General features: G+C 45.7%; 1 protein-coding gene across 1 annotated transcript; it reads left to right on the top strand.

The window, feature by feature from the left end:
* The first annotated feature begins 33032 nt into the window (after positions 1 to 33032).
* Positions 33033 to 113477, top strand: LOC143975208 (ficolin-1-B-like). Its single transcript, XM_077477337.1, has 8 exons — positions 33033 to 33176; positions 56292 to 56396; positions 63661 to 63714; positions 71632 to 71667; positions 84614 to 84741; positions 98718 to 98847; positions 99301 to 99435; positions 112655 to 113477. The coding sequence occupies exons 1-8, from the start codon at positions 33095 to 33097 to the stop codon at positions 112903 to 112905; spliced, it is 921 nt and encodes a 306-aa protein (XP_077333463.1). The 5' UTR covers positions 33033 to 33094; the 3' UTR covers positions 112906 to 113477.
* The last annotated feature ends 30702 nt before the right edge of the window (positions 113478 to 144179 follow it).

Raw genomic sequence — 144179 nt, 5'->3', positions numbered from 1 at the left:
TTTCTAAGGGCATCATTTTTTTATTTTACTCCTCACTACCTATCACTACCTATCACAGTTTTGACGGCCATAAAATGCCAAGATGGCACAAAACCCCCCCAAATGACCCCATTTTGGAAAGTAGACACCCCAAGGAAACTGCTGATGGGTATGTTGAGCCCATTGAATATTTATTTTTTTTGTCCTAAGGGATTGAATAATGACTAAAAAAAAAAAAAATGTACAAAAAGTTGTCACTAAATGATATATTGCTCACACATGCCATGGTTATATGTGGAATTGCACCCCAAAATATATTCAGCTACTTCTCCCGAGTATGGGGATACCACATGTGTGGGACTTTTTGGGAGTCTAGTCGCGTACGGCACACCGAAAACCAATCACCACCTTCAGGATTTCTAAGGGTGCAAAGGCCATAAAATGCCAAAATAGCACAAAACCCCCCCAAATTACCCCATTTTGGAAAGTAGACACCCCAAGCTATTTACTGAGAGTCATGTTGTCTGAACGAAAAAAAAGAGATTGATCGGTGGGTATGCCCACCATTAGATACCTCCCTTCATCCACCCACTTCTAATGATGGACATACATGCACCATTTATATATGCCGAAGCATGGGGGCATCCTCCCGCAAAAAAGTTATGCCGCGTACATACGTTCAAACTTTTCCATGGGCAAGCCCCCTGTCGGAATTTTGACCGTATGTACGCGGCATTAGGAGCAAAATCACTCCTCCACCCCTTATGCCCCCATGCTTCGGCATATATGCTCTTTTTTAACTGTGGTGGTGAAATCACCGCCTACAGCACTGGAGTCACGGCTTTATGTATCGTGGGAGCAAACGCTGTTGCTGTCAAGATAAATAAATCCGCACTGCAGCTGAATGGCGTACCTGCTAAGCAAATTATGGTTAACGTTAAAACAAAGTAACATCACAGTAAAACCTTACCATACCATACCTGCAAAGCAATTGCCAAAAAAAACTGTAGAAAATAAAACATTTTTTAACACAACCTGTGCCTAAAATATATATATGCCGAAGCATGGGGGCATCCTCCCGCAAAAAAGTTATGCTGCGTACACACGTTCAAACTTTTCCACGGGCAAGCTCTCCGTCGGAATTTTGACCGTATGTACGCGGCATTAGGAGCAAAATCGCTCCTCCACCCCTTATGCCCCCATGCTTCGGCATATATGCTCTTTTTTAACTGTGGTGGTGAAATCACCGCCTACAGCACTGGAGTCACGGCTTTATGTATCGTGGGAGCAAACGCTGTTGCTGTCAAGATAAATAAATCCGCGCTGCAGCTGAATGGCGTATCTGCTAAGCAAATTATGGTTAACGTTAAAACAAAGTAACATCCCAGTAAAACCTTACCATACCATACCTGCAAAGCAATTGCCAAAAAAAACAGTAAAAAATAAAACATTTTTTAACACAACCTGTGCCTAAAATATATATATGCCGAAGCATGGGGGCATCCTCCCGCAAAAAAGTTATGCTGCGTACATACGTTCAAACTTTTCCACGGGCAAGCCCTCCGTCGGAATTTTGACCGTATGTACGCGGCATTAGGAGCAAAATCGCTCCTCCACCCCTTATGCCCCCATGCTTCGGCATATATGCTCTTTTTTAACTGTGGTGGTGAAATCACCTCCTACAGCACTGGAGTCGCGGCTTTATGTATCGTGGGAGCAAACGCTGTTGCTGTCAAGATAAATAAATCCACGCTGCAGCTGAATGGCGTACCTGAAAACATGAAAAATGGTTAACAATAACACAGTAAACAGTAAAGTATAAAAAATTTGAGAGAAGAGAGAGAGAGAGAGAGAGAGAGAGAGAGAGAGAGAGAACAATAAAACGACAACTATTTTTGGTTTTTATATTTTATATTTTTTTTGGTATTTTTATTTTACTTTTTTTTTTTTTTTTTTTTATACACTTTTTTTTGAACTGTAAACTGTAACTGTAACGGTTCGGGTCTCTCAAAATGCGATGGCATCTTGGGAGACCCTGTGTAAGTGTGCCTAGCCTGTGAAATGCTGTACCCTACGCTAATACTTCACTAGTTCATGGTAGCGTTCAAAACACTCACCCTGACAAAGACCAGGATTGCCAGGACAGCGTGGACAATAAGAACGGGTGTCACGCCTATATCCGCGCTTGCTACAGACACGACATCTTTTTTGGGGGGCTCGTTGGGTAGGGGTACTCGGGAGGACATAAGAATAATGCCTCTCATGCAGCCGGCTTACTGCATTTGGTTGGGAATGGTGAGGTACAGAACCGTCTGGAAACAGAAGCTCTGTGACAACCTCTCTTTGGAAGAAAAGAAAGGTTAATGTTCCGCCTGAAGTTTTGTATAGCACAAAAGCATTCAGCAAAGCCAATTGAAATAAGTAAGCAGACACTTTTTTGTACCAGCGTCTGGTCTTACGGGAAGTTAGATACGGCGCTAACATCTGGTCATTGAGGTCCACCCCTCCCATATTTTTGTTATATTCGTGGACACAGAGGGGTTTCTCCACAATACCAGTCGCCGTAGAAATTTGGACCGTCGTGTCTGCATGAAGGGAGGTAAGAACGAAAACATTCTTATTATGCCTCCACTTCATAGCGAGCAAATTATTACACCGATAGCAGGCTCTCTCCCCCAGCCTAAGACGGGAATCTACAAGCCGCTGGGGAAAGCCCCGGCGATTAGGTCGCACGGTGCCACATGCTCCAATCTGATTATCAAATAAATGACTAAACAGTGGCACGCTGGTGTAATAGTTGTCCACGTACAAGTGGTACCCCTTTCGGAATAAGGGTGACACCAATTTCCACACTATCTTGCCAGCGCTTCCTATGTAATCAGGGCAGTTCTCCGGCTCTACGTAACTATCTTTACCCTCATAAACCATAAAGCTCCATGCATAGCCTGTGGCCCTGTCACAGCACTTATAGAGCTTGACCCCGTATCTGGTACGCTTGTTGGGAATGTACTGTTTGAATGACAAGCGACCAGTAAACTTAACCAGGGACTCATCAACGCAGACAACTTTTTGGGGAGTAAACAAGTCTGCAAAACGTTGGTTGAAGTGGTTTATGAGGGGCCGAATTTTGTAGAGCCGATCGTATTCAGGGTCTCCACGTGGACGACAAAGTTCATTGTCACTGAAGTGCAAGAACCGCAAGATCTGCTCGTATCGTTTCCTGGACATGGAGTTAGAGAACACGGGCATGTGGTCAGCCGGATGCGTGGACCAATAAGCCCGCATCCGCATAAATTTATGTGTGCCCATGTTGAGGGAAAGGCCCAAAAACGTCTTAAATTCGGAAACCGTAACTGGTTTCCAATCTCTGGCAAGAGACGGCAACTGGGGATTAGCGGCGATGCGTTGACCAGCATATAAATTGGTTTGGTCCACAATAGATCTATAGAGATCTTCCGTGAGATACAGAGAATAAAAATCGAGTGGCGTAAAATCATCTGTATCCACCTGAATACCGGGTTGGGCAGTGAATGGGGGAAGTACGGGTTCTGCAGAAGTGGTGGGCACCCAATTGGGATAGGCGAATTCTGCAGGAAGGGCACTATGGGTACGACGGGCCTGTCTTTGTCTTCTTCTTGGTGGCAGCGGGACACTACTTGTGCTTACCACCTCGCCAGCTTGAACTGCACTTATGGGACTCGCCACGTCACCACGTGATACTGCAGTGCTGGATGTACGTCCAGGGTGTACTAGGCCGCTGGTGCTTGCCAGTTCACCAAAAGGATGAGCGGCGCTAGTACTGGCTCTATACTCCATACGAGGGACTTGCGGTTCCTGCACCTCAACAACATCAGAAAATCGGGGTCGGGTACGCCTGACAATAGCAGGGACCTCTTCTTCGTCGTCAGAGCTATCTGACATGGAGGCGCTGTTCTCTACAGGTTCGTATTCTGAGCCTGAATCTGACAGATCAGTGTCTTCCTCTTCACTATCTGTCATGCTCAGAAACGTGTAGGCCTCTTCACTAGTGTACCTTCGCTTTGCCATTTTGGGCTCTAAATTTAGGGGTACAGTAGTGAGACTCACAGGTAAAAAAGCACCTAGCCTGTCAGCGACTGTATAAAACGCTACCAAAAAAAACTGTTAGCGATCGCAGGGATCAGGCCTGACTCTGCGAACGCTGCAGTTATGTGTGTTGTGTTTTGTAAGTGACAGTGATCGATCGATACTGCACTTGGGTGGGCTGGGCTGGGCTGGGCAGAGGGGCAAAACGCAGGTGCTAGCAGGTATCTGGGCTGATCCCGCTAACAATGCGTTTTTTTAGAACCCTAAATTGCTGGGCACGCTAGTATAGATCTGATCAGATCAGATATTGATCTGTTCGGATACTATACCACTAAGGGAGGTGTATGCTTTGCGCGTGGGTGTTAGCGGTGCTGGCACTAACCTAGCACTGCCTGGGGCGACGCAGACCCTTTCTGACCCTAAAACCAAATTTATATCACCCGCCGGGTGATCAGGGGGTTAAACCTTTATTAGGTAATAAATGGCGGGTGCCCTGATGCTATAAAAAGCGAACTACCTAACCAGCGTCACCCGTAACACTTATACGGTGATCACTGGTGAAAGGGTTAACTAAGGGCAATCAGGGGTTAAAACCTTTATTGGGTATTTATATGGGGGTACCTGAAGCTTTATAAAAAGCTGACGGGGAACCTAAATAACTAAATAACTAACTGGCTAACCAGCGTCACCAGTGACACTTATGCAGCGATCGCTGGTGAAAGGGTTAACTCTAGGGGCAATCAAAGGGTTAAAACCTTTATTAGGTTATATATCGGGGTACCTAACGGTATAAAAACCTGGCGTTGAACCTAAAAAAAAACTAGCTTCCTAGCGGGACCAGTGACACTATTGCAGCGATCAGAAAAACGATCGCTTAGTGACACTGGTAAAAGAGGGTGAAAGGGTTAACTGGGAGGGCAATCAAGGGGTTAAACCTTTATTGGGGGGGGTAGGGGGCTACCCTGGACCTAAAGGGGCCTAACACTAGCTGCCCTGACACTTTTTACAGTCACAACTGACACTAAATGTAGTGATCAATAAATAAATGAACACTGCATTAGTGACACTGTGACTGGGGGGGGGCGGGGGGCCGATCGGGGGGGTGATCGGGGGGTGACTGGGGTGAAATGTGTGCCTGTGTGTACCTATGTGTCAGTGGACTGTTGGTGCACTTACTTGGACGTCTTCACTCCTCGCTGTCCGGTTCAAAAAGACCGCCACGAGGAGTGTGACATCACTTCCTCCTCCTGTGTTTACATTTTCACAGGGGAGGAAGTTCGTCACTGGCCAGGAGCGATCGAGAGGGGATGGGCGGAAACCAACGGCCATCCCCTCATCGCCGATCGCTCCGGCACCGAAAGGGACCGCCGTATCTAGCGGGAGGGGGTCCGATCGGACCCCCCACCCGCTAGAAGGCATTCACGTACATTTACGTGATTGTGCCTGCCTGTGCCATTGTGTTGACGTACATTGGCAATACGGCGGTCCTGAAGTGGTTAAGGCTGCAATATTGTATGGACCTGATCTTTGTCATAGATTTCTAAACTAGGAAGATATGTTTCCCCCATGAACACAATCAGTGTTGATGGGGAATGCCACTCACAGTGCTATTGTGTTCTACAGGCAGGAGAGGGGTGTATAGGGAGCCTTTTTGCCTGACAAAACACAGAGATTACTGCTATAGCTACTGGCAGTAATTCCGTTCCATAAATCCTACAATCTGGTTATACCCAAGTCAATCGCTGGGTCTAATTGGGTAGAATTAGCCTGCTCATACATGGTTCGAAATTTCAATACATGCATGACTGGTTTGTTGCGGGGCAACCTTGCCTCTCTCCCTCCATGTCATGTTTCACATGCTTGTGATATGCCTTTAAATGTTATTTGTATTCTGTCCCTGGTTCCTCCCCTTCCTGTAGCTCAGCTTTATCCTGTATAGTTAGCTTCACCCTTTGTTAATTTTCCCAGTAATGCATATCAGCCTCATGTCTCATGGAGTGGATCACATCATTATCTTTTGACCTACCTGATGTTCATTGTTGTAAGATCCTCACAGTTTTTTGGATTAAACTTCACAATATTTTAAAGGTGTTGTCTGAATTGAGTCACTGTCTGCTAATACAGTTAAGATTGGGTTATCGCTGTCTCATCAACTGTAAATTACAGAGATCACACATTCATAGTTTAGATTGGAGAGGCCGAACAGTCAAATGATATTTAGAAAGATCAGTAAAATGCCTTTCATAGGATCCTTACTAGCTCTGGATACACAGTGAGATGTTATATAGACACTGGAAATCACAGTTAGCAGACAGTGCAGCCATTACTACACAAGCCTGTATGCATAGCTCCCAACTGACCCTGATTTTGAGGGACTGACCCTGCTTTGTAGAAATGTCCCTCTGTCCCTCTTTCACGCTCATTTGTTCCTCATTTTGGTCTGATCCATATAGTTGTGTATAAAATTCACTTTTTATCTAAATTGCTGCATTTGTACATTTTAAAATATAAAGGAATAGTAGTGGTAAAAAAGCCCTGGTGGATTTAATTAACCTTCCTGACGCATCATGGCAGCACACACATTGGGTTGTGACTCCGCCTCCACAACCTGATAGGACCGGTTAGCTATAAGATTTGAAGAGGAGCCCACCGTTGCATTCTCCTTTTTTTCCTCACCTGGTAGGACGATCGTTTGATCTGGATCGGTTAGAAGCAAGGAACCCCCCTTACCACTGCACCCCAGCTAGGTTAGCCTCTCCTACCTGGAAGCCCAGTCTGTACAATCTCTAAATGAGCTACAAGACGGGAAGCCCCACTCTGATGGCCTCAGGGACAAGGACTCTGAACCAATATTTTACAAAACCTTAAAAAGGTTTTTTGAAAGTTTGCAGCGGTCATCCCATTCTACTCTTTACCTTAAGCCTCATACTTTAGTATTCAGTTTGCATTCTGTTCCCCTCGTGTACCTGTTTATTTTTTTCTTTTCCTTTTTTTTTTCCTCTGCCTTTCTGTCTTTTTCCCCGCTGGGCTCTGTGGTTCCTCAGCCGCTCTGCCTCCTCCATCATGGCAGCCGCAATAGCACTCCTCAGGCGCTCAGGAAGTGACATAGAGCTATTCCTAGCCTTGCCAGCTTCCAAAATGGCGCCGAGTACCGCTGAGCGCTACGGCGCATGCGCAACAGCGGCGTCATCACCCCCGCGACGGCGGGATATTTAAAAAGCGGTCTGCACCTAAAACAAACTGCAGACTGACAGAAACATCTCTTTACAGCCTGGGAATTTTGCCATTATGCTGCTGCCTTGCTAATCACTGTCTGCCTGGTCCCTGGTAAGCAATGCATTGTTATTTCCTTATCCCAGCACCTGCTGCTCATACTCTGCTGTTGTCTTTTTTCTAAGAGAACCTTTCCCTTACAGGTACACTCCTTACTTTCCTTATGGAGGCCGTTGCTGTAGTAGACCATCCACGAACCACGAGGTAAGGGGGCATCTAAACTGGTAGGTAAGAAGAGGAGAAAAAAGAGTGCATTGCCACTAATGCCATCCTTATTTTCTGGCAGCTCTGGCGGATCTTCACGATCTTCACGCTCTAAAAGAAAAGAGCGTTCACCCTCAAGACACTCTCGGTCCCAGAGAAGCCATTCAAGAGCCTCGCACCATCACAGAAGGTCATCCTCTTCCCAACAACATAGGGATGGAAGGCATACACATCCTGCACCCAATGCTTGCTGGGTTTGCGGGGCACAAGCTATCCCAAACAAATTGCTGTGTCAGGGCTGCTTAGAGGAAGCAACTCGTGATAAAGAGTCCGACGCAATAGAGGCATCGAACATAATAAAAGAATCAGTGAAAGAATCAATTATGCAAGTAACAGCCTATGAACCGACTGGAACTCCTAATTCAGCCTCTACGTCCTACACCTATCAGGATGACTATCTAGAGGATGATGAAGCGTTACCACCAGCTGCATTTGATTTTGCGCTAATCGATCCTTTTGCAAAGTCAGTAAAGGAGGCGATAGGATGGGAGGAGGAAAAAGTCCCAGCTAAATTAAGAAAATATTTTCCTAACCTAAAAAAAGACTTTGAAACAGTTCCTTTCATTGAGGAGATTGAAGAATTAATTAGGGACGAGTGGCAAAAACCAGACAAGAAAACAGGCCTAAAGAATAGGCTGAGCAAACTCTATTCACTTAAGGAACCAATGGTGAATCCCCTTATTCTGGCTCCACTGGTGGATTCTTCGGTAATGCTATTGCCACGCCATGTTACCTTGCCATTAGAAGATGGCGTGACTTTCAGAGACGTGATGGATCGCAAAATCGATCTTGACCTTAAAAAAGCATATTCTGCAGCAGGAGGGGCCTGCAGGCCAGCGGTCACTCTAGCAGCGGTCGGCAGAGCCATATCATGCTGGACTTCCAACATGGAGAAGTTGCTAATAGAAGCAGAAGACCAAGAGAGAGTTATATCTGCCCTGCAGGAATTCAACCTAGCGGGAGATTTTGTGGCAGAAGCTGCAGTAGACATAATTAGAGCCTCAGCTAGAGCAATGTTGGCTTCTGTGACCTCTCGGCGGGCACTGTGGCTCAAACCCTGGGTCGCTGATACGGCCTTCAAGTCGAATTGGTGTAAGATCCCCTACGACGGTACCAACCTGTTCGGTCCCAAACTGGATTCGGCAATATCGAAAGTCACGGGTGGGAAATCGGGTCTTATCCCGTCAGATAAAAGGCCCAAGCAGCCATGGAATCCATCCTTCAGACGCCACCTGCCCGAACGGTATCGGGATGCAAGAGTTTATAAACCAGGAAAGGAGTTTAAGCGGAATTGGCGGAATACGCAGCTATCCTTTTTGAGGGTTCAAAAGTCTAAGGGGACTACCCCAGGAGACCAACCAAAGTCCTTTTGATGTCATGCTTGCTCAGCCCGCAATAGTAGGAGTGAGGCTGAGGCCTGTTTGCTCATGTATGAATGGAACATATACAAAACAACTGGACAATATCCACCATCCAAAGCGGCCACAAATGGAGGTTCAAACACAAACCACCCCAAAACCACTGCAGACTCACCAGGTTACCATCTTCACAACCAAAGCGCAGACTTCTGATCGAATATGTCATGGAGCTTCTACAGAAACAGGCGATTATAGAAGTTCCACAGGAACAGAGAGGTGTGGGCTTCTATTATCCCCTCTTTCAAAAAAAAAAAAAAAAGACAGGAGACTTGAGGCCAGTCTTGGATTTAAAGGATCTCAATCAAACAATTTTAATCGAATCTTTCAAGATTGAGAGTCTGCAAAAAATCCTACTAGCAATAGCAGTAGGAGACTGGATGCTCTCGGTCGATTTGTCCGACGCTTATTTACACATACCCGTACATCAAAAATTCCAGAAGTACCTACGCTTCGCCATCGACTAGCTACACTTTCAGTTCCAAAGCCTCCCGTTTGGGATTTCAACAGCACCCAGAACCTTTACAAAAGTTTTACTTCCCATTATAGCATACTTAAGGGAGAAAGGGCTAAGAGCCCTACATTATCTAGACGATATTATCCTCCTACCCGACAGTCGAGAAACACTCTTACGACATCGAGCAATTCTAATTTCCACACTCCGGCAGTTCGGGTGCATGATAAACTGGAAAAAGAGCAGCCTAGTTCCAACACAAAAGATCATCTTCCTTGGAGCCGAACTAGACACCTGTGGCAACACAGGGTCTCCCTCAGGAGAAAATCCTTCCACTCATCCGCAAAGTAAGAAAGCTCTTGTTCACAAACCATCTAGCTGCAAGGTCATGTCTGAGTATCCTGGGGTCGATGCCCTCCACCTTCCTAATGATCCAGTGGTCCCAGTGGAATTCAAGAACTTTCCAGAACTCGTTCCTGAAACAATGGAACGGATATTCTATGAATCAGCAAATAGTGATTACTCAGGAAGTGAAGATCTCTGCTCGGTGGTGGACTCAGGTCAACAATCTAACACGGTCCGTCCCCTCGTACCCCCACCACCCGAGATAATAACAACAGATGCCAGTTTGCAAGGTTGGGGAGCACATTACCAGCATCACGGGGTTCAAGGCCATTGGGCCTTTCGACCGCAGGGCATAGTTTCAAATGTGCTAGAACTCAAAGCAGTGTGGCAAGCACTTACAGCCTTCAGCCCACTCCTTATGGGGAAAAGTATCCTTCTACGAATGGACAATATAGTAGCAGTAAACTACGTCCACAGACAAGGGGACACCCGAAGCAGTACACTCATGTGGGAGGTCTGGCCCATACTCAAATGGGCGCAAGTCCACCTGGCAGACTTGAAAGAGATATATGTGCCAGCAACACTGTCAGGTCACCTAGAGCCCAGGTGACAGATGCACACCGTAGGGTTTAGGGGTGCACCGCAAGGTTGTGGACCCTACGGCTGACTGCTGCAGACGGGGGATAGATCCCACTGGGGTTAGAGCGTAAGATTCCCTGGGGCGCGGAGTCTAAGAGCCAGTAGGTGTTCACCAGAGCCTCGAGTGGTGAGGATGGACTTGGCTGCAACTGGTTCCAGGTCGCGACCCCCAGGGTCCCCCAGCTCACACCCACAGTAGGCAACAGGAGGATAGGGATGGTGAGGGACAAAGCCAAGGTCGGTGCCACAAGCAGACAAGAATAGTTGGGTACACGCCAAAAGGTCAGGATCACAGGCAAACAGGGATAGTCAAGACACGCCAAAGTCTGTAACGGAAAACAGTAGCAGAGCACACGGCAGGAAACAGGAAGCTAACACACAAAGGTTGATTAGCAGGATAGGCTAGCAGTGCACAGGTTAATATAGAGTTGTCTGATAGGAGCTAGGGTGGAGCCATGCCAGAGGATGGATATAAAAGCAGTCAGGTGAAGCTCGGTTGGTCTCTAGAAATGAACACATACAGACAGGTAAGCAGACGAACTCTATTGCATAACCATGACAAACACACAACCAGTTGGCAGACGATCTGAGTCAAACTTTCGTGTCAAACAACGAATGGTCTCTCAGCCATCAAGCTTTTGCTCTGATCGTGCGCAGATGGGGATTTCTAGACATGGATTTAGCAGCGACTCCGGAGAACAGCAAATGCATCCGCTTTCTAGCAAGAACAGCTTACCCAACAGCAGCAGGGATCGACTGCCTCCACCATCCATGGGAGTTCCACCTAGGGTACATATTTCCTCCGGTACCACTGATAGCCAGATTCTTGACCAGATTGAGGAGATCGGCATCCACGGTAGTGGCAGTACTGCCATTTTGGCCGAGGAGGCCATGGTTCGCGACTATGCTGCAACTAAACACAGAGGAGCCACTTCCTCTTCCTCTATTCCCGGACTTGCTATCACAGGGACAGTTCCTACATCCATCTCCAGAACGGTTATGCCTAACGGCTTGGAAGTTGAAAGGGAGAGGCTGCTAGACCAAGGGTGTTCACTCTGGGTAGTATCCACCCTATAGCAAGCCAGGAAGAAAGCAACTAATAGTATATATAATAACATTTTGGAAAGATTTGCCACGTTCGCTGAACAGCAGTCCTGGAACCCCCTATATCCATCAGTTTCGCAGATCTTAGAGTTTCTGCAGCTAGGTCTGGAAAAGGGGCTAAGTTCTAGCACCTTAAAAGTCCAAATATCTGCTCTTTCTGCAATGTCAGGGGTAAAATGGGCCTCAGATCCTCTCAGTACTCAATTCCAGAAAGCATGCCTGAAAATTAGGCCTCCCAGGAAGCCAGTCTTCCCGACCTGGGACCTGTCAATTGTGTTGGAAGCTCTATCAAAGGAACCATTCTTTCCCCTACATTCAATTTCCCTATGGGACTTGACACTCAAGTTAGCCTTTTTGCTGGCAATAACGTCGGCTCTGCTAATTAAAGAACCACATCTGGGGCTCTATCCAGACAGAATTGTCCTTAGACCAGCGGATAAGTTCATACATAAGGTAGCCTCTACCTTTCTTTTCAACGCAGAAATCAACCTTCCGGTTTTTCTCAATATTGAGGGAAATCCTCATCCCTTGGATGTAAAATCAGTCATTTCCTCCTACTTAGAAGTCACTAGTACATTTAGGAAATCGGAGCATCTCCTGATCATACCGTATGGTGCAAGAAGGGGCCAGACAGCGTCTTCAAGGACGATAGCATCTTGGTTGAATAGAACAATAAGAAAAGCATAGTAGGACAACGTCTCCAGATACCATAAGGATTAAAAGCCCACTCGACAAGAGCAGTAGCGACCTCCTGGGCAGCATATTGTAGAGTGTCTCCAGAAACCATTTGCAAGGCAGCAACCTGGTCATCAAAAACCACTTTCATGACGCATTACAGAATAGACCCGGCAGTTAACTACAGCTGAGTTCGGCAGATCAATCATACAAACAAATTCATCCATACCTTGTACTAGAGCAAATGAATGTTTTGAAATGCAACCACCCATGTAGTAAGTTAATTCCCAATGTGTGTGCTGCCATGATGCGTCAGGAAAATTGAAAATTGTATACTCACCTTTCCGTAATTTTCCTTTCCTGACGCATCCCATGGCAGCACACAAGATCCCACCCATCTAAGGTGATAGTTACTGAGAATGCAAATGTGGGCTCCTCTTCAAATCTTATAGCTAACCGGTCCTATCAGGTTGTGGAGGCAGAGTCACAACCCAATGTGTGTGCTGCCATGGGATGCGTCAGGAAAGGAAAATTACGGAAAGGTGAGTATACAATTTTCCATTTTTTTGTTGTTAATACACCTTTAAGGGTGTGTGGCAGGGGGCGTGTCCTATGCCTGCATACATTTGTTAATAGGTGTCCCTCATTCCCATCTCAAAATGTTGGGAGATATGTGTATGTGTCTGTAATCAAATCTCAGCATAGCACTCATCAGCCACAGGACATTATTACTTCTGTGAACGTCCATACAACTGTGACATGCAAACAGTTTTACACTACCTCTGTATGCATTAGCACATGACATTTGTCTGTGAAATCTTATAAGAAAGTCAAAGAAAGCCTGATGTACACGGGACGCTCAGGCAAGCTCTTCTGAATGTTTTTCTTGACAGCTTGAAACTGGTGTTTGAAAACGCCCATTTAGCCGCGTTTGCATGCCACTCTTAGTCGCGTTTAGCAGCGTTTTGCCACGTTCGCATCTAGGAGCATTTATTTAAGATAACATCAGTAGACCCTCTCAAAGCACAGAAACTGTATTTATTAACCATTTCAACCATTCTGTGAGACTATAGTGAGTAGCAGAAGCTGAGAGAGCAGTGTACTTGTGTATACCTCTCTTAACTTTGGTGTTTTGACTATGGATCCCATAATGAGCATATGTGAGGAAATGCTCCTGACCTTGCTGTTGCTGAGTAGGGATGAGCTTCGTGTTCGAGTCGAACATACGTTCGACTCGAACATCGGCTGTTCGCCCGTTCGGCGAATTCCAAACGTTATGGGCCGTTTGCGCCAATTTCGTGTGGCGCTCACGGCCCACAATGCACTGCGATGGCGCTGTGCATTGCTGGCTCATGATTGGCCAAGCATGCACTGTGACCCCGCATGCTTGGCCAATCACAGCGCCGGCAGCGAGGAGAGCCATGATTGGCCACAGGCGGGATGCCTGTGGCCAATCATAGCGCAGGTTGTGTAGTACACGCCCCACACTATATAAGGCCGCCAGCGCAGTATACACCGATCGTTATCGGCCGATTTTTCGATCTTGCTCTTCTGTAGTGGTTGTTGTCTGCGTGCCCTGTCTGCGTGCCCTGACCGCAGTATACACCGCTATATTCACCTCACCTATATAGCTAGCGATATATCTATCTTTTATAATAGAGCTTGCAGTCAGTGTTAGGAGCTTGTGCGTGCTGTCTGCGTGCTCTGTACCCAGTACACACCGCTATATCCACCTACATAGCTCTTCTCTATTTGAGCCATCTGCCATCTGCAGGAGTTATTGGAAGTTGTGTGTGCCTCCAGCACAGCACAGTATACATCTGTATTTACCCTTTATTGCTGGTGTTCTATAATAAAGGCATCTGCAGGAGTTAGTGGGTGTTGTGTGCCTCCAGCACAATATACACCTGTATCTACCCTTTATTGCTGTTCTCTAATAGAGCCATCTGCAGGGCTTAGTGGGTGTTGTGTGCCTCCAGTACAGTATACCCCTTTATCTACCCTTTATTGCTGGTGTTCTATAATAAAGGCATCTGCAGGAGTTAGTGGGTGTTGTGTGCCTCCAGCACAATATACACCTGTATCTACCCTTTATCACTGTTCTCTAATAGAGCCACCTGCAGGGCTTAGTGGGTGTTGTGTGCCTCCAGTACAGTATACCCCTTTATCTACCCTTTATTGTTGGTGCTCTATAATAAAGGCACATGCAGGAGTTAGTGGGTGTTGTGTGCCTCCAGCACAATATACACTACCCAATTGCTGTTTTACCCAACTCCCTTCAGGCCATTACCATGTCTGGAAGGCCAGCAAGGAAAGGCAGACAGGCGCGAGCCGATAAAAGTGGGCAAGCAGGCTCTGTGTCTAGAGACAACAGTGCTGGTCGTGGACGCGGTGCATCGTCATCATCAGCACGTGGCCATGGGACACGCCTGTCCTTCTTTTCGGCAGCTGGACATGTTGAGCTGCAACATGCCAACGACTTGGTAGAGTGGATGACCAAGCCCTCTTCATCCTCCTCATCCTCTCTCACCCAGTCTCAGGGTACTAGCAAAGCAGCTGCCAACGCATCGTCTTCCCTCGTCTCAATGTCATCATCAGTGACTCCTTCCCTAGACCCACCTAGTCCTCCTGAGGAGTCTCCTGAACTTTTTGAGCACAGTGTTGGGTACATGCTCCAGGAGGATGCCCAGTGTTTTGTAGGCTCTGATGATTATACTCAGCTAGAGGAAGGCAGTAGCGTGAATGCAGAGAGAGGGGATGCTCAAGAAGGACAGCAATCTGGCAGTCATGTTCCACAAGCTGCAGCATACTGCCAGGTTTGCTACAGCGATGAAGAGGGAGGGGATGATGAGGGCACTGACTCCACGTGGGTGCCTGGTAGGAAAGAGGAGGAGGAGAAGGAGGAGGAGGAGGCACATGTCCAATGAGGCAGGATGCCCTCCGGGGGCCAGCTTAGGGGCAGCACACGACTGAATCACACCGCAGAGCTCCGCCTGTGCAGGGCGCTGCCTCTGCGCGTTATTCTAAAAGTTCTTTGGTGTGGGCCTTTTTTGAGACGAGTGCATCAGATCCCACCGCTGCTATTTGCAACATATGTCTCAAGCGTATCTCACGTGGCCAAAACATCAGCCGCTTGGGCACCACATGCTTGACCAGACATATGTTGACCTGCCATGCAGCTCGTTGGCAAGCGTACCTCAAAGACCCACACCAAAGAACAAAGCGGACCTCTCCTTGCTCCTCATCAGCTGGCATCTCCAACCCCACTAGACCTTCAGTCCTCTTTGAAACCTGCTCTGAGAGGAATGAAGGTGTAGAATTAGGTGTGTCACAACCAAGTGCTTCCGAGCACTGTGCTAGCAGTACACCCACGTCCGATTATAGCAGGCAAATGTCCCTGCCCCAGCTGCTGGACCGGCGAAAGAAGTTCACTCCCAGCCATCCACATGCCCAGCGGTTGAATGCTAGCTTGGCTAAATTGCTAGCACTTCAACTGCTGCCTTTTCAGTTGGTAGACTCGGCCCCCTTCCATGAGTTTGTACATTGTGCGGTTCCTCAGTGGCAGGTCCCCAAACGCCACTTTTTCTCACGGAAGGCGATTCCGGCTCTCTACCGGCATGTGGAAGGCAATGTCCTTGCCTCGCTGGACAGGGCGGTCAGCGGTGACTCATGGTCCAGCAGGCATGGACAGGGACGTTACCTGTCTTTCACGACCCATTGGGTCACTCTTCTGGCAGCTGGGAAGGATGCAGGACAAGGTGCAGTAGTGTTGGAGGTTGTTCCGCCACCACGCCTCCAAAATGCTACTATTGGTTGTGACACACCTCTCTCCTCCACCCCCTCCTCTTCTTCTTCCTCCATGGCCTCTTCCAGTGCTCTGTCCTCAGAACCAGCGGTGCTCCGTAGGCGTTCCAGGGGCTACGCAAGTACGCAGGCAAAACGATGCCATGCCGTGCTTGCACTGGTTTGTTTGGGGGACAGGAGCCACACTGGGGCGGATGTTTTGTCAGCTCTGCAGGGGCAGGCCGAGAGGTGGTTGACACCATGCCAGCTTAAGCCAGGAATGGTGGTTTGCGACAATGGCACCAACCTCCTCTCCGCCCTCCGACAGGGACAACTGACCCATGTGCCCTGTGTAGCTCACATCCTTAACCTGGTGGTGCAGCGGTTCTTGGGCAGGTACCCGGGCTTACAGGATGTCCTGAAGCAGGCCAGGAAAGTCTGTGTGCATTTCCGCCGATCATTTAATGCCTGTGCTCGGCTGGCTGAGCTCCAAAAGGAGTTGAACCTGCCCAAGAACCGCCTTATATGTGACATGCCCACCAGGTGGAACTCAACGTTGGCCATGCTGCAGCGGCTGCACACGCAGCAGAGGGCCATCAATGAGTACCTGTGTGACTACGGCACCAGGACAGGGTCAGGGGAGCTCGGTTTTTTCTCACCACGCCAGTGGGGCATGATCAGGGATGCATGCACTGTCCTGTCACCGTTTGAGGAGGCCACAAGGATGGTGAGCAGTGACAGTGCATGTATCAGTGACACTGTACCTCTTGTCCACCTCTTGGAGCATACGCTGCATGGAATAATGGACAGGGCACTTGAGGCAGAACAGAGGCAGGAAGAGGAGGACTTCCTTGCCTCTCAAGGCCCCCTTTATCCAGACAGTGTTCCTGCTGTGCCACCCATCACACAGGAAGAGGATGAGGAGGAGGATGATTGTGTCAGCATGGAGGTGGAGGCTGGCACTCAGCATTAGCAGCAGCAGCAGTCTTGTAGGGATGATTTACAGTCCCAAGAAACCCGTGGACTTGTACGTGGCTGGGAGGAGGTAGCTGCGGATCATGTTGTCCTTAGTGACCCAGAGGACTCCGGACCGAATGCCTCAGCTAACCTACCCTGATCCTGCAAAGCCTGCGGAAGGATCCTCGTATTCTTCGGATCAAGGAGAGGGACCATTACTGGCTGGCCACTCTCCTTGATCCACGGTACAAGGGTAAGGTTGCCGACCTTATCTTGCCATCGCAGAGGGAGCAGAGGATGAGACATCTCCGGGAGGCCTTGCAGAAAGGTCTGTGCAACGCGTTCCCAGAGACTGGGAGGTTACAAACTCCTGGTCCTGGACAACGTGTTGCTATGGCATCGGTCAGAAGGAGCGGTGGAGAAGGTGGCCGTCTGACTAATGCTTTCAGACAATTTTTTAGTCCGCAGCCCCAATGTATGATCCGTTCCAGCAACCATCACCAGCGTCTGATTTACATGGTGCAGGAATACCTAGGGGCAAGGTCAGACTTGGACACCTTTCCCACCGAAAATCCTCTGGCTTACTGGGTCTTGAGGATGGATCACTGGCCAGAGCTTGCACAGTATGCAATTGAGCTACTGGCCTGTCCTGCATCCAGCGTTCTTTCGAAACGCACCTTCAGTGCTGCTGGTGGCTTTGTTACCAATCACAGGGTGCGCCTGTCCACCGAATCAGTTGATCGACTGACCTTCATCAAGATGAATCAGTCTTGGATAACCCACAGCTACCAAGCACCTGAAGCTGATGTAACCGAATAATTTTTTTTTAAATATCACATCCCTTCAAGACTGCCTATGCTGATGCTGAGTGACTGTCCTGTTATGTTGATTGTCTATCCTCTTTCTCCTCCGCTGATATGTTGGAAGAACATTTCTGGTTCTGGGTGATGCCATCAGCCCAATTTTTCTGCCCCTGTTTAACAGGGGCGTTTAATTACAATTTTTGATGCAATGCTTTGCAGCAGGGCTAATTTCTGCAATAAAACTAGAGTATATGGGAGAGGTTGCAGTGTCGTGGCACCAGCACCAGTGCCTAAGGCCCAATTTTTCTGCCCATATTTAACAGGGGCGTTTAATTACAATTTTTGATGCAATGCTTTGCAGAAGGGCTAATTCCTGCAATAAAAAAAGAGTATATGGGAGAGGTTGCAGTGTCGTGGCACCAGCACCAGTGCCTAAGGGCCAATTTTTCTGCCCCTGTTTAACAGGGGCGTTTAATTACAATTTTTGATGCAATGCTTTGCAGCAGGGCTTATTCCTGCAATAAAACTATTGTATATGGGAGAGGTTGCAGTGTCGTGGCACCAGCACCAGTGCCTAAGGCCCAATTTTTCTGCCCCTGTTTAACAGGGGCGTTTAATTACAATTTTTGATGCAATGCTTTGCAGCAGGGCTAATTCCTGCACTACAACTAGAGTATATGGGAGAGGTTGCAGTGTCGTGGCACCAGCACCAGTGCCTAAGGCCCAATTTTTCTGCCCCTGTTTAACAGAGACATGTAATTACAATTCTTGATATAATATTTCACAGGAGGGCCCGTTCCTGTGCCCACCCAGAGTAACTGTGAGGACTTATAGTGTTGTGGCACCAGCACCACAACCACCAAAGGTCAATTTTTCTACCACTGTTCAACAATGGCATGTAATTACAATTCTTGATATAATCGTTCACAGCAGGGCGCTCCAGTCACTTTGAGGGCTTACAATGTTGTGGCAAAACCAACACCTTGTTCTGCCATTTCTGCAGAGCATATAGGGCAGGCCCCTACTTTCAAACATCCAACTTACAAACATCTCCTACTTGCAAACGGAAGGAGACAACAGCAAGTGAGATGAAAAAAGATGGACGACAAAACAAATTATACAGGGGTGATAACCCTTCCCTATGTTTTCCAAAAAGCTTAAAAATAGTTTTTTTGACTGGAGCTACACTTTAAAAATGTACCAGTTGAAAATTACAAACAGATTCAACTTAACACAACAAACCTACACAGTCCCTGTCTTGTTTGCACCGCCTGTATACTGCTGTTCTGAGTATATAGGGCCTGGGGGCCACACGCATTTCCTTTTTTTAATATGGGTACAGGGTTCCCCTTAATAAGCGTACAAGACCCAAAGGGGCTGGTAATGGGCAGGGAGGGCTACCCATGCCATTTTTCTCAATGATTTTCAACCATATTGCAGGAACCAGATATAACATTAAAACCGCAAGCAGTTTTAAATGATGTTATTTCCGTTTAATGTCATTTTGTGCAGGGACTGTTCTAAACACGGGAAACACGTGGCACTTCACAGGCATACTACAGACACCCCCCAGGCACGATATTTAAAGGAATATTTCACTTTTTTTTTTCACTTTAATCGTCATTAAAATCAGTGCTCCCGCCAAAACGGCCATTTTTAAAAACATTTTAGGCATTGACCCATGTCCCCTGGGGCAGGAGCCAGGTCCCCAAACCCTTTTTAGTACAGTATCTTGCAGATTAGCCGTTAAAATTAGCACTTTTAATTTCAAACTTCGAGTCCCATAGACTTCAATGGGGTTCTAAAGTTCGTACGAATTTGGGGTCCGTTCGAAAGTTCTGGTGCGAACCGAACCGGGGGGTGTTTGGCTCATCCCTATTGCTGAGGCTGGAAAACTTAACATGAGGGCAAAATGAAATTAAAACAGCCAGATATTACATTTCATGCAAGTATGTTTGATCAAGTAGGAAGGGGGTCAAGCTCAATGGTGGGGTCATCTGATTGAAATCTCAAAATTTGAACACATGGGTCAAATTTCCATTCTACTTAAGCTTACAGCAATGCTAGTGGTGTATTGAACTGGATCAAAGGCTCATTAGGGGTATATTAAATGGTCTATCAAGCATTGCAAGCAATTACAAGTTTTTAAAATACCTTTTTAGTGTTTTTTCATCATTTTTATGTTTTGTAATGTAAAAAAGGTACCTTAAAAACACTTCTAAGCTAAAACGTTTCTGGCGTCTGAAACAGCGGGAAAAATCGGCATCTGAACGAATTTTTTTGCCTTCAAAGAAAAGCCTCTAAACGCAACTGCCTAAAAATGGCAGTAAAGGAGTCTGTATACATATACACATAAGCTAACATTGGATGAGTTCAGGGGCAGCTGTAAAAATTGTCCAACTGCCTCTGAACGTCCGTTTACCAGCAGCAGTGTACATGAGGCCTAAACCTTTCTGCAACTGTAGCCTAGGACACCCGAGCTCAGGCACAGCAAATTGATACATTTCTCTGCAGCCAGAAGAACTTTACTATTAACCCCTCTCCTTGTCAACACAATGATTCAGCAAAGTAATATACAATCTAGAGAAACTAACACACAACCAGAATCAGAACTCCTTCCAGATCAGGAATTAAACCCTGAACCAAACAAAAGAGAAAAATGCTTAAAAAAACAGCCTGGAAAGTTCAAGAGAATTTTAAAGCTCACAAGGAAGAACTGCTGTCTAATATCAATGACTTATGGTCTAATACTGTTAAATGCATGTCTGCTCTCTCCCAACAATCTCATAAGCCATTAAAACTAGGAGGGCACAATTGAATCTTATTGATCTCCTAACCACATACCAACCGGGACGTCCATGGACGTCCTTCCAGAATCACGCCCCCTTGGGGCACGCGTCCAGGAATGTCCGTGACCAATCTGGTCCTCCGGACCTGACGTGCCACAGAACGGGGTAAAGGGCCAATGACAGCAGCCCTTTACCACATGATCGCGATGTCCAATGACGAAGTGATCACTTGTCAACAAACCGGAGCTTGCCAGTGCAGCTCCTCCCCTCTCCTCGCAGCGATCGGTACAGTGTGCGAGGAGAGGGGGGGCCGGGTGCAGCAGCCACTGTGGGTTGTCTCTGGAGTGCCCACAATGCTGATCTGTGCCTATCCATGTAACATTCATCCATCCCTGGCTCATTCATGTTCCATATGTGCACATCCATGTTCCATCCATCCCTGGCTCAACCATGCTCCATCCGTGCTTATCCATGCTCCATCCATCCCTGGCTCATCCATGCACCATCCATCCCTGGCTCAAACATGCTCCATCCATCCCTGGCTCATCTGTGCTCCATCCGTGCTCAACCCGTGCACCATCCGTGCTCATCCATGCCCAATCCGTGCTCATCCATGCTCAATCCATGCTCAAACATGCTCCATCTGTGCTCCATCCATCCCTGGCTCATCCATTTTTCATCCATGCTCAATCCTTGCTCATCCATGCTCCATCCATGCTCCATCTGTACTCCATCCGCGCTCATTCCTGCCCATCCATGCTCATTCATGCTCATCCACGTTTCACCCATGCCACAGCAGTGCTCATTCTTGCCACAGCAGTGCTCATCCATGCCACAGCAGTACTCATCAGTGCTTATCCATGCCACATCAGTGCTCATACCTGCCACATACATGTCACATCAGTGCTCATCCACGCCACATCAGTTCTCATCCATGCCACATCAGTGCTCATCCGTGCCACATCAGTGCTCATCTATACCACATAAGTACTCATCCTTGCCACATCCATACCACATCAGTTCTCATCCATGCCACATCCTTGCCACTACAGTGCCCATCAGTGTCTCACAAAAGGGTAATAGTCAAATTAGATTTCAAATGTATGTCCCTGATGGTGCTCCATACATGTTGAGCCTCTCTATGTGGCCAGGCTCTGGAAAAGTCTCACACGTTGTATCACAATACTCAGGAGGAGGAGCAGAATGTATTTTGGGGTGTCATTTTTGCTATGTACATGCTATGTGTTTGAAATATCTTATAAATGGACAACTTTGTGTTAAAAAAATGCATTTTCATTTTCTTTCCACGTTTTCCAAAAACTTGATGGAAAAAATGACATGTTGAAAAGACTCATTATGCCTCATAGAATATACCTTGGGGTGTTTTTCTTTCCAAAATGGGGTCGTATTGTGGACTTTTCCATTGTCCTGGTACTCCAGGGCCTTCAAAAGGTAGTCAAAAAATGAAATTTGTAATTTATGTCCCTTGAATGCCTGATGGTGCTCCCTGCATGTTGGGCCTGTATGTGGCCAAACTGTATAAAAGTCTCCCACATGTGGTATCGCTATACTTGGGAGGAGTAGTAAAATGTGTTTTGGGGGTGTTATTTGTGGTATGCATACTCTGTGTGAGAGAAATAACCTGTTAATATGGCAATTCTGTTAAAAAAAAGAAAAGAAAAGAAATCTTCATTTTGAAAAGAATTATGGGAAAAAATTACATCTTAAAAAAACTCACAATGCCTCTTACTAAATACATTGGATTGTCTACTTTCCAAAAAGGGGTCATTTGGGGAGTATTTGTTCTGTCCTGGCTTGTTAGGGTCTCAAGAAATGAGACCGTCAGTACATCAGGTGAGATACATTTTCAGTGATTGGCACCATAGCTTGTACATAACTTTCACAAAGACCAAATAAAAAACACTGATTTGGGTTATTTTTACCAAAGAAACATAGCAGTTTAAATTCTGGCCAAAATATATGAAAAAAATGACTAATTTGCTAAATGTTATAACAGAAACAAAGAAAATGCATTTTTTTACAAAATGTTTGGTCTTTTCTCATTTATAGCGCAAAAAAATAAAAACGCAGTGGTGATCAAATACCACCAAAAGAAAGCTCTATTTGTATGAAAAAAGAACAAAAATGGTACAATGTTGCCTGACTGAGTAATTGTCATTCAAAATGTGAGAGCACTGAAAAATGAAAATTGGTCTGGTTAGGAAGGGGGTTTCAGTGGGCAAGTGGTTAAAGCGGTACCACACTCAAGGGTCATTAGAAGAATTAAAGTGATTTGAGGAGCTGAATCAGGAGAGAGACAATTTAGAGGTGTAAACAAAGGCAGAAGTGAGAATAACACAGCTTCATGAATCCATACCACATCAGTACTCATCCTTGCCACACCCATGCCACATCAGTTCTCATCCATGCCACATCCTTGCCACTACAGTGCCACTACAGTGCCCATCAGTGTCTCACAAAAGTGTAATAGTCAACTTAGATGTCAAATGTATGTCCCTGATGGTGCTCCCTACATGTTGAGCCTCTCTATGTGGCCAGGCTGTGGAAAAGTCTCACAAGTTGTATCGCCATACCGCTCTGCATCAACTAGATGCGCCACAAGATCTTCCAAATCCCTACAATCAAGATCTTCTACACTCACTCAACAACTCATAAAAGCCTGTGCTGATGCTTAAGCTTCTAAAATTCAGGCAGCTTTAAACAAAAAGAAAGCAGAAATACAAGCTGAATCTGCACGTCAGAAAGCAGAGATGGAAGCTAAAGCGGCACACCAGAAAGCAGAGATGGAAGCTAAAGTGGCATGCCAGAAAGCAGAGATGGAAGCTAAAGCTAAACGATAGAAAGCAAAAATGGAAGCTGAAGCTGTACGCCTGAAAGCTGAAGCTGCACACCAGAAGCAGAGATGGAAGCTAAAGCTGCACGCCAGAAAGCAAAAAAGAAGCTGAAGCCGCACGCCAGAAAGCAGAAATTAAAGTTTTGGAAAAACAATGTGAGCATGCCACAGCCATGGTAAGGTTAAGGATCGTAGAACAAGCCACTAGTGAAATCGAAAGAGACAACAGTTGCAGATACTCAGTTGTAAATTATGCCTCAAATTCTTTACATACCTCTCCAAAATGTCAACTCACTGTCACAGCAGCCAAAGCACTCAATCAAAGTCTCTTTTCTGCACCTACTGTACCTCAAGACAATTTGCCTTTATATCTTCCAGTATATAAGACTGCAGCATCTCAGCAAGCAGCAGACACTGGTAAGAATATAATAGACTGGCCACCTAACATTGGCATTAACCAAGTACCACCTAGCAAACTCACTACTCGACAACTACAAACAAACATGTCAATGAACTTTAAGCCAGTTTCAGCATTGAATGCCTTAGCACCAACATATGTTCCAAAATCACTTAATGTCAATGCACCAGCCTGTTTTTAACGCATACTGTTAGACAGGTTAATTTGGTTGTCTGCGAGCTGGTGGTAAGTAGGCTTTGGTTTTTCCCTGGGCATTCCCCAGACCTTGTTGTTACCTGTTGTTTAGCCTTCCAAAGCCACTTACTGCGATAGCCAGCTATAGATGAGGGCGGTGGGCAAGTTCTTGATAACACGGTAGTGTTTGCATTGGTCCAGCAGTGCACCAACACCTTTGCTGCCATTGTGCTCTTGCTGGGTGTTTGGTGTGTTCCTGTACCTTTAAGGAGGGGTGGCTCCCCTTCAGTCCACCTGCCCTCATCTAACCATCAGAATGCATGTGCCTCCACTGCGGGGACACCATGTTAGTGTTAGGACCACAGATACCGGGGTGCCTTGACGTGGCTCTGTGGCTCACGCATGCGTTTGCAAATGCGTGCGGACTAAACCCCTGTTTTTAACGCATACTGTTAGACAGGTTAATTTGGTTGTCTGCGAGCTGGTGGTAAGTAGGCTTTGGTTTTTCCCTGGGCATTCCCCAGACCTTGTTGTCACCAGCCATCACAACTAACTCTGTTCCACCTGCAGACATACACCCTATGTCTGACAACATGAACATTTCACAGTTTGCTAAACGCATGCTCCGCAGAGAGCTCACTAAGACAAGCCTCACCAAGTTTGATGACAAGCCTGAAACTACAGAGGCTGGAAATCCACGTTTTAAGGCCACAAGTCAGTGACCTAGACATTAATGCCGCAGAGGATTCAGATCTGTTCATCAGATGACTAGGTCCCCAGTCTACTGAATGCATCAAAAAGCTCAAAGCAGTTCTTTCTGACAACCCCACTGCAGGCCTTAATGCTGCTTGGGACAGACTTGAGCTTAACTTTGGCAGTCCAGAGGCCATTGAAGATGCCTTATTCAAAAGGTTGCAAAGCTTCCCAAAGATTTCTTCTAGAGACAATCTAAAGTTTCTAAAGTTTTAAGAACTCAGCAATGTTCTATTAGAGCTTCAACTTGCTAAGGCTGACATCAACTTACCTGGTCCTGGTAAGTTGATGTCGCATCAACCCTATTGTTCTCAAGCTACCATTTAACATTCAAGAAAAATTGTCAGAGCTTGGATCAAAGTACAAGGATTAAGTTGCCTTTCCTTCTTTTTCCTACTTCTGCAAGTTCATCAAAAGAATTGCAGACACTAAGAATGACCCAAGTTTCTCCTATGGTAACTGTAACCCTCTCAGTTCACCTTCTCCAAGACCAATGAACGTATGACACACAGAGACCATAGGGGTCCAATGTCAGTGGAAAGGACTAATATTCTGCCTGCACCTGCTACAGTTCTTGAAAAGACTGATCAAATCAAGAAAATTGAGAACCCAAATCGGTAATGTCCATTACATAACAAACCACATCCACTTAAGAAATGTATCTGCTTCAGAAAGAAAACTCTACAAGAATGTAAAGGAACTTTTAACCACTTCAATACCGGGCACTTAAACACCTTCCTGCCCAGACCAATTTTGAGCTTTCAGCGATGTCGCACTTTGAATGACAATTGTGCGGTCATGCTACACTGTACCCAAATGAAATTTTTATCATTTTTTTCCCACAAATAGAGCTTTCTTTTGGTGGTATTTGATCACCTCTGCGGTTTTTATTTTTTGCTAAACAAATAAAAAAATTACCGAAAATTTTGAAAAAAAAATGTTTTTTTTTGTTTCAGTTTCAAAACTTTGCAAATAAGTAAGTTTTCTCCTTCACTGATGGGCACTGATGGGGTTAGGCTCGGTTCACACAGGGGGCGATGCGAGGCGACATGACTTGCCTCGCCGCGACCTGCCGCGACCTCAGCGGCGACTTGCAAATGACTTCTGTATAGAAGTCAATGCAAGTCGCCCCGAGGTCGCCCAAAAGTAGTACAGGAACCTTTTTTCTGAGTCGGAGCGACTCGAGTCGCTCCTCTTAGAACGGTTCCATTGTACAGAACGGGGGCGACTTGTCAGGTCGCGGCACGGCAAGTCGTGTCGCCCTGTGTGAACCGGCCCTTACACTGATGGGCAATGATAAGGCGGCACTGATGGGCACCGATGATGTGGCACCAATGAAGTGGCACTGATGAGGCGGCATTGATGGACACCGATATGTGGCACTGATAGGCGGCACTGATGGGTGGCACTGATGGGCAACACGGATGGGCACTGATAGGTGGGACAAATTGACACGGATTGGCATGGATGGGCATGGATAGGTGGCACAGGTGGGCATGGGTAGGCGGCACAGGTGGGCATGGGTAGGTGGCACAGGTGGGCATGGGTAGGCGGCACAGGTGGGCATGGGTAGGCACTGATAGGCAGCACAGATGGGAACTGATAGGCGGCATTGTATTATAATATATTGTACTAATGGATGCCAATCAGTTCCAATCAATAATGCATGCCAATCAGTGATGCCAATTGTGGGCACTGATTGGCATCCATTATGGGCACTGATTGGCATCCATTGTGGCACTGATTGGAATCCCTGGTGGTCTAGGGTGGCATACCTTGTCCTTGGCATCCCTGGTGGTCTGGTGGCGTCCCTGGTGGTCCAGTGTGGGCATCCTCGGGGGGGGCTGTGCTGATAATCGATCAGCACAGACCCCCCCTGTCAGAGGAGCAGCCGATCGGCTCTCCTCTACTCGCGTCTGACAGACGCGAGTGAGGAAAAGCCGATCACCGGCTTTTGCTATTTACACTGTGATCAGCCGTGATTGGACACGGCTGATCACGTGGTAAAGAGTCTCAGTCGGAGACTCTTTACCGAGATCGTAGTTGCCGGGTGTCAGACTGACACCCCGCAACAACGATCGCCGTGATGCGCGCACCCGGGGGCGCGCAGCGGCTCATAATCCTGATCACGTCATATGACGTCCGGTCAGGATTATGAAACCACTTTGCCGCCGTCTATTTGCTATAGGGCGGGCGGCAAGTGGTTAAGGAAATTTGGGGTTTGCTTCAAATGCTGTGCCTCCACAGAACACTTTTCAAAGGGCTGTAAAGCTATCATCAAATGTATAGAGTGTGACAGTGATGACTACTTGCAAGCTCTTCATCAATATCCACAAAACTCTACTATGCTGTCAGGGTTTTACCTGCACGAAAGGGGCAAATGCGCGTGTGAAAATGCGCGCCGCTGGGCAAGCCAGGCATCGACGCAAGTGTGTGCGCCAGTGTGCATCCCAGGCACGTGTGCACGTTAGCGCTGTTTGGAGCCAGTGGCCCTACTTAAAGAGGGTAGCTGCACTTGCTCAGTGGCGTTTGTCTGCAGCTCTGTATCTGAGTCTCCTGTAATCCGCCTGCTGATTGTATTCTCTGACCCAGCTTTCGATTGACCTTGCTGACCTCTCCTGTTTTGACCCTGGCCTGCTTGACCTTGCTTTGGATTGAACTTCTATTACCGAATCCCTGCCTGCCTGTATCTTGCTTCTACCTGCTGAACATACCCGATTGCTTTGTCTGTTGTGACCCGGCCTGTCTGACCATCCCTCTGTCATTTCAAGTGTGCTGCATCTTGGCCCTGCTGCTGTTGCTCCTGTGTCTGCTGACCTCTGACTGCTGATCCATCATCTACCCTGCAGTTCCAGTCTCCGAAGGATCCAGCTACTGCTTCCAGTTCAGACACTCCTACCCCGCTGCGCTCACGGGGTCACTGTCTCAATTCCAGTGGTCTCTGAACCAGAGCTGTAAGAGAGGTCTTCTTCCGTCAAGTCAGGCTCACCACCAGGTACCTAACATATGCTCACAAACAATCTTCCTGAGGCAAAGCAAGGCGGGGAGTGCACAGATCAAACAGCGAAGTTCTGGAGGAAGCAGTGAAGTGTACATAGACTGTATATAGGAAAAGTTGTCCCTGAAGTTGTTCCAAAAGTCAAGTGGGCATACCATAATCCCCAATCCCCATCCAAATTCTAATCCCTGAATAAAATAACAAAAACAAAGTACTGGACTGTTTTCTGACTCTGAAGTGAGTGTGAAGATTCGCTGTGCCTGACTGTGCACGGTGGGGGATGCCATTCTACTTGCGGCTCCTTGGTGGATGCAGTACATACACCTGATTTCAACAGGGACCAGCCTGAATTTTGATCCGGCTATGGCCAGTCCTGTTCAAGAGAAGTCAATATTCTGATAGACTGCTCACTAACAGACTTGCTGAAAAACTTTAGTTCAATCAGTGCTGCAGCACACCGGTTAATGTATTATGACAACAGGGGACTCTTGCTGATTGGACACACCTTGGATGTGTGGATGGGGAAATTGGTTCCATTTTTATTTTTTCAGCCCCTTGACAGAACAAAAGAAAAACTGAGCCATTTATGACCAACTTTACACCCCAACCTACCCCAACCTTATCTCTTATACACCACCACCCTAGCTAATAACCAACCTCCTTACCACCTCCCTTACACCCCACCTCCACTTTTACACCCCACCTCTCCATTCTCTTAATTTTACCCCACTCCTTTACACTCTCCCTTCTCACTCCCCTACCTTTTAACCTTACCTCCACTCTTATACCCCCCACAAAATGGTGGCTGCACACAGACACCAACTCTATTTTGCATAAATGTGATGGATAAAAGATGGCTTCGGCTCCTGTTCTTCACCTATAGAGAATTCTTCAAAGGCATTTCACTGTTTTCAGTGCTTAATTGTAAATTGCCTCTTTTATAAGCTCCAAAAGGGGTGAAATGCATCTGAGGATTTCTCTACAGGTGGAGAACAGGAGCTGAAGCCATCCTTTACCCATCTCATTCACATTTATGCAACAGGGAGTTGGTGTCTGTGTGCAGGTGGCCATCATTTTGTTGAAGACTACTGTAGCCTGAAAAGCCAGTCGGTTCATATGCTGACACAAGTTTGGAGGAGAATTCAAGTGGTACTATTTTCATTGTTTTAGACTTATACCCCCATGTTATACTCATACCTTCTTATCCCCATGCCCCACCCCCCATAACATTACAACTTCCCCCTTAGCACTCTACTTTCTTACTTCCTTCTCTTGTATCTTCCCTCCCTCTTATATACCCCTCTAACTGATACCATGACCTTCCCACCCCCTCCATAACACACTACCTCACAGACTTACCCACTGATGAACCCAACTCCTCCCTCCTCTTCCTTTTTCATTACCTTCCCTTTTATCCCCCCTTCTGCCAACCTTCTTACCGCTTCACTTACACTTGACCTCCTTCCTCAGATTTATCTTTTGTACACCCCCCACACATGTCCTTACACCTCACCCCTTGCTTTATATTCACCCCTCAGCCCTTCTTTAGAGCTGGGAGGTGGTATTTAAATATGAAATTTAAGTTTCTAGACATCTTATCTATGATAATTTAATAATGTTGACCTCTGATTATCTGTAATCAAAAAACTTTTAACTTATCTTAACTTTTAAAATATCTTTATTTATAATGCAGCATCCACAGTATCTCAAATAATAATTAATAGAACAGACAAATAAAACTTTATTATTTCCTGTCTGTCTCTGGAGATAATTCAGTAGGTAAATAGTTGTGGAATTCATTTGCCCCTCGGGAATGAAGACATAAATAGGATAAGTTGGTGAGCGAGTTCTCTGTGGCCTAATCCTTTAGGGATCCCATTGTATCAGATGTGTTTGCCTAATTATTCATTTTAAACAAAGTTTATTAAAGAAAGTAAATAATTTAGTGGATTTCCATTTGAAGATTCCTGGATTGTCAGACGACGATTATATTCAGAAGGGAAAAGGTGAAGCAAAATATACTTAATTGAAGTCTATGGTATGCTATGCATCACAAATAAAGACGGTGTTAAAGACACAAAAATCCACTAAAACAAATAAAGACACAGGGCTGCATTGTCCCCTATTAGAACCAAGTTTATAATTTTGTGCAAACTAAATGATAAGTGACACAAAATTAACTTTATTCATATAAATGTAAAATAAGTGCTCAAACAAGTGAAGTAAAGGCTACTCCTCAGGTGCAGGCAGTGATCTTTACATCAAATGTGTTTCCTTCTTCCACCATACAAGTGTTACAAAGTAGCTTATCAAAAAGTCTAAATGCGCTCAATGCAGCCAATGAAGGATCTTTGTCCACAGGCAATATTGCATCTCCAAAAGCAGATTACACCAACTCCAATCCAGCAATGGTACGATATAAAGAGAAAAAGAAAGGACTATCTATGGTTTAGTACTGAAATACACGTTTTTTGCATCAAATAGAAATCACAAAGAACACACAAGAAACAAAATCAAATAAAACAGCATTTGTGTCCAGCTGATGAGTGAGCATTAAAAAACATCACCGATATAGCTCCACCCAATGCGCATTTAGTCAAAACAGACGTTGGCTAAGTGCATAGGCAAATATCATTGGGGGTCTGACTTTTTGGTAAGCTGTTTGAAACACTTGTGTGGTAGAAGAACTTGATTAAGCACTTATTTTACATTTCTATAGGTTGTGTTCTTTTAGTATCACTTGTTATTTAGTTTACACAATATAATACTTGGTTATATTAGGGAACAGGGCAACACCCTGTCTTTCATATGTATCTTTATATGAGTGAGTGAAATAATCATTGATTTTTTTATATACATTGTTTATATATTGTGTCACAAACACACAATGTGTTTGTTGATAACATTGTTAGATCACATAATTGTATTCTGATGCTCACAAATATAACACTGAGCGCAGATATTCCTTGTTTCTCATCATGCTATGTATCATGTATATGACCAGAGTAACTGAAAGTAATTATGAATGAAATGTTTTTTGTTTTTTTTATAATTGATGTCTTTTTTCAAATTGGTTCTATATCGCTACTAAATGTAAGTTGACCTATCATATACAAAGTTGTCCATCATACTTTACACACACACACACACACAGTGTATAAATAGCAAAAGGTATTGTTTAATACTTATCTATCCTGAAGAAACTGCTGTTGCGTAATCTCGTATGTGGCATGACCTCCGCATTGGTCCCACTGTCTCTGCTTAAAGCATATTTCTACTTTTGCTGTCAAATTTGTGAAAAACTCACTATATGTTTGTTATATATTTCCATTCACACAACACACCTAAAAAAAAGTAAAAAATAAAGTTTTACTTTGTTGATGGGAGCATGTAACAAATATAAAGTAGGTAACTGAGGCATTCAGGCAGAGCCATCCAATCAGCTCTTCCCTTAATACAAAGACCATGTTGCTAATGCCTAGGCACCGGTCACCGATCACAGTCTGGAACAGCCATTGCTACAGGACTGGTAAATTTATACATATATTTTTATTGAATTTAACTATAGGGAAGTAAAACGATTGCTGGTCGCTTTATTCAAATGTTAGTTGCCTGGCTGTGCCTGACACGTTTACTTCTGAGCCACTAACCTGGATCAAGCAAATGAAAACTTCCAATTCCTTAGCTTTAAAACTTGTTCCCAGCCAGTGACTCACAAACTAACAGATAGGCAACCATCATTAGCCATCCTAATCTACCTTTCCCAAAGCCTAACACGCTATTGCAGACTTGGAAGCATCACAGATAGGCAACCATCATTAGCCAGCCAAGCCTTCCATGCTCACAGCCTATAATACTAGTTCTGCTTTGGAAGCAAAACATGTAGGCAAAGGGGAACAAAGGAGACCTTCAAGGTTACACCGCCAAATTACTGTAAAATCTTCAACATTGCAAGTACCAAGTATGAGGAGAGGCCAATAAGTTCTTACCCTAACCATGACCTAGATGTGCTTGGGATCTGACATTTTGCAGGTTTATAGGTGAATTTCTTATTAATATTGTTTTTGTAGGTCGTGGTGAATTATAGTTAGAGCCAAGAAAAATGGAGTAAGTGTCATGCCGGACAAAGTTGAATACGAGCCTTGATTCCAAAAACAGCAACGAATGGAATGTGCACAAAGCTTTTTAAACAGTGTGAGGGGGTTCGCTCGGTAGCGGGTGTGTGTGACCCCCTGGATGGGTTCACAACACAAAGTCAGGCACAGCAGACAGCGGTGTAGGTGCAAAAAACAAAAGATCCGGTTTATTTAGGCTACATGCAGTGATACATATAACAGCCAAACAAAATAAAACAAGAAAATAAATCCTGGTCAGCTTGACCTCTAACTACACACGTAGACTCCCTGTCTAACAACTGGGTGCAGCCTTGTGCTGCCCCAGTCCCTGTCTCTATTGTAGGGGTTTGCCACACAGGCGTTAACTCACCGCACAGAACAGATCTCAGACTCCCCAGTCTATACACACAAAACTGGTTCCAGGATGGAGCTTCTCCCTATGCATGCTGGGGTTTTTTGTAGAGGTCTTAATGAGCCCACTTATTACAGCTGGGCTCATTAACTCTTCCCCTCTAATTGTAAATGTCTGCATAAAGCCTGAATCTAGGACACACATATTTCCCATCCTGAATACAACCAGGTGATTTTACCTGCGTGCTGCCACAACAGATACGTGACCATGGATGAAAGCTGGGTATAGCTATATAATCCTGAGACTAAAGAAATGAGTAAAACATGGAAACATGCTTTATCACCCACTCCCAAAAAGGCTAAGGTGCAGCATTCATCCAATAATCACGGGTCGGTATTGAACTTTGTCCAGCATTACACCTACTCCATTTCTCCCTGCTCTAACTATAATTCACCACGACCTACAAAAAACAAAAATTGGTATGCATATTACCAAGATATCCACCTATAAACATGCAAAATTTCAGATCCCTAGCACCTCTAGATCATGGTGAGGGTAAGAACCTATTGGCCTCCCCTTGTACAAGTCAACAACTTCCTTCTTCCAAAATATAAGACAATGTTGCTTCCTATTACCTTAAATCCTAAATATAAAAGTACTGACTTGCATTATGTTCTACCTGCTGGTGTTTCAAAAAACAAGAATTACTGTGGTTTGGAAATTGGTAGATGCAATGTAACAGATTTTAGTGCTGAAATACAAGTTGCTACACTCCAGGAAGGAAACTGGGCAATCAAAAAACAAACAAAAAACTATCATCACTATAAATATGCAGAAAAAGCAGTTCACTTTGCTAGAGGAGGTAAATCACTATCCAAACCAGCCATGAAGCCACACGCTTGGAGCTCCATATGTTTGATTCTCTGGTTGGTTACCATCCATTGCTCTGCTGAAGAGACATGCCCAGGTAACATTTTGAGATCAAATTATTATTGCATTTGTTTATATGCTGATTTTACTTTCCTTTGCAGTTGAGGGGAAATCAATTGTCTACCACCTTAATAAGCAATCTAAAGCCCAATACACACTATAAGTTTTTCTGCTGAGTTTTTCCTTCAGAATTACCAAAACCATATAATATGAAGTCAAGCCTTAGGAGTTTCAATATGTATGCAATCAGGTAGGCCCTTGCACTACATGGTTTTGGTAAATCTGAAGGAAAAAATCAGCAGAAAATCTGATCGTGTGTATGGGGGATAAGAGACAGACTTTGGGATTATCTAACACAGGAGGTGGTACATTAGAACATTACATAGAAATTCATCAGTGAAATCAACAATCAATTGAAATAATGTGAGTGTTCTCTGTGGGGTCAAACAGAAGATTACCCACTGGGAAGAAAATATTTGTTTGGTATTTTTTCACTGCATCAGCCACATTATATCTGTATTAGAGTTAAACTAGGTGACAATTTGTTAGTTTGCTTCACTCCTATATCTTTTGTATCAACAGTACTAAAATTGTATCTAAAGCTAAACTTTGGTTTTATGTACAGTGATGAAGTTTTAGAATTTCTGTCAGATTTTTATTGCTAGAAAGAAAATGTTGAAATTCATAAAGTTAGAGTTGGAAAAGTATTTACTTTATTACATAGACCACAAAAATTCAGCAGAAAAATGTCTGTGCCAACTAGCTGCTGAGGCGTGTGCCTGGCAGGTAGTAGTTATACCACTCCTCACTCTTATATACCATTCTCCCAACCACCTAGAATTAAATTGTTACCATAAGGAATACTGAATGCCCTAATAAAAGGGGATTCTAAGGCACCTAAAGCACATTAAATACCCTTGGTGAATGTAAAGTGAATATAAACCCTCACCCTGTGAAACTCAGTTTAAAATAGAAATAAAAGGAAAAACATTTGTGTATAGCTATGAAAAAAAGTCTAAATACATTTTTCCCTTTTTTTATAAGTGATCACATTCCCTCAGTTCTCACCTGCGTAAGAGCTGGGGGAGGAGCAGCAACAGTACACTGAGCTTCGCAGTGATAGGCTGTACAGTGGGGGGGGGGGGTGTCAGTACAAGTCTGATCATTGGTGGAGAGCAGACTTGTACAGCTAGAGAACTGACCACGCTGTGTTCTCATGCTTAGTGTGGTCAGTTTCTAATAGGAAAGCAGAAGGACTGGCAGGAACTGATTTAGCCAATAAACTTTATAATACAGACTTCGGGGTTGCCAGCTCTCATTTTTCTGCTTGTTGCATCTGGTGTGAGAGGATACACCAAGCTTAGCCACCTGTGCTGTTGATCACACATCAAGATTGGGTGGTTCCCTGTAGTGAGCGCTATACACACCTTAGCTTTCTCAAATAGCAGGAACACCAGGGATTTCACACAAAAGGAAGCAATACAAAGAGAACAGGATACTTTCTCATACAAGTGCATAGAACAGCAGGCACATATCAGGAATATGAAATGTTGGGGTAACAAATGCTTTAAGTAGACTATTTTAATGGAATAAATAAATGTTTAATTTTTGAGTGTGCCATTTAGAGGCATACATACAGGGGTCGTAATTGTGACCGAGCCCATGCGCCCATGCGGCCACTTGTACACCTAGATAGGAGGGGCAGCGGGGGTGACATATAGAGAAACCAATCCTCTCCATTTTCCTCCTGCAGTCTCTGAAAGATAAACAGTGGGGTTTAGTTCCTCTACATGCCACTCCACCGCCCTCCTATCCACCTTCTGCTGTGATTGGGCTCCTGTTTACTCTCTCGACCCCCATCATCTCCCACAGTGCTGCGGGGTTCCCCCCTCCCATCTCCCGCTGGCTGCTGCAGTGGATGCTTTCAGGATGGAACGCAGAGAAGGGGCTGGTAAATGTGTCATTTACCGGCCACTTCCTTGTCTTAATCAATAGAGTCAGTGACCCATATTGATCATCACTGACTCGGTTCATTCATAACTGAGACATAGTAAACTGTTTACTATGCTTCCATTTGTAAATGAATGGGAAGCCCTGAAGGTTCTAGTTAAGCTTCTGGTGCTACTCCTACTTTTTCTTCTGGTTTCAATCTGAAGCACTTTCAGAGACTATTCCTTATATGTGAGCCTCCTATTCTGTGTCAAATTGAAACTGTTGGAATACAAATATGGGGGTTTGATTGCTGACTTTGGAGCTGTCATCCTGATCCTGGCTCCACTTCCAAGTGAGTCAGTGACCTTAAATAAGCATACAGCCAGCAAAGTCTGAGAAGTCTCAGCTCCTGACCTGTATGCTTGTTTCACGTCACTGAACTCACCAGGTTGTGATGCCTGGATAAGGTGTTGCTGTTGGAGCCTGCACCTTTAAGGATAAGTCATCACTTTCCATTTGGGAAGGAGGAAAGGATGGAGGTGCACCTAAGTGTAGTATTATAAAACACGGTTTAATGCACAAGGTATTGCAATTGCAAGATTGAAGAGATCATAGGCATATCTGTAATAAAATTTCCTCCTCGAGGGGTGCCTGCTATCCGGTATTCTCCGGTGTCCAGATGGTGTCAGAAGGCTGAGCAAACGCTGAACCAAAACAGGAAGGGCAGGGGATCCAGGCTTCCTGGCGTGGACCCGACGGAGGGATATGATGTCACCCGGTGGGCGGGCCTCGATGGAAGGAAGGAGCATGGAAAACTAGGCTACACGCTCGGAGCACACAGCTCCTTCTTTTTATCCTTTCATCAGTTTCCATATGTCTATCCTCACAGGATTCTTTTAAATTGTTCTAGAGTACTATGTTTACCCATTCAGTTATGCTCACAGTCTTGTCATATTTCCATTAATCTAATTCAGTGATTACATTTAACATTTGCTAAACTATTTGCAACTATTTGCAACTATTTATAGCTAAGATCATCAATTAAAGTTGAACTTTAGCCTTTCTTTTCAACCTTACTTAGACTGTTATTATTATGGTGGTTTTATTATAATTAGTATTATTAATATTAGTATTCTTATGGTGGTTGTTCTTATTTAATACCATAATTATTCTTATTTTACAGGGTCCTATTAAAAAAATGCTTTTTATTCACTTATGTACTCTAGGTGTGTTATGTTTATAGAAGTACCCAGGAAGTACATTAGCACACTCTGACCCACACACACAACACATATAACGCCATGTGTTTACTCTGTATCAATCATCTGTGTCAGTAAGTGCCAATAAGTCATGAGTGTCATCAATCTTCATATGATATTAGTTATAGCTGAATTCCAGAGCTGAGCCACTGCTCCGCCTGTTCATTAAGGCAGGGCCCCAGCTCAAACCCATCCCCCTTCTTCTCATTGGCTCACTGTCTTTGATTAATTGCCAATGGCGCCCGCTGCTGTGTCTCAGCCAATCAGGAGGGAGAGTCCTGGGCAGCCGAAGCACTTGTGCAACATCCCCGGATTGAGATGGGGCTCAGATAAGTATTGGGGGCTGCTACACACAGAAGGTTTTTAGAATGCCTTAAGATAAAAAAAAACTGCCTTTAGAACCACTTTAACTCTTTCCCCATGTATCCTGTTATTTATTCTTCGTCTCCTAATTTTTTATTTCTGTTTTTTTTTTTAACCATTATTATTTTGCTTTTTTTTTTTTTTTTTTTTTAATTAATTTTGTTCATGACCTTTTCCCCCTTTTAGTGTTGCTATATTTAAAAATTGAACTTTATTTCATTTGTATATATCTTTGCAAGGTTTTATACCAGACACATCATTTTAGTGTCATACATATGCCAAATTTAACCACTTCAGCCCAGAAGATTTGGCTGCTCAATAATAAGGCCATTTTTTGTGATACGACACTGCGCCGTTTTAACTGACAATTGCGCGGTCGTGCGACATTGTACCCAAACAAGATTGAAGTCCTTTTTTTCCCACAATTAGAGCTTTCTTTTGGTGGTATTTGATCACCTCTGCGGTTTTTATTTTTTGCGCTATAAACAAAAAAAGAGCGTCAATTTTGAAAAAAAACACAATATTTTGTACTTTTTGCTATAATAAATATCCCCAATTTTGTTTTTAAAAAGCTAATTTTTTTCTTCAGTTTAGGCCGATATGTATTCTTCTACATATTCTTGGTAATTAAAATCGCAATGAGTGTATATTGATTGGTTTGCGCAAATGTTATAGTATCTACAAAATAGGGGAAAGATTTATGGCATTTTTATTATTTTTATTTTTTTTACTGATAATGGCGGTGATCAGTGATTTTTATTGGGACCGCGACATTATGGCGGACAGATCGGACACTTTTGGCACATTTTTGGGACCATTGGCATTTATACACCGATCAGTGCTATAAGAATGAGGGGTGATGGGACTGCCTGAGTGAGAAGACCGATTGTTGTTCATACTTAGTATGAACAGCAGATCACTCTCCTCACCCCTAACAGCACAGAGATATGTCCGTTTACATTGACATGCGCTGCACACACGCACCCCCTAGTGGTCAAAAGACGAACCGACATAACGTAACGTCATTTCCCCCGGGGAGCCAACCTGCCGCAGTACAACTGTGGCGGCTGGTTGGGAAGGGGTTAAATAAAAACATCTATTTTTTTATGTACAGTTTTGATTTTTTTTTTTTTAACTAACAGTGGTTATTTTTGCAAGGCAATCTTAACAAAGGAAATTTGGAGAAGCATAAGGGTGGAGGAAAAGTGCACTGACTAAGGCTGGCCATACATTATACAATTCTCTTATACAATTTTCCTTTAGATTTATCAAAACCATATAATATGAGGTCAAACCTAAACCCTTTCAATTTGTATGCAATCAGGCAATCAAACACTAAATAGTTGAAGGTAAATCTAAATAAAATTGAACAAGAAAATTGTATAATTTATGGCTATCCTTAGTCTAGTCATTTTTAATAGCACTGATGAGAAGAATATATTGCAGTAAGCTTATCTGGTATACAGTATACTAGTCCCAATTAAAATTACTACACCGGGATGGTGTGCTTTCTCACTTCTAAAATGGTTTAAGAAGAAGCAAGGCTTGTGGTGTCTAAGTGCAACCTTCAAGGGTTTTTTTGTAGCACCCTGTAGCTTAGGCAGGGAGCTCCTGACAAATTTACTTGCCAGGAGTAGTTATCCTGGTTGATTGATAGAGATCTATTGATTTCTCCCTAAGTTTGGCCTTGTTGCCCTTTTCTCTTCTACCACTAGATGGCCGGGTACTTGGTGGTACTAGTTATGAGAAGGGCAACGCGGGGTCAGATTATGGGTATATGGGGTATCTTGACTTCCTTGGCCTGCTGGGAGCGCCTATATATTTAGGTGAGGTCAGGTGATCGATGTTCTGTGCCACCTGGACGGCTGTCTGGCTGGACGTGTGCCATACGCTCTGGGCTGCTAGGTTGATGATTGGGCCTATCCCAGGGGCATCTGGCTGCCAGGCTGTGTGAGGGCCTATCCAGAAGTAAGAGGGCAAGACAGGGTTGGGATCGCGGCTTGCTATCCAACAAAAAGTGGCTGTTCTACCAGCCAGAGAATTTGTTAGTGGTCAAAGGTAGAAGGGAAGCTGTCGCCACTAAGGGACCAACCACCTTTGCCAGGGACCACAGTGAGTAACTGAGCTTCCCAGTGAATGGCTGTACAGCAGGGAGCATGTCAGTACAAGTCTGATCATTGGTGGAGAGCAGGCTGCATTCCCAGTACAGCTAGAGAACCTACCATGGTGTGTTCTCATGCTTAGTGTGGTAAGTTTCTAATAAGAAAGCAGAAGGACTGGCAGGAACTGATGTAGCCAATAAACTTTATAATACAGACTACAGGGTTGCCAGCTCTCATTATTCTGCTTGTTGCATCTGGTTTGAGAGGACACACCAAGCTTAGCCACCTGTGCTGTGGATGAACCTACCATGGTGTGTTCTCATGCTTAGTGTGGTAAGTTTCTAATAAGAAAGCAGAAGGACTGGCAGGAACTGATGTAGCCAATAAACTTTATAATACAGACTACAGGGTTGCCAGCTCTCATTATTCTGCTTGTTGCATCTGGTTTGAGAGGACACACCAAGCTTAGCCACCTGTGCTGTGGATCGCACACCAAGATTGGGTGGTTCCCTGTAGTGAGCGCTACACTCACCTTACCTTTCTCAAATAGCAGGAACACCAGGGTTTCACACAAAAGGAAGCAATACAAAGAGAACAGGATACTTTCTCATACAAGTGCATAGAACAGCAGGCACATATCAGGAATATGAAATGTTGGGGTAACAAATTCTTTAAGTAGACTATTTTAATGAAATAAATAAATGTTTAACTTATGAGTGTGCCATTTAGAGGTGTACATATAGGGGTTGTAATTGTGACCCAGCCCATGCTCCAGGAGGCCCTTGCCGCCACTTGTACACCTAGATAGGAGGGGCAGCGGGGGTCACATATAGAGAAACCAATCCCCTCCATTTTCCTCCTGCAGCCTCTGAAAGATAAACAGGGGAGTTTGGTTCCTCTACATGCCACCCCACTGCCCTCCTATCCACCTTCTGCTGTGATCCAGCTCCTTTGTACTCTCTCGGCCCCCATCATCCCCCACAGTGCTGCCGGGTTCCCCCTACCCCCCTACCCTCTCCCGCTGGCTGCTGCAGTGGATGCTTTCAGGATAGAAATCAGAGAAGGGGCTGGCAAATGTGTAATTACCGGCCACTTCCTTGTCTTAATCAATAGAGTCAGTGACTCATACTGATCACCGACTCTGTTCATTCATAACTGAGACATAGTAAACTGTTTACTATGCTTCTGTTTGTAAATGAATGGGAAGTTCTGTACAGAGCTATTCCTGTATATTCATTCTGTGCTGCTGAGGCTGCATAGAAGGAGATTGAGGGCTGTGTCCTCAATTTCCTTTCTCTATCTCAAAAGTGAAACATAAGAGGTGTAAGTCTAAGTGTAGTATTATAAAACACGGTTTAATGCACAAGGTATTGCAATTACAAGATTGAAGAGATCATAGGCATATCTGTAATAAAATGTCCTCCCAGAGGGGTGCCTGCTATCCGGTATCTCCCGGCATCCAAATGGTGTCAGAAGGCTGAGAAAATGCTGAACCAAAACAGGAAGTGCAGGGGATCCAGGCTTCCTGTCGTGGACTGCATGGAGGGATATGATGTCACCCGCTGGGCGGACTTTGATGGAAGGAAGGAGCACGGAAAACTAGGCTACGCGCGCGGAGCACACAGCTCCTTCTTTTTACCTTTCTTCAGTTTCCATATGTCTATCCTCACAGGATCCTTTTAAATTATTCCTACTAGAGTACTATGTTTACCCATTCAGTTATGCTCACAGTCTTGCCATATTTCCATTAATCTAATTCAGTGATTACATTTGACATTTGCTAAAGACTCTTGCAACTATTTATAGCTAAGATTGTAAATTAAAGTTGAACTTTAGTCTTTCTTTTAAACCTTACTTAGACTGTTATTATTATGGTAGTTTTATTATAATTACTATTATTGTGGTGGTTGTTCTTATTTAATACCATAACTTATTATTTTACAGGGACCTATTAAAAAAAATACTTTTTATCCACTTATGTACTCTAGGTGTGTTATGTTTATAGAAGTACCCAGGAAGTACATTAGCACACTCTGACCCACACACACAACACATATAACGCCATGTGTTTACTCTGTTTCAATCATCTGCGTCAGTGAATGCCAATGAGTCATGAGTGTCATCAATCTTCATATGATATCAGTTATAGCTGAATTCCAGAGCTGAGCCGCAGCTCCGCATGCTCATTAACCACTTAAGGACCGCCTCCTGCATGTATACGTTGGCAGAATGGCATGGCTGGGCACAAGCACGTACCTGTATGTTGCTTTTTAAGTGCCCAGCCGGCGGTGCGCTCCCGACCCGGTCCTGAGCTACGTGACCGTGGACGCGGGACCAGCGGACCCGATCACCGCTGGTGTCCCACGATCGGGCCACAGAGCTGAAGAACGAGGAGAGGTCTGTGTAAACAAACCTCTCCCCATGCTTCCTACTGTGGCTGTCACCGATCGTGTCTTCCCTTTTATAGGGAAAGACGATCAGTGACGTCACAAGCCAGGCCATTCACCCCTACAATAAAAAAAAAAAACATAACGTCATACATAACACCTACACTGCCCCCTAGTGGTTAACTCCTTCACTGCCAGTGTCATTTACACAGGAATCAGTGCATTTAAATAGCACTGATTGCTGTATAAATGACAATGGTCCCAAAAATGTGTCAAAAATGTCCGATGTGTCTGCCATAATGTCGCAGTCACAATAAAAATCGCTGAACGCCGCCATTACTAGTAAAAAAAAATATTAATAAAAATGCTATAAAACTATCCCCTATTTTGTAAACTATATAACTTTTGCGCAAACCAATTAATAATCGCTAATTGTGATTTTTTTTTACCAAAAATATGTAGAAGAATACGTATCGGCCTAAACTGATGACATTTTATTTTTTTATATATATATTTTGGGGATATTTATTATAGCAAAAAGTAAAAAATATTGCTTTTTTTTCCAAAATTGTTGCTCTATTTTTGTTTATAGCGCAAAAAATAAACACTGCAGAGGTGATCAAATACCACCAAAAGAAAGCTCTATTTGTCGGAAAAAAAGGACACCAATTTTGTTTGGGAGCCACGTCGCACGACCGTGCAATTGTCAGTTAAATAGAAGCAGTGCCGAATTGCAAAAAGGGACTTGATCCTTTGGCTACAAACTGTTTTGGGGCTTAAGTAGTTAAGACAGAGCCATGGCTCAAACCCATCCCCCTTCTCGTCATTGGCTCACAGACTTTGATTGACAGCAGCGGGAGCCAATGGTGTCCCCTACTGTGTCTCAGCCAATCAGGAGGGAGAGACGAGGCACTCGTGCAAAATCACTGGATTGAGATGGGGCTCAGATAAGTATTAGGCCTCATGTACACTGCTGCTGGTAAAAAGACACTTAGGAGCAGTTGGACATTTTTTTCAACTGCTCCTGAACCCTTCTCTATGTTATCTTATCAGTAGATGTACACTGGTTCGTTTATAGTCGTTTCTAGGCAGTTGTGTTTAGAGTTTTTTTTTGGAACCCAAAATAATGCATTCAGGACCGGTGTTTAGAGGCATTTCAAACGTCAAACGTGGCTAAACGTGGCATCTCGCGCTTAGCAGTGTTTTGTTTACAGGTGTTTTTAATTTTTGTCTATTTTGAAAAAAAGAATTAAAACATTTTTTTTCAAATGCTTCTAGACGCAAACCCAGCTAAACGGATGTTTTTAGACACCGATTTCTAGCTGTCAAGTTAAATCTTTCAGGAGAGGTTGAACAATGTCCCGTATACATGAAACCTTAGGGGGGCTGAGGGGGGCTGCTGCACACAGAAGTTTTTTTTTTATCTTAAGGCATAGAATGCCTTAAGATTAAAAAAAAACTTCTGCCTTTAGAATCACTTTAAAGTGGAGGGCCACTCTGAAAAAAAAATACATAAAAAATTAGAAAAAAAATCAGAAAAAAAAATGAAAAAAATTATTTTTTTTAACTTACCAGAAATGCCTATTGCTAGGCACATCATACTAATCTGCCTCTTCCTCCTCCGCGGAGATCTTCTGTCTTCTCTCCTCCATGCGGCGTCTTCTGGGTAATGGGTCACACAGTTCCCAGAACACAGCGTGCCCCTTTCACAAAGCGCATGCGCGACTCGCGCATGCGCATTAGGAAACGGGCAGTGAAGCCGCAAGGCTCCACTGCCTGTTTCCCTTAGCCAAAATGGCGGCGCCAGGACCCGAGAGCTGAGGGACGGGTCAGCCTCGGGCGGCCGACATCGCGGGCGCCCTGGACAGGTAAGTGTGCTTATTAAGTCAGCAGCTACAGTGTTTGCAGCTGCTGACTTTAATTTTTTTTTTTTTTTTTTAATTGGCCCTCCTCTTTAACTCCTCCCCCATGTATACCCTTATTTATTCTTTGTATGCTATATTTTTAATTCAGTTTTTTTTTAACCATTATTATTTTCCTTTTTTTTTAATTTTTATTCCTTTTGTTCATGACCTTTTCCCCCTTTTAGTGCTGTTATATTGAAAAAGGGAACCTTATTTCATTTGTATATATCTTTGCAAGGTTTTATACCAGAAACATAATTTTAGTGTCATACATATGCCAAATTTAACCACTTCAGTGCCAGAAGGTTTGGCTGCTCAATGACCAGGCCATTTTTTGTGATGCGTCACTGCGTTTTTTTAACTGACAATTGCATGCCTGTGCGACGTTGTACCCAAACAAAATTGACGTTCTTTTTTTTCTCACAAACAGAGCTTTCTTTTGGTGGTACTTGATCATCTCTGCATTTTTTGCGCTATAAACAAAAAAGAGTGTCAATTTTGAAAAAAACACAATATTTTGTACTTTTTGCTATAATAAATATCCACAATTTTTTTAAAAAAAAGCTATTTTTTTTCCTCAGTTTAGGCAGATATGTATTCTTCTGTATATTTTTGGTAATAAGAATCGCAATAACTAGTAATGGCGGTGATCAGTGATTTTTATCAGGACTGTAACATTATGGCGGACAGATCGGACACTTTTGGCACATTTTTGGGACCATTGGCCTTTATACAGTGATCAGTCCTATAAATATGCACTGATTACTGTGTAAATGTCACTGGCAGGGACGGGGTTAACAGTAGGGGGCGATCAAGGGGTTAATTGTGTGTCCTAGGGAGTGATTCTAACTGTGGGGGGATGGGACTGCCTGAGTAAGGCGAGCGATTATTGTTCATACTTAGTATGAACAACAAATCGCTCTCCTTACCCCTGACAGCACAGAGATCTGTCTGTTTACATCAGCTCCGGCGTTGCGCTACGGGCACGTGTCGGAGTCAAATGTCAAACTGACATAAGGTAACATATCACCCAGGGGACCCAACCTGCCGCAGTACAACTGTGGCGGCTAGTCGGGAAGGGGTTAAATAAAAAAATCAATTTTTTATGTACAGTTTTTCTATTTATTTTTTAAACTAACAGTGGTTGTTTTTGCAAGGCAATCTCAACAAAGGAAATTTGGAGAAGCATAAGGGAGGAGGAAAAGTGCACTAAGTCTGGCCATACATTATTCAATTTTCTTGTACAATTTTCCTTTAGATGTACCAAAACCATATAATATGAGGTCAAACCTAAACCCTTTAAATTTGTATGCAATTAGGCAGGTCCCTGCACTGCATAGTTAAAGGTAAATCTAAAGGAAATTGAACAAGAAAATTGTATAATGTATTGCCAGTTTTAGTCTAATCATTTTTAATAGCATTGATGAGAAGAATATATTGCAGTGACATAGATAAAAGCCGCCGAGCTTATCTGGTATACAGTATACTAGTCCCAATTAAAATTACAACACAGGGACAGTGTGCTTTCTCACTTCTCTTATGCCTCTCCAGTATTAAGAAAAAAAATGGTTTAAGAAGAAGCAAGGCTTGTGGTGTCTAAGTGCAACCTTCAAGGGTTTTGTTGTAGCACCCTGTAGCTTAGGCTGGGAGCTCCTCAAAGTTACTTGCCAGGAGTAGTTATCCTGTTTGATTGCTAGAGATCTTTATGGCCTTGTTGCGTTTTTCTCTTCTACCCCTAGGTGGCTAGGTACTTGGTGGTACTTGATATGAGAAGGGCAATGCAAGGTCAGATTATGGGTATATGGGGTATCTCAGCCAATGGGCAGGGGTTTTCTCGACTCCCTTGGCCTGCTTGAAGCACCTATATATTTGGGTGGAGTCAGCTGATCTGTATTCTGTGCCACCTGGATGGCTGTCTGGGTGGACATGTGTGGTACGCCCTGGGCTGCTAGGCCTGAGATTGGGCCTCTGGCTGCCAGGCTGTGTGAGGGCCTATCCAGAATCGGAACTCTTTTCGGACACTTTGTCCTACTCAGGGAAGTGGGGAGAGAGTGATGAATAGTTAACCAGTAATGTGCAGGATGATAAAAAGCCTGCTACTACTACCGCAAGTGTGCAGATTACGCTGTCAGCTAGTGCAGTTCCGCTGATTAGCATTGCCAGGTCCTGTGAGGAGGACCATGGAGCTCAATGGGTCCCCAAAGCCCATCCTATTACACCCATGCCTAACCTTAAACCAGACCATAAGCCTGATGTGGTCGCTGGGTACTCAGTCCTACGTGCTCCAGACACTCGGGTCCTACCAGATATGGAGACCCATATGCTGCGTACACACGATCGGATTTTCCAACAACAATTGTTCAATGTGAGCTTGTTGTAGGAAATTCCGCCCGCGTGTAGGCTCCATCGGACATTTTTTATCGGAATTTCCCACAACAAAAATCTGAGAGCTGGATCTCAAATTTTCCAACAACAAAATCTGTTGTTGGAAATTCCTATCGTATGTACACAATTCTGATGCACAAAATTCCATGCATGCTCTGAATCAAGTACGAGACGGAAGCACTAGGTCTGGTAAAACTAGCGTTTGTAATGGAGAGAGCACATTCTTAACGCTGCACATTTTGTAATCTTTCAATGCAGCGTATTCTCTTCTTCTTTATAATGCTAGAATAATGAAGATGTTTTGCAGCTGATGTTCACACAGAGTTCTGACAAATTGATTTTTTTTATTATTTCTTGTGATCTCATGAATACAATTTTTAGTTTTTTTGCCAGATCTCCAGAATAATGTTTTTAATTTTTGTTTATAGAAATCTCCTTTTTTTTCTAGTGGTCTTCATAATTTTTTTTTTCGTTCGTTAACACCATTATTATCTTGTATTTTTTAACCTCAGAGAGATTGGTTGGTGTTGGTGTCCCTTGTTAATTTTGCATTGTATTTTTGAAATGTACCTGCCTACTCACAAACAAACTGTCCTTTTTTAATTATAACACATAGCCAATGATTTAAGAAATGTGTACATTTATTAAGGGTCCTAACAAAATAAAAAAGAAGGCAACGCTGGATAAACTTGTGAAATTAGCAAAGCCTTTGTAGCTAATCAACTATTTGACAGGCAAAATTGGGAGCCTCAGGAGTCCATTTAATAGGGAGCACAATCCGGTCCAGGACTCTGAGAGATCAGGAACAGCAGCAGATGACATATATGTCCTCAGGCAGTGGGCTTATAACAGCCTGCAACTTTTGCCAGACCAAAGCCAGGCCATCACTCACTTGTCTTCCTTACATGCTTGCTTCCAGACAGTGGCTCTGGTGTTGAAGTTGTGGCAAGAGGTGTAGGAGGAGGAGGAGGAGGATGATCCAACTCACACAGGTGGATTTTGCCCCTCAACCCCTTATTTAGGGCCATATATATCAGTTCCTCACAAAAGAGGCGTTAGCCAACCTCCAGTTCCTGCATTTTGTTGGCAGCCATGCAAGTATAGGCCTCCAGAAGACTGGTGAGGGCCGCAGAAGCCTGCTGAATTAACCCAAGTGCTGACTCCTCCACGCTCCTCCCCTTCCTGGGCCTTTTTTGTTGAAGTTGGAGGGGAGAGACCTGGGATTCAGTCAGACTACTCTGCCCGGCCACTTCCTGGCTGTCACTTACCCACGCCACCTCATGGCTGCCTCTTACCCGGGCCACCTCCTGGCTGCCACTTACCCCCATCTTCTGGCAGCCACTTTCCCCTGCCACCTCCTGGCAGCCACTTTCCCCTGCCACCTCCTTGCTGCCACTTTCTGCAGCCTCCTCCTGGCTGAGGATTTCCTGTGTATGAAAAAGGGACATCGTTTTAGATTATTGTTCATCAATCACACAAAATTTTGATATATATATTGAACAATGCTATACCTGACTCAAACTGGACTTCTCCACATCTTCTTCCTGGGTGGAAGGCCCAGGTTGGACATCAGAAGCCTCAGCTGGGGTGGAAGGAAGGGTTGAGAGTGATGGCCTGATTTTAGTCTGGTCTGACAGAAATCACAGTCATAGTACCACAGCTGGGGTACATAAATGTCATCTGCTGCTTCTCCCGATCCCTGGGCATCCTGGACCTTTTTGCATTCCCTATTATATGTGCTCAACATGCCACCGATTTTGCACTTCAAATAGTTGTTTGCTGTGGGGATCTGCGGCTTCACAAATTCCAGCAATTTATCCAGCACTGCCTTCCTCTTTAGTCAATTTGTATAAAAGGTGTGTTTTGTCTGCCACAGACAGGGCAGCTCTCTGTACAAATCAAGGGAATCATGATCGTTGAATCGATCCATTTTCTGTGCAAGACACAACACAAGACAAACCCTAATGTCAGGCTAAACTTGCATAATCTTGTCCCAATATAGGCCTCTATCTCTAAGCAGTATAGGCCACTGATGACTCAAGTTAAAATTGTACCTTCGTTAGAATGATTGGCGCTTCCGCTACTCCGTCCTCCGCTCACAGATCATACTTACGATGCACGCGTGTTACTCTTTATACACACTGTGCATGCGTGAGACTCCTCCCGCCCCTGACCTTCTTTATATTATATTCCCCGGCCCTTGTCTTTCGGCACAGTGGGAGGGCACATGGCGGAGAGACAACAGGTGCAGCAGAGAGCAGCAACAACGAAAGCTCTGAGCCAGGAACGTTCCGATCCCTGAGGAGATTTAAGGCCTCTAATATGTCCTTGGGTGAGATGGTGGACATCTTGAAGAGGGCCGACTATGATGGGAAGCATGGACCTTACCCAAACCCAAATGTCAGAAAGGCCAAGATCATGACTAAAGTTGTGAAAAGTCTGCAGAAGTATTGTGGGGCACGGCGATCAAAGGATCAACTAAGGAAACCATGGTCAGACCTCAAATTGAGGGAGCAGGATCAGTACAGAAGAATCAAGAGAGTGCCGCAAAAAAGTAAGTATTTTGTCGTGCATTCCTATTTTTCTTATTATGTTTGTGCTGCTCCATGTGCTTTTCTTTACTGTCGTACAGTTTAAAATGGCAAGTTTCAGGTTCGTGGACACAGTAATCATCCGTAGTAAACTTCATTAATTCGCCCACTAATACAATGTTTTTGCGAGGTGCAGGTGAACTAAATTTGTTCAGGCCTATTTCTAGTAAAAGAAGTTTAACACATTATTGTCTAGATGGGTTTGTAACTAGAATGAAATGCAAACTTGAGTCAGTGTAAGGAGAGGACACTCAGCATCTGGATTCAGGAGCACTAGTGTGGGACACCAGAACAAACTTTTTAGGGTGTCCCACACAAGTGCTCCAGTGGATAGTAGGGGTGTCTCCATGTGTGAAACTTTACCCAAAAAGGTAAGTATTCAGCTTTAATAAAGGGAAAAAATAATGTCTTCTGCTTGGAACTCTGCCAAAACCGACAATTGTACGACATTTCAAGCAATGTTTCATATTCCTATTTCTTGCCTCAGATATCTGTGTGCTACGTATACCTTTATTTTATTCACATAGGGGAGAAAAGAATCGGGACATCAGAGGACACCAGGGACCCCCAAGCTCCTAAAGAAGGGCAAATCCTAAAACCACAACCTGAGGATGTGGAGGAAGGAGAGGTTTATGAAGTGGGCGAAATAGTGACTACAACAGGTGAGTGTCTGAGACCACAGCTTCAGGTAATCGATGTATGCCTGCATATTTATAATACATGCTGTGTTTTTTTCTTTTAGGTGATGTGGATGTTGTGGAAGAAGAATCTCATTTCACAAGTGCAAGTGCACACGTCCTCATTGGGGAGATCATGGTGGGCAATCAGGATTTATAGAAGATCAAGGGAGACATCAATGATGTGGAAAAAAGACTCAAAAACATCATTGATGTTTTAGGCAGAATATAAAACACACCAAAATCTTAATTTTTTTGATTTTTATTATAACTTTTCTACATGTTGAAAGCTAAATTATTATTTTTTTTTAACATAGTTGAAAGCTAAATTTTGAAGATGCACACAATGTGTCAACATATGCTAGCGGCCATCATGGGATATCAAGGTATGCATTTTATGGGTGCAACCAGTAGCTGAGAGGAAGGAGTTGTACCCCTGAAACATGTCCATTGATCCCCCATGATGGGAGCTAGCACATGTTGACCTTAGCCATGGGATCAGGAGGGAAATCCCCATTTTGACGCTTAATTTGTGTGCATCTTCAAAATTTGGCTTTCACAGGAGTGACATCACCCCATCTGATGAAGGCAATATCAACACAGTTTGGACATACTAATGTCTGATATTGCCTTCAATTTATCAAAGTTGAACTTTGTAAGTTCCTGAGTTGTGTATTGTTTTAGGTTTTGAAAAACATACCCGTTTACCATAAAAAAGGATATTTCTACTGTCCCCCAAAAAAATATATATATGTTTTTTTGTTCAAAAACATGTGAATGTGCACAGAGTAAAAAACAAATTCTACTCAATGTGTGGCTTCTTCTTTCAATGCTCAATAGCAGTTTTTTGCTTAAGTTGGTGTTTACAGTAACAATGGGGGTTTATTTACTAAAGGCAAATTCACTTTACAGTACAAGTGCATTTTTGCAGTGAACTTGTAGTGGAAAGTGGATTTTCCTTTAGTAAATAACGTCTACAGTGCTTTATAATTTGCATCAATCAGGCCATTATCATCGCTCCAAAAAATGAATTCAGGGTGCTGAAAATGATTAATATTATTATTATTATTATTATTATTATTATTAATGCATTACATACATTAATAACAAAAAGAAGGTGTGTGTGTAGCAGAACCACAACATAAATAATAGTTAGCTGAAGAAGAAATTGTCACCTCATGTATCAAAGAAATTACGTTGGAACTATTGAAGAAAATGGCCAAAAAAAGAAGCCCATTGGAGAATGTAGGAGACAGCTAAAAGAAACACAAGCAGTAAATCAAAGGATTTTTTTTTTTTAAATACAAATTTATTTTAAAAATACATTTATTTAAATACATATAATGTGATGTTAAAGGATAACATTTACCCTAATATTGTCCTTCTGCAGGACCTGAATGATGGCAGAACAAGTCTCTGGAATAATGATTCACAGAGCTTGGGGGGCAGATGCCTGTCAAGAACTTGATGTCCTGCAGACTTCTCCCCATCGCCAAGTACCGCAACGTGGGGATGAGCCTCTGCTCAGGAGTGATGGCTGGCTGCATGCAGGTGTCCTGCTTCGTAATATAAGGGGACAGCACAGCCAACAGACGGTGAAAAACGAGGATTATTCTCACGGATCTCCCGCAACAAAGGCATATAAGAAAATCGGTCATGCTGGAGCAACCAATTCTTCGTCCATAAACTCCTCCTCGCCCAGTTCATGGATTGAACTTGAGTCAAAGTAAGAACCCCAACACCAAGCCCCTGCACAGCACGAATTGTACGATGAGTATGTAACTCAAAATGGTCGGCTGGTCAGAACGAACTAACAGAAAGCCCTGAAAATCAGAAACGAGTGGATGCGAAATGAGTACACGAACTGAAGAACAGATATGAACCCACAAGCACAAACTGAAGAGCAGTAACGAACTTAGTTTAGCAAAAGGAGCCCAAAGGGTGGCGCACTGGCTATTGAACTTCCTCTTCATAGTGCCGTCATACGTGTTTTACGTCAGTGCATTTTTGACGATCGGAATTTCCGACAACATTTGTGTGACCGTTTGTATGCAAGACAAGCTTAAGCCAGAGGACTGCAGGTATTTATACCCCTACATTCCTCCTCATCTGGAAGAGGAGATCTCTGAGAAGGAAAAACAATGGGTGGATGAAGCAGTATGTGGGTTCCTTCAGATCCCTCTCAAGACAGACTTTTTTAAGTTGTCGCTCCCTAAATGTCTGGAAAATACCTGTCAGTATTGAATACATGGGGTTATGGCAGGAAGATCAACATGGATGGTGTAGTCATCCGCCAGCCAGATAAAAGGGATCTAAAGTGGTTTGTCACCACAGTGAATGCCCCGGTTATTACTAGTGAAGCATCATCAAAGTGATACCAAGGACGCTACGTTGACAATTACCTTGCACAACCATTTAAAGTGTTGTTAAGGGGAACACCCAGAAAGCTGTATTGCCAGAACTGTGATGAACTAGATTCTACTGGCAATTACAGGAAATGATCATCTGAGCCACGTTGGCTAGAATTGAAGTTGTTGGGGTGTCATATCCTGAAAAGCAATCTGTGGACTTCAGCAGATTGTTGGTTGCAAATGATGAAGAACTTCTCTTTGTCTTTGGCTGTCATGCGGACAGACTGAAGAGGTTTTTGCAAGGAGGCCTCTGTCCTGAAGTGTGGTCCCTTGCATTAAGGCCTAGCTGCTTGTTGCCTGAACTGCAACTGTGCCCGGTGTCCCTAGAGAAGAAGGGAAACTGCTGGAAAAGGTAGTTCATCCAGAAGGAAATCGATGAACTGTAGCATGCCTTGGACTCTAAGGCCGCGTACACACGGGCGGATTGTCTGTCCAACTTAGTCCGCTGAACAGTGTTTCAGCGGACAATCCGCTCGTGTGTGGGCTTCAGCTGACTTTTTCAGCGGACAGTCTGGCGAACAAAGTCTTACGGAATTTCCGTAAGACAGTCCGTTCAAACTTGGTTTTGTCCGTCCAAACTTGGTTTCAGCGGACAGTCCGCTCGTGTGTAGGCAAGTTGGACGGACTAAGTATGGCGCATGCTCAGAAAGGGTTTACACGGCCGAAGGTTGCATTGCAGTGAATAGGACGTCGTTTTTCTAGTCCCGTCGTACGTGCTGTACACGTCATCACGCACGCTTTCAGCGGACTGTCTGCTCATCGTGTGTGGTCAAGTCCGTTCATGCAAATTTTGAACGGACTGTCTGTCGGACTGTCTGCCGAACTTAGTTGGGCAGACAATCCGCCCGTGTGTACGCGGCCTAAGTGTTAGTTAAATGAGACTACTAATAGAAGGGTCAATTCTCGCTATGCATGTGAATAATGGACTAAAACATATGTCTTGAATGTTTCTAGTGTGGTCTCCAGGTGGCGTGAGCGGTGCCGACCTGAGTGAACTTTATTCACATTATGTGCTGATGTAAATATGTTGATTCATGGGAAGAAGGTGGTATTTTCTATAGAGGAAAAAAAATGTAACTAATGCAATATTCTATAGGGTGTATTTACATTGCTATGCTGTCTTCGGTTGAGGACAATTGAAACTTGCCTAATCACGTATGTATATACAGCACCATGTTACCATAGGATAGGATGCATTTGCATTGCTATTAACTGTTTTAGGTGTTGCTGAGTAGGTGCATCTTCCTTGGCTAAGGAGAGACGGGCATCTAACTGGATGACAACCCTAATCCTTTCTATATCTTATTATTACTGTATATATTAGATAGTTAGTCCAGAAGCAATACCATTGCTCTTGTTTACTTTTAAAGCTGTACATAACCATTTTTGATCTTTCCTTGTCATATGTGGTCAATTACTTCATGTGTTTAATACCATGTGTATTTCACGTGGTATGCCACATACACTGTTATTTGTTATTCTTTCCCTGTTTCCCCAGCTATCTGAGTTTTTGCCAGGACATCAGGCTTGAGGGCTGAAAAATTACTTTTTCTACAAATTCCGAGACATAGTTTTTTGGGCAGTGGAAGCATGTAGCACCCTGTAGCTTAGGCAGGGATCTCTTCACAAATGTACTTGCCAGGAATAGTTATCCTGGTTGATTGATAGAGATCTATTGATTTCTCCCTAAGTTTGGCCTTGGTGGTACTAGATATGAGAAGGGCAACACAAGGTTAGATTATGGGTATATGGGGTATCTCAGCCGATGGGCAGGGGTTTTCTTGAATCATGTGGCCTGCTGGGAGCACCTATATATTTGGGTGGAGTCAGGTGATCTGTTAACTGTGGCACCTGGATGGCTGTCTGGGTGGATGTGTGTTGTATGCCATGGGCTGCTAGGGTGAAAATTGTGCCTATCCTGGGGGGCATCTGGCTGCCAGGCTGTGTGAGGGCCTATCCAGAAGTAAGAGGGCAGCACAGGGTTGGGATTGCAGCTTGCAATCCAACCAAAAGTGAAGGTTCTGTCGGCTGGAGAACCTGTTGTGGTCAGAGGTAGAACGGGAGCGGTCGCCACTAAGGGACCAACCACCTTTACCATCGACCACAGTGAGTAACTGAAGCAAGTACCGGAGCAGCATTCTCACTGAAAGGGCATTGTGGATGGTGTTTTTTTTAAACCTCGCCTACTGTGTAACTATGTATATGTATATGTAGGTAAAAATAAAAAAGAGTTTAGTATCGCTTTAACATAAGGAAATCTTTGGACCTCTGAAAACCTGAGATATACTTATTAGACTGAGTACACATGGACATTTTTTTATTTCACCTTGTGCTAGTCTGAAGAGTGTCATGTACTGCAAGCTTTAAGAGGCATTTAGTTGAGAAATAAGAATTCAGTAAATAAGCATAGTTACATGAAAAAAGTCAATCTAATTTAACCAATAAAAGGGGGGAAAAAAATCATACAATCCCATATACACAATCCTATAACCACAGTTGATCCAGAGGAAGGCGAAAACCCCCAGCAAAGCCTGATCCAATTTGGTACAACAAGGGAGAAAATTCCTTCCTGATCCCCGGAGAGGCAATCTGATATTCCCTGGATCAACTTTACCTATAAATGTTAGTATCCAGTTATATTATGTGCATTTACAAAATAATCCAGGCATTTTTTAAAGAAATCTACTGAGCTGGCCAGAACCACCTCTGGAGGGAGTCTATTTCACATTTTCACAGCTATTACTGTGAAGAAACCTTTCTGTATTTGTAGATAAAATCTCTTTTTCTCTAGACTTAAAGAGTGCCCCCTTGTCCTCTGTGATTACCTTAAAGCGAATAACTCAACACCAAGTTCACTATATGGACCACTTATGTATTTATATGTTGATCATATGCCCCCTTAATTTCCTCTTCTTAGTTCCTCTAATATTTCCTCATAGCTGAGCTCCTCCATGCCTCTTATCAGTTTGGTTGCCCTTCTCTGCACTTTCTCCAGTTACCTGATATCCTTTTTGAGAACTGGTACCCAAAAGTAAACTGCATATTCCAGATGAGGTCTTACTAAGGATTTCTAGAGGGGCAAAATTATATATTTCTCTCTGGAGAGAGAAAGGACTTTGCTTGCTTTGGAAACCGCATCTTGGCATTGCATGCTATTATTAAGCTTATGATCTACAAAAAAACCCAGATCCTTCTCCACTATGGATGGATTCCTCCAGTTGTACTCCCCCTAGTATGTATGATGCATGCATATTCTTAGCCCCCACGTGCATAACTTTAGATTGATCAACATTAAACCTCATTTGCCACTTGCATAGCTTGGTGTCATCTGCAAAGACTTAAATTGTACTTTTAATCCCAGACCCTATATAATTTATAAAGATATTAAAAAGTAAAGGTCCCAACACTGAACCTTGGGGTATACCACTGATAACCTTAGACCATTCAGAGTATGAATCATTAATCATTACTCTCTGAATTCTGTCTTTTAGCCAGTTTTCATTTACAAACTGATCTTTCCAAGCCTGTAGACTTTACCTTACACATTAGCCATGTGTGGGGAACTGTGTCAATCGCTTTTGCAAATTCCAAGTATACCACGACCACAGCCACCCCTCTGTCCAAGGTTTTAATTACCTCCTCATAAAAAGAAATCAGGTTTGTTTGACAACTTAGTTTTTCATGAATCCATGCTGTTTGTTGCTTAAATTTTTTTCCAAGAACTCATCTATGTGGTCTTTTATTAAAGAGGAAGTAAACCCCGCCAAAAAAATTCTAATTTTCAAATGTTTGGATATTTATTAACATCAGCAATCATAATATCTATAAATAATCCAAAAACTAGCGTTATAAATACCTTTTTTAGAAGTTTTATATTATACTATCTTCCGGGTATCGCCCGCGCCATTGTTAGTGCTGATTTTAGAAGCCTTTGCGGACGTCATTTCCACCCTTAGTTGGTGTCCCCCGCGAAATCTCGCACATGCGCTGTAGCGTCATAACCAAGCCTCGATCTCGATTGCCGTTACTACAGCAACAGCATTTCATCACATGAAATGCTGATCAAGGCTGTAATATATGTAGTGAACAGCATAGCTGTTTCCTTATATATATTTAAACGCATTACCAATTTATTACTTGAACATAGGCATTATAGATTTATTCAACTTAATTTAGATGTAATAACCTGGAAAAACTATATTTAAAAAAAACATTAAAGAAGAAAATTTGGTTTTCTATTTTCTCTGCTCTGATTCACTCCCCTGCGTGACGTCTTGTTCAGTCACAAGGGGGAGTATCAGGAAGAGCAGAATGATATCTACATCACGAGACTTCTCCTCTGTGCCAGTCAGAGGAGAATCTCACGTACATTACAATGCAGGCAAGCCGAAAAAACACACGCGGCATAGTATACATGCCGCGCTTGAAAGTCCATACTGCGCAATCGCGCATGACGTCATGGACCATAAAAAGGCGATTTTTATCAAAACTAAACAAGTAAGTGCACTTTCTCAGGCAGCGATCAGCTGCCTGTGTTAAGTAGTATCTGACAAGCTAAACATGTATCTGAGGGTTTACAACCACTTTAAACTCTTCAGTATCTTCCCAACTATAAAAGTTAAACTAACAAGTTTATAGTTACTTGGTAAATACTTTAATTCCTTTTTAAATATAGGCACCATATTGGCCCTATGCCAATCCAGTGGTACTATTCCAGTCAATAAAGAGTCACCAAAAATTTAAAAAAATGGCTTTGAAATTACAGAGCTCAATTCTTTTAGGATCCATGGGTGGATACCATCTGGTCCAGGTGCTTTTTCCACCTTTATTCTGCTGGACGTGTTTTTTTATGCTTTATTTCTTCTGTGTCCATCAAGTTTCCCCTACATGCATGGGAGGTTCCCTCCAGATATTAGCCTGGTGTGCAGCACACCAGGCTAATATGTGGTAAATAAGTAATGTTGGTAAGTGACAACCAAGAGCCAAACATGGGGAAGTGTAAAATTCTCTGTGTTTATGATCCCAAAGTAGCTTTGCTGTGTGGTATGTCCCCGAAGTTGCTTTGCTGTGTGATGATTACCTGAAAAATGACCTGGCGAATCCAGATTTATGCTCAGGATATATCATTTTTTTCACTACAGGTGTCAAGCTTGTTGGGGTCGGAGGATCAGAGAAGCTAGCCATTCTTCGGGGATGTCCTGGGGCCCCTGGAGCACTAGGCCCTGCTGGATCCACTGGACCTAAAGGTAGCATCTCTACTCATGTTATACCATGTACATTTAAACAGTTTCTACATTTATACTTTTTATTTTGTGACTGTAATAAGAAGGAACCTCAATGTCCCTTACCTAGTCATTTGCAGACTTTGATGCTTATTCAATGGATGACCTAATATGTAAACAAAGCATCAATTTTGGAATAGGTATGGGTGAATCTAACTGGGTTCAATTTACCAAGGGTTGGGTTAATCCCATTTGAAGTTTGGCAAACCTGAACTTAGTGGCAAGTCCCACTGAATTTTATGGATGGGGAGGGGGGTTGCTGGTCTTGTTAGTAAGATCTGGTCATATTTTGGGATAATAGGCAAACTCCCTTTGGCTTTACAGAATATTGGCTTGCATGTAGCATCCCAATCCGAATCATTTCAGTTTTAAAAAAAAAGACTTTGTTTCGGGTAGTTTTAGGAGCAATGCTTGCTTTCTCATCAAGCAAATTATGCTCATTTTGATTGGCAGATTGGCCAGTTGTTTACTGTGGCTATCCCTGTCCTCACTGATGCAAAATATTCCTGTCGCTGGTCAATTTCTATCAAGTTCTTATTAAGAATTAAGAATTAAGAGACTGCAAATGATAGATATAAATTTAATAGAGAAACAAAAGCACAGGCTGGGAATTCATATTCTGCAGATGAGACAGCAGTGTAAAACCTGTCAGCTGGACAGATTTATTCAGAGATAGTAGGTCTAACCACAGTATGCCTAACTTCTATTTTATTTTTTGGGGCTAGGGCGGTGCAGTGAATATAAGTAATATATTGTAAAGTGGTTTAGGTGCACAGTGCCTTTGCATTTAGCATTTTCCTCCTTTTATTTTCTATTTTTTACCTTATTTTTATTTTTTTGTAATTAAAGAGGAGCTGCACCTAAAAAAAAATATTAAAAGCCAGCAGCTACTAATATTGCAGCTGCTGACTTTTAATAAAATCACACTTACCTGTCCCAGGTTCCAGTGATGTCGGCGGCAGATGACGAGCGATCGCTCGTCTCGCTGCTGCCACCGCCGCCATCCTCTGTCAGGGAATCGGGAAGTGAAGCATGACGGCTTCACTGCCCGGTTCCCTACTGCGCATGCGCAAGTCGTGCTGCGCGTCTCTTATGGTCCCCCGCTGTGTCTCTGGGAACTGTGTGTTTCCCAGAACACAACGGGGGCGGAGCGTCTGCGGGGGTCTGCGGCGGTCTGGCCGGAAGTGGGTGCAGTTACCTGGATTATCCAGGTAACTGCACCCCCCTCCCCCCTGAAAGGTGCCGATTGTGGCACCGGAGGGGGGGAGGGATAAGATTAGCGGAACTTCCCCTTTAGGGTGAAGAACCGCTTTAACAAGTAACAAAAATATGGGGGAGGGGCTTAACTTGTGACGTAATCATGCCCGCCAAGTGCTAGGTCTTGGTCTAGATTTAAAAAAAATACATGTGAAATATAGTTTATGTGTGGCCTTCCTTTGCATAATATCTTGCATGGTGTCACCCGGCCGAGTTGACTGCTTATGGAACCATCTGTAGGTCTAGGAATACATGCTGGTTTTTTAATGCTATAAGTTCGGAATCCCTCATGCGTTGTTGATCTTTGTAATTGGGGAACAACACAGTCCGGTAAGAGGCTTATTTGTATGGTGGAGGGCACAAGGTGCTTTTGTTTTCAAGAATCGTGAATTTTGCTGGTGGAAGGCTGGAATCTCATATCTACCTTATTATTTGAATAGACTCACTGTCCCATTTTCACTTTATCTGGGAAACATTGGACTCTATTCTTATATGGATGTTTAGTCTGTATGTGCACTCATGGTTTGTGTATATTAAAAAAATAGTAGGTGAGGAATTGAAGAGCAACCTCCTGTTGCTGTTATTTTACCATAGCTCCCAACTGTCCTTGATTTTGAAGGACTGTCCCTCATTCAGAACAAAATTACTCTTTCCTCCTCATTTGTCCCTCATTTTGGTCTGATCTATATAGTTGTATAAAAAAAGCGCTTGTTATGCTTTAAAAAGTGTTTCCCAGTGCTAAACCTTTCACCCAATTTCTAAATTGCTGCATTTTTTTTACATTTCAAAAGCTAGTATAAAGGAAAAGTAGGGGTAAAAAAAAGCACTTGTGGATTTGACTAATCCTTTTTTTTTGTATAATTCTCATTTAAGGGCATGTGGCAGAGGGTGTGCCGTATGCCTACATACTATTGCTAATATATGTCCCTCATTCCCATGTTAAAAAAGTTGGGAGGTATGACTTTATCAAGCTGAAGAAAACATTAAAAAAAAGGGCCTCTGCTAACTTAGGGAATTATGTAACCACGATTGGACTGTAGTGCCGGCTCCTGACGAGCATGCGCTATATGTTTTTGAAAATTAATATTTCTGAAACCACAGTTGGGTTTTAGGGCTTATTTTGCTAAATTATGGTTTCAGTACCAGTCTGGCTGGATTGCACTGAGTTCTCCTTGACCGCAGGTGTCGCTGTCACCGCTGGTAAGTGGGAGAATGCAGTCTAGTTGGGTGTATTGAGTGCCACGTTTTCTCGGAACCAGCCCACTGGGAGTGTTCTTCTGCTGTGCACTCTGGCAGGTGGTATTTAAGGTACTGAGATCATGTGTTATGGGGTTCCGGTCCAGAAGAGATTTTATGTCTGTTTGGTCCTGGTCCTCCTCACCAGCCCCCATGGCCCTCCTGGCCTGGGGTGCGGATCCATGCACTCTTGAGGTGGAGGCCATGCACAAGGCTGGTTTCTCTGGAGGACCCTGGAGGCTCAGTTGAAGGACACTTCATGGACTTAAAATCTTACGGTATCGGCGGACCGGCTGAGAGATACTGGTACCGTATGATAGTTCTCTAAATCTGTCTATGACCATCGGTAACGTTCAAGTCTGTGGCAGAGACTTTTCTCAAGTAATTCACATTCAAGTCTATGGCAGAGACTTTTCTCAAGTAATTCGCATCCAAGTCTGTGGCAGAGACTTTGCTTTACTTAACACCCTACCGGCTGCTAGGCCTAGTGAGAGGAGGTCTAGCCGGAGGTTGTGAGAATCCAGCTGTGAAACGGTTATTCTCTGGATTTCTTCGACAAAGAACTTTCTATTTTTGCAGTCCAAAAGTACCTGAACTTTCTCCTAACCCTCTACCCTTCAGTAAGAGACTGTTTTATCTTCTAAATAAATAACCCAAAAGAGGATCCAGTGTCAGTTTCTGCATTTCTTTGGGCCATCTACCACAGGAAACCCTAGACAGAGACAAGGTCAAGAAGGTAATGGTAAGCCCAATAAAACCAGCAGCTCCTTCGGGGGTCACTGCTACAGGACTGTAGTCCAGAAATTAGTGTTAATATTTCTATGGTAGGACAAAGAGTCCTAAGGTAATTCAAGTGGTTGTAAACCCTCACATATACCCAGTGAAGTGAATTAGCCTCAGATGATACACAGAGATTAAACAAATCTCCCTACATAGGTTTTAGATGTATATCTGCAGTCTTCCCCTTTCTACACTCTCTGGAAAGTGGCAGATTGTGTTAGGAATCTTTGTTCCTCTTCCAGCAGTGGGAGGGGAGTCTGGGCTTACACTGTGTGAGACATGATTGGAAAAAAGCCCCCCCCCCCCCTTCACATAGACAAAGAAATGAAGGAACATGCAGAGCTGTATTTTGAATAAACAAACTCCCTGCTTATCTCTCTCTAAACTCCATCCCGAACACAAATTTTCAGCTGCTGTTATCACATGTGTCGGAGAACTTGTCAGAAGGGACTCTGCTGATAGAAGAGGAATGGAGCACCAGAGAGAAAAGACACTTAGAGCTTTGGATAGTATATATGTACTTGGGTCAAATTTCATGACTGTGGTTTACAACCACTTTAAAGTCTTTGGAGAATAATATTTTATTTTGGTATTAAACCAAAAAGCAAACATTCAATATACCGCAGCTTAACAATTCTTAAATGTGGTGGTTGCATTCATTTTTATTTCTTTGACTTTTTTTTCCTTTATTTTTACTTGCTAATCTAACCAGTGAGTTATCTTTAAATTTCCTTTAACAGACCAAAATATTCGGCAAATGTGGCAGTAAAATGGATGATGAAAAACATTCAACATTGACAGGGGTGCTTGCAATATTTCTTTATGTAAATTCTTTATCCCACAAGGAAACAAAAACTGTTGCAGTGACTGCTTAAAAGGTGTTAGTTGGAGTTTGGGTTTAATTTGTCAGTCAAGACCATCTAAATCTGCTGGTGTATCTAACACTACCCTCTCCCCAAATTGACAATGCTGATGTCCATAGGGGGCTCTGTTGCTCCTCCATCCAGAGTGCAGATATCCCAAATAAAAATGTATGTTACTGGCCGGATTAGCAGGTGAAAATAAAGGTAAAAAAAAGTTTTATAAACCTGTGATAAAGAGGGTAACGTAATTTACATTACTATGAAAAATGGATAAAAATGTCAGGTCGGGGATGTCTATTACTATGAAGAAATTAGAAACGGTTAGTTAGGTAATTCAGGAGGCATGGTACTATGGAGTTATAAAAAAAATAATAAAAAGGGAAACATTTTGGTACAGGAATGCAGTTTTCCAACATTATTTATAATTCTAAAACTATACAAAAGTATTTAAGCACTACCAAACTGGTCTATCGTCTCTGTGCTGACCGGCCCATAGTAAAAATATGTCATTACTTTGCTGCCTAGCTGCCACAACCTAGTATCATCTTTTACTATGGCAGATTCTCTTTCACATAAAAGTAGTCCAGCAGGTGGATTTGCCGTGGGGTCACTTTTAAAAGCAGTGTAAGGGGTCCCCTAAATAAATAAATACATTTTTTTTAAAGTGCCTCATCTCTCCACAGAAGTTAACACATACGTAAGTCGTGCCCACACATGTAAAAGGTGTTCAAACCACACATGTGATTTATCACCATGATCGTTAAAATAAGAGCAATAGTTCTAGCACAAGACCTCCTCTGTAACTTCAAACAGGTAACCTCAAAAAAATGTAAAGTGTCGCCTATGGAGATTTTTAATTACCAGGATTTTTTACCATACCACGAGCATGCGCAATTTTAAAGCATGACACATTAGGTAGCTATTTACTCCACGTAACATTATATTTTACATTATATAAAAACGTTGGGGTAAATAATATGATTTTTTTTTTATTTCATTAAAGTGTATTTTTTTCCCAAAAATTGCACAAATACTGTATCACATAAATCATCCACCCGATCTTGTGGAAAAGTATTCCCATTGGTCAATTCATTCATATCCATAGGAATTATTCTGATGACAATACCTTTGAGAAGGAGGCATTGGAGCCTATGAAATAATTTTGAGAAAATTATTATTCCCATTGGAAACTTTGAGTGAATAAGTATAAAGCATGGAATTGGAAACTAGCATCTCATCTTGTCCCCTAAGAAATTGTACAAGATAGCATTCAAAAGGTATAACTTATAAGTTAGTATGGTACACATTGGGAAAGGTTACATAACCTTTTAGAGACATTGGAATATTTTGTTGAGCGCTCTCTCTCTTCTCCCCCGCAGCCACTGCTGGCTGACACAAGGGGATCACATGATAGGACCAGAGCAGTCTGAAAATAGGTAAGTATATACATCTTTCTTCCAGCATAAGTGTTAGAAGGGGGGATGGAACATTTTTAAGACTAGTTAGATTTAGCCTGGAATTCTACTTTAAATCTATTAAAATATTGTAATTCCTCCATATACTAATAGTTCTCAGAGCGGAGAGGGGACAGCAGTAGGAAACCAATCAGGTGTGCTGGATGCCCAGGAGGCACTTGCTGGCAGGAAGAGAAAGCAAAATGAGCTTAAAGTGGTTGTAAAGTCAGAAAGTTTTTTATTCTCAAGCATTTTATGCATTAAGATAAAATAAAAACTTCTGTGTGCAGCAGCCGCCCCAGCATCCCCTAATACTTTCCTGAGCCATCTCTCTCCAGATATGTCTACGAGTGCCTTGGCCATCTGCGACTCTCCTCCTGATTGGCTGAGACAATGCAGTGGCGCCATTGTCTCTCACTGCTGTCAATCAAAGTCAGTCAGCCAATCGGGAGAGAGAGGGGGCGGGCCAAACTTGGGTTCCAAGTCTGAATGGGCACACAAAGCTGTGACTTGGCTCAGGTGCCCCCAAAGCGAGCTGCTTGCTGTGGGGGCACTCGACAGGATGGAGGGGCCAGGAGAGCCAAAGAGGGACCCAAGAAGAGGAGGATCTGGGCTGCTCTGTGCAAATCCACTATACAGGGCAGTATAACATGTTTGTTATTTTTAGAGGAAAAAAGCAAGACTTTACAATCATCTTAAAAGTTGTTTGCTGTTCTGCTGACGTTTCTTCACTATCCAGTCACTGGTTGGTGGGGGGTGGGGGGGGATAGGTGACCATTTTGTATTGCTCAACTGCAGTACAGAATAAGCCGATCACTAACCTGGTTGTGCTGCCTGGAAGGGCAGTGTAAATATAAGGACTGGATGAGACAAATACAAATGACTTGTATTTCAAATGTGAATTTAGCTATTTACTGGAGATTCAGCTTTATAATATGACAAAGGATTTCCAATGCACTATGGCTTAGCTAAAGAGAAGGCACACTAAAGGAAGCTCCTTTTCAAGCTCTCCTGAAGGTAGCTTTAGACTGAGCCATTGTAAAAAGGATCAATCATTGTTCTTACTCCTTCAGTTTTGTGTTTCAGCTTGAGCTACTGATCTCTGTGAAAAACAGGCTTTTTATAAAGTAATTAAAAAGGAGAGCTCCACACTAGCTAGATAAAATAATGCATAGTATTCATATGCAATATTTTGTATTTGCCTAACTAAAAAGGAATATTTTTGTTTTTTTATTTCATTTTCTTTAGTATAGAGCATAATATAGAAATAAAATATTTACAAATCTCTAAATATTCCATTTAAAGAATAAATGCTCTTAACATTACTGGCCTTTGATTTCCAACAAGTCTGTAGGGCATATGTGCTATGGATTTCACTACCAATGAGAAACTGGAATGACTGGAATCTGAAGCAATGCATCAAGCATGCCCAGAAAGCACAGTGCCTGACTGGGAGGATGTGTAAAAAAACCCATGTGGGACTCACAAGATTTCAATGGTGCAGGGACAGGAAAATATATGCTCTTACAAAACTGCTAAAGTAAAATACAATATATTATGCACTAGTCTTTAAGAAGCATCTGGCCATTGCAAACGAACACAGCTTTCTTTTAAACTGTTATTCAATCATATTTTCAGGTGATCAGGGATCACCAGGAAATCCTGGGAAGATGGGACCAACAGGACCAAAAGGTAGGTACTTTATTATGCATAACAACAGAGGCATGGACTATAGCAGCGAGTTGAGTATCAGCTTTAATCTCTGACCTGCACAAGTAGAATTAATTATGTCATTGGCCATAGCAGCTATTACGTACCTGGTGACAACTGGAATGTTGTGGAGGCCTCTCTTGCACCTCCTGCCCAACATTCCTGAAGGGGGAGACAGAGAGTGTAAGGGCACGGAGTGGCATAACTATTGGAGTAACTGGTGAAGTCTGCTCTTTAGGTAGATGAAGCTGGGGGTCACAGTCCTAAGAACAGGATAATGAAGCAGCCTGGCTCCAGAGGAGAATATGGTAGCAGAGCCAGGGTGCAGGCCAAGACCAGTGGTAGTCGGGTAACAAAGGATCGAGTCAGCAGGCAGAGAAAGTCTAGGAAGCAGGCCAAGGTCAGTAACAGCTGGGCAGGAAAGTACAGAATCAGGAGGCAAAGACGAGTCCAGTAAATAGGCCGAAGTCAGAGAGATCAGATGAACAAGGTTGATGCAGAAGCAAAGGCACAGTCTAGAAGAAAGCTGGGTCATACAACGGTAAGTAGGTTCAATGGATCGGGTTTTAGAAATACAGGTACAAGCTGAAGACCATTCAGCAAACGCTTATGGTGACAGACCAGTTTAAATAGGCCACTGGGTGCCGAGTACGCGCCAATGTGAGCACAATGAACTGGAATAATCGATTGTCTCTTTGCCTGGAAGCATGAGCATGTAAGCAATGCACATGCCATGCGCATGAATATGAGCATAAGCTTGCACTGGATTTCTTGTGATGGGAATCTTATTTACCTTACAGCAGCTATCAGCTTCAGTCTATGACCTGTATAGGAAATGTAGAGCAAATTATTAGAGATGGGCTCGAACATCAGCTGTTTGTTTGTTCGTAGAAAACACAAACATATGGGCCGCTTGTGAGACGTTCGCCCACCGAGGAGCGCCCCATAATGCACTGCGCGATTGCAGTGCACGAAAGGCTGCTGACTGGCCAAATCATGCACCTGACCTGTATGTTTTGGCCAATCACAACGTGATGAGCCGTAAAAGCCATGACTGGCCAAAGGCTTTGTGCCTTTGACCAATCATGGCTCAGGGGCTAAGTCCACGCCAATACTATATAAGGCTGCTTTTGAGAATTGAGAGATTAAGCAGGGTAGTTAGTTAGTTGATTGAGCATGCAGTGTAGTATATATAATACAGTGTAGAGTATATAGACCAGTCAGTGTAGTGTATATAATACAGTGCAGAGTATATAGTGCAGTCAGTGTAGTATATATAATATAGTGCAGGGTATATAGTGCAGTCAGTGTAGTATGTATAATACAGCGCAGAGTATATAGTGCAGGCCGTGTAGTGTATATAATACAGTGCAGAGTATAAAGTGTCATCCATATAGTGTATATAATACAGTGCAGATTATATAGTGCAGTGTAGTATAGTGCAGTCAGTGTAGTATATATAATACAGTACAGAGTATATAGTGCAGTCAGTGTAGTATATATAATACAGTACAGAGTATACAGTGCAGTCAGTGTAGTATATAAAGCAGTGCAGAGTATATAGTACAGTGCAGAGTATATAATACAGTGTTTAAAGTGGTTAAGGGGAACTCTATGACAGAAGAAAAAAACAGCATGGGGTCCCCCTAAAATTCATACCAGGCCCTTTGGGTCTGATATAGATTTTAAGGGAAACTCCATGCCAAAATAAAAAAAATGGTACGAGGTCCTCCCAAAATCCATACCAGGCCCTTTGGGGCTGGCATAGATTTTAAGGGGAACTCCATGCCAATTTTTTTTTTTAAATGGCGTGGGGTCCCCCCCAAAATCCATACCAGATCCTTATCCGAGCATGCAGCCTAGCAGGCCAGGAAAAGGGGGGGGGACAAGAGAGCACCCCCTCCTGAACCATACCAGGCTGCTTGCCCTCAACATGGGGAGGGTGCCTTGGGGTACCCTCCCAAAGCACCTTGTCCTGATGGGGACAAGAGCCTCTTCCCGACAACCCTGGCCAGTGGTTGTTGGGGTCTGTGGGCGGGAGGCTTATCGGAATCTGGAAGCCCCTTTGAAAAGGGTGGTCACCCAATCCTGCCCCCCCCCCCCCTTATGTGAATGGATATCTGGTTGCACCCCTACCCAGTCACCAAAAAAGTGTCAAAAAGAAAAACCACAAGAGACAATTTTTGACAAGTCCTTTATTAAAAAAGAAAAAAAGTGTCCCACAATGTAAATCCACAGTCAATTACGCCGCCTGACGAACCCGATAAATAGCAAAAATGTGAAATGGGAAGCCTCAATGGGAGGCCACCCGTCGACACATGACGTCAGAAGGGGGCCTGCCCTTGCCTATATAAGAGTTGTCAAAGAGAAGAGACAGCAGTCGGCGGGAGACCTCCCATGGAGGTGAAGAGTTTTGCATTTTTGCTATTTTTCAAGTCCCTCATCGGGTATTTATTGATGGTGGATTTACATAGTGGGACACTTTTTTTTTTAATAAAGCTTTCTGATTCTGATAAGCCCCCCACCCGCTGACCCTGACAACCACTGGCCAGGGTTGTTGGGAAGAGCCCCCCTGCCCCAAAGCACCCACCCCCCATGTTGAGGGCATGTAGCCTGGTATGGTTCAGGAGGGGGGGGGCGCTCGCTCATGCCCCCCCTTTTCCTGACCTGCCAGGCTGCATGCTCTGATAAGGGTCCGGTATAGATTTTGGGGGGACAAAGCCGAAAGGCCTGGTATGGACTGGGGGGGGGCCACGCTGTTTGTTTTTTTTGTTTTTTTTCACTATATTGTCAGGAGCCAGCAATACATTACAGCTGTGAGCAAGTTTCAGTGACTTTTTTTCTTTAGAAATGTCATTATTGCTGTGGCATGTTCTACACATCGCACAGATGTGCCACTTTACAGGCAGACAAAGGGAATCCCCCCGGAAGGATATTTAAAGGAATAATTAATTTTTATTGTTTCACTTTAACCACTTCCCACCCGACCTATAGCAGAATGATGGCCGGGAAGTGGTTCAGTTATCCTGACTGGGCGTCATATCATCCAGCAGGAGAACATGCCGGTGCGCGCGCGGGAGAGCGCAGCACGGTGATCGTAAGTGCGGCGTGTCAGTCTGTCTTCCTGTTAGAGGGGGGGTCTGTGCTGATAATCAGCACATTGATTATCAGCACAGCCCCATCAGATGTGCTACTACAGCTGCCAGTCAGTGCCCATAAGCTGCCAGGCAGTGCCCCATAAAAAAAAAGATCAGAGTGCCCAGTGCCAATCAGTGCCCATATCAGTGCCAATTAGAGCCCACCACACAGTGTCAGTCAGTGCCCATCACCATGCCAATCAGTACCCAGCAGTAAAACCTGTCAGTACCTCATCAGTACCTCATCATCGGTGCTACCCATTGGTGCCACCTGTCAGTGCCAATCAGTACCGCCTATAAGTGCCGCCTGTCAGTGCCAATCACAGTCACCACTCTGTGCCCATCACAGCCACCAGTCAGTGCCCATCTAAGCCGTCTATCAGTGCCCATCAGTGCCATCTATCAGTGTCCATCATAACCACTTATCAGTGCCCATCAGTGCCACCTATCAGTGCCCTTCAGTGCTGCATATCTGTGCCACCTATTGGTGCCCACCAGTGCTGCATATTAGTGCCTCCTATCAGTACCCATCAATTCTACATATCAGTGCCTCCTCATTAGTGCCCATTGGTGCCACCTTATTAGTGCCAACTCATCAATGTGCCACCTCATCAGTGCCCATCAGTGCCGACTCACCAGTGCCCATCAGCGAAGCAGAAAACAAAATTTTACAACCAAAAAACAAAGAAAAACTTTTTTTTTTCAAAAATGTCAGTCTTTTTTAGTGTGTTTAGCAAAAAATAAAAACCGCAGAGGTAATCAAACATGGCCAAAAGAAAGCTCTATTTGTGGGAACAAAATGTAAAAAATTTTGTTTGGGTACAGTGTAGCATGACCGTGCAATTGTCATTCAAAGTGCAACAGTGTTGAAAGCTGAAAATTGTCCTGCGTGGGAAGGGGCGAAAGTGCCTGGTATTGAAGTGGTTAAGCATCATTAAAATCACTGCTCCTTTAAAAATGATTGTTTTAAAAACTTTTTTTGCATTGATATACTGTATGTCCCACAGAGCCGTACCTGGGTCCCCATACACTTTTTATGGCAATAACTTGCATATAAGCCTTTAAAAAGAGGACTTTAGATTTTTCATGTCGTGTCCCATAGACTTTAATAGGATTTGCATGTTCGCTAGAACTTTTTGCCTGTTCAAGGTGTTCTGATGTGAACCGAACCAGGGGGTGTTTAGTCCATTCCTACAAATTACATATGACAACCACTCAGATCAAATTATAATTATAATTAGCGAAAATAAGATACACATAGACAGGGCAGTTCACAAAACAATACAAAAAACAACTCTTACACAATTACCAGCATAGATTTTTGTTGAATACACATGCAAATATATGTTTAGCCACATTGCCTTGTCAAGGTATCTGCAAAATGTATTCCCTAACTCCAGTCTAACAGAGCTCCTATCTTGTGTGACGTGCTGAGTAAAGAAAGGTGGTTTTTCGGCTTTCTCTGGGTTTTGGTATTCCCGGTTGGGGTTCTGCAGTTTGGAGGCTTCAAAAAGCTTAGGGAGGGAAGAAGCGTTCAACCCAGTGCCCAAGTATTACTGGTTGAGGAGCTCCAAAATGTTCATGCTGAACATGGAAACAGGAAAAGGTCTTTTTTCTGCTCTCTCTGGGGTTTTGGTATTCCCGGATTGGGTTCTTGAGTTTGGAGGCTTTGAAGAGCAGGTGTGCACAGCCTTTATAATCACAGTCCTCACTATAGCTTAGGGCTCCCGTTAGGAGATAGGTGTGCTTTACTCAGGAGACAGTTGTCCATGTTGGAGTCAGGAGGTTCTGTATCTAGAGGACTGAGAGAGTCAAGATGACTGAGTGAGCCTTGAGGTATTAAGACAGTGATGGTGAACCTTGGCACCCCAGATGTTTTGGAACTACATTTCCCATGATGCTCATGGCCTCTGCAGAGCAGTTGAGCATCATGGGAAATGTAGTTCCAAAACATCTGGGGTGCCAAGGTTCGCCATCACTGTAGTAAGAGAACTGGGAGAGCTGAAAAAGAGGTACAGTGGTTGTACATGAACACAGGGATGCTATGTCAGATGGTCTGAAGGACCAGTCAAAATGAAAAGTCCAATGTTTAAAACAGAGCAGCAGTGCTGCAAGGAGAAGCCAGGTGGCTTTGTATTTCTCCATTAAAGTTGAATAAAAGTGGGCCAGCAATCCCTGGAACCCAGTTCTGACTACTGTGGATGCTACTACCACTAAGTTAAATTCCACAGATTATCACACATGAGACATTTATATAAGCTAATTCAGAGCAGGTATGCTTTAGGGCAGGGATATGCAATTAGTGGACCTCCAGCTTTTGCAGAACTACAAGTCCCATGAGGCATAGCAAGACTCTGACAGCCACAAGCATGACACTCAGAGGCAGAGGCATGGTGGGAGTTGTAGTTTTGCAACAGCTGGAGGTCCGCTAATTGCATATCCCTGCTTTAGGGGTAGCCCTGGCCTCCTGAAAGGCTTAAATTAGAGTTAGAGACCACACTTTGCAGAGTCAGTGTGACTTCACAGATATTTGCTTATGAGTGCAGCAAAACCCTTTGTTTTTACCTAAATTGTAGAAACTGTTTTTCTGTCGACTAGCTAGTAAGATTTTTCTTTTCTTAATAAACCATGGAACCTGATTGGCTGCTATAGATGACGTCTTAACTATTCCTTTTATTTAACCTTTTAGAAGCTGGAAATATTAAAATACCATGCAAGTGAAAAACAATTTTTTTTCTGCATTTTAGGGTAATAGCATTAGCCAAAAAATAATTTATGTTTACCCGAAGACCAACAATTTGTGCTTTTTTCCTGATGACATTGCCCTTTTTGGAAGCATTCTGCTTGATACATTGTGTATGGGCCAATGCCTAGGGTGGCAGGAAATACAGAGAGGAGTCAAAAAACTCTATCGTTTCGGTAACAAAAACTCATTCCTCCTCTCTTTCATTTATTGGTTCTTTCGTTCATTGGTCTATACAGTTGGAAAGTAGATCTGCTTCCCCAAGAACACATTCTGTCACTAGTCATTGCTCAAATAATCACAAACAACATACAAACAACAAGGGGCAGAGTTTGTATAGAGGTTGTGACTAGGGTAGAGTTATGTCTAAATACAACCATAGTTGCCAACTGTCCCAAATTTCCCGGGACATTCCCGGGATTAGGACCTTTGTCCCAATTTAATTTTGTCCCGGGAAATGTCCCGGGAAATTCGGTTTGTCCCTGTTTTTCACCGCCGGCCGCTAGAGGTCCGCGGCCGGCGGAGACAATGTCTCTGCCGGCTGCCATTTTAAAGAAGACCAGAAGCTGGTCTTCAATAGAGATGCTGCGGCGCCGCCCACCCTGCTGCCAGGTTGTGTGAAGTGCATGGAAGGTGGGCGGCGCCGCAGTTCAAAGTCTTTCCGCGCGGCAACGACGACGTCGGTCTGGAGGATGTCGGGGGCCAGTAAGAGTCTGGAGGATGTCGGGGGCCAGTAAGAGTCTGGAGGATGTCGGGGGCCAGTGAGTCTGGAGGATGTCAGGGGCCAGTGAGTCTGGATGTTGGGGGCTAGTCTGGATGTCAGTAGCCAGTCTGGATGTTGGGGGCCAGGGAATCTGGATGTCGGGGGCCAGTGATTCTGGATGTCGGGGGCCAGTCTGGATGTCAGGGGCCAGTCAGAGTCTGGAAGTGGGGGGGCTAGTATGGATGTCGGGGGCCAGTCTGGATGCCAGAGGGGGCAGTCTGGATGTCAGAGGGGCGCAGTCGGGATGTCAGAGGGGCCATTCTGGATGTCGGGGGCCAGTTCGGATGTCAGAGGGGGCAGTCTGGATGTCAGGGGCCAGTCTGGATGTCGGGGGCCAGTCTGCATGTCAGAGGGGCCAGTCTGGATGTCGGGGGCCAGTCTGGATGCAAGAGGGGCCAGTCTGGATGTCGGGGGCCAGTCTGGATGTCAGAGGGGGCAGTCTGGATGTCAGAGGGGCCAGTCTGGATGTTGGAGGGGCCAGTCTGGATGTCAGAGGGGGCAGTCTGGATGTCAGAGTGGCCAGTCTGGTTGTCTGGATGTCAGAGGGGCATCAGATGTTAGGAGGACTGATGGGGACACCAGATGTAAGGAGGGGCTCCGCTGATGGAGACAAATGTGAGGAAGGCTGCTCTGATGAGGCACCTGATGTAAGGAGGGACTCTGCTGGGGGCACCTGATGGCATCTGGTGGCAGGCAACGTGGCTAGTGACGCGCTCATGGCTCCCACTGATTCAGCATTATGGTGAGTTGAATGATTTAATTTTATATTTCAATGTAATAATAGAAATAATGCGCTTCAATCATCCTGACACCATAACAATCATGTCGCCGGGATGATTGAAGCACTAATACCAGGTATTTGGAGTATCTTTATCTGCTGACTGTCAAACTATGGAAAACACATATTGCTATTGTGGTGTAGGATGGGGGGCTGCTGTCCTTCCATCCCTCCCCCTTTCCCTCTCCATCCCTCCCCCCCTTTCCCTCTCCATCCCCCATTCATCTCAGACTCTAACCACACCCCCTTGAGCAACGCCCATGTAAGCCACGCCCACTATTTACGTAAACCACGCCCATAGTTTGCTGCGCGCCCCGCATTTTCACCTTTTCCTATGCCACACCTATAACCACATGCCACGCCCCCTAATTATAATACAACTCCGCCCACTGCCAAAAAAGTGTCCCGAATGTTTTTTTTACACTGTTGGCAACTATGTACGACTCAGCTGCAAATAATTGAATCTTTCTCTATCCAGGTGAAAAAGGGGACCCGGGAGTTGTGCTACAAGGAAGTAAGTAACAAAATAAATATATTTTTATGTGCTTTATATTGTTTTAGTTTGGGCAAAAGATGTACAGTGAAATACAAACAACTCTGAGATGGCTTAAAATTAACCTTTTCCCTATTTTAGGTTGACGTGAAATCATCTAACACTATTTTTTTTTTTTACTTTTTTTTTTTATTTACTTACCTTTCTTCTGTCTAATTTCTGGTTTCCCTGAAAGTAGCCCTGGTCACAATGATGCCCTCTGGGAAGGCAACTTTATCAGTCTTTTGTGGGAGATCTCTTACCCAACCAGGGTAATCTCGAGACTCAAGAAATCTGGGGGGAAATAGAGGAACGAAATGTTTTACAGCGTATGCAGGAGTTGGGCCACATGACATCATGTGCTTGTTCTCGTGCACACTCGCTTGGATTATATTGCATTCTGACCCTGGAAAGGATTTTCAAATTGTCAGCATTGAAACAAGGGCACCCTGGTAGCAGGGCAGCATCATGAAAAAGACAAAAGGAGAAGCAGAGGCAGCATGGAGGTAGGTAAGTATTTAATAAGGTTTTAGTTTGTCTTCATGTGTTTTTCCATAAAAGGAAAGGAGGAGGGGGGGGTGTCTTCTTTAATTGTGGTTACAAAAAAAATTCTGATCACTTTTATTGCTGTCACAAGGAATGTAAACATCCCTTGTGACAGTAATAGGTGGTGACAGGTACTCTTTATAGAGGGACCCCAAACACCTCCTTTGCACTTAAAAGTATTCAGATCGCCAAAAACTGCAATTCTGAATACTGTTATTTTTATAAAATTGGCACCGTTGGCAGCACCCCGGTTCAACCCACTCAAGCCATATATTCATAGCAAGCGTTTGCGTAAAAAAAAAAACATAGATTCTTAGTTCACATATATTGCAATACATGTTCAGTCTGGCCAACTGCATCAAAGTGATCCCTTCATGGCCAGCCCCTCACTCCTTATTGCAGATTACTAAATTACTAAATGGCATATTCTTATGAGTATGGGTATATAGTGCCAATATGAGGTAAAAAGGTATAGCTGGAAGTGAGCTGCAGACCAAGATCCAGTGAAGTACGTCCACAATAGAAGAAAACATACTGGGGTCATTTGCCATACAGTTGCATTCATTTTAAAGTGCATACTGTATTTGCCTTTAAGACATCAACCCCAACATTTTGGAGGGTGTACAGCACAAAAGTGAGTACACCCCTCACATTTTTGTAAATAATTTATTATATCTTTTCATGTGACAAAACTAAAGAAATAACACTTTGCTACAATGTAAAGTAGTAAGTGTACAGCTTTTATAACAGTGTAAATTTGCTGTCCCCTCAAAATAACTCAACACACAGTCATTAATGTCTAAACTGCTGGCAACAACAGTGAGTACACCCCTAAGTGAAAATGTCCAAATTGGGACAAATTAGCCATTTTCCCTCCTGTCATGTGACTCATTACTGTTACAAGGTCTCGGGTGTGAATTGGGAGCAGGTGTGTTAAGTTTAGTGTTATCGCTCTCACACTGGTCATTGGAAGTTCCACATGGCAACTTATGGCAAAGAACTCTGAGGATCTGAAAAAAAGAATTGTTGCTCTATATAAAGATGACCTACCCAGATAGCAAGGATAACTTACCACACATTTATTGCAGTATTGCATTGTAAGTCGTGTGAACTTTCTACACATCTTCCCTGGCAAGTTACTGTATACAATTGCAGAGCACTTGAAGCACAGGTTCTAGTTGACACTTTTTCAATTTGTAGCAAATTTGCAAGGCAAGTCTCTATCAAGAGCAAATTTGCAGTGGTAAGTCTATAGCAAGAGCCCTGCAAGTCTATAGCAAGAGCCCTGCAAGTCTACAGCAAGAGACCTACAAGTCTATAGCCAGAGCCCTACAAGTCTACAGCCAGAGTTATGCAAGTCTCCATTTTTGGTAAGAAAAAAGGGGGTGTGCCAGGTGTGCCTGGGCACACCCTAATCACCCCAAGTGCATTAGCATTATCATTCTGTGTGCAGGCAGGGAGATGGAAAAAATATCTCCCTCTGACCAGTTCTGCCATTTGTGAAGTACTTCTCTTTCACTGTAGCGGTGTTCTGACACAAAGTGTCTGCCTATCGAATAGTCTCCGGGCCATGCTGCGCAAGTGCTGCACAAGGAGAAGCCAAACATCTCTGAAGAAGAACGCCGCCTGCGCACTGATTCTAGGTTGAAGCCCCACCATCCAAGCGGACATAGGGTTGCTCATAGTAACAGGTTTGTTCGCCACGCTTCGGGCACGGCCTCGCTTTGCTCGGCTCTTTTATATTCTAACTCTATGTCCACTTGGATGGTGGGGCTTGAACCTATCTTCAGGGATGTTCGGCTTCTTCTTGTCCCCCGTACTGCGCAAGCGCAGTACAGGGCGGAGACTACGTGATGGGGGACAGTATCTGATCGGACACCGGCTCTACCATAAGAGTGTGTGCGTGTCTGTATATGTATGTAAATGTAATTAATATATATATATATATATATATATATATATATAACACTCACACGCATGTGTGTTTGATCTTTGGGGTGCGCATCCTAATGCATTAGGCTACACACACCTATGCTGGTGATTCACCAGTACTTAGGTGGCAGCAATCTTATTTAAACCCTCAATCTTCCATCAATATCTTTGGCACTAGATTTTCTTGTTTTTCCAAGTGTCCGTTTTTATCGGGCCTATTCACTAATAAGTGAAGAGAGGTGACTTGTCAGAAAAATAAAAGCCAAAGTAGCTAAAGTAGAGAAAAATAATGAAATAAAAAAATCTCTCATTGAAATATTATATTTTTAGTTCAGCTTTTTTGCCCTATATTTTACCATTTCCCTGAAAAATGTACCTCAGTTCACTGAATAGTTCATTAAGACAAAACTGATCTTTATAAAAACATTCATTAAAATATTTTAATAAACTCCATACATAACTCTGGATTACATCTTAGTTATTTTTTTATTAGGGTGAACATTTAACAAAGCATAAAAAAGAACATTCTCAAAAATTAAAATGATACAATAAAAAAAAAAAACACACAACAAAAATTGCAGTAATATGCGATACTATGTGAAACAGTGATGAAGTGCACTAATTCAAGAAGATAAGCAGCAAAAATAGACAAATATGCAAGAATGCCTTTCCCTATCCCTATTCCCTAATAAAAAAAAAAACATACAAAACATAAATTGTAGTACTATGTGATACTATGTGACACAGTGATAAAGTGCACTAATTTAAGAAGCTAAACAGCAAAAAATATATATTAAAAAAGTAATACAAACAATTCATCAAGGTAAATCTGAGAATGTCCGCATTAAAACAGCGCTTTGTAGAAAGTCCTTTATAGAAGTAGAAATGTACGAGCAATCACTAGAAAGTTCTTAATGTGCAGATAAGGTGTCTATAGTGATCTAATCAGAGTTGCAAGGTGATCAAAGTGCTGTCAACCTTTCTTCCACCATAAACCGGGAGTGCTTCCCCACATGCGATGCGTACCCCCAAGGGGGTTAAACTCACCAGACACTGCTGAAAACACAAGCCTTAAGGAGTAGTCACTTCCTTGAGTATGGTAATATATCACCTTAGCGTTGCAGTTCCAAACAGTCCTCCCAGTTTGTCATAAAAATAAAACAAAGTGTGCACATAGCAAAATACTGTTTTATTTTTAAAAAGGTTCGCACAAAACAATAGAATCACCCATTTACATATCTGCGTACATTGTCTAAAACATCATCAGCATTTCAAAAATGTGTACTTCACCGATTATTCAGATCTCAGAGCCATCCACAAGTGTTCCACTGTGTACACTGTGCTTCACTTCCTGGTCTGTGGTCAGCGGTGGAGCGCACACCTCACTTCCGGTAGCGTCGTGTAGGCCACGCCCTGACGCGTTTCGTCACATCCGACTTCAACAGAGGGCGTGGCTACACGACGCCGACGGCCAATATATATTCAACAGTCTCACACCCTGTCAGCCAATCACGCAACACTGCAATATCCGGCCCACATGACGCTGCACATCGTCATGGTAACCGGACGCGGCCAGCTCGGTTCTCAATACAGGGGAGAGATGATTAGATCAACGCAAAAAAAATATGCATAAATGGCTATCCTTAATTAAATAAATAAATAAATAAATACAGTAATATGCGACAATATGTGAAACAGTGATAAAAGTGCTTGAATCAAAAGCAGGTATTCATCTGATTTTACATAAAAAAAAAAAAAAATAAGTCCCAAATAATAAAGTGCTTGTGCATCAAAAAGGAAGCAGATGTGAAGATCATGTGTTCAAAAAACAATTCTTGAAAGTTATGAACACAATTGTTCCTGCCATCCATGCATTCACCAGGAGTGTGCCCTAGCAGCTCACCTTAAACAAAGACCACAGTTTTTATTTTTTGCTCTATAAAAAAAAAAGCGACAATTTTGAAAAAAAACACATTATTTTAAACTTTTTGCTATAATAAATATCCCCAAAAAATATATAAAAAAACGTTTTTTTTCCTCAGTTTAGGCCGATACGTATTCTTCTACACAACATATCGCAAAGTATCGCAATAAGCGCATATTGATTGGTTTTGTCTACAAAATAGGGGATAGATTTATGACATTTTTATTCATAATTTTTTTTTATTAGTAATGGCAGTGATCAGCAATTGTTATCGTGGCTGTGACATTATGGCGGACACGTCTGACCATTTTGACACATTTTTGGAACCATTGTCATTAATACAGCGATCAGTGCGATTGAAATTGCATTGATTACTGTAAAAATGTCACTGGCAGCGAAGGGGGTTAACACTAGGGGCCAGTGAAGGGGTTAATATGTGTCCTTGGGAGTGTTCTAACTGAAGGGGGGATGGGATGTGCAGGGAAACTAACAGATCGCTGTTCATACTCTGTATGAACAGACGATCTGTCAGTTCACTGCTCAGAGAACCAGAAACTGTGTATTTACACACACAGCTCCCGGTTCTCCGTGTGCCCCGAGTGATCGGGGAGCGATCGGGGGGCGCACAAGCACCCCTAGTGGCCGTTTATGTTGCCGACTCAACATAACGGTGATTCACGCAGCCAAGCCATGCTGCCGCAGCTGGTCGGCTAGTGGTTAAAGAAAAACCTTACACACAAAATTTGATGCACTAGCCACTGTGACATCTAAACTGTAATGTCTTGCGAAGGTTTCGTAGGAGCTCCAACTAGCTCCAACTAGCGGTCCTGCATATGTCTTCAACCGATATTTTAGCAGAAGCTGCCCATGAGGCTGCCACCCCTCTTGTAGAATGAGTTCTAATAACAAGTGGAGGCGTCAGCCCCTGTTTCTCATATGTGAGGCTTCTCCCCTTGGTGATCCAGGTAGCTATGGTTCTAGCTGATGCCGCTTCTCTTCTAGGTCCTAATGGCAGGACGAACAAGGTATCCGTTTTGCTCATCTGTAGAGAGCGGTTTACGTAGGTTTAAAATAAGTTGACCATGTCCAATGGTCTGAGATCTAGTTCCTCCGCTTCTCTCGGCGGTTGGGTGAAGCTGGGTAGGACCGCCTCCCAATTTACATGGAACTTGGAAACCACCTTAGGGGTTAAGGCTGGCGAGGGCCTTACGATCACTTTGTCTGGGAGAATGATGCAAAAGGAATCTTTGCAAGATAGAGCTGCCAGCTCTGAAACTCTCCTTGCTGACGTTATGGCTGTGAGGAAAATCAGCTTGACTGTCAGGACCCATAGTGGGCATGTCTCCGCAGGCACAAATGGATGTTGGAGCAAAGCTTTTAGCACCGTGCCCAAGTCCCAAGCTGGGAACAGGGACTTCCTTGGTGGTCTTATTCTTATGGCCGCTCTAAGAAATTGCTTTATTAGTGGCTCGTCTGCCCATTTGTGGCCTGTGAAGCAAGACAAGGCTGACACCTGCACCTTTATGGTGTTGTATGCTAAGCCCATACTTAAAGCTGACTGAAAAAACTCCAGCACCTGCACAATGTTTGTGGACAATGGGGAGAAATTTTGTTGTAAAGCGAATTCTGTAAATTTTCTCCAAATCCTGGTGTATGTGGCATTAGTTGTTGCCCTTCTTGACTTCAATAGTGTCGAGAGTACCTCCTCTGAGATGCCCTGAGACTGCAGTCTGGCTGATTCCACAGCCATGCTGTCAGTTGCAATCTGCCTGGGTTGGGGTGACACCATTGGTCCTGCTGTAGAAGATCCCTCTTCAGCGGCAGCCTTATTGGGGGAACTGCCACCATCTGCAGGAGCAGTGGGAACCATGGCCTTCGTGGCCAGAAGGGTAGGATTGCAATTGCATTGACGTTCTCCCTCACAATTTTTAAATAGGGTTTTCATTATCAGTGGTACCGGTGGGAAAACCTAGACTAGGGGAAATTCCCATGGGATTGAGAAGGCATCTTGAGCTAGCGCTTCGTTGCAGTGGAATCTTGACACAAACTGGGGGTACCTGTGCATTCTCTGGGGTCGCCATCAGATCTACCGAGGGTGTACCCCACCTGTAAAAGATTGTTTTCAGATAGTCCTTATTGAGTGCCCACTCGTTTTTGTTGGGAAAATCCAGACTCAGATGGTCTGCTATGTAATTTTGACTGCCCGAAATGTAGGCTGCCGTTAAGGCTTCCATATGTGCCTTGGCCCAGGCGAATATCTCGGTTGCCAACTGCAGCAGCGGCAGGCTCTTGGTTCCTCCCTGATTGGTTATATAAACGACCGCCATCCAGTTGTCCAACATAAGCTTGACCTGAGCTCCCTGAATCAAATTCTCGAATGCCAGTGGGGCTAAGTATCTTTCTTGTAACTCTGTCTGGTCTCCATCCTGCTCCATTTGCCTTGAACCCGTCTGCCGAGGTAGTGAGCACCCCAGCCCCGGAGACTGGCATCCGAGGTTATTTGGATCCAATCTCCGGGCCTGAGAAGCATGCCCCGCGACAGAGTTCCTGCCACTATCCACCACGACAAGCCCTGGCGGATCCGTCTTGGTATGAATATTTTTTGGTGGAGTGATACTCCATCCCACTGGTTCAGAAATGACATTTGGAATGCCCTTGTATGAAATCTTGCCCAGGGAACAGCTGGGGTTGCTGCGGTAAACATTCCAAGAAGTGTCATACAGTCCCTCGCCGACAGCGACGAGGACTCCATCACGTTTTTTATACAGGCTACTAGCTCAGCTATCTTGAAATGTGGTAGCAAGACCTGCCCTTTGCTTGTGTTGAATACAAGCTCTAGGTACTCCATCTCTTGGGAGGGAATCAACTGGCTCTTCTGCTTGTTGATAATCCAGCAAATTCGGATAGAATTTTCAGCACCACTTCGCCTTGTGCCGTTAACTCTTCGATTGCACGGGCCTCTACCAAGATGTCGTCTAAGTAGTGGAAAATTTTTAGGCCCCTCAAACGTATAACAGTGAGGGTAGCTAGCAAGATCTTGGAAAAGACTTGAGGTGCTGTGCCGATTCCTAAGGGAAGACATTTGAACTGCGAATGATCTTCCCCTACCATGAAACTCAGGTATCTTTGGTGATGTCTGTTGATTGGGACATGAAGGTAGGCATCTGCTAAATCGACTGATCGACTGATATTAGCCAGTCCCCTGGTTGCAGAATTGATATAATTGTAAATATTGATTCCATTCTAAATGTCTTGGGATCGATGTAGTGGTTTAGAGATCTTAAGTCTGAGACCTCTGGAGGCTTTGGGCACCAGACAAATTGGGGAGTAAACCCCTATTCCCTGCTGCTTTACAGGAACCGGCGAGATTGCCTCTTTCTGAAGTAATTCGTTCACATATTCTTTCAAGCACTTTCGTTTCTTCTGATCTTGTGGCCATTCTGTCTGGACAAAGATGCCCGGTGGTTTTTCTCGAAACACTTGTACCCTCGCTTGACCATTTTCTGGACCCATTGGTCCTTGACCTTCTCCGCCCATACCTTCCAAAAGGATGCCAACCTGGCACCCACCTGGGGGTGATGGGCGGCCAACCCGTCCAAAGGACTTCTCCGGTTTCTTAGCGGCCTTAGCCTTCACGTTCCAAAGAAAGGAGCTTTGTGAGCCTCTCCATTGGGGTCTTGTATATTCTCGGCCTGGTCTATATGACCTGGCCTCCTGCGACCTTCTGAACTCTGATTGGTCTGACCAAGCGGTTTGCCGTCTCCTTTTGGGTCTCTGTGGTAGCAGACCCGACTTCCCTCCAGTAGCTCGTTTAATAGCTTCCTCCAGGGTGTCCACGAAAAGCATCTTGCCCTTGTATGGAATGTTACCAAGTGCCTGTTTCGAGGTACTGTCTGCCACCCAATGGCATAACCATAGGGCCCTTTTTGCCGTTACTAAAAACATCATAATTCTTGCAAGCAGTTTTGCTAGGTCTATAGAGGCTTCTGACAAAAAGGCAGCTGAGAGATAAAGTTCCTCCATTGTTGAAGTGATTCTGGCCGTCTCTACGTCAGACTTCAGGGCCGTCTCCACATTTGTGACCTAGCCCTTCCCCGCCCTGGAGATTGAAGTTAGGGCTATGGCCGGGCGACAAGCTGCTCCAGCAGTTAAATAGATCTTCTTTAGATCTGTGTCTGTGCGTCTGTCCATTGGGTCTCTGAAGGTTGTAGAATTCTGCAATGGCAGGGGCACCTGCCTTGCTAGGCGCTGCAAGGCCACATCTACCCCTGGAGGTGACTCCCAAAAGGCAGCATCTGGGGTGTTAAATGGGTATAATCTTAAAAAGCGATTTTGTACGTTCGCCTTCCCTTCCGGCTTTCCCCATTCCTCATCGCATGATTTGTGGATTAGGTTGCCCCTTGCCTTTTCAAGTTAGGTAAATATCTTTAATTTTTTCCAGAGGCTGAGTGTCTTGGTCCCAGTCTATGGCCCCCTTCACTGCTACAATGTAAGGGTCTATGAGTTGGAAGTCAAACAAATATTCCAACGGTTCATCAGAGTCTGAAGAATCTCCTGAAGATATTTCCAGCCCTGGTGATGCGTCTTGCTTCTGCTTAGATGCGTTCTTGGCTCTAGGCTTAGTCCACGAGCATGGTGGCCTGGAGTCCGACCAAAAAAAAGGAACAAGGGCAGGGGAGGAGGGGCTCCCTTTTATCAGCTAAGAGAAGGTGGTACTGAGAGACTGGAGGAAGGGGTTAACCCATTGTGTGCTGACGTGAGGGCTGGCCAGGACAAACTTATTTGGTTCAGATGGTGTCAAGCATGTGTGGTGGTAACCAGGTGAGGAGTACAAAGACAAATGTGTCTTGCCTACAGTCAAGCATGGTGATGGTAGTGTCATGGTCTGGGGCTGCATGAGTGCTGCCGACACTGGGGAGCTACATTTCATTGAGGGAACCATGAATGCCAACATGTACTGTGAATACTGAAGCAGAGCATGAACCCCTCCCTTCGAAGACTGGGCCACAGGGCAGTATTCCAACATGATAATGACCCCAAACACATCTCCAAGACGACCACTGCCTTGCTAAAGAAGCTGAGGGTAAATGTGATGGACTGGCCAAGCATGTCTCCAGACCTAAACCCTATTGAGCATCTGTGGGTCATTCTCAAACGGAAGGTGGAGGAGAACAAGGTCTCTAACATCCACCAGCTCTGTGATTTTGTCATGGAGCAGTGGAAGAGAACTCCAGTGGCAACCTGTGAGGGGAAAGCAAATTTACACTGTTATACAAGCTGTACACTCACTACTTTACATTGTAGCAAAGTGTAATTTCTTCAGTGTTGTCACATGAAAAGATATAATAAAACATTTACAAAAATCAATGATTGATGATTTGTAAGAATTTGTGAGGGTTTTTGTTCACCCGCCTCTTGAAGATTGACCACAAGTTCTCAATTTGATTAAGGTCTGGGGAGTGTCCTGGCCATGGACCCAAAGCCACTTACAGTGGTGTGAAAAAGTGTTTGCCCCCTTCCTCATTTCCTGTTCCTTTGCATGTTTGTCACACTTAAGTGTTTCGGAACATCAAACCAATTTAAACAATAGTCAAGGACAACACAAGTAAACACAAAATGCAATTTGTAAATGAAGGTGTTTATTATTAAAGGTGAAAAAAAATCCAAACCATCATGGCCCTGTGTGAAAAAGTGATTGCCCCCTAAACCTAATAACTGGTTGGGCCACCCTTAGCAGCAACAACTGCAACCAAGCGTTTGCGATAACGTGCAATGAGGCTTTTACAGCGTCCTGGAGGAATTTTGGCCCACTCATCTTTGCAGAATTGTCCTAATTCAGTTACATTAGAGGGTTTTCGAGCATGAACGGCCTTTTTAAGGTCATACCACAACATCTCAATAGGATTCAGGTCAGGACTTTGGCTAGGCCACTCCAAAGTCTTCATTTTGTTTTTCTTCAGCCATTCGGTGGTGGACTTGCTGGTGTGTTTAGGATCATTGTCCTGCTGCAGAACCCAAGTTCGTTTCAGCTTGAGTACACGAACAGATGGTCGGACATTCTCCTTCAGGATCTCTTGGTAGACAGCAGAATTCATAGTTCCTTTTATCACGGCAAGTCTTCCAGGTCCTGAAGCAGCAAAACAGCCCCAGACCATCACACTACCACCACCATATTTTACTGTTGGTATAATGTTCTTTTTATGAAATGCAGTGTTCCTTCTACGCCAAATATACTTGGACACACACCTTCCAAAGAGTTCCACTTTTGTCTCATCGGTCCACAGAATGTTGTCCCAAAAGTCTTGGGGATCATCAAGATGTGTTGTGGAGAAATTGAGACGAGCTTTGATGTTCTTTTTGCTCAGCAGTGGTTTTCTCCTTGGAACTCTGCCATGCAGGCCATTTTTGCCCAGTCTTTTCCTGATGGTGGAGGCATGAACGCTGACCTTAACTGAGGCAAGTGAGGCCTGCAGTTCCTTGGACGTTGTTGTGGGGTCTTTTGTGACCTCTTGGATGAGTCGTCGCTGCGCTCTTGGGGTAATTTTGGGCGGCCGGCCACTCCTGGGAAGGTTCACCAATGTTCCATGTCTTCGCCATTTGTGGATAATGGCTCTCACTGTGGTTCGCTGGATTCCCAAAGCTTTGGAAATGGCTTTATAACCCTTTCCAGACTGATAGATCTCAATTACTTTCTTTCTCAATTGTTCCTGAATTTCTTTGGGTCTCGGCATGATGTGTAGCTTTTCAGGATCTTCTGGTGGACCTTACTGTGTCAAGCAGCTCCTATTTAAGTGATGCCTTGATTGTGAACAGGTGTGGCAATAATCAGGCCTGGGTGTGGCTAGAGAAATTGAACTCAGGTGTGGACAACCACAGTTATAGTATGTTTTAACAAGGGGGGCAATCACTTTTTCACACAGGGCCATGATGGTTTGGATTTTTTTTCACCTTTAATAATAAACACCTTCATTTACAAATTGCATTTTGTGTTTACTTGTGTTGTCCTTGACTATTGTTTAAATTGGTTTGATGTTCCGAAACACTTAAGTGTGACAAACATGCAAAGGAACAGGAAATGAGGAAGGGGGCAAACACTTTTTCACACCACTGTAGTTATAACTTTTGCCCTATGGCAAGGTGCTCCATCATGCTGGAAAGGTAATTTTTCCTCACCAAACTGTTCTTGGATGGTTGGGAGAAGTTGCTCTCGGAGGATGCTTTTGTAACATTCTTTATTTGTTGCTGTGCTCTTAGGCAAAATTGTGAGTGAGCCCACTCCCTTGACTGAGAAGCAACCCCACACATGAATGGTCTTAGGATGCTTTACTGTTGGCATGACACAGGACTGATGGTAGAGCTCACCTTTTCTTCTCCAGACAAGGTTTTTTTCCGGATGCCCCAAACAAAACAGAAAGGAAGGGAATTCATCAGAGAAAATTACCTTACCCCAGTCCTCAGCAGTCCAATCCCTGTACCTTTTGCAGAATATCTGTCTGTCCCTGATGTTTTTTCTGTAGAGGAGTGGCTTCTTTGCTGCCCTTCTTGACACCAGGCCATCCTCCATTCGCCTCATTGTGGGTGCAGATGCACTCACACCTGCCTGCTGCTATTTCTGAGCAAGCTCTGCACTGGTGGTGCCGGGTCCCACAACTGAATCAACTGTAGGAGACGGTTCTGGTGCTTGATGACTGCATGTGTTTCCCTGCAGGTAACCATGGTTAACAGAGGAAGAATTCAAGCACCACCTTCCTATTAAGCCCCCATTCACACCTATGCGAATTAGATGTGTGTTTACCCGCATCTAATTCGCATAGTAGGAGAATGTGACGGGCTCCCTATGGAGCCGGTTAACATATCTCCGGGACGGCTGCACTGCAGAAAAAATGTGTGCGTCTTTGGCTCAGTTCAGGGTCGAATTCAGGCATAGAATCGGCCCTGATTCATCCCTGAAATGGGGAACAGGGACGCACAGCGCTCCTGTGCGTTCCGCAGCGTGTTATATTGTGAACCCAGGCTGAAGCTTCCAGCCTGTTATTCGAATCTAACAAAATAAGCATTACAGATTGATTTCCAGCCTTGTCCTCGTCAACACTGACACCTGTGTTAATGAGAGAATCACTGACATCACTGATGTCAGCTGGTCCTTTTTGTGGCAGAGCTGAAATGCAGTGGAAATGTTTTTTTTTTTTGTTGGATTAAGTTCATTTTCATGGCAAAGAGGGACTTTGCAATTAATTGCAATTAATCTGATCACGCTTCATAACATTCTGAAGTATATACAAACTGCCATCATAAAAATTGAGGACTTTTTGAAAATGTATATTTGTGCCATATTCAAAACTATTGGCCAGGGCTATATATATATATATATATATATATATATATATATATATATATATATATATATATATTTATACTGTATATATAAAAGCCTTTCCAATAAAATAATATTTTGTCCCTCAAGACAGATTTTCTGACATTCACCAGTTTTTAACACTCTACAACCAAATTGTTAATTTTCTCCAGCTGCCCAAAACTGCAAGCAGTTACTGGATCAGGGTGAATCTTTGAGCGGCTGGTACACAGTTCACCCCTCAGACGGTATCCCTCTTACGGTATTTTGTGATATGGAGAGCGATGGAGGAGGATGGACAGTAAGTGGCACTTTCCTATGGAAACTTTTACTTCGTATAGGATTTCCTAATGACTATCTTAAGAAACACATTTTGATGTACACATGGGGGATAAATAAATTTGCCAAACCTGAAATACAATTTCCAGACACACTTTGCTGTAAAGCTGGTGTAATTACATAGATAGTTACATAGTTAGTAAGGTTGAATAAAGACACCAGACCATCCAGTTCAACCTGAGTGAATGTCTACAATTGTCCCTATCCCTGTACATTGTAACATTGCACACTCATATTGGTCCCTACACCCTCAAGGAGCCCACAATCCAAGATCCCCATTCATATACTAGGGGCAATTTTGGGCAGAAGCCAATTAACCTACCTGCATGTCTTTGGAGTGTGGGAGGAAACCCACGTAGTGTCGTGGTTGGAATTTGAACCAGCGACCCTTCTTACTGCTAGGTGAGAGTGCTAACCACTACACCACTGTGCTGCCTGTAATTAAATTGTTCATGAAAATAAGGATACTATTTTCTAATGCCTAATAAACTCTCATACACACTTTTTGACAAGTCCTTTAAAGCGGAGGTCCACCCTAAAGTGAAGCTTCCGCTCATTGGAATCCTCCCCCCCTCCGGCACCACAATTGGCACCTTTCAGGGGGGAGGGGGTGCAGGTACCTGTACAGTACAGGTATCTGCACCCACTTCCGGCGTAGATTCTGCAGAAGGTACGCCCCTTTCCGCAGAATCTACGCCCCTTTCCGAAAGTCCCCCGCTGCCTGCTGGGAAACACACGGATCCCAGAGACAACGGGGACCATCCTTATTGCGCAGCGCGACTCGCGCATGCGCAGTAGGGAACCGGGAAATGAAGCCGAAAGGCTCCACTTCCTGATTCCCATACCCAAGATGGCAGCGGTAGCACCCGAGAGACGATCGAGAGATTGGCTTCGGGTGCCGACATCGCGGGCGCGCTGGGCGGGTAAGTGTCATTATTTTAAAAGTCAGCAGCTGCAGTATTTGTAGCTGGTGGCTTTTAAAAAAAAAAACAACGCGGAACTCCCGGCGGACTCCCGCTTTAATTAAAAGAAAAATTACCATAAATATATATATGAATTTAAATAAATATATATATATATATATATATATATATATATATATATATATATATATATATATTATATATGTGTATATATACAGTAGTTGTGCTCATACGTTTACATACCCTGGCAGAATTTATGATTTCTTGACCATTTTTCAGAGAGTATGAATGATAACACAAAAACTTTACTTTCACTCTGTTTAGATGTTTAGTGTTTGGCTGAAGCCATTTATTACACATATATATATATATATATATATATATATATATATATATATATATATATATATATATATATATATATATACATATATATATACATATATATATACATATATATATATATATATATATATATATATATATATATATATATATATATACATACTATAATCGATACTATAATCGAAGTTTAAAACTGCTCCCACCACCTTTCTAACTCTTATTATAACTACCCTGTAGAAGGAAGATGCTTATACGTACCTATTCTCAGGGTGCTGCAGACCAGTCACGTGATCTCCCCAGCAGCAGGGGAGAAGAGAGGGAGCCAACAATGGCTGGAATGTCAGGGTGATGATGTCACCCATAGGCTTACTACGGGACATCCATTGTCAGCTGTCCCTCTTCTTCCCTGAAGCCATTCACTGGGAGCTGATTACGTGACCAGACTGGAGTGCCCTGAGAAAACATAAATATAAGCATCTTCCTTTCACAGGGTAGTCAGAATAGGTGTTAGAAGGGGGGTGGGAGCCATTTTCAGCTTACTTAGATCTAGCCTGGACTTTAAAATCCTGTAAGTTGTGAAGAAGGTCCTTCATGGATCCGACTTGAATTCATCAGACCAGGCCACCTTCTTCTATTGCTCTGTGGTCCAGTTCTGATGCTCCCATGCCAATTGTAGACACTTTTAGCTGTGGCCACAGGTCAGCATGGGCACCTTGACTGCTACGCAGCCCCATACACAACAAACTGCAATGCACTGTGTGTTCTGACACCTTTCTGTTAGAACCATCATTAACTTTTACAGTCATTTTAAATTTGAGCTACAGTAGCTCTTCCATTGAATCGCGCTACACAGGCCAGCATTCACTCCCCATGTGCATCAATGAGCCTGGTCCACCCGTGACACTGTAGCCAGCTCACTGATTTTCCTTCCTTGGAGCACTTTTGGTAGGCCCTGACCACTGCAGACCAGAAACATCTCAAGAGCTGCAGTTTTGGAGTTGCTCTGACCCAACTGTCCAACCATTATAATTTGATCCTTGTCAAAGTCCTTACGCTTGCCCATTTTTTCTGATTTCAACTAATTAATTTCAGAGACAACATGTTTACATGCTGCTTAATATATACTACATACTGATGCCATTGTAGCAAGATTATCAATGGCATTCACTTTACCTGTCAGTGGTCATATTGCTATGGCAGTATATATCAACTCTGTGTTTATTTATAGTCAACGACTATATAGTGACATCATTGACCATATCTGGAGATGTGTATATGTTGTTACTGATGTCACCTATTGTGGTAGAGCTGACTTTCAGAGGGAGTCAAGTGAAAGGTTCAGACATTGGGCAGTGTTTTTTTTTTGTTATCCGGCAGGTGAGCAGCTGCCAGGCATCATGATTGCCATGGATCTACATTGTGGATGACATGATTGACAATGGATTTATACATAGACCTAAAGAGCCTGGTATGGATTTGGGGGACCTCACACTATTTTTTTTTTACATTATCCCTCTGCAGGGGCGTAACTATAGGGGGTGCAGCAGTCGTGACCGCAACTGGGCCCTGTGCTGCAGGGGACCCATGCAGCCCCCTCTACATAAGGCTGGCAGCAGCATAGGCAGCTAGGGGTACCAGTGCACCATGCACAAGGGTGGCTGGAGGTGGAGGGTGACTAGCAGAGCTCCATGCTCGACTATCGCACTGGCTGCTCTTTAATTGTGCATTCCCCGCATGGCCTGTGTCCTCGGCTGGCTCCTCAGAGTACCCCTCTCCTGCTCCATGCATTGCCGCTCAGTCCGATGTCTGTTCTCCCCAGCCAGAGTCCCGCCCCCCCCCACCCGAGTCCGGCCCACACTGCACTGCATATTTCTCCCGGGTAAACAAATTTTAAGCACACAAATGCAGTGCAGCCCTATGAGAGCCGGCTCCCAGAGGACACTGCAGGCTTGTCTGCCAGCCCCCCTCCTCCCCCGTCATACACAGATGATGAAAGGTCTTTCTGGGAGATATGCTGATCACCCGTCCAGCACACTGGATGGAGCCCAGGCCAACATGGATGAGTGCGTGGCCTGCAGCTTGGTCATGGTGAGTGAGAGAACCCCATCCCCCACACACCATTACTTACCCCCTCCATCTCCCCCTGGGGACAGGGGCCCCTTCTCACGTGGGGACAGGGACCCCATCTCCCCTGGGGACAGGGACCCCTTCTCACCTGGGGGCAGTAACTTCATCTGCCCTGGAGAAAAGGACCCCATCTCTTCTGGGGACGGGGACCCCATCCTGCCTAGGGACAGTCCCCCAATGGGGCACCTAAAAATAAAAAATAAATAATAAAAAAACTACTGATGCCAGTGGTGGAACTACAGGGCTCACAAAGGTCATACATGTGACCACGCCCTGGAGTTCCACCGTCAGACTCGGAGGGAAGGGCCCTGGCTGGGGTTCAGGGGGGCCCTTCATGGTTTCTTGCATCGGGGCCCTGAAGGTTCTAGTTACGCCACTGTCCCTCTATTTGCATTGAACTGTCAGTCAGCAATCCCTAGCTGACAGCTGAATGAACGTGCAGCTACGGGGCATGGATGAGTCACTGGTTGTTAGGACACTGGAGGGTGCCATCTCCCTGTAGTGGATGACATTTGGGATCAAATGTCACACGCATTGTAAATGTAGTTTTTGCCTCAGGACCCTACAGTACTGAGGGTTAATTATGTAGGTTGCCTTTATACCATTCTGGCCAGGCCATGATTGAAGTTCTGCCTGGTCATGTGAACGGTGAGGTGCACATGACAGGCTAGAACCAGGCCTGGTTGGATGTTTGGGAATGGCCCTCTGGGAGCCAATGAGCGGGAGTGCCGGGGCCCACTGAGGAGTCTGGGAGGGGGTACTTAAGCAGGTGGGGTTCACGTGATCGGGGTTCCGGAGTTGTTCGTGAGACCCGTGTGGTCTGTTCTGGTTCCAGGACCGGGGTAGCCCCGTGAGGGGTCCCAGTCACGGGGTGTCTGACATCCCACAGCATGTTCCTGTCAGTGGACCCTGTTAGACCTGACTGGTCTGGGGTAGGGATCCGTCTTTTCCCGAGTCTTGGAACCTGCTGGTCCAAGGAGCTGTAGCTGAGGGAGGACTCAAAGTGTCCGGGTATGCTCTCGGCTTGGAGGGGCACCACAGCTCATGCAAGTGACCGGGGGAGGACTCTTCGGAGGAGGGCCGGCAAGTGGCATTCTGAGAAGTGCCTGGTTACTGAGTTGGGAAGGACATTGATGAGTTCACACTTTTCCAGTACCACAAAGGAAGCCGGAAACATTCCAGGTATGATTGGAAAAAGGTTCCTGTTCAAGTTTTGAGTCAACGTACTGACTGCCATGATCACTGGCTAGAGGTCTGTTCAGCCTTGAAGTACCCAGCTGCGAGTGGCTACTCTCCGGGTGGAAGTAGAGACTTTGTTAAACCTGTAGTTCAAGGTACCTGAGTCCTTGCCCTCTGTTCCCTAAGAGACAGAGAGGACCGGAGCGAAAATGGAGCTGGGAGGAATGTAGAGGAGGGCCGGGCATGACAGTGTGTCAAGTGACACACTAAGGTGGTGGTTTAGAGCAGGTGGGCGGAGGAACGAAGGGGAGCGGCCATATAAAAAAGGGGGCGGAGCTACGAACGGGCAGTCGAAGGGAGAACGCGCGAGGAGGCAGTTTTTTCACTGCTCCTCGTTTTTTTTTTCCAGTTTACAGATGGCGGACGCGGCGGCGTTGCTGGAGCAGCTCAGAACGGCGGCGGCATCCTGGGGGCCCGATTGGTTGCAGCGGCAGGTCGCGGCGGTGCTGGCAGAAGAGGACGGACGGCAGGACGATGGCGGACGGGCTGGAGAGGACGGCGCGGCAACACGCGGCAGGATCTCGAGGCCGCCATCAAGGTACTCTCCCGGGGCTATAGCGGGGCCTTCCCGGGGGGCCAGGAGTCCGAGGGGGGATCACTCGGTGCCGCCAGCAAAGAGGAGCCAGCCAGCTTTCCCGGCGGGGCCTGGACGGCCTGCACGCCGCGGCCCCGTGACGGGGGGCGGGGCCACGGGCCGACATGGCGCCGCTTCCCCGGGGGTGAGGAGGAGAGGATCCCCGACCTTATCGTCCCCGGTGGCGCTGCACGTGCCAGGGGGAAGGGGCGGACACACAGCCAGGAGCCTTGCTGGGGATGGGGACTTGCGGGTGGGGCGGGGGGACCGGGACTCTTCCTTGGTATCGCCCCCGGCAGCTCTGCACGAGCTGAGGGGGAGGGGTGGGAGGTTTGCACGGGACTCTTCCTTGGTATCGCCCCCGGCAGCTCTGCACGAGCTGAGGGGGAGGGGGGGGAGGTTGGCACGGGACTCTGCTGGGAAGGGGAGGGAGCCGGATCCGGTGGTAGCGGGACCAGTCACCCCTGCAGCTCTGCACGAGCCGAAGGGGGTCCGTGGCGGGACGTCACGCAGCGCACAGAAGAGGAAGAAGCCGGCGGCCATCGGGCGGGACACGCCGGGCACCCCGGCGGCTTCGCACGAGCCGAGGGGGGGGGTCACCAGTGAAGCGTCAGCTCCAGCCTCTGCGGATCATGCTTGCGGGTCTCTGGATGGCACAGTGGGTGGGCGGACGCCACCGTGTGCACGGGGACAGGACTTTCGTGGCAGGAGTGGTGCCAGGACCGGCCCACCTGCGTGCTCGAAGGGAGGTCAGCGCCGTCGCTGGGCCGACTCGGCGCCGGCGGAAGATCGGGCCGGGGCGCGGAGGCGCCCGGCGTCCAGGAGCACCTCCCCGGAGGGGCTGCCGCTCTGCGAGAGTCAAGATGACGGGAGTCGGTCTGAGGGCGAACTGTCGGAGGACGTGGAGGAGCAAGCGGCGGGGGAGGTCAGCTCAGCGGCTGTTGGAGCGGCGCCCAGTCAGCCCGGTAAGTCCCATGAAAATGTTGATTTTGCCAATGTGTTGCGGGGTTTATTGGGTGGGGCTGCTGGGCGGGGGAGGGAGGCGGTGCCTCCCACTACCCTGTTGGCGGGTCCTGTCCAACCGCGGGTGGGGAGTGGGGCTGCGGTCCCGGGTGCTGGGGGTCCGTTACTGGCGTTGCTCGAGGGTCTGCGGGCTTTGGTGGGCCAGTTCGAGGGTGGTCAGGGGGCCGCGCCGACTGGGGCCCCCCCGGGCGGGTCCACGGTGGGCGTGGTGCCGGCCGCCGGCGGTGTACAGGGGCCCTCCACCGCGGAGTCACAGCCGGTCCCGGCAGCGGTGCAGGCGGCGGAGAAGGTGAGTGCGGCAGGGTCAGGGACCACGGAGACCACTGGGAGAGCCGACATCGTGCGGATCGCGGATGCGGCGCACTGCGAGGTGTATGTGTGCTTCGAGGGACCGTTAGGGGCCCACTTAAAGCAGGATGTCCGGGACAAGATTTGGAAAGGGGAGTATGTGGAGATTTTCTCCTTGCTGCCTCTTGAGAAGTTTAATCTGGACAGGGTAAAACCGGACGATACGAAAAAGGAGGACGAAGAAAAACGGCGTTACCGCCTGATTCCAAGGACGTTTGCCAATTGGCTACAAGCCTTTGCTATCTTTGCTAGTGTAGTCGGCGAGAAGAACCCCGAACACTGTTCGGCGTTATTTTGTTACATGGACGCCATCGGGGAGGCGTATCGTGTTTACGGGGGATCCGCATGGCTGCGCTATGACGAGCAGTTTCGGCAGCGCAGGGCGGTACGCCCGGCCTTGCGCTGGGATCATAAAGATATTAGCCTCTGGATGCGGCTAATGGCGTCGGCCAGGACCCCGCCTCAGTCTTTTCAAGGGGGGGCCGGGGGTAGCAACTCCTCGGGATCGCCGGCCGGAAGAAAGTGGGGAGTGTGCTGGCAGTTCAACGAGGGCTCTTGCAAGTTCGGCGGTGGCTGCAGATTTAAGCACGAATGTTCGGGATGCGGGGGGGCACATGCCCTCGCTAAGTGCTTCAAGAAAGGAAAGCGTGCCGGTGAGCCTGCGAACAAGAGGGACGACTCCGGTGATGCGGGAAAGGATGCTGCCTTTTCTAAATAGATACCCGGATAGCGCGGCAGCGAGGTTGATCAACGCTGGATTTCAGGACGGTTTTAGGATTCCGTGTACATTGACTGTGATTCCCCCGATTGCGAGTAATTTGAAGTCGGCTATGCAACACCCGACGGTGGTCACTGAGAAGTTGGCGAAGGAGGTGGCATTGGGGAGGATGGCTGGGCCGTTCGCTCAGGTTCCTTTCGACGATTTAGTGGTGTCCCCGCTGGGGGTGGTTCCTAAGAAGGAGCCAAACAAGTTTAGATTGATACACCACTTGTCGTTCCCGAAAGGGGGTTCGGTGAACGATTTCATCGACCCCGAGGCCTGCACGGTTTCTTACACCTCGTTCGACGCGGCGGTACGATGGGTTCGCCGTTATGGCCAGGGGGCGCTGATGGCTAAGGCCGACGTGGAGTCGGCGTTTCGGCTGTTGCCGGTGCACCCCGATAGTTTTCATTTGCTGGGTTGTTGTTGGCAGGGCAGCTTTTACGTAGATAGGTGTTTGCCAATGGGCTGTTCGGTTTCTTGTGCTGTGTTTGAAGCATTTAGTTCCTTTTTGGAGTGGGTTGTGCGGGACGTGGCTGGCTTGGATTCCGTCATCCACTACTTGGATGATTTTCTCTGCGTGGGCCCTCCGTCGTCCAATGTGTGTGCGATTTTGTTGTCCACGTTGCAACACATCGCGGCGAAGTTTGGTGTGCCATTGGCTGCCGATAAAACGGAGGGCCCGCGGACGGAGCTGAGTTTCCTGGGCATTGTGATCGACTCCGTGGCTATGGAGTGCAGGTTGCCGGAAGAAAAGCTCAGGGATTTGCAGGCGGAGATTAGGGCGGTTCATGGTTGTAAGAAGGTTCAGTTACGGGCTTTGCAGTCTCTGCTGGGCAAGTTGAACTTTGCTTGCCGTATCATTCCCATGGGGAGGGTTTTCTGTCGGCGGCTGTCGGCCGCTACGGCGGGTGTACGGGCTCCTACGCACTTTATTCGGCTGAGTAGGGAGCATAGGGAGGACCTCCGGATTTGGTGTTTGTTCCTTGCCGAGTACAACGGCAGGTCAGTGTGGATGTCGGGCCCGGTGAGCAACTTCGACGTGGAATTGGTTACTGACGCCGCGGGATCTACGGGATACGGAGCGTTTTTTCAAGGAAGTTGGAGTGCGGCACCGTGGCCTCAATCGTGGGTGGAGGCAGGTTTCTTAGGGAATTTGGTGCTGTTGGAACTGTTTCCGGTGGTGCTGGCTTTGGAATTGTGGGGGCAGGCATGCCGGAACCTGAAACTGCGTTTGAATTGCGACAACATGGGTGTAGTGCAGGTGATCAATAGCATGTCGGCGTCTTCGCCGCCTGTCATACGTTTAATGCGACAGTTGGTGTTACGCTGCTTGCAATTGAATGTTTTTATCTATGCTGTACATATTCCGGGAGTGGATAACACCCTAGCTGATTCTTTGTCTCGCTTCCAGTGGGACAAGTTCAGGGCCCTGGCGCCGGAGGCGGACATGGAGGGAGTGCCGTGCCCGGATTGGATCTGGGAATTGGCGTTGGAATCGTCGCACGGTGGATACAACGATCAGTGAGTATGTCCACGTGGTCGGCGTACCAGAAGGTATGGCAGGAGTGGTCGGAGTTCATTTTGGAGTCAGAGGGTTGTGGGGGCGGGACCGATTTTCGGTTGCTGGTTTTGTACTTTGTGTCCAGGAATATGGAGGCGGGGAAGTCCGCTTCGGCGATTGACAAGAAGATGGCGGGCATAGCGTTTTGGTTCAAGCTGCGGGGTATGTCGGATTTGACTAAGGACTTTTGGGTACGGCAAGCCATGAAGGGGTACAGGAAGGGGCACAGGAGGCAGGATGGGAGGCGGCCTATTACGTTTGCGAATTTGTTGATGTTGGGAGAGCAACTGGAGTCGGTGTGTTCCTCAATTTATGAGGTTGTTTTGTTTTTGGCCGCTTTTTCGTTGGCCTTTTTTGGGGCATTTCGCATTGGCGAATTGGTGTGCCCTTCCCGACGGATGGTGGGCGGATTGGGTAACCAGGATGTCGAGGTGTTTGAGGATAAGGTGTCGGTGCGGCTGCGGAGGTCAAAAACTGATCAAAGGGGAGTGGGAGTGCAGTTGGGATTGTACGCTATCCCGGGGTGTGCGGTATGCCCTGTGCGGACGGTGGGGGAGTTTGTACGGGTGAGGCCCGCAGGAGAGGGGCCTTTCTTGGTACATGAGGACGGGTCGCACCTGTCGAAGTTCCAGTTCGTGGCAGTGCTGCGCAAATGTTTGGGGCGGATGGGCTTGGACAGTTCCGCATACGCCTCACACTCCTTCCGCATTGGGGCGGCTACTGAGGCTGCCAGGTGCGGGTTGGATGAGGCGGCGGTGCGCAGGTTGGGTAGATGGGAATCTAAGCGATTCCGCTCTTACATTCGGCCTCAGTTGGTCTGTGAATAAAAAAAAAAAAAAAAAAGGGGGAAGGACGGTTGAACACTGTGTACCGGGGGTTTTTTGTGGGTTTTTGGTGCTGTTTTGGGATACGGGGATGTTATTGGTTCGCTGACAGTTGGGTTATGTTTTGTCTTTTCAGCTGGAGGGCCTCCACGCCTCGTCTGGATCCTGGGGCATTCCTATGTGTGTTGGGGTGCCCGGAGGGGGGACGCACGACCAGGTGGGAGACAGTTGGGTATCTCTAGGAGGGAGGCGGTGCTACGGTGGCTGGGCAAGCCGGGTATGTTGTGGGGCGGGGTGGTCCCGGAAGTAGAGCGTTATGCGAGGCTGGACAGGCCACCGGATGTATTGGTGATCCATGCTGGGGGCAATGACTTGGGAGTGCGGACTGTCAGGGACCTGATAGCGGACATCAAGTCTGATCTAGTGTACTTGCACGTGACCTTCCCAGATACCTTGATACTCTGGTCAGACATGGTGGCGCGGACTGCTTGGCGCATGGCACGGTCGGTGTATAGGCTGAATAAGGCGCGAATTCGGGTGAATAAAGTAGTCGGGCGTTTTCTGGCACGGGATGGGGGGTTGGTGATTCGCCATAAGGAATTGGAGATTAATGTGGGTCTCTATTTACGGAAGGATGGGGTCCACCTCACTGACGTGGGTATCGACCTTTGGTCTTTGGGGCTGCAGGAGGGTATTAGGGCGGCCCTGCGGGTGTGGGGGTGCCATCAGGGTTGAGGTTTCACCCCTTCCGGCTGTGGCGGTATTTATTGTTGGTCAGTGACGGTAGCATAAAAAGAGGTGGTTAAGTAGGTGGGGGGCTCATCGGGAGATGGCCCCTCCGGTGTGTACATCAAATTTTGATGTTAATGTTTTGTTGCACTGCGGGACAAAGTGGTTGTCTCCGAGCGGCACAGCTGGAGGCCGGTAAGGTGGTGGTAAAGGTCCCGCAGTGCCCCCTAGTGTGTATACAGATATGTATACTTGGAAAAAGTAGCTCCGTCACTGACCAACAAAAATTTGGGTAAAACATGTTGTTTATCATATGTTGTTTATCATATGTGGTTTCCACATGTTGTGGAAAAGTTTAGGATATTAATATTAAAATTAAAATTTGGAGTTTTATTTGTTTTTGGTTTTAATAAAGGCTGTTGTGGCCATTTTACTCCAAAGAATGGTGTGGTCTCTTAATGGTAAGGGTTTGAAGGGTTAGGACTCGGAGTAAAAGGGTTGGTTACAACAGACTGAGTCATATCTGGGCTACACTAGTCAAGAGAGGACCGGAGCGAAAATGGAGCTGGGAGGAATGTAGAGGAGGGCCGGGCATGACAGTGTGTCAAGTGACACACTAAGGTGGTGGTTTAGAGCAGGTGGGCGGAGGAACGAAGGGGAGCGGCCATATAAAAAAGGGGGCGGAGCTACGAACGGGCAGTCGAAGGGAGAACGCGCGAGGAGGCAGTTTTTCCCACCCACCCTCCCTAGTTGGTTGTGTTTTATTTTGAATGTTCTAATGGTCTGTTTGTCATTTCAGGTTGGATTATTGTGGGTCGTCACGACAGCGGTGGGGTTAGCGGTATTTATTGTTGGTCAGTGACGGTAGCATAAAAAGAGGTGGTTAAGTAGGTGGGGGGCTCATCGGGAGATGGCCCCTCCGGTGTGTACATCAAATTTTGATGTTAATGTTTTGTTGCACTGCGGGACAAAGTGGTTGTCTCCGAGCGGCACAGCTGGAGGCCGGTAAGGTGGTGGTAAAGGTCCCGCAGTGCCCCCTAGTGTGTATACAGATATGTATACTTGGAAAAAGTAGCTCCGTCACTGACCAACAAAAATTTGGGTAAAACATGTTGTTTATCATATGTTGTTTATCATATGTGGTTTCCACATGTTGTGGAAAAGTTTAGGATATTAATATTAAAATTAAAATTTGGAGTTTTATTTGTTTTTGGTTTTAATAAAGGCTGTTGTGGCCATTTTACTCCAAAGAATGGTGTGGTCTCTTAATGGTAAGGGTTTGAAGGGTTAGGACTCGGAGTAAAAGGGTTGGTTACAACAGACTGAGTCATATCTGGGCTACACTAGTCATGCGTTTTATGAAAGTTCTACTGCAAACTAAAACCTTTTGAAAGGACTTTATCTGTGTCAGTGTACAAGTCGTTGGGTATCAACCCTGGGAACCCCTAGACGCGGAAGAGCAGGCCAGGAGGAGGTAACCGGTAAGCCCATTCAGTCAAGGCTGGCCTGCAATGGGTTATGGCCGCTACATCCCTAACAACCAGGAAGCTATCACATTTAGCAGTTGTAACAAAAGATCTGCTACGTGTTTTGCTTTACCCTGAAGCTGGAGGTTTGCTTGGTCAAACACCCATTCATTCATTTGTTCTCAAAAGATTCTCCATAGACTTTACTTTTTTCTCTTAATTGAATGTTATTGGTTGTCACATTTGCCTAGTGAAAGACAACAGGGAAACTATTACACACATGTTATACAAAAAATGACAACCACCCCAATTTGAAATTAGCCTTTAAAGGAAGGCACACATGGAAGGGCACTGCACATCACAAAAACAAAAGATTTCCTAGCACACTTACCAGCTAGCCTGAAATAAAACAAAACTGGCCCTGTCTGACAATACACGATAAAAACAGAGGGTTTGGTTGCACACATTTGCAAATAGACATGGAAGTCCCATTGCCATGCCAATATCTTTTTACTAAGTCTGCTACTAGCTCTATGTTTGAAAGTCTCCATGTTGGAGTATATATAGCAGTGGATAAATCAAGAACATGTATGCCTAGAGGGAGCCCATCCCTTAAAGCCAAAGGGACTTTTACCCAAATAAAATGAACACACAAGGATCAATGTAATGCCACGACAACACAATAGGAATTCAAGCCAGAAAAAGACAGATGAGAGCTTTTCATCGGAAAATGTGACCGTGTATATGCTCCACCGGAATTTAGCTGTCCAAATTTCCGCAGCCCAAAATTGATAGCATGTTTTCAATTTTCCCAACGGAAAAATTTTCTATCGGAAATTCTGATCGTGTGTATGCAATTCGGACACGCCAAAAATCACGCATGCTCAGATTCAACTACGAGACGGAAGCTATTGGCTACTGGCTATTGAACTTATAAATGATTGGAATGTGGTGTGACCATGTGTAGGCAAGACAGCTTGAGCGGAATTCCGTCGGGAAAACCATCAGAGCTTTTTCTGACGAGAATTCCAATCGTGTGTACGCGGCATAAGGTTTTTTAGCAGCCAATTAAATAGATCAAAAAGCTATAACTGTTTATAAAAGTGTTTATTTTCAAAAATTGGGTACCAGCACAGTATCATGTAGGTTAAAATATGAGCTCTGGTTATATAGTACCATGACACATTCCATCATGTATGACGATAAAAATACAGTGGGGCAACACATATCACTAACAAATGCCAACCACGTAGGTGCCCCAATTCGTTTCGACCCATACAGTCATGGTCCTCCTCAGGGGGATTATTGCTCTAAAAATATACATGTCAAAAACTCAGACTTCAATAAATTTTATAGTGCATACCCTTCTTTGTACACGACAATGGTATATTTACCCTTTTACTCTTTCATTTTGTAACCTGCCCAAGTAATATGAGAGAAACGATATGACTGGTTGCAATGATCAGACAGTTGTCATGAGACCTGTTATGGAATGGTAACACCATTACCAGACCTGGATTGCCTTGGCCTAGTGCAGGGGTCTCCAAAATTTTCAGGACAAGGGCCACATTGTATATTTTATAAATACTCATGGACTGAAATTAATCCCCATCAGATTAGGGCATGCATCCAAGTTCCCCCTTCCATCAGGGTCCCCATCAGAGTCCCCCATACATCAAGGTCACTACAAGAGTCACCTCTTATATTAGGGTCCATATCAAGGTCTTCCTTACCTCAGGGTTTCCCCTTAGATCAGGGTCTCCATCAGAGTTTCTCCCATACATCAGGGCCCCTTCTTACTTCAGAGTTCCTATGAAAGTACCCCTTCCCCTCACCCTTATATCAGAAGCAGAGACCATATGTATCCTTTGCTGACCTTAATCCTCAATCTGTGCACATTAAGGATAAACAGCTGATCCTAGCTGTGCGTTGGATAGAAACTTGTAGCTTGCTGGATGTGGCCCAAGAACTGTAGCTTGGGAGCCCCTAGTCTAGTCACATGTACCTCTCTTTTAGGTTTTCCAGAGGAGGATGGATGGATCAGTGGATTTCTTCAGGAATTGGAATGAGTATAAAAAAGGATTTGGGAATCAGAACAGTGAATTCTGGCTTGGAAACAATAACATTCACCGCCTCACATCCACAGGTACAGTGATAACACAAATAGAGACACACACAACAATTGCTGAACTAAAATTTATATATATATATATATATATATATATATATATATATATATATTTTTTTTTTTTTTTTTTTTTTTTTTTTTCAAGATTGTCGGTCGTTCTTTGTTGATGGAGCAAAAATGTAAAAAAAAGTTGATGGAATACCACCAAAAAGCTCTATTTGTGGGGAAAAAGGAAATCAATTTTATTTGGGTACAGTGTCTTACGACCGCGTAATTGTCAGTTAAATTAACGCAGTGCCACATCGCAAAAAATGGTCCAGTCAGGAAGGGGGGTAAATCTTCCGGAGGTCAAGTGGTTAAAGTAATAACTAAAAATTCTGACTCCTGGATGGATAATGAAAACAAATGTTGCTTTTCACCTAGTATGCATGTTCATTGATTTAACATTATCCTTTTCTTGTGTTGTCTTAGGAACTTTTCAGCTTCAGATTGACCTTGCTGATTTTGAAAACGGACGTTTCTATGCCTTGTATAGCAATTTCCGCATCGAGGAGGAGGCAAAGAATTACACACTGAGTGCCGTCAGCTACAGCGGAGGAACTCTGGGTAGGAACATATAGTCTGGTGTTATAAAAAAAAATAGCATGTCGGTCAAAAAAGGTTCTGTTTTGCACAGCTGGAGGACGGATTGGAACATCTGTGCTGTTTCTGTCCCTGCTGAAGGTGTTTAATTCCACTTCTTGTACCAGCGATGGGTGACGCAAAGAAAGGAAGCAATGGGATATCATTCAGATAGGCTCAGGTACATCAACAAAAGCCCAATATTAGAGAGAGAGAAAGTGAGGAATTCTGCATGTAGGTCATATGTCCCTGAACGTACACAGCCCTAAATGCAAATACTGACCAGTACATCACCTGTGCCTTCTGGACACCCAAAAACACTTTAGGTAGGTATGTTTGATGTTTCCAGTTACTTGGAATGCATTCTGATCAACTACCCAATAACATTTAAACAATGCTAGTTTGATGACAGGCTAAGAACCGGGTCTGTGTCATTAACCACTTAAATACAAGGCACTTTCCTGACCAAGCCAGTTTTTTCAGCTTTCAGCGCTGTCACTTTTTAAATGACAATTGCACGGTCTTGCTACACTGTACCCAAACTAAATTTTCCCACAAATACAGCTTTCTTTTGGTGGTATTTTATCACCTCTGCGGTTTTCATTTTTTGCTAAATGAATAAAAAAGTTTTTCTTTGTTTTTGTTATAAAATTTTATAAATAAGTAAGTTTTCTCCTTCACTGATGGGCACTGATAAGCTGCACTGATGGGCACTGATGAGGAGACACTGATGGGCACTAATAGGTGGCACTGATATGCAGCACTGATGGACATTGATAGGTGGCACTGACAGGCACTCATACGTGGCACTGGTGGGCACTGATGGGCACTGAGAGGCAACACTTATGGCCACTAAAAGGCAGCACTGATGGGTACTTATGGGTGGCACTGATAGATGGCACTGATAGGCAGCACTGATGAGCACTGAAAGGTGGCACCGATGGGCATTGATGGGCACTGATAGATTTAACTGATAGGCATTACTGGTGGCACAGGCACTGGCAGGCAACTTTCTTTGGCACTGATTGGCAGCTGCCTGGGCACTGATTGGCATTTTCCTGGTGGTCTAGGGTGGCACACCTGGTGGTCCAGGGTGGTGTCCCTCCCTGGTGGTCCTGGGAGGTCATCCAAGGGGGGGTTGCACTGATAAACAATCAGCACAGACCCCCCTGTCAGGAGAGCAGCCGATCGTCTCTCCTCTACTCGAGTCTGTCAGACACGAGTGAGGAAAAGCAGATCAATGGCTCTTCCAATTAACATCGTGATCAGCCATGATCGGACATAGCTGATGACGTGGTAGAGTCTCCGTCACAGGCTCTTTACCTAGATCGAAGTTGCGGCGTGTCAGATTGAAAAGGGTTGCTCCCTGATTGTGGCTTGCATGTGGATTTTCTGAACACAAGTGGAGAGTTAACAACCAGGAGTTGAAAACAGGAGTTAAGACAGGAGTCTCTAACCTCCATCCTCCCCTCCATTTTAAAGATCCCACTGCAAGGGGCAACCAGACAGCTTTCCAGAAACGTCAGGCTGACAGCAAGCCAGATTCACCTCCACCAGAGTGTTTAAAGGGGACAACCGCAGCCAGGTAAGCTCGCACCTCCACTTCCCCCCCCCCCCCCCCAGTGATTGTTCCAGGGACTCCGTCCGACCGCCTACGGGGGTCAGGAAGGAATTTTTGCCCCACTGGTGCATTTGGCTGCTACTGTCAGGGGGTTTTTCGCCTTCCTCTGGAACAACCATAGGTTAGCATACCCCTACCTCCGGCCTCCTTTCCATTTTTTACGCTATCCTAGGACGACTATTCCAGATCACAGCCAGACTTCTTTTCTAAGCGGAGACCTCAACCTTAAGTAAAGGCAGCTGGAACAGCCAGCAACCGAATACAACAACTCCTTCCGCATCCATATAGGCATCCCCTGATCAACTTGCGCGCTAATAGCCTCAAGCACGGCGGCAAGTCTGATACCTAGCCCCACCTCAGGATCAATACCCTGATCAGGATCATCATCTTAGGCCCATAGTACCATCAACAGCATCCACAAACCATGTGCTACTTCAAATACTCAGCTGAAGTTCTGCACAGACTAAGGAACATCAACACCACATTGCCATCTTCCTACCAAAAATACTTCAAAGAGAACAACTATTAAAAACCGGACGACAACCAGCTCCCAACCACAGGAAGATATCTACTCGACCACTACAATTAGATTGCGCCTTGATTAACGCCAGGTCTGCAGTCAAACATAGACTGGAAGTACACGACTTCATCATCGAGAACAATGTAGACTGCCTCTTCATCACGGAAAGCTGGTTAACCTCTGACTGCAACACCATCCTCACCGAATTGGTGCCGGAAAACTACAGGATCCTAACCGAACACCGGATAGGGAAAAAAGGAGGAGGCCTAGCAGTGATCTTTAAAGGTCACCTTGATCTCACTAAACCATCATCTCAGAACCCAGTGTCTTTTATGGAAACCCTGACGCTACATTTTCAACCAACACCCCATGACACCACTCATATTCTACTGTGCTACAGACCACCGGGACCAAAGTCCAATCTTCTTTCACCCCTCACGGAATCCTTTGCAATGCACACCCTAAAATTCAAAAATTTCCTGGCACTCGGAGATTTCGACCTTTGGGCAAACGAGCCTAAAGACCCCATCGCGACTGCCTGCATCAATCAACTAGAAGAACTGGGTCTACAGCAACTGATAAAGACTCCCACGCATGGGTCAGGACACACCCTGGACCTCATTTTCAAACAGAACATCGACGTCAACATACTCGACAACATAACTCTGCCATGGACGGATCACCACGCCATCAAATTCAAAATCGCTACCAACATCACCAACGCAAAACGGAAACCTGTAACAACGCACTGGACCAGATCGCATAAAAAACTGTACTCCGAAGCCTTCAAAACCACTCTGTCCAAAAAAATATCTACAATAACCTTAAACCACTCTACGGAGGAAACACTCAACTCCCTGAACAAGGCATTACTGCAATCAGCAGACTCGGTAGCACCAAAACGCAGGGCTCTCATCAGGAAGAAAAATGCTGGATGGTTTAATAGCTCCCTCTCCGTACTAAAGCAAGAACGCAGAAGAGCGGAAAGAACATGGAGAAGAAATCCCACAGAGGAAAACCTATTTAACTACAAAGGTCTGACAGAGAATTATCGGAAAGCAATCTTCAAAGCCAAAAAGGACCACTTCTCATATACAATCTCAACGGCCGCAAACCAACCACGGGAACTGTTTAAACTGGTTAATCAATCAATGAATCCGGTGTGCCTAGAACCCCCAGAAAGCGAATCCCAGGATTACTGTGACAAACTGTCGGATTTTTTCATCGATAAAGTCAAAACCATCAGGGAAACAATTTGTCAGAAGAAAACATCCAACCTCAGCCAGCAAATACATAAAGAGGATGTCCGCACCAACATACCGCAACCGCCAAAATTTTCACTATCCCCAATTACCGTAGACACCGCAAAAAACATCATTAATAAACTGCGTGACAGTACCTCACCTATTGACATCATCCCCACAAAACTACTGAAAGAATGCTCCGACATCGTGGCTCCAACCATAACCCACCTCATAAACCGATCATTCCACGAAGGGATTGTTCCCAGCATCCTCAAACAAGGCATTGTCAAACCTCTACTCAAGAAACCAAACCTGGACCCTCAGGATCCAAACAACCGTAGGCCGATTACAAGCCTCAACACCATTTCTAAGATCATGGAGAAAGCTGTAGTACATCAGCTACAACTTCACCTGGATACTCACAAACTCCTGGACCCGCTGCAATCAGGCTTCCGCCCGGGTCATGGAACAGAAACAGCTCTCCTCAAGATTTGGGATGACGCCCTCGAAGCAGCAGATGACGGAGAGCCGTGTCTCCTCGTACTGCTAGACCTAAGTGCAGCGTTTGATACAGTAGATCACAATACTCTACTCGTCCGCCTCACAGAAGTAGCCGGAGTCCAAGACATAGATCTCCATTGGTTCGCGTCCTTCCTAGGAAATCGGTCACAGACAGTGAAACTAGGAAAATTCCTCTCCGAAACTCGGGCAGTCACCTGCGGAGTCCCTCAAGGCTCTCCGTTGTCACCCGTTCTCTTCAACATTTACATTCGCCCACTCCTTCAAATCATCAGATGCTCAGATCTCTGCTTCCACTCTTACGCTGACGACACGCAACTTTATTTCCGGATCAATGGAAAAAAAGATCACCAAGAACAACTTGAAAACTGCCTCAAATCAATAGAGGACTGGATGACCACCAACTCCCTTCAGCTGAACCAATCAAAGACAGAGCTTCTTATCTTACACCCAAATCATAAGCCCGCAACCAAAACCTCCTGGTCTCCACCAACCGTCTTTGGGCAGACTATCTCCCCAAAGACCAAAGCGAAGAGTCTCGGGGTTATTTTAGACGCACAAATGTCAATGGATGCGCAAATAGGATCTGTAGTCAGTCGATCTCACCATCTACTGCGCATGCTTCGCAGACTCATCCCTTTTATCCCAAAGAATGACAAAGCAGTGGTAGTTGGAACAATCATTAATTCAGGACTGGACTACGCAAACTCGCTTTACATAGGATTACCACAATATCAACTTGCGCGATTACAACTGATCCAAAACACGGCGGCAAGGCTGATAACAGGAAAAAAACCCTGGGAATCCATTTCTTCTTCACTGAGGAGCTTACATTGGCTAACTGTAAAAAATCGGATCACGTTCAAGACCCTTTGCCTCACCCACAAATGCGTGCATAGAGAAGCTCCGCAATACCTAATGGAGAAAATAAATCATTACACACCAAACCGCAGTCTTCGATCAGCCAACAAAAACCTCCTCCTCGTGCCCAAAGCCCGGTATAAATCCAAGGGTGATCGGAGATTCGCTGTCCAAGGGCCTCGGCTATGGAATGCTCTACCAATCAACATCCGCCTGGAAGAAAATCACCTGGCTTTTAGGAAAAAACTCAAGACCTTCCTCTTTTAGCAGACGATCAAAGCTCGCCACAGCGCCTAGAGGCGATTCAGTTCGCATTGTGCGCTATATAAGTATTTCATTCATTCATTCATTCATTCGTTCAAACGCCGCAACAATGATCGGCTCGATGCGTGCCCCCGGAGCGCATGCAGCTGCTTGATGTCCTGAAAGACACCCTATGACGTCTGGTCAGGATATCGCAACCACTTTGCCACCGTCAATTTGTTCTATGGTGGGCAGCAAGTGGTTGTAAACTCTTACAACACACTTTCACATACAGGTAAGCCTAGATTAAGGCTTACCTGTAGGTGCTGTAAATATCTCCTAAACCTACATGGTTTAGGAGATATTTACAATTCCCCGTACGAGGATTCCTTCTGCACATGCACCGATGTATTCGGTGCATGCGCACTTTAGAAGGGTCACGGCGTGACGTTTTCATTAAAGTACATGCCGTGACGAGCGGCTCCCGCACGCATGCGACTCCGGCCAGTCACAGAGCCAGAGTCCGCGACCCTGGAAGGAAGATGGACGCTTCCAGCTGGCGAGGAAATCTGGGACATCGCAGGCTCTTGTGTCAGGTATGTGACACATAATGGGCTACTATGCAATGCATAGTAGCCCATTATGCTTTGCCTTTGCAGGGAAACAAAGAGGAAGTAAACCCATCAGGAGTCACTGTTTATGGCACAGGGCTCTGAAGGAACCGCACGTGTATTTTCATTCCTTCAGAGTGCTCGCCCTGGTGACGTCACTAGCTGCTCCCTAGAATATCTCTATCATCACCTTCTATCTATATAGAAGGTGCATGTAAATTATAGAATAAGACTTGTAAATTAAACACTCTCTTTACAGAGGTGATGGCCACAAGAAACACAAACTTGTGAGTGATTAGGGATTATCCCTATTCAGTTCAAGAGACATGTTTTGAAGTGCTGAAAGAACCACATTCAGATCACATGGAGTCATGGAGAAGTGCATAGGGAGCCACATGTTAAACAAAGGTCCTTAAAGAATGGAAACCAGCAGTCTCTGGAAGAGGACTGCAAATGCAGAGACCTGACCCTTGATTATGCTAAGAGACAAATGCTTGTCCAAAGCCATCTCCAAAAAGGCCAGGATTCATCCCACTGAGAATTTCCTGATGTAAAAGTTTCTTGTCTCACACTAAGCAAAGTATACCTTTCATGTGCAGTTATAGACCTTGCATGGGGTAGACTTCCTAGTTTTCTTGGGGATCACCCATTTAGGAATGCCTCTGTTGCTAATGCCGTGTACACACAATCTGACTTTTGACAGCAAAGTTCAGACGGAATGAATCCGTCGGACAATTCGATCGTGTGTGGGCTTCATCAGACCTTTTCTGTCGAAAAATCTGACGGACTTTAGAAATAGAACATCTTTCCGCTGGAACCAGTTCCTATAAAGAAAACCGCTCGTCTGTATGCAGGTCCGACGGACCAACAACGATGCAAGGGCAGCTATTGGCTACTGGCTATTGAACTTCCTTTTTCTAGTCCCGTGTACGTCATCACATTAAACGATCGGACTTTGGTGTGATCGTGTGTACGCAAGTCCGTTTCAGCGGAACTTTGTCGGAACTCAGACGAAAAGTCCGTTGAAAAGTCAGTCAGAATTCATTCCGAGGGAAAGTCCGGTCATGTGTACGTGGCATTAGGACTTGGGCTTCAGCAGCAATGAAATTAAAGACAATAACCGTAAAGGATGGAAAACTAGTCCTTGAGATAGAAGATCTAGAATATGAATGTTCTCATGCAGCGCCTGCCAGGAGTGTCATCAGGTGGGATTACCACATCCACCTGGGCTAGTCTGGGGCTATGAGTGTAGCCATGAGCTGGCTATTATGCCTGCAATTCAAGAAGAGTGTACAGTGTCCGGAGACTGTTACAGATCATCCAGCAATGCCTGCAATCCAGATGCTTGTAGGTCACAGTGTGATGCCATTCCCAGAGCCAGGAATCAGGGGAGTTCCTGAAAGAGCCTTCATCACCATTACCTGCATCGCTGCCAGCGACTTCTGTAACCATGTGGTGAGCGGGCATTTGCCCATATAGATTCATTGGAACACTGCATATAGAAATCATCTACTGAATCGAGCTTTCTGGTACTTGTGGTGCCACTGAAGTCAATCTTTACACTATATTAACACTTTATGCAGACATCAATATTCTATTCACATCTTTAATAACAGCAATCCTATAGGATACAATACGATTATAGCCATAAGGGAAAAGTTGAAGTGGAATACAGAAACCTCACAAATCATCCAACTTTGCTATACCCTACCATCCAGGATTATTATATAAACAACACTGTAAGGCTAGCTGAAAACTGCCGGATTCCAAGGAGAAACATTTCAACCTTTATTTCCTCTTTATTTGATAAAGTGACTAAAGTTATTTAACACCAAAAGGTCTGCTTTCATTCTCTGGAACTCTATTTAACCACTTCATTACCCGCCTCGGCTTCCCGGCCGTCTAGGGGGCGCACGTGCCCGCCTCGTTGCTCGGGACCCAATGCGCGTGCCTGGATGCCACGATGTTTGCCGGGCACCCACGATTGCCCGTGAGCACTGCAGGACTGTGGATCTGTGTGTGTAAACACACAGATCCATGTCCTGTCAGGTGAGAGAAGACTGATGGTGTGTTCTCAGTACAGAGGATCGGTCTCCTCCCCTTGTGAGTCCCCACCCCCTACAGTTAGAATCACTCCCTAGGAAACATAATTAACCCCTCTATCACCCCCCTAGTGTTAACCACTTTCCTGCCAGTAACAGGTACATAGTAATCAGTGAAATTTTATAGCACTGATCGCTGTATAAATGTGAATGGTCCCAAAATGGTGTCAAAAGTGTCCGATATGTCCGTCGCAAGGTCACAGTCATCAGATCACCGCCATTACTAGTAAAATAAATAAATAAATAAAAATGCCATAAATCTCTCGTATTTTGCAGACATTATAAATTTTGCACAAACCAATCAATATACGCTTATTTTTATTTTTTTACCAAAAGTATGTAGAAGAATAAGTTTTTTTTTTCAAAATTGTCGCTCTTCTTTTGTTTATAGCGCAAAAAAATAAAAACCGCAGTGGTGATCAAATACCACCAAAAGAAAGCTCTATTGGTGGGGGAAAAAAAACGTAAACATTTCATTTGGGTACAGTGTTGCATTACGCTGCAACTGTCATTCAAAGTGCGACAGCACTGAAAACTAAAAATTTGTCTGGGCAGGAAGGGCGTGAAAATGCCCTGTATTGAAGTGGTTAAAGGAGCCAGCCAAATTAAATACATTATTTTGCATAGTGTTCTGTTATGTTATATTGATGTTGATGGTCTGTGGGTTGAGGAGACAGAAGTGAGCGAATCTGACATAGAAAATAAAGTGTCAGTTCCCTACACTTCTGCTGACCTGTTCACATAATGCCGCGTACACGTGACCGGACTTTCCTTCAGAATAAATTGCCGGTCTTTCCGACGGGGTTCCGATGGGGTTCCAACGGAGTTGCAACCAAACCGATTTGCCTACACATGATCACATCAAAGTCTGTTTGTTTCAAGCGCGATGACGTACGCCGAGACTAGAAAAGGAAGTTCAGTAGCCAATAGCTGCCCTTGTGTCGTATTTGGTCCGATGTTTTTCCTGATAGGAATTGATTCCATCGGAAAGATTTAAAACATGTTCTATTTCTAGGTCCATCAGAATTTTTGAAGAAAAAAGTCAGATGAAGCCCACACACGATTGGAATATCCGATGAGATGAGATGATTTCATCTGACCTTTTCTGCCGGAAAGTCTGGTCATGTGTACGATACATAAGTCTCTGTGATCGTATAAGGGTTTGACTAAACTAGTATCATACTAAGTATTTTGTACTTCTTTATTACTGCAAGGTTTAAGTTACCAAATAGCCTTTTCCATAGTGGTATATTATTCAGATAATAATACCTTTGTGATTTACAGTGTTCTGTTTTGCACTTTAAAGTGTCCCTTTTACTACAATAAACAAACTTAAACTGTTTCATTGATATTGTGTAATGCCTCGCACACATAATCTGAAATTCCACCAGCAAAAGTCTGATGTGAGCTTTTGGTCGGAAATTTTGCCCGTGTGTATGCTTCATCGGACTTTTGCTGGCGGAATTTCCGATCATGTGTATGGGGCATTACTAACTTTTTAATTCCCGACAGCAAAAGATTGAGAGCATGTTCTCAACTTTTAGGTTGGAAAAAGTTCAGTTTGGAAATTCCAATCGCCTGTATCAATTCCGACGCGCAAAATTCCTACGCATGCTCGGAAACAATTTGACGCATGCTCTGAAGCATTGAACTTAATTTTCTCGGCTCATCGTAGTGTTGTACACCACGGTGTTGTCGACGGTGGAAAGTGCAGAGAACTTTTGTGTGACCGTGTGTATGCAAGCCAAGCTTGAGCGGAATTCCATCTGAAAAACCATCCAAGTTTTTCCGACGGAAATTCCGTTCGTGTGTACGGGGCATAAGTCTCTTATTATTGGTAACAGTTGGTGCAAAATGGCCAAATGCAGGGTGTCAGAGGTGATGGAGGATTTGCAGAGTTGGGGTAACCAGTGGGGCACAGATACTATCAGCGGCCCTTAGGAGGGTAACTACATGAGGATCGAAGGATTGCCCTCCATCTTGATGCAATGAAGCAGACAAGCATGGAGTTTTAAGGGAGGAAAGCAGTAGATCAGGATGTACTGATGCCATGGAACTACTAGAGCATTTACTGCTAGCAGGGGCAGGCAACCTTTGAGAAGCGGAGATCTGCCTAGAGAACATGGAGGGGATCAAAGATCACCAGGGTGCTGTGCTCCTTTTCTTTAGTTATTTTTTTTCTTTTAAAGAAATTACCTAGCAAGCTCCCAATAAAAAGTAAAGAGGCCATGAAGAAAACTTAGGAAAATATAATAAAACGAATGCCACTGTAAGGGCTAGTTTACACTTGCTTCAAAACATGGCTTCTGACACGCTTTGTTAAAGCTCTCTGAACACCAGTCAAAGCCCCTGTCACTAAATAAAATGGTTAGCATACAGTGCTGTTTACACCTGCTTTTGCTTGGTGCTTCGATGAGGCTTTGTGGGGCTTCGATGATACTTCGGTGGGGCTTCAGTGGGGTTTCAACCAAGCTTTGCCATAGACTTCTATGGAGGCTTTGAAGACGCTTTGAAGCACCACTGAAGCTACATGCGGTATCATTTTTGAAGAAAAACCAAAGTGTAAACAGGAGTGTAGACTAACCTTTTTATTTAGTGACAGCGTTCATAGAGCTTTAACAAAGTCTGTCCACTGCCACCATACACATTTCTTAAGCGCTGTATACTATTCTCAAAAAATTTGAGTTTCTTTAACCTTATTACATTTTTCATCTTCATATGGAATTACACTATGTGGCCCTTTTTTGTTCTCCTTTCCTTGATATATATATATATGAATACATGGGAGAAACCATCAATTTTTCTTATGAAATACCCTCTATGGAGACTACAACCCCACTGACCCACTGACCGTGTGAGGACCTGGCTTCTGTGTCAAAGGTTTCCAGATCGGATGCCTCCAATTTTGGCATTTGCCAATACAAGCCTGTTTGACTCATAGGATGTATGTCCTTTTGAGTTCAAACCATCTGGTAAGCCTTCATCCCATTGGTGGTGGACTATATTCACATATTGTTTCATCATTCATTCACCATTTTCGGATGTCTTAAAGATGTTATGAACATTAGGCGCATGTCCTTGTAAGGGCCATCCAGATTCATCACGTTTTTCACTCCACCTATGGACTCATTGTTTATTTGTTTTTTGGTTGACTTTTACATACAGAATCACTGAGCATTTATTGCATTAGAGTTTCATATCACTTGTATTTATTATTTGTGAGATTTACTTAATCATCTTTGTTCACTCAAAATTTAAGAGCTGCACTTTCCATTTTTTGAGGTCTGTTCAAAGCCTTGTTTAGAAGCAAGTGTAAAATAACCATTCATGTGTGTTGATGCCGAAGCAAGTGTAAATGAGCCTTAAAGCCCCGTACACACGATCGTAAATTCGGCCAACAAAATACTGATGAGAGCTTTTGGTCGGAAAATGCAACCGCATGTATGCTCCATCAAAATTTTGCTGGCCGAATTCCACCAGCAAAAGATTGAGAGCATGTTCTCAATTTTTCAGTCGGAAAAATTTACAATGGGAAATTCCGATTGTCTGTACCAATTCCGACACGCAAAATTCCTACGCATACTCGTAAACAATTCGATGCATGCTCGGAAGCATTGAACTTAATTTTCTCGGCTCGTCATAGTGTTGTACGTCACCGTGTTCTTGACGGTCAAAAGTTCAGCGAACTGTGTGTATGCAAGCCAAGCTTGAGTGAAATTCGGTCCGAAAAACCATCCAAGATTTTTCCGACGGAAATTCCACTCATGTGTATGGGGCATAAAAGTATATTCTTAGCCTATCTTAAAATTTAGCTTTAGTGAGAAACTCGGCAATTACTTTCAATCACAATTTTTTTCATGTCTGGGGAGTAATTGCTCACCCCACAAGGCTGATGCTGGAGTCTATCATAAAAGTAAAACATCTGGTACGCTAATTTACTCGGCTAGTTTCAGGAATGAAAAAGGGGGGGGGGGGGTTATGTGGTGCTACCTAAATATAAGTGGATCCTATAATCCTTATAAATCTCAAAAAAAAAAAAAAAAAAATATATATATATATATATATATATATATATATGTGTGTGTGTATATGTATATATATGTGTATATATATATATATATATATTATTTCAAGAGTGTAGAGAACACTTTTATACATGTGAGCGGCTTTCTAGAATTATAAGAGTAGCATTCAACTGGCGAGGTTTTTGCACAGTTTCAGGAATGGCTGGCCTCAATGCTAGCCTGGCAATCTGCTCTAATTTCTGGCCAGTGTAGGTAGTATCAAGGACAGGGCCAAGGTGTCAGTAGTAGGTAGAGCAGGCTACAGAGGTCAGTGGTAAGTAGGGTAGTGTACAGAGGTCAGTAAGAGGTAGGGCAGTGTACAGGGGTCAGTAGGATGTAGGTCAGTGTCCAGAATAAAGCAGTGCATGGAGCTGTGTACAGAATTTAGTAGTATGTAGAGCAGTGTACAGAGGTTAGTAGTATGTAGAGCAGTGTTCAGCGGTCAGTAGTAAGTAGAGCTTAGTAAGATTAAGAAAAGTGTAGAGAGGTCAGCAGTATGAAGAGCAGTGTATAGGAATCAGTAGGGCAGAGGACAGGGATAAGCAAATGAGGGGTTAACAGGACAGAGGACATGGGGCCAGTAAAGCAGAGGACATGGAGTAAGTACAGTACAGGACAGGGCATCAGCAGGGCAAAGGATAGGGGGTCAGTAGGGGGTCAGAAGGGCACGGTACTGGGGGTGCAGGAGGTCACGATACTGTAGGGTCAGGAGGACTGGGGTGTAAGAAGGGCACAGTACAGGGGGGGGGTCAGGAGGCATGTTACTAGGTGGTCAGGAGTGCATGGTACTGAGAAATCAGGTGGGCACAGTACTGGGAGTTAGAAGGGCAAGATACTGGGAGGGGGGGGGGGGGCGGTCAGGAGGGCATGGTACTGGGTACTGGGGGTCAGAGGGGCACAGTACTGGGGATCAGGAGGGTATGGTATTGTTAGTACAGCAACACTATTTTTTGATGCAGAATGGTGCAGGGAAGCTGCTGTGATCAATCGACCTGTTCTGGCATTGATCCCGCCGGCCGTCCTCTCTTGTCCATCCCACACAATATTAACCATGCCTTGGAGGGATTGGAGAGGAGGGGGGTGGGTTGACCGTACTACACTAAGGGGAAAACTCGGGTTTGTTTAGACAATGGCTAAGAACCCGCCATAGCTATTTCAGATGCTTCTCCCACCCCGCAGCTGCACATATGCAAGGGACGTGCTGAGGGGAGGGAAATGCCTCTGCAGCCTAGGATTGGCTGAGCCTACACCTGCACTGCTCTGTAGCTCTGGGGGGAAGCACTCTAGGGCCAGCATGGGTGTGTTCACAATCTACTCGTCACCTGCCCGCGGTTGACAGGTAGACTATGATTGACGTATTGCCGACCCCGATTTAGATACACTTTAACTGGTAAATATGTTGTCTTCTTTCCTTTACAGGTGATTCATTTTCTCAGCATAAAGGCAATCAATTTTCAACCAAAGATAGTGATAATGATAAAAGAACAGGCAATTGTGCCCTTTCGTACCGAGGAGGATGGTGGTATGGTAGTTGTCATGATTCTAACCTGAATGGACTTTATCTAAGGGGTAACCACACCAGCTATGCTAACGGCATAAATTGGTATTCCAGTCGTGGGTATAACTATTCGTATAAGGTCTCTGAAATGAAGATCCGTCCACAGCCTTAAGGAAATTAGAAGCAGATCTGGCATCAGATGTATTTGATCATGTAAAGTGCATGCATGCTGAGTAACGTGTAACATCCCCATGTATTTATTTCCACAGTATTTACCCCAATTGCTTTTTTTTTTGTTTTTTTATTCAGTCATCATCCAGGGTCAGCATCTACTTTTTGAACTGAAATGATGATTTAGAGATGACACGGTCATGTAATTTCTGGTGCCCATGGATTCCATGGCTGTGTTTCCAAATGACTGACGCAGATTGACCTCTGTTGAAGCCACTCACCTTGTGACTTGCTGCAAGTTACAATGTTACAGTCTGATCACGGGAGAGAATTGAATGAGGCCTGCAGTATACTGTTGCCTCAACCCAGGCAAAGTCATCTGCCTGGGTCTCAAGGACTGCTCTTTAATGATAAAAGGTTAAAGTGATATTGTGATATTTTAAGAATGCATTTTAAGATGTATTCATGTAGACTTGTAAACTAATTAAAGGGTCCTCTTTAATATCCTTTGCTGTATTAATGATTCCAGAGATTGCTCTTTTAAGCTTTCCAATAAATAATATTGAAGGACAACTGCCATTTCCTTTTCACATTTTTGTTATGAATGTTTTTTTTTTCCAATACTCTCCTGCAACCTTTACCTCTTTTTCATTTCTCAGTTAGTAAATTCTGAGAAATATAGGGACAGTTATCTCTTTAACAGAAAATTTATTGAAAATGTGTAATTATGAAAGTACGAAGAACTCCAGGAATGAATGCACTTCTAAAGGCTGGCTTATAAGGGGTTAAGTCCAAGGAGGCGTATATGCTACCTAGTGGACTTATCACTTTTATTTACAATTTATATATTTACAGAGCGCTGGGAGTACAGCTACTGCTATATTCTCATTGCTCTGATAGCAAATGCGACTCTACTACCCCTCTGCCCACCACTCCCCTCCACTATCTATTCACAGAATACTTAGCCTTTTCTGAATGGGTCCACAAAATGTCAAGTGCTCCATGAACAGACAGGAAGAGAGGAGTAGCGGACAGAGTCTGCAAATGACCTCATGGCTTTTGTGGAGGAGGTTCAGTGTCAAGGTGCTGGAAGTACAGCAAAAGCCATGTCTGGTACAAGTGTGGGTCAGGAGGGGCATGTTCCCTGGGCAGAATGTTTTTATTTGGGGAGGTGCCATGCACACTGGTCATGTGCCCCGTTTATTCCACTGCCTCGGGTTCTGATGCATGTGACCACTTGCCGTTGTTTTTACATGTTTGCTCACCGATCACCACTACAGAAGTAGTTTAGCCCCCTGCTGTTCACTAGCCTGCCCACAGTTGTCATTTTGCTTGCTCATCCCTAGGCCAGCACTGCCCACAGAAGAAGGGTCCTGCCAGGAGGCTCTGGTGAGCAAAGAGGAATGCAGGGCACCGAGGGGATGTGTAAGGAGGAAGGTTGGAATGTAGAGCTTAGCAGAGAAAGTGAGGTAATGGTGAACTAAGAGTGGGTTTGGGTTGTGGAGGTGGGCAGAGAAGGGTGTCTGGACTGCAGATGGGCTCTTGGGTAGTAGAGGGAGGGTGGAGCAAAGACATAAGCGGGGGGAAGGGGGGCTTGGGTTTCAGAGGTGAGCAGAAAGGGTTTTGGGATGTAAAGGCTATCAAGGGTGGGGGTCGAAAAAGTTAGCAGGGCAGGATTGGGGTTCAGAGGTTAGCAGAAATAGTGAAAAGCAGAAATGAGCAGAGAGGGGAACAGAGGCTTGTAGGCAAATGGAGTCTACTTTCTCCACTGCAGGTGGCGCTCATCTGCGGCAGCATTGCAGTTAGAAAGGAAGTCAAGAGGAACATGGTTTCTCTATGATAAAAAGAGAAATCTGCTGCGCTAAAAGCAAAATAAAAAATAAAAAGAAATAAAACCACAGCTGGACACAATATAAAATAAATGGAAGGTACAGTGTAGTACTTAGAACATTAAACACAATGAAACCAAAGTTCATATATATATAATTGGTATGTTTCAAATTCCAATTAAGAAAGAATCCTTATGCATCAGTCCAAAGAAGAGAGAAGAGGGACCATCACCAGCACCCGACAATACTGACTCTTACTGTCAGTGCATATAACACATACACATAAGGTACGATCCTTGACAATCAATTCCCCAAGCTCTTCTTTATCCTGACTCCACAACTCAATCCGGAATATATCATCTGAAAATAGGTTTGTACTCCACCACACTCCAACAGATATATCCTCAATAGAAACTCAATGGCCACATGCGGAAATTAAAGAAATGATCTCATTGAGCAAATACCATAAAAAATTTGAACATTCTTTATTCAAAAACTCCAATAAAATGACACTCACATTTTGTGTGAAGTTTTACCAGCATGAAGATAAAAATACAGCCAACATAAAGAATGGAAGTCACTCCCACACTCCTTCGCATGTCACTTGTTCCTCATACACCCAACGTTTCGTCACGATTGTGCATCATGAGGGGCGTGACTGTGACATATGAAAGAGGTCTTTTATAGAGAAAAAAATCAATACTAACCTCAAACAGATGAAGCTCTCCACATGGGGAAAAAAAACCCCATTCACTTAGGAAGCCTCGCTGTAATCTGCGTGCGTTCCATTACCCGGAAATTACTCCTAAGGACAACATTACAGATCATGATGAAGATTTCCGGTCCTCCATTGCTCTCCATCAGCCGGAAATGACATTACCATGCTGTAAGTTATGCTGCAAGTGGACCGCGCATGCGTTCCATTTATCGGAAATGACGTAATTACGTCATTCGCGTCCCTCGAGCCTATTCCAATACCTTGCGTTCCGGAAGAGCTAACAGCGCTCTATTAACAAGAAATGATGTGATAACGCCATAAGAATATGCCGTGGGTAGCCGTTAGGCGGTGTTTGCGTTCCACTTGTCGGAAGTGACGCAGACACGTCCTCCACACAGCTATTCTCATTCCCTACATTCCGGAAAAAAGCAACTAACATCCCGGAACGCAAAAAAGACCGAATATTGAAAAATCAATCATTGGTTAAAGAGTAAGTTATGTCCAATACAGAGAAAAAGAAAAAAAAGAAAAACTCTGCATCTGGACGCAAAACCAACAAAACATAAGAAATTTAGCTGGCTCTACCCTATTAGAATTGGGCTAAATAAAACATAAGGATTTAAAATTAAACTAATTATAATACAATAACCCCACCCTTGTAACTAAATGTATTAGGTTCAGAGGGAGGACATTAATTATTACCCGGAGTCGGGAGTGGTATTCCATAATCCTAAAAAAGTGTATATAAACATAAAATACAAAAAAGAAAATTCAACATATATACCCCCAAACACCCATCAAATGGCATAAAGGCATATTGCTAATAAATGCATTGATGTCCCATTCAATATTCATACCGAATGGGGTATAGCACTGAATCTGATATATCCACTTTGTTTCCAGACGTGAGATCTCCTGTACCATATTACTGCACCTCCAGTGTCCACAAAACTTATCTATACCAAGGAAGGTAGTACCTTCAGGGTTTCTATCATGTTTTAGAGCATAATGTTTAGAAAAACCTAGTCTAATATTGGCTATATGTTCCTCTAACCTCGCATGGGCACTTAATCACATATACCCCATATTTTGTGGAACACGTGATGAAGGGTTTAATCTGGAACATTTCCTGGGTGGAAGTAGATTGAAATGCCTCCGTCCTTCTATTAGTGTTGGCATTTATTTTACAAATGGGGCACCTTCTATATGGGAAAAAAACCCCATGCTCTGAAAAAAAGAAAGTTGTTTAGTCACATTGGGGGCTACCTGTAATTTCAAAAGGGGGACCCCCCGATATACAACTTTCGGTCGTTCTGGTAGAATATAACTTAAAACCCTGTCGCCTTTAAGGACTTTCCAATGTTTGAACATTATATTCTTTATATCATGATGTTGTCTGGAATAGCCCGTAACAAAAGAAAACTTGAAGGAATTATCCTCCTTTTTAGGTTTAGCCACCAACAATTCATCTCTATTTCTCTCCAGAGCTGAAATGAAGGCCTTCTCAAGTACCTCCTCTTCGTAACCCTTTTCCAAAAATCGTGCTCTCAATATGGTTGACTCATTAAAAAAATCCTCAACATTGGTGCAATTGCCCCTCAATCGCAAGAATTGGCTCTTGGGAATAGATTCTAGCCAAGTTTTGTGATGGCAGCTCTTTACACTAATTAGGCCATTTTGATCAGTTTCCTTGAAATAGGTCGAAGTGACCACCTTGCCATCATTAACTTTGATATTAAGATCCAAAAAATGAATCTCCTTATTACTGGTTTCATGTGTCAAGAGAATACCTCTATCATTCTCATTTAACCCCCGAATAAAACTATTCAGAGATTGCATGCTCCCATCCCACAGGAGGAGGATGTCGTCTATATATCGTCTCCAGAGGACCAACTCAGGTTTGGCCCCCTGATAGATGACATCCTCCTCCCATTTGGCCATGAAGAGGTTTGCCATGCTTGATGCAAATTTAGCCCCCATGGCAACTCCCCTTCTCTGGACATAGTAGGACCCATTATACCAAAAATAATTCCGCTCCATAGCATACTTTAAAAGTCTCATAATAAAAGATTTTTGTTGTGAATGGAGAATATCTTTTTGTAGGAAGTATTAAACTGCCTCCATTCCATGTTGATGAGAAATTATTGTATACAGGGATGAAACATCCGCTGTAGCCAATATAAAAGTGGCTTTCCATTCTACACCTTCTAATAAGTTGATAACTTGCATGGAATCTCTCAAATAAGATGGAGTATATATTACAAGGGGCTGTAAGAAATGATCTATATATTTGCCCACCCTGGAAGTAACCGAATCTATATTGCTAACAATCGGTCTTCCAGGGGGCAAACAGGATTTTTGTGAACTTTCGGTAGGTAATAAATTACCGGTGTTCTAGGGGCTATTGGTATTAAAAATGCCTTCTCCTTTTTGGAGATAATTTTCTCCTGAAAGCCCACTTCAACTATTCTCACTAATTCCTTCCTATAATCATACTTAATGTGATTGTAGCCGTATTAGTGTAATTGTGACAGAGAAAAGTGAGTACTGTCCGTGATACTTTTTTTATTTGCACTAACATACAATTTTTCAGGACAAGCTTTCGGGGTATGTCCCCTTCTTCAAGGTCCAAGCAGTAGTGATTTACAAATTTTTAAGCAGAATGTAAAAAAAAAAATACCTCTGAGGGAAAGAAGAGAAAAAAAAAGAGAAAAAAAACAACAGAAAAAAAACACATACAAATCAATGGCAATAAAAATAACAGAAGAGTTAGTGAGATAAGACAGAGGGAGAGCTATGGAATGGAGGGGGGTGGGGTTGCTAGTCACAGAGGGGGTTGTAAAACTTTAGTATAATGAGTAAGGAAACCTATATCTAAATTCAGGCCATTATTTTTTGTGTCAAAAAGAATTATCATTCTTAGTTCAAAGGTTTTCCTTTCCTGGATAGTTCTGAAATTCCCTTTAAGAACTAAAACATTGAGGTCTTCTATAGTGTGGTCCAGTTGTGAGAAGTGATGTCCCACAGGTGTACATAAACTGTCTTCTTTATGTTCCTTGATGGTATGTCTGTGTAAATTCATCCTCGTTTGCAACTTCTGTCCTGTCTCACCAACATAAGATCCTTTGCTGCACCTTTTGCATTGGATGAGGTACACAACTTTGCTGGAGGTACAGTTGTAAGATCCCATGATATTGAAGGTCCCGTTTGTGTGTGTGACACTTTTGGATAGATTGATCTGGTTGCATAGTTTGCAGCGCTTTTTATTGCAGGGTTTGCTTCCATTATTTGTGACTTCATAATCAGAGTGAAGTTTCCTGCTGATTAGTTTGTGTCTGAGGTTGGGTGGTTGTCTGAAAGCCAATAATGGGGGTTGTTGGAATATTCCTTTCAGAGTGTCATCCTTTGTTATAATGGGTTGTAAATCTTTGATTATCTTTTTGATTCCTTCTAGTGCTGGGTTGTATGTGGTGACTAGAGGTACTCGGTTATTTGTTTTTTTCTCTGTGTATTGGAGGAGATTTTCTCTTTGGGTTTTCAAGGCTGTGTTTATGCTGTTGTTGATGGTTTTCTCTTTGTAACCTTTCTTGTGGAAGGAGTCTGCCAGTGTTCTGAGATGTATATCTCTGTCTTCTGGGTCTGAACAAATTCGGTGGTATCTGATGGCCTGGCTGTGTATGATGGCCCGTTTAGTGTGTTGCGGGTGAAAACTGGAACTGTGAAGATAGCTGCATCGGTCAATCGGTTTTCTGCATATCAACGTGTGAAGCTTGTGATCCCTGATGTATACTGTAGTGTCTAGGAAGTTGACATGTGTGTTTGAATAATCCATTTTTAGTTTAATAGATGGGTGAAAAGTGTTGATCAATGAGAAGAATTGGTTTAGATTTTCTTCACCTTCAGTCCATATCATGAAAATATCATCAATATAGCGATAATATCTGTATGGCTTTTGTTGCATGCTGTTCAGAAATTTGTCCTCCAGGTCAGCCATAAATAAGTTTGCATATTGGGGTGCCATTTTGCTACCCATAGCAGTACCCATACACTGGAGATAGATGTCATTATTGAAAGTGAAGTAGTTGTGTGTAAGAATGAATTTGATGAGCTGTATCACATCCTCAGCAGTGTATTTCTGGTTTGGTGAGGATGATAAGAATCTGTGACATGCCATCAACCCATCCTTGTGAGGGATGATTCTACATCCATGGTGACTAGAAGTGTATTTGGTGGTAATTGTTGTATATTGTTAAGCTTGTTCAGAAAATCAGTGGTGTCTTGTAGGAAACTCGCAGTGTTCATGACTAAAGGTTTTAACATGTTTTCTACAAGGCCTGAGATATGTTCGGTAAGTGTATTCCTACCTGTTATAATGGGTCTGCCTGGATTTTCTGGCTTGTGAATCTTGGGCAGCATGTAGAAGTCTCCAATTTCTGGATTATCCTTAATTGCATTGATGAGTTCTGAATGTAGGTGGCTTGGTATTGTCGCAATGAGATCTTTTAATTGCTTAGTAAAATCCTGGGTCGGATCATAATCCAGTTTTTTGTAGTAAGTAGTATTTGCCAGCTGCCTCTGGCCCTCTTGTATATATTTGTCTTTATCCATCACAACGACTGCTCCCCCTTTATCTGCTGGTTTGATGGTTATGGCTTGATTATTGCACAGATCCTGTACAGCTCTTCGCTCCAGTGGTGAAAGGTTGTATAATATTTTCTTTTGCTGGGTGGATAGCAGGGATGTAACTCGTAGCCTGAAGCTGTCAATATAGGTATCCAGTTTGGGGCTGCGTCCTTGTGGGGGTGTAAAATTGCTGTTCTTTTTCTTTTTGTCACTTCCTATTGTCTTAGGATTTCTTTCATTACTGTGAAAATATTCTTTGAGCCTTAGTCTCCTAAAGAATTCCTCCATATCTGACCATACCTGTAAATTATCCAATTTGGTGGTTGGGCAGAATGTGAGGCCTTTGGAGAGGACTGTTGTTTCTGGTGTAGAAAGTTTATGATTTGACAAATTTATGATTCCGTGTTCCTCTGTTATATCCATATTTTCTGTCAAGTCAGCATTTATACAAGGAATACCATGGGATTCTGGATCGGGTTTACAGTTGCTGATGGCAGGAGTTGTAGAAGTACAAAAAACTGGATTATGATCCGACCCAGGATTTTACTAAGCAATTAAAAGATCTCATTGCGACAATACCAAGCCACCTACATTCAGAACTCATCAATGCAATTCCGGATAATCCAGAAATTGGAGACTTCTACATGCTGCCCAAGATTCACAAGCCAGGAAATCCAGGCAGACCCATTATAACAGGTATGAATACACTTACCAAACATATCTCAGGCCCTGTAGAAAACATGTTAAAACCTTTAGTCATGAACACTGCGAGTTTCCTACAAGACACCACTGATTTTCTGAACAAGCTTAACAATATACAACAATTACCACCAAATACACTTATAGTCACCATGGATGTAGAATCATCCCTCACAAGGATGGGTTGATGGCATGTCACAGATTCTTATCATCCTCACCAAACCAGAAATACACTGCTGAGGATGTGACACAGCTCATCAAATTCATTCTTACACACAACTACTTCACTTTCAATAATGACATCTATCTCCAGTGTATGGGTACTGCTATGGGTAGCAAAATGGCACCCCAATATGCAAACTTATTTATGGCTGACCTGGAGGGCAAATTTCTGAACAGCATACAACAAAAGCCATACAGATATTATCGCTATATTGATGATATCTTCATGATATGGACTGAAGGTGAAGAAAATCTAAACCAATTCTTCTCATTGATCAACACTTTTCACCCATCTATTAAACTAAAAATGGATTATTCAAACACACATGTCAACTTCCTAGACACTACAGTATACATCAGGGATCACAAGCTTCACACGTCGATATACAGAAAACCGACTGACCGATGCAGATATCTTCACAGTTCCAGTTTTCAACCGCATCACACTAAACGGGCCATCATACACAGCCAGGCCATCAGATACCACTGAATTTGTTCAGACCCAGAAGACAGAGATAAACATCACAGAACACTGGCAGACTCCTTCCACAAGAAAGGTTACAAAGAGAAAACCATCAACAACAGCATAAACACAGCCTTGAAAACCCAAAGAGAAAATCTCCTCCAATACACAGAGAAAAAAACAAATAACCGAGTACCTCTAGTCACCACATACAACCCAGCACTAGAAGGGATCAAAAAGATAATCAAAGATTTACAACCCATTATAACAGAGGATGACACTCTGAAAGGAATATTCCAACAACCCCCATTATTGGCTTTCAGACAACCACCCAACCTCAGACACAAACTAATCAGCAGGAAACTTCACTCTGATTATGAAGTCACATATAATGGAAGCAAACCCTGCAATAAAAAGCGCTGCAAACTATGCAACCAGATCAATCTATCCAAAAGTGTCACAAACACAAACAGGACATTCAATATCATGGGATCTTACAACTGTACCTCCAGCAATGTTGTGTACCTCATCCAATGCAAAAGGTGCAGCAAATGATCTTATGTTGGTGAAACAGGACAGAAGTTGCAAACGAGGATGAGTTTACACAGACATACCATCAAGGAACATAAAGAAGACAGTTTATGTACACCTGTGGGACATCACTTCTCACAACTGGACCACACTATAGAAGACCTCAATGTTTTAGTTCTTAAAGGGAATTTCAGAACTATCCAGGAAAGGAAAACCTTTGAACTAAGAATGATAATTCTTTTTGACACAAAAAATAATGGCCTGAATTTAGATATAGGTTTCCTTACTCCTTACTCATTATACTAAAGTTTTACAACCCCCTCTGTGACTAGAACCCCCCCCCCCTCCATTTCATAGCTCTCCCTCTGTCTTATCTCACTAACTCTTCTGTTATCTTTATTGCCATTGAATTGTATGTGGGTTTTTTTGTTGTTGTTTTTTTTCTCTTTTTTTTTCTCTTCTTTCCCTCAGAGGTATTTTTTTTTTTTACATTCTGCTTAAAAATTTGTAAATCAGTACTGCTTGGACCTTGAAGAAGGGGACATACCCCGAAAGCTTGTCCTGAAAATTTGTATGTTAGTGCAAATAAAAAAAGTATCACGGACAGTACTCAATTTTCCTATAATCAATAACCAGGTTTCCCCTTAGGGGTAGATAGGTGGTTTGATCAGATAGGAGCCTCTCCATTTCAGTATTATAGGCATCCTTATCCAAAATAACAACCCCGCCCCCCCTATCTGCAGGCCGAACAACGATGTCATCCCTATTCTTCTCTTTCAATAATTTTTATTGAATTTAACTCTTTGGTAAATACATCATGTATAATCAAAAAATAGGTATAAAGCAAAAACATAACATAAAAGACAGAGAATTCAAATAAGGCAGGATGCATCAATCAGAAAAAGACAAGTTATACAAGGTATCTTATACAGATATATTTGGGACTATTATATGTCATGAAAGACTTGGAGTGTAAAGATCCACTTCATTTAAAATTTATATTAATGATATATAAAAAAGGGGACAAAAAAAAAATATATATATATATATACATACATATATATAGAGAAAAGGGAAATAGGAAAAAAAAAGGATTTGATTAAGGTTTAATTGGGAGGTGTAGAAGATTTAAGTCATAAACATAGCGGCAACTTCTAAGGAGACCCCCAAGGTCACCACTCCACCCCAATGGGCTCACACTGTGGAGTGGGATAGCTCGGGGGACTCCCGCCGAAGAACCCCCCATCTACGTCCCTTTAGTCATCCCTATTCTTAAGTGATTCCATTCCCTTTCTGAAGGTATATTCTTGTCTACTCTTTTTAACTTGTAATGCCTGTAAATCCTTCGTTACTAGGTCTTTAAACACTGTAATGGCTGGGGCTACAGGACCTGGAGGATTAAATAATGAAGCATTAGTTAACCTAGAATCCCTTGTACCATTCGAGGTGGCAGTATTAGAATGATGTGAATTATACATTATATATCTCTGAATATTGATTTTCCTAACAAATCTTTGAATATCCACAAAAGTTTCAAATTTATTCAAAGATTTGGAAGGAGCAAACTTCAAACCATGATTAAGGACATGTTTCTCCTCATTAGTTAATACAACTTTACTGAGATTAAACAGACCTGAGTCTTTTAAATGCGCTTCCTTTTTTGCAAAGTTGGGGCCATTGAATACCTAGGTTCCTGCCACCAATTATTCGGTGTTCTAGGGGATCGGCCATGGTCATAATGAAAACCATTATCCCAATTATTAGGATATTCCGTGAGGTATCGATCGTCCTCATATGGGCCATCCCTCCCTACAAGAGGTCCCAATCTATTCTGGTTGGTTACTGGAGGAGGGAAATAAGGTTTAAAATGTCCTCCTCGCTTTTTGCCCCCCCCCCCTTAGGGCCCCCCCTTGCAGAGGATTTTTGTGGTTGGGATTGACTCGGAATCTGGCCAATACCGGATAGCTGGCCCAAATCCTTTTGGTGAACCACAACAGTGGACCGTTGCTGATCTTGGGTCCCCAAAGTGAGCTCCATATCTGCTTCTTCCCCAATGTTGGCTTCCGTGGCCCTCTTACTTTGCCATTTAAATACCTATTTTTTCTGATAATCGGTTGCGTCCCTAAGATATTTTTTCTTTTTTTTTTATAATAATAATAATAATCACTGTCCTCCCTCTGAACCTAACACATTTAGTTCCAAGTGTGGGGTTATTGTATTATAATTAGTTTAATTTTAAATCCTTATGTTTTATTTAGCCCAATTCTAATAGGGGAGAGCCAGCTAAATTTTTTATGTTTTGTTGGTTTTGTGTCCAGATGCAGAGTTTTTCTTTTTTTTCTTTTTCTCTGTATTGGACATAACTTACTCTTTAACCAATGATCGATTTTTCAATATTCTGTCTTTTTTGCCTTTCCGGGATGTTAGTTGCTTTTTTCCGGAATGTAGGGAATGAGAATAGCTGTGTGGAGGACGTGTCTGCGTCACTTCCGACAAGTGGAACGCAAACACCGCCTAACGGCTACCCACGGCATATTCTTATGGCGTTATCATGCCATTTCCGGTTAATGGAGCGCTGTTAGCTCTTCCGGAACGCAAGGTATTGGAATAGGCTTGAGGGACGCGAATGACGTAATTAGGTAATTTCCGATCAATGGAACGCACGCGCGGTCCACTTGCAGCATAACTTACAGCGTGGTAATGTAATTTCCGGCCGATGGAGCACATGGAGGACCGGAAATCTTCATCATGATCTGTAATGTTGTCCTTAGGAGTAATTTCCGGGTAATGGAACGCATGCAGATTACAGCGAGGCTTCCTAAGTGAATGGGGTTTTTTTCCCCATGTGGAGAGCTTCATCTGTTTGAGGTTAGTATTGATTTTTTTCTCTATAAAAGACCTCTTTCATATGTCACAGTCACGCCCCTGATGATGCACAATCGTGACGAAGCGTTGGGTGTATGAGGGACTAGTGACATGCGAAGGAGTGCGGGAGTGGCTTCTATTCTTTATGCTGGCTGTATTTTTATCTTCATGCTGGTAAAACTTCACACAAAATGTGAGTGTAATTTTATTGGAGTTTTTGAATAAATAATGTTCGAATTTTTTATGGTATTTGCGCAATGAGATCATTTCTTTCATTTCCGCGTGTGGCCATTGAGTTTCTATTGAGGATATATCTGTTGGAGTGTGGTGGAGTACAAACCTATTTTCAGATGATATATTCCGGATTGTGTTGCGGAGTCAGGATAAAGAAGAGCTTGGGGAATTGATTGTCAAGGATCGTACCTTATGTGCATGTGTTATATGCACTGACGGTAAGAGTCAGTATTGTCGGGTGCTGGTGATGGTTCCTCTTCTCTCTTCTTTGGACTGATGCATAAGGATTCTTCCTTATTTGGAATTTGAAACATACCAATTATATATATGAACTTTGGTTTCATTGTGTTTAATGTTCTAAGCTCTACACTGTACCTTCCATGGTTTCTATATGGTTTCCTGGAAACCCATACAGGCTCAGGGAGAACATGCAAATTCCATGCAGATAGTGTACTCTATAGAAGATTTTTGCTTAAAGGGAGACTTTTGCTTTGTGAGAATTTTTTACTGAATGCCAGCACTCACTCTGAGCTCTGAACTCTGTATGCTGGAAGTACAGCAATAGTGTACTATTTACAGCACAACATTCAGAGTGCAGAGGTCAGGATTAGATAACAATCTGTACATTACATACATATTACATGCCATACCTTACTGATCATATGTATTTATGCAAATTTCACTGTATGCTGCATACTACTGCATTCGGTACTCTATATACTCCTGCACTTAATATTCTATTATATAACTGAATGCTCCAGACAAACATATTCAATGTCTCAACAGTTGTTGGTTAAGTAGATGTGAATAAAGAAAATTATTGCGCTTACCTGAAAAAATAGACAAAATAGGCGGCAAGCAGCTACACAAGAATGTGACAAAATTCGAAAAGATGTGGGTATAATTGTAGCGCTAAATAAACAAACCAGTGAAATGTGTATAAATCACTAAGTAATAAAGTAATGAAACACACATAAAAAATGATATTAAAGTGAAACAAATATGAGAAATAATACTAAAAGTCCACCAATGAAAATGGAATAGAAATAGAAATGTCCATCATAGAGGTGGAAGAATATCATGTTAATGATGTCACAAAAGCCATATAGACCATCACATGGAAATTTATTTCAAGAAACTGGTATGACTTAAACATGCTTACCAGAACCATTGGACCCGACTGTCAGAGACAACAGGTCAATTGAGCAAGGATTATCCCAATCAGCTGATGGACCAAACTTTCACAGGAATCCTGGAAGGTTGGGGGTACCTCCCGCTGATCTCCCGATGGTGTTAGCCACAAGAGTTAAGTAGACCCTGAAATTTTTAATGAAGTTCTTTTTTAAAGGGGTTGTAAAGGTAAGTTTTTAGTTTTTTTTTAAATAATAAACATTTCATACTTACCTCCTCTGTGCAGTGGTTTTGCACAGAGCCTCCCTGATCCTCCTCTTTGGTGAGTGCCCCCAGGGAAAGCCTCCCTGGGGGCACTCCTGTGGGTGCACTCCCAAGTCCATTGACACAGACAGCAGGACTCAGCCCCGCCCCGACTCCCCTGTAGGGTTGCCACCTGTCCGGTTTTGACATATGTGCCTGGGTTTCCACCCACCGGAAACCCAGGCACACATACCACCATCCTTTGGTCAGTGGCAGCCAGATCTCTGGCCCCAGCCGCAACATCTAGAGGGGTGCTGCACATCCCGTGTCCGCTATCACTGTCACACAGTGCTGGAACATCGGTGCGTTCTGAGCCCAGCTCAGCAATGGCAGCGGGGGCCCTGTGATTGGCCAAACAGGTCATGTGCGGGTCGGTGGACATGAGGTTCTGTGACGGCCCGGCAGAGCTGGTCACATGTGGAGGCAGGGCTGGATTGTGGATAATTGCGCCTGCTTGCTCCCAGAGTCTTGCCTCACGTGTGTGTCTCCTGAGGTCTCATCTGCTCTGTTAGCCCCCCTCCTTTGTCTGCACCCTTCCTGTCAATCACCAACCTCTGTCAGCCCCCCTCTTCTCTGTCAGTCCCCTCTTCTCTGTCAGCCCCCCTCTTTTCTGTCAGCCCCCCTCCTCTATCAGCCCCCCTCCTCTCTGTCAGCCCCCTCCTCTGTGTCAGCCCCCTCTTCTGTCAGCCCCCCTCCTCTCTGTCAGCCCCATCCTCTCTGTCAGCCCCCCCTCCTCTCTGTTAGCCCCCCTCCTCTGTCAGCTCCCCTCCTCTGTCAGCCCCCTTCTTCTCTGTCAGCCCCCCTCTTTTCTGTCAGCCCCCTCTTCTCTGTCAGCCCCCCTCCTCTGACAGCCTCCCCCTCCTCTGTAAGCCTCCCCCTCTCCTCTTCCAGCCCCTCCTTTCCTCCTCTCTGTCTCCCCCCTCTTCTGTGTCAGTTCCCCTCCTCTGTAAGCCCCCTCCTCTCTGTCAGCCCCCTTCTCTCTGTCAGCCCCTCTCCTCTGTCAGCCCCCTTCTCTCCTCCTCTTTGTCAACCCCCCTCTTCTCTGTCAGCCCCCCTCCTCTGTCAGCCCTCCTCTTTTCTGTTAGCCCCCCTCCTCTCTGTCAGCCCCCCTCCTCTGTCAGCCCCCCTCCTCTCTGTCAACCCCCCTCCTCTGTCAACCCACCTCCTCTCCTCCCCTCTGTCAGCCCCCTCCTCTCTGTCTGCCCCCCTCTTTTCTGTCAGCCCCGCTCCTCTGTCAGCCCCCCTCCTCTGACAGCCACCCCCTACTCTGTCAGCTTCTCCCTCCTCTCTGTCAGCCCTCCTCCTCTGTCAACCCCCTCCTCTCTGTCAGCCCCCCTCCTCTCTGTCAGCCAGTCAGCCCCCTCCTCTCTGTTAGCCATCCTCCTGTGTCAGCCCCCCTCCTCTCTGTCAGCCCCCCTACTTTGTCAGCCCCCCTCTTCGGTCAGCCCCACCTCCTCTCTGTCAGCCACTCTCCTCTGTCAGCTGCCCTCCTCTCTGTCAGCCCCCTCCTCTCTGTCAGCCCCCTCCTCTCTGTCAGCTCCCCTGCTCCTCTCTGCCAGCCCCCCACCTCTCTGCCAGCCCCATCTCTCTGCCAGCCCCCTCTTTTCTGTCAGCCCCCCTCTTTTCTGTCAGCCCCCTCCTCTCTGTCAGCCCCACTCCTCTGTCAGCCCCCTCCTCTGTCAGCCCCCCTCCTCTGTCAGCCCTCCTCTTTTCTGTTAGCCCCCCTCCTCTCTGTCAGCCCCCCTCCTCTGTCAGCCCCCCTCCTCTCTGTCAACCCCCCTCCTCTGTCAGCCCACCTCCTCTCCTCCCCTCTGTCAGCCCCCTCCTCTCTGTCTGCCCCCCTCTTTTCTGTCAGCCCCGCTCCTCTGTCAGCCCCCCTCCTCTGACAGCCACCCCCTACTCTGTCAGCTTCTCCCTCCTCTCTGTCAGCCCTCCTCCTCTGTCAACCCCCTCCTCTCTGTCAGCCCCCCTCCTCTCTGTCAGCCAGTCAGCCCCCTCCTCTCTGTTAGCCACCCTCCTGTGTCAGCCCCCCTCCTCTCTGTCAGCCCCCCTCTTCGGTCAGCCCCACCTCCTCTCTGTCAGCCACTCTCCTCTGTCAGCTGCCCTCCTCTCTGTCAGCCCCCTCCTCTCTGTCAGCCCCCTCCTCTCTGTCAGCTCCCCTGCTCCTCTCTGCCAGCCCCCCACCTCTCTGCCAGCCCCATCTCTCTGCCAGCCCCCTCTTTTCTGTCAGCCCCCCTCTTTTCTGTCAGCCCCCTCCTCTCTGTCAGCCCCACTCCTCTGTCAGCCCCCTCCTCTGTCAGCCCCCTTCCTCTGACAGCCTCCCCTCCTCTGTCAGCCCTCTCCTCTCCTCCTCTCTGTCTGCCCCCTCTTCTGTGTCAGCCCCCCTCCTCTCTGTCAGCCCCTCTCCTCTGTCAGCCCCCTTCTCTCCTCCTCTTTGTCAACCCCCCTCTTCTCTGTCAGCCCCCTCCTCTGTCAGCCCCCCTCTTTTCTGTAAGCCCCCCTCCCCTCTATTAGTCACCCTCCTCTGTCAGCCCCCCTCCTCTCTGTCAGCCCCCCTCCTCTGTCAGCCTTCCTCCTCTGTCAACCCCCCTCCTCTCTGTCGGTCCCCCTTCTCTCTGTCAGGCAGTCAGCCCCCTCCTCTCTGTCAGCCACCCTCCTCTTCTGTCAGCCCCCCTCCTCTCTCTCAGCCCCCCTCCTCTCTCTCAGCCCCCCTCCTCTCTGTCAGCCCCCCTACTTTGTCAGCCCCCCTCCTCTGCCAGCCCTCCTCTTCTCTGTCAGCCCCACCTCCTCTTTGTCAACCAATCCTCTCTGTCAGCCCTCCTCCTCTCTGTCAGCCTCCTGCTCCTCTCTGCCAGCCCCCCATCTCTCTGTCAGCCACCCTCCTCTGAATTATTGCTCTCCTACAGGTCTTTAATATCCTATAGTGTATACCACAAAATTCTTTCCATGTGCCACTAAAGTGTTTGGGTTTGGCTTGAAGGAAAGGTGGCAACCCTACTCCCGTGTCACTGGATTTGATTGACAGCGGGAGTCAATGGCTCCCGCTGCTTTCAATCTATTCAATGAGGACCCAAGACAGCAGCTAGAGCTGCTTTGCTCATACCCGTCGATGGAACGATCGGGTTCAGGTAAGTAAAAGGGGGGCTCTGGGGGGCTGCTGCACTACAGAAGGTTTTTCACCCTAATGCATAATGCATTAGGGTGAAAAACCTTGATGGTTTAAAACTCCTTTAAAGTTGGCTCAGAAAAAATGATAGTACTTATATTTTGTGTGCAGAGAATGCATATGTAATTGGGCGGGGGGGGTGCAGTTTGGCATTTTTTTTTGTGGGTGCTGGATTACCTTGCCCCAGTAGTGGCAATAGCAACAGTTGCAGTGCTCTGTAAAAATGTAAATTCTAAATAAAAGAGGGCACGAGTTGGCATACACCAACCTTTAAAGTAAACCCATTACAACCACTTTAACCTACAGGTAAGCCTAGATTAAGGCTTACCTTTAGGTGCAAGAAATATCTCCCAAACCTAAAAGGTTTAGGAGATATTTGCAGAAATAGCGGCACCGATGTCTATGGCGCGTGTTCCGTAGACATCAGGCGCACTGAGCGTGCCATTTCTAATGGCAATCATGCCATTAGTGGCGACACCAGCGCACATGCGCTGTGACTGGCTGGAGCTGCGAGGAGGAATGGTCCCCAGGATGAGGAGGAGGAATGGTCCTCAGCATGAGAAGAGAGGAGGAATGGTCCCCAGGACGAGGAGAGAGGAGGAATGATTCCCTGGATGAGGAAAAAGGAGTTATGTTCCCCAGGATGAGGAGAGGAGGAACGGTCCCCAGGATGAAGCGAGAGGAGTAATGGTCCCCAGGATGAAGCGAGAGGAGGAATGGTCCTCAAGATGAGGAGAGAGGAGGAATGGTCCCCAGGATGAAGAGAGACGAGGAATGGTCCCCAGGATGAAGAGAGATGAGGAATGGTCCCCAGGATGAAGCGAGAGGAGGAATGGTCCCCAGGATGAAGCGAGAGGAGGAATGGTCCCCAGGATTAAGCGACAGGAGGAATGGTCCTCAAGATGAGGAGAGAGAAGGAATGGTCCCCAGGATGAGGAGAGGAGGAATGGTCCCCAGGATGAGGAGAGAGGAGGAATTGTCTCTAGGATGAGGAGAGAGGAGGAATTGTCTCCAGGATGAGGAGAGAGGAGGAATGGTTTCTCAGGATGAGGGGAGAGGAGGAATGGTCCCCAGGATGAGGAGAGGAGGAATGGTCCCCAGGATGAGGAGAGAGGAGGAATGGTTCCCAGGATGAGGAGAGAGGAGGAATGGTTCCCAGGATAAGGAGAGGAGGAATGGTCCCCAAGATGAGGGGAGAGGAGGAATGGTGCCCAGGATGAGGAGAAGAGGAGGAATGGTCCCCAAAATGAGGGGAGAGGAGGAATGGTCCCCAGGATGAGGAATGGTCCCCAAGATGAGGAGAGAGGAGGAATGGCCCCCAGGATGAGGAGGAGGAATGGTCCCCAGGACGAGGAGAGGAGGAATGGTGCCCAGGATGAGGAGAAGAGGAGGAATTGTCTCCAGGATGAGGAGAGAGGAGGAATTGTCTCCAGGATGAGGAGAGAGGAGGAATGGTTTCTCAGGATGAGGGGAGAGGAGGAATGGTCCCCAGGATGAGGAGGAGGAATGGTCCTCAGGATGAGAAGAGAGGAGGAATGGTCCCCAGGACGAGGAGAGAGGAGGAATGGTTCCCTGGATGAGGAAAAAGGAGTTATGTTCCCAAGGATGAGGAGAGGAGGAACGGTCCCCAGGATGAAGCGAGAGGAGTAATGGTCCCCAGGATGAAGCGAGAGGAGGAATGGTCCTCAAGATGAGGAGAGAGGAGGAATGGTCCCCAGGATGAAGAGAGACGAGGAATGGTCCCCAGGATGAAGCGAGAGGAGGAATGGTCCCCAGGATGAAGCGAGAGGAGGAATGGTCCTCAGGATGAAGCGAGAGGAGGAATGGTCCCCAGGATGAAGCGAGAGGAGGAATGGTCCTCAAGATGAGGAGAGAGGAGGAATGGTCCCCAGGATGAAGAGAGAAGAGGAATGGTCCCCAGGATGAGGAGAGGAGGAATGGTCCCCAGGATGAGGAGAGAGGAGGAATAGTCCCCAGGATGAGAAGAGAGGAGGAATTGTCTCTAGGATGAGGAGAGAGGAGGAATTGTCTCCAGGATGAGGAGAGAGGAGGAATGGTCCTCAGTATGAGGAAAGAGGAGGAATAGTCTCCAGGATGAGGAGAGAGGAGGAATTGTCTCTAGGATGAGGAGAGAGGAGGAATTGTCTCCAGGATGAGGAGAGAGGAGGAATGGTTTCTCAGGATGAGGGGAGAGGAGGAATGGTCCCCAGGATGAGGAGAGGAGGAATGGTCCCCAGGATGAGGAGAGAGGAGGAATGGTTCCCAGGATGAGGAGAGAGGAGGAATGGTTCCCAGGATAAGGAGAGGAGGAATGGTCCCCAAGATGAGGGGAGAGGAGGAATGGTGCCCAGGATGAGGAGAAGAGGAGGAATGGTCCCCAAGATGAGGGGAGAGGAGGAATGGTCCCCAGGATGAGGAATGGTCCCCAAGATGAGGGGAGAAGGAACGGTCCCCAGGATGAAGCGAGAGGAGGAACGGTCCCCAGGATGAAGCGAGAGGAGGAACGGTCCCCAAAATGAAGCGAGAGGAGGAACGGTCTCCAGGATGAAGCGAGAGGATGAATGGTCCCCAGGATGAAGAGAGAGGAGGAATGGTCCTCAGGATGAGGGAAGAGGAGGAATAGTCCTCAGGATGAGGGGAGAGGAGGAATGGTGCCCAGGATGAGGAGAGGAGGAATGGTCCCCAAGATGAAGCAAAAGGAGGAATGGTCCTCAGGATGAAGCGAGAGGAGGAATGGTCCCCAGGATGAAGAGAGAGGAGGAATGGTCCCCAGGATGAGAAGAGAGGAGGAATGGTGCTCAGGATGAGGGGAGAGGAGGAATGGTCCCCAGGATGAGGAAAAAGGAGGAATGGTCTCCAGGATGAGAAGAGGAGGAATGGTCCCCTGGATGAAGCGAGAGGAGGAATGGTCCCCAGGATGAAGAGAGAGGAGGAATGGTCCTCAGTATGAGGAAAGAGGAGGAATAGTCCCCAGGATGAGGAGAGAGGAGGAATGGTTCCCAGGATGAGGAGAGAGGAGGAATGGTTCCCAGGATAAGGAGAGGAGGAATGGTCCCCAAGATGAGGGGAGAGGAGGAATGGTCTCCAAGATGAGGAGGGAGGAGGAATGGCCCCCAGGATGTGGAGGAGGAATGGTCCCCAGGACGAGGAGAGAGGAGGAATGGTTCCCTGGATGAGGAAAAAGGAGTTATGTTCCCCAGGATGAGGAGAGGAGGAACGGTCCCCAGGATGAAGCGAGAGGAGGAACGGTCCCCAGGATGAAGCGAGAGGAGGAACGGTCCCCAGGATGAAGCGAGAGGAGGAACGGTCCCCAGGATGAAGCGAGAGGAGGAATGGTCCCCAGGATGAAGAGAGAGGAGGAATGGTCCTCAGGATGAGGGAAGAGGAGGAATAGTCCTCAGGATGAGGGGAGAGGAGGAATGGTGCCCAGGATGAGGAGAGGAGGAATGGTCCCCAAGATGAAGCAAAAGGAGGAATGGTCCTCAGGATGAAGCGAGAGGAGGAATGGTCCCCAGGATGAGAAGAGAGGAGGAATGGTGCTCAGGATGAGGGGAGAGGAGGAATGGTCCCCAGGATGAGGAAAAAGGAGGAATGGTCTCCAGGATGAGAAGAGGAGGAATGGTCCCCTGGATGAAGCGAGAGGAGGAACGGTCCCAAGGATGAAGCGAGAGGAGGAATGGTCCCCAGGATGAAGAGAGAGGAGGAATGGTCCTCAGTATGAGGAAAGAGGAGGAATAGTCCCCAGGATGAGGAGAGGAGGAACTGTCCCCAGGATGAAGCGAGAGGAGGAACCGTCCCCAGGATGAAGCGAGAGGAGGAACGGTCCCCAGGATGAAGCGAGAGGAGGAACAGTCCCCAGGATGAAGCGAGAGGAGGAACGGTCCCCAGGATAAAGCGAGAGGAGGAACGGTCCCCAGGATGAAGCGAGAGGAGGAATGGTCCCCAGGATGAAGAGAGAGGAGGAATGGTCCTCAGTATGAGGAAAGAGGAGGAATAGTCCCCAGGATGAGGAGAGAGGAGGAATTGTCTCTAGGATGAGGAGAGAGGAGGACTTGTCTCCAGGATGAGGAGAGAGGAGGAATGGTCTCTCAGGGTGAGGGGAGAGGAGGAATGTTCCCCAGGATGAGGAGAGGAGGAATGGTCCCCAGGATGAGGAGAGAGGAGGAATGGTTCCCAGGATGAGGAGAGAGGAGGAATGGTTCCCAGGATAAGGAGAGGAGGAATGGTCCCCAAGATGAGGGGAGAGGAGGAATGGTGCCCAGGATGAGGAGAAGAGGAGGAATGGTCCCCAAGATGAGGGGAGAGGAGGAATGGTCCCCAGGATGAGGAATGGTCCCCAAGATGAGGAGGGAGGAGGAATGGCCCCCCAGGATGAGGAGGAGGAATGGTCCCCAGGACGAGGAGAGAGGAGGAATGGTTCCCTGGATGAGGAAAAATGAGTTATGTTCCCCAGGATGAGGAGAGGAGGAACGGTCCCCAGGATGAAGCGAGAGGAGGAACGGTCCCCAGGATGAAGCGAGAGGAGGAATGGTCCCCAGGATGAAGAGAGAGGAGGAATGGTCCTCAGGATGAGGGAAGAGGAGGAATAGTCCCCAGGATGAGGGGAGAGGAGGAATGGTGCCCAGGATGAGGAGAGGAGGAATGGTCCCCAAGATGAAGCAAAAGAAGGAATGGTCCTCAGGATGAAGCGAGAGGAGGAATGGTCCCCAGGATGAAGAGAGAGGAGGAATGGTCCTCAGTATGAGGAAAGAGGAGGAATAGTCCCCAGGATGAGGAGAGAGGAGGAATTGTCTCTAGGATGAGGAGAGAGGAGGAATTGTCTCCAGGATGAGGAGAGAGGAGGAATGGTCTCTCAGGGTGAGGGGAGAGGAGGAATGTTCCCCAGGATGAGGAGAGGAGGAATGGTCCCCAGGATGAGGAGAGAGGAGGAATGGTTCCCAGGATGAGGAGAGAGGAGGAATGGTTCCCAGGATAAGGAGAGGAGGAATGGTCCCCAAGATGAGGGGAGAGGAGGAATGGTGCCCAGGATGAGGAGAAGAGGAGGAATGGTCCCCAAGATGAGGGGAGAGGAGGAATGGTCCCCAGGATGAGGAATGGTCCCCAAGATGAGGAGGGAGGAGGAATGGCCCCCCAGGATGAGGAGGAGGAATGGTCCCCAGGACGAGGAGAGAGGAGGAATGGTTCCCTGGATGAGGAAAAAGGAGTTATGTTCCCCAGGATGAGGAGAGGAGGAACGGTCCCCAGGATGAAGCGAGAGGAGGAACGGTCCCAGGATGAAGCGAGAGGAGGAATGGTCCCCAGGATAAAGAGAGAGGAGGAATGGTCCTCAGGATGAGGGAAGAGGAGGGATAGTCCCCAGGATGAGGGGAGAGGAGGAATGGTGCCCAGGATGAGGAGAGGAGGAATGGTCCCCAAGATGAAGCAAAAGTGGGAATGGTCCTCAGGATGAAGCGAGAGGAGGAATGGTCCCCAGGATGAGGAGAGAGGAGGAATGGTCCTCAGTATGAGGAAAGAGGAGGAATAGTCTCCAGGATGAGGAGAGATGAGGAATTGTCTCTAGGATGAGGAGAGAGGAGGAATTGTCTCCAGGATGAGGAGAGAGGAGGAATGGTTTCTCAGGATGAGGGGAGAGGAGGAATGGTCCCCAGGATGAGGAGAGGAGGAATGGTCCCCAGGATGAGGAGAGAGGAGGAATGGTTCCCAGGATGAGGAGAGAGGAGGAATGGTTCCCAGGATAAGGAGAGGAGGAATGGTCCCCAAGATGAGAGGAGAGGAGGAATGGTCCCCAGGATGAGGAGAGAGGAGGAATGGTTCCCAGGATGAGGAGAGAAGAGGAATGGTTCCCAGGATACGGAGAGGAGGAATGGTCCCCAAGATGAGGAGGGAGGAGGAATGGCCCCCAGGATGAGGAGGAGGAATGGTCCCCAGGACGAGGAGAGAGGAGGAATGGTTCCCTGGATGAGGAAAAAGGAGTTATGTTCCCCAGGATGAGGAGAGGAGGAACGGTCCCCAGGATGAAGCGAGAGGAGGAACGGTCCCCAGGATGAAGCGAGAGGAGGAACGGTCCCCAGGATGAAGCGAGAGGAGGAACGGTCCCCAGGATGAAGCGAGAGGAGGAATGGTCCCCAGGATGAAGAGAGAGGAGGAATGGTCCTCAGGATGAGGGAAGAGGAGGAATAGTCCTCAGGATGAGGGGAGAGGAGGAATGGTGCCCAGGATGAGGAGAGGAGAAATGGTCCCCAAGATGAAGCAAAAGGAGGAATGGTCCTCAGGATGAAGCGAGAGGAGGAATGGTCCCCAGGATGAGAAGAGAGGAGGAATGGTGCTCAGGATGAGGGGAGAGGAGGAACAGTCCCCAGGATGAAGCGAGAGGAGGAACTTTCCCCAGGATGAAGCGAGAGGAGGAACAGTCCCCAGGATGAAGCGAGAGGAGGAATGGTCCCCAGGGTGAAGAGAGAGGAGGAATGGTGCTCAGGATGAGGGGAGAGGAGGAATGGTCCCCAGGATGAGGAAAAAGGAGGAATGGTCTCCAGGATGAGGAGAGGAGGAATGGTCCCCTGGATGAAGCAAGAGGAGGAACGGTCCCAAGGATGAAGCGAGAGGAGGAATGGTCCCCAGGATGAAGAGAGAGGAGGAATGGTCCTCAGTATGAGGAAAGAGGAGGAATAGTCCCCAGGATGAGGAGAGGAGGAACTGTCCCCAGGATGAAGCGAGAGGAGGAACGGTCCCCAGGAGGAAGCGAGAGGAGGAACGGTCCCCAGGATGAAGTGAGAAGAGGAACAATCCCCAGGATGAAGCGAGAGGAGGAACGGTCCCCAGGATGAAGCGAGAGGAGGAATGGTCCCCAGGATGAAGAGAGAGGAGGAATGGTCCTCAGGATGAGGGAAGAGGAGGAATAGTCCCCAGGATGAGGGGAGAGGAGGAATGGTGCCCAGGATGAGGAGAGGAGGAATGGTCCCCAAGATGAAGCAAAAGGAGGAATGGTCCTCAGGATGAAGCGAGAGGAGGAATGGTCCCCAGGATGAAGAGAGAGGAGGAATGGTCCTCAGTATAAGGAAAGAGGAGGAATAGTCCCCAGGATGAAGCGAGAGAAGGAACGGTCCCCAGGATGAAGCGAGAGGAGGAACAGTCCCCAGGATGAAGCGAGAGGAGGAATGGTCCCCAGGATGAAGAGAGAGGAGGAATGGTCCCCAGGATAGAGAGAGAGGAGGAATAGTCCTCAGTATGAGGAAAGAGGAGGAATGGTCTCCAGGATGAGGAGAGGAGGAATGGTCCCCTGGATGAAGCAAGAGGAGGAACGGTCCCAAGGATGAAGCGAGAGGAGGAATGGTCCCCAGGATGAAGAGAGAGGAGGAATGGTCCTCAGTATGAGGAAAGAGGAGGAATAGTCCCCAGGATGAGGAGAGGAGGAACTGTCCCCAGGATGAAGCGAGAGGAGGAACGGTCCCCAGGAGGAAGCGAGAGGAGGAACGGTCCCCAGGATGAAGTGAGAAGAGGAACAATCCCCAGGATGAAGTGAGAGGAGGAACGGTCCCCAGGATGAAGCGAGAGGAGGAATGGTCCCCAGGATGAAGAGAGAGGAGGAATGGTCCTCAGGATGAGGGAAGAGGAGGAATAGTCCCCAGGATGAGGGGAGAGGAGGAATGGTGCCCAGGATGAGGAGAGGAGGAATGGTCCCCAAGATGAAGCAAAAGGAGGAATGGTCCTCAGGATGAAGCGAGAGGAGGAATGGTCCCCAGGATGAAGAGAGAGGAGGAATGGTCCTCAGTATAAGGAAAGAGGAGGAATAGTCCCCAGGATGAAGCGAGAGAAGGAACGGTCCCCAGGATGAAGCGAGAGGAGGAACAGTCCCCAGGATGAAGCGAGAGGAGGAATGGTCCCCAGGATGAAGAGAGAGGAGGAATGGTCCCCAGGATAGAGAGAGAGGAGGAATAGTCCTCAGTATGAGGAAAGAGGAGGAATAGTCCCCAGGATGAGGAGAGGAGGAACGGTCCCCAGGATGAAGCGAGAGGAGGAACGGTCCCCAGGATGAAGCGAGAGGAGGAACGGTCCCCAGGATGAAGCGATAGGAGGAACAGTCCCCAGGATGAAGCGAGAGGAGGAACTTTCCCCAGGATGAAGCGAGAGGAGGAACAGTCCCCAGGATGAAGCGAGAGGAGGAATGGTCCCCAGGGTGAAGAGAGAGGAGGAATGGTCCCCAAGATGAAGCAAAAGGAGGAATGGTCCTCAGGATGAAGCGAGAGGAGGAATGGTCCCCAGGATGAAGAGAGAGGAGGAATGGTCCCCAGGATTAGAAGAGAGGAGGAATGGTGCTCAGGATGAGGGGAGAGGAGGAATGGTCCCCAGGATGAGGAAAAAGGAGGAATGGTCTCCAGGATGAGGAGAGGAGGAATGGTCCCCTGGATGAAGCAAGAGGAGGAACGGTCCCAAGGATGAAGCGAGAGGAGGAATGGTCCCCAGGATGAAGAGAGAGGAGGAATGGTCCTCAGTATGAGGAAAGAGGAGGAATAGTCCCCAGGATGAGGAGGGGAGGAATGGTCCCCAGGATAAGGAGAGGAGTGATGGTGCTCAGGATGAGGAAAAAGGAGTTATAGTCCCAAGGATGAGGAGAGAGGAGGAATGGTCTCCAGGATGAAGAGAGAGGAGGAATAGTCCCCAGGATGAGGAGAGAGGAGGAATGGTCTCCAGGATGAGGAGAGAGGAGGAATTGTCTCCAGGATGAGGAGAGAGGAGGGATGGTCCCCAGGATTAAGAGAGGAGGAATGGTCCAGAGGCTGAGGAGAGAGGAGGAATCGTCTCCAGGATGAGGAGAGAGGAGGGATGGTCCCCAGGATGAGGAGAGAGGCGGAATTGTCTCCAGGATGAGGAGAGAGGAGGGATGGTCCCCAGGATTAAGTGAGGTATCTCCCCAGCTGGACACAGACACCAGTTCAACCTAACAATGGTTATCCCCATCTTGTCCATGCCATGTGCCATCATCCCCCATCCTCTCCGTGCCACGTGCCATCATCCCCCATCCTCTCCATGACATGTGCCATCCGTTATCCTCCATCCTCTCCATGCCATGTGTCATCATCCCCCATCCTCTCCATGCCATGTGTCATCACCCCCCATCCTTTTCTTTGTTCTTCTCCTGTTAGGAGACACATCCTGAGCCCGGAGGTCCCGTCTTCTCCCCCATACATCAAACTAGACAAGAGAAGTTGGCATTGTCCTCCACCTGAGGCTGAGGACCCCTGAGTTGGTGGACACTTTGGGGGGGCAGCCTTGTATATGGGGATTCCACCATTCTATGGATCGGGGGCCCCTGTATATTGTTCTCTGCAGCCTTGTCACCCGGTCCCAGCCACATTGCTGCCCATTAATAGACGCTCACAGACCAGCACCTGGTAGAGACATGGCAGGAGGGACTCCTAAGGGTGAGTGATGGCATGTAAACCTGCAAGACCTAGTGAACCCCTAGAAGAGTGAGTGTGGCTCCACCCACCATATTCTGGGGTCACAGATGAGTCCTGACTCCATATTCTGGGATGTGGGGTCACCAGTGAGATCAGCCTCCATATTCTGGGGTCACCAGTAAGCCCAGCCTCCATATTCTGGAATGTGGGGTCACCAGTGAAATCAGCCTCCATATTTTGGGGTCACCGATGAGTCCGTACTCCATATTCTGGGGTGTGGGGTCACCAGTGAGATCAGCCTCCATATTCCAGGATCACCAGTAAGCCCGGCCTCCATATTCTGGAATGTGGGGTTACCAGTGAGATCAGCCTCCATATTTTGGGGTCACTGATGAGTCCGGACTCCATATTCTGAGGTGTGGGGTCACTGATGAGTCCGGCCTCCATATTCTGGGGTGTGGGGTCACCGCTGAGTCCGGCCTCCATATTATGGGATGTGGGGCCCCCGGTGAAGCCGGCCTCCATATTCTGGGATGTGGGGTCACTGGTAAATCCGGCCTCCATATTAGGGGATGTGAGGTCACCGGTGGAGCCGGCCTCCATATTCTGGGGTGAGGGGTCAACGGCCTCCATATTTTGGGCTGTGGGGTCACCAGCCTCCATATTCTGGGCTGTGGGGTCACTGGTGGAGCCGGCCTCCATATTCTGGGGTGTGGGGTCACCGGTGGAGCCGGCCTCCATATTCTGGGGTGTGGGGTCACTGGCCTCCATATTCTGGGGTGTGGGGTCACCGGCCTCCATATTCTGGAGTGTGGGGTCACCGCTGGAGCCGGCCTCCATATTCTGGGGTGTGGGGTCCCTGCTGGAGCCGGCCTCCATATTCTGGGGTGTGGGGTCACTGGCCTCCAAATTTTGGGGTGTGGGGTCACCGGCCTCCATATTCTGGGGTATGGGGTCACCGGCCTCCATATTCTGCACTGTGGGATCACCGGCCCCCATATTCTGCACTGTGGGGTCACCACTGGAGCCGGCCTCCATATTCTGGTGTGTGGGGTCACTGGCCTCCATATTTTGGGGTGTGGGGTCACCGCTGGAGCCGGCCTCCATATTCTGGGGTGTGGGGTCACTGGCCTCCATATTCTGGGGTGTGGGGTCACTGGCCTCCATATTCTGGGGTGTGGGGTCACTGGCCTCCATATTCTGGGGTGTGGGGTCACCGGCCTCCATATTCTGGGGTGTGGGGTCAGCCTACGTATGGGTTAATCCCACCTCTCATACCTCATAGGACCCCACTCCCATAAATCTTTGCTTCTAGCCAGAGACTGTGTTCCTTTTTTGTCCTCCTCCTAGGACCAAGGTGTTTTCTTACCTGTCGGAAGCTTTAATCCTATCCTGGTGGTTTGCACGTTGATGATGATGGTGGTTATTCTCGGAGTCCATATTTCCCAGCTATAAGCAGGGAGGACACAGGCACTGAAGAGCGATGCTGTGAAGATCTTAAAGTCATCCATTGGTTGACAGATTGCATCATGGCCATTCGTCCTAGCTATTAGCGGGAGGCCCTTTATTAATGTGCCGATCGTGCAGAGAGTGTATCGACCCACCCAGCCCCAGGATGGATTGTGCTGGCTTCAGTGTGGTGATTAGGGATGAGCCGAACACCCCCCGGTTCGGTTCGCACCAGAACTTTCGAACGGACCCCAAATTCGTACGAACTTTAGAACCCCATTGAAGTCTATGGGACTCGAACGTTCGAAATTAAAAGTGCTAATTTTAACGGCTAATATGCAAGATGCTGTCCTAAAAAGGGTTTGGGGACCTGGCTCCTGCCCCAGGGGACATGGGTCAATGCCTAAAATGTTTTTAAAAATGTCAGTTTTGGCGGGAGCACTGATTTTAATGACGATTAAAGTGAAAAAAAAAGTGAAATATTCCTTTAAATATCGTGCCTGGGCCACCACTCCCTCCGAGGCCTGGGGCACCTCCGCGCCCCTTCCTGCTAAGGCTGTTAAATTACAGTGACAGGGACCGCATCCTGGCGGCGGCTCGTACCATGCCTGAAATCAAATATGAGAACACCAAACTTCAATTTTTTCCGGATTTCTCTCAGGAAATACAGCAGAGATGCAAGTCCTTTACCGATGTGAGAAGCCGGCTTAGAGAATAAGGAATTCGGTTTGGCCTTTTGTATCCCAGCAGGTTACGCATTACTGATGGTGATAACACCCGCTTTTTCGACACTCCGGAGGCTGCATCGGCGTGGCTGGATGCCCGCTGATTATGTGTGGTCGGGGGGACAAGGTGGCTGAGTATGATCGATGGGTGGTAGCCAGGTATCCCTCTTCTTCCTCAAAAGAATTGACCTGAGTGGACCCCTGACACCATTTGTTCTCTGTCCCCAGCCCTTTCCTCCCCATTAAATCCTGGTTTGCCCTTAATGATTGCTTAATTGTCTTGCATGATGGGATAAATTGCCGTTAATCCTGCCTGAGGAGCTCCACTGAAAGCCACTGACTTATCCCACTTTTTGGTTGGAGGCACCCCCTGTTTACTCCCCCCCCCCCGTTTCCTCCTCCAAGGGGAAGGACTATACCCATCTATGGCCCACCATCCAGGGGTCTCAGTGATCTGAAGAATCTACCGTTATGGGGAGAAACCCCGCATCGGTTTGTATGGCTCGATGGCCTAATGTTTTGGTCATTGAACTTGGTTCGTATGATGTTGGGGTAGGAATGGTCCTCAGTATGAGGAAAGAGGAGGAATAGTCCCCAGGATGAAGAGGGGAGGAATGGTCCCCAGGATAAGGAGAGGAGTGATGGTGCTCAGGATGAGGAAAAAGGAGTTATAGTCCCAAGGATGAGGAGAGGAGGAATGGTCCCCAGGATGAAGAGAGAGGAGGAATGGTCTCCAGGATGAGGAGAGAGGAGGAATTGTCTCCATGATGAGGAGAGAGGAGGGATGGTCCCCAGGATTAAGAGAGGAGGAATGGTCCAGAGGCTGAGGAGAGAGGAGGAATCATCTCCAGGATGAGGAGAGAGGAGGGATGGTCCCCAGGATGAGGAGAGAGGAGGAATTGTCTCCAGGATGAGGAGAGAGGAGGGATGGTCCCCAGGATTAAGAGAGGTATCTCCCCAGCTGGACACAGACACCAGTTCAACCTAACAATGGTTATCGCCATCTTGTCCATGCCATGTGCCATCATCCCCCATCCTCTCCGTGCCACGTGCCATCATCCCCCATCCTCTCCATGACATGTGCCATCCGTTATCCTCCATCCTCTCCATGCCATGTGTCATCATCCCCCATCCTCTCCATGCCATGTGTCATCACCCCCCATCCTTTTCTTTGTTCTTCTCCTGTTAGGAGACACATCCTGAGCCCGGAGGTCCCGTCTTCTCCCCCATACATCAAACTAGACAAGAGAAGTTGGCATTGTCCTCCACCTGAGGCTGAGGACCCCTGAGTTGGTGGACACTTTGGGGGGGCAGCCTTGTATATGGGGATTCCACCATTCTATGGATCGGGGGCCCCTGTATATTGTTCTCTGCAGCCTTGTCACCCGGTCCCAGCCACATTGCTGCCCATTAATAGACGCTCACAGACCAGCACCTGGTAGAGACATGGCAGGAGGGACTCCTAAGGGTGAGTGATGGCATGTAAACCTGCAAGACCTAGTGAACCCCTAGAAGAGTGAGTGTGGCTCCACCCACCATATTCTGGGGTCACAGATGAGTCCTGACTCCATATTCTGGGATGTGGGGTCACCAGTGAGATCAGCCTCCATATTCTGGGGTCACCAGTAAGCCCAGCCTCCATATTCTGGAATGTGGGGTCACCAGTGAAATCAGCCTCCATATTTTGGGGTCACCGATGAGTCCGTACTCCATATTCTGGGGTGTTGGGTCACCAGTGAGATCAGCCTCCATATTCCAGGATCACCAGTAAGCCTGGCCTCCATATTCTGGAATGTGGGGTCACCAGTGAGATCAGCCTCCATATTTTGGGGTCACTGATGAGTCCGGACTCCATATTCTGAGGTGTGGGGTCACTGATGAGTCCGGCCTCCATATTCTGGGGTGTGGGGTCACCGCTGAGTCCAGCCTTCATATTATGGGATGTGGGGCCCCCGGTGAAGCCGGCCTCCATATTCTGGGATGTGGGGTCACTGGTAAATCCGGCCTCCATATTAGGGGATGTGAGGTCACCGGTGGAGCCGGCCTCCATATTCTGGGGTGAGGGGTCAACGGCCTCCATATTTTGGGCTGTGGGGTCACCAGCCTCCATATTCTGGGCTGTGGGGTCACTGGTGGAGCCGGCCTCCATATTCTGGGGTGTGGGGTCACCGGTGGAGCCGGCCTCCATATTCTGGGGTGTGGGGTCACTGGCCTCCATATTCTGGGGTGTGGGGTCACCGGCCTCCATATTCTGGAGTGTGGGGTCACCGCTGGAGCCGGCCTCCATATTCTGGGGTGTGGGGTCCCTGCTGGAGCCGGCCTCCATATTCTGGGGTGTGGGGTCACTGGCCTCCATATTCTGGGGTGTGGGGTCACCGGCCTCCATATTCTGGGGTATGGGGTCACCGGCCTCCATATTCTGCACTGTGGGATCACCGGCCCCCATATTCTGCACTGTGGGGTCACCACTGGAGCCGGCCTCCATATTCTGGTGTGTGGGGTCACTGGCCTCCATATTCTGGGGTGTGGGGTCACCGCTGGAGCCGGCCTCCATATTCTGGGGTGTGGGGTCACTGGCCTCCATATTCTGGGGTGTGGGGTCACTGGCCTCCATATTCTGGGGTGTGGGGTCACCGGCCTCCATATTCTGGGGTGTGGGGTCACCGGCCTCCATATTCTGGGGTGTGGGGTCACCGGCCTCCATATTCTGCACTGTGGGATCACCGGCCCCCATATTCTGCACTGTGGGGTCACCGCTGGAGCCGGCCTCCATATTCTGGGGTGTGGGGTCACCGGCCTCCATATTCTGGGGTGTGGGGTCACCGGCCTCCATATTCTGCACTGTGGGATCACCGGCCCCCCTATTCTGCACTGTGGGGTCACCGCTGGAGCCGGCCTCCATATTCTGGGGTGTAGGGT

The sequence above is a fragment of the Lithobates pipiens genome, unplaced genomic scaffold (assembly GCF_037356315.1).
Source record: "Lithobates pipiens isolate NorthernLeopardFrog02 unplaced genomic scaffold, aLitPip1_a1.2 Scaffold_1, whole genome shotgun sequence".
In the NCBI taxonomy this organism is placed as follows: Eukaryota; Metazoa; Chordata; class Amphibia; order Anura; family Ranidae; genus Lithobates; species Lithobates pipiens.
This window is presented reverse-complemented; position numbering and strand designations above follow the sequence as displayed.

Coding starts and splice junctions, on each gene's coding strand:
- LOC143975208 (XM_077477337.1), top strand. CDS start 33,095: ATGAAGCCACACGCTTGGAGCTCCATATGTTTGATTCTCTGGTTGGTT. Junction 33,177..56,291: donor TGCTGAAGAGACATGCCCAG/GTAACATTTTGA, acceptor TTTTCACTACAG/GTGTCAAGCTTGTTGGGGTC. Junction 63,715..71,631: donor GGGACCAACAGGACCAAAAG/GTAGGTACTTTA, acceptor TTCTCTATCCAG/GTGAAAAAGGGGACCCGGGA.